This window comes from Odontesthes bonariensis, chromosome 10 (genome assembly GCF_027942865.1).
Source record: "Odontesthes bonariensis isolate fOdoBon6 chromosome 10, fOdoBon6.hap1, whole genome shotgun sequence".
In the NCBI taxonomy this organism is placed as follows: Eukaryota; Metazoa; Chordata; class Actinopteri; order Atheriniformes; family Atherinopsidae; genus Odontesthes; species Odontesthes bonariensis.
The window spans coordinates 33460659-33604837 of record NC_134515.1 but is presented as its reverse complement, the minus strand read 5'-3'; positions in this window follow the sequence as shown (position 1 = coordinate 33604837).

Here is a 144179-nt window from a genome sequence, read left to right as displayed (position 1 = left end):
AACTCCTTTGTCCTTCATATATATCAATTCTAAGTAGGTTCCATGCATAGACCTCTTTAAATAACCTTGTATGTGAAAGAAACACAGGAATAGCCTTCTTTTGCGGAGTTAAGTCGAAATTCGGATTTTTGCTTATACACACCAATTCCTTCGGTCAAAACAAGGTCAAACTCCTTTGTCCTTCATATATATCAATTCTAAGTAGGTTCCATGCATAAACCTCTTTAAATGACCTTGCGTAAGAAAGAAAAACAGGAATAGCCTTACTTTTGCGAGTTAAGGCCAAATTGGTATTTTTGCTATAAACACAAATTCCTTCAGTCAAAACAAGGTCAATCTCCTTTGTCCTTCATATATATCAATTCTAAGTAGGTTACATGCATAAACCTCTTTAAATGACCTTGTATGAGAAAGAAAAACAGGAATAGCCTTACTTTTGCGAGTTAAGGCCAAATTGGTATTTTTGCTATAAACACAAATTCCTTCAGTCAAAACAAGGATAAACTCCTTTGTCCTTCATATATATCAATTATAAGTAGGTTCCATGCATAAACCTCTTTAAATAACTTTGTATGAGAAAGAAAAACAGGAATAGCCTTACTTTTGCGAGATAAGGCCAAATTGGTATTTTTGCTATAAAATGAATTCCTTCAGTCAAAACAAGTTAAAACTCCTTTGTCCTTCATATATATCAATTCTAAGTAGGTTCCATGCATAAACCTCTTTAAATGACCTTGTATGAGGAAAAAAAACAGGAATAGCCTTACTTTTGCGAGATAAGGCCAAATTCGGATTTTTGCTATAAACACCAATTCCTTCAGTCAAAACAAGGTCAAACTCCTTTGTCCTTCATATATATCAATTCTAAGTAGGTTACATGCATAAACCTCTTTAAATGACCTTGTATGAGAAAGAAAAACAGGAATAGCCTTACTTTTGCGAGTTAAGGCCAAATTGGTATTTTTGCTATAAAATGAATTCCTTCAGTCAAAACAAGTTGAAACTCCTTTGTACTTCATATATATCAATTCTAAGTACGTTCCATGCATAAACCTCTTTAAATGACCTTGTATGAGAAAGAAAAACAGGAATAGCCTTACTTTTGCGAGTTAAGGCCAAATTGGTATTTTTGCTATAAACACAAATTCCTTCAGTCAAAACAAGGTCAAACTCCTTTGTCCTTCATATATATCAATTCTAAGTAGGTTCCATGCATAAACCTCTTTAAATGACCTTGCGTAAGAAAGAAAAACAGGAATAGCCTTACTTTTGCGAGTTAAGGCCAAATTGGTATTTTTGCTATAAACACAAATTCCTTCAGTCAAAACAAGGTCAATCTCCTTTGTCCTTCATATATATCAATTCTAAGTAGGTTACATGCATAAACCTCTTTAAATGACCTTGTATGAGAAAGAAAAACAGGAATAGCCTTACTTTTGCGAGTTAAGGCCAAATTGGTATTTTTGCTATAAACACAAATTCCTTCAGTCAAAACAAGGTCAATCTCCTTTGTCCTTCATATATATCAATTCTAAGTAGGTTCCATGCATAAACCTCTTTAAATGACCTTGTTTGAGGGAGAAAAACAGGAATAGCCTTACTTTTGCGAGATAAGGCCAAATTGGTATTTTTGCTATAAAATGAATTCCTTCAGTCAAAACAAGTTAAAACTCCTTTGTCCTTCATATATATCAATTCTAAGTAGGTTCCATGCATAAACCTCTTTAAATGACCTTGTATGAGGAAAAAAAACAGGAATAGCCTTACTTTTGCGAGATAAGGCCAAATTCGGATTTTTGCTATAAACACCAATTCCTTCAGTCAAAACAAGGTCAAACTCCTTTGTCCTTCATATATATCAATTCTAAGTAGGTTACATGCATAAACCTCTTTAAATGACCTTGTATGAGAAAGAAAAACAGGAATAGCCTTACTTTTGCGAGTTAAGGCCAAATTGGTATTTTTGCTATAAAATGAATTCCTTCAGTCAAAACAAGTTGAAACTCCTTTGTACTTCATATATATCAATTCTAAGTACGTTCCATGCATAAACCTCTTTAAATGACCTTGTATGAGAAAGAAAAACAGGAATAGCCTTACTTTTGCGAGTTAAGGCCAAATTGGTATTTTTGCTATAAACACAAATTCCTTCAGTCAAAACAAGGTCAAACTCCTTTGTCCTTCATATATATCAATTCTAAGTAGGTTACATGCATAAACCTCTTTAAATGACCTTGTATGAGAAAGAAAAACAGGAATAGCCTTACTTTTGCGAGTTAAGGCCAAATTGGTATTTTTGCTCTAAAATGAATTCCTTCAGTCAAAACAAGTTGAAACTCCTTTGTACTTCATATATATCAATTCTAAGTACGTTCCATGCATAAACCTCTTTAAATGACCTTGTATGAGAAAGAAAAACAGGAATAGCCTTACTTTTGCGAGTTAAGGCCAAATTGGTATTTTTGCTATAAACACAAATTCCTTCAGTCAAAACAAGGTCAAACTCCTTTGTCCTTCATATATATCAATTCTAAGTAGGTTCCATGCATAGACCTCTTTAAATAACCTTGTATGTGAAAGAAACACAGGAATAGCCTTCTTTTGCGAGTTAAGGCCAAATTGGTATTTTTGCTATAAACACAAATTCCTTCAGTCAAAACAAGGTCAAACTCATTTGTCCTTCATATATATCAATTCTAAGTAGGTTACATGCATAAACCTCTTTAAATGACCTTGTATGAAAAAGAAAAACAGGAATAGCCTTACTTTTGCGAGTTAAGGCCAAATTGGTATTTTTGCTATAAACACAAATTCCTTCAGTCAAAACAAGGACAAACTCCTTTGTCCTTCATATATATCAATTATAAGTAAGTTCCATGCATAGACCTCTTTAAATAACCTTGTATGAGAAAGAAACACAGGAATAGCCTTCTTTTGCGGAGTAAAGTCCAAATTCGGATTTTTGCTTATAATCACCAATTCCTTCAGTCAAAACAAGGTCAAACTCCTTTGTCCTTCATAAATATCAATTCTAAGTAGGTTCCATGCATAAACCTCTTTAAATGACCTTGTATGAGAAAGAAAAACAGGAATAGCCTTACTTTTGCGAGTTAAGGCCAAATTGGTATTTTTGCTATAAACACAAATTCCTTCAGTCAAAACAAGGTCAAACTCCTTTGTCCTTCATATATATCAATTCTAAGTAGGTTACATGCATAAACCTCTTTAAATGACCTTGTATGAGAAAGAAAAACAGGAATAGCCTTACTTTTGCGAGTTAAGGCCAAATTGGTATTTTTGCTCTAAAATGAATTCCTTCAGTCAAAACAAGTTGAAACTCCTTTGTACTTCATATATATCAATTCTAAGTACGTTCCATGCATAAACCTCTTTAAATGACCTTGTATGAGAAAGAAAAACAGGAATAGCCTTACTTTTGCGAGTTAAGGCCAAATTGGTATTTTTGCTATAAACACAAATTCCTTCAGTCAAAACAAGGTCAAACTCCTTTGTCCTTCATATATATCAATTCTAAGTAGGTTCCATGCATAGACCTCTTTAAATAACCTTGTATGTGAAAGAAACACAGGAATAGCCTTCTTTTGCGAGTTAAGGCCAAATTGGTATTTTTGCTATAAACACAAATTCCTTCAGTCAAAACAAGGTCAAACTCATTTGTCCTTCATATATATCAATTCTAAGTAGGTTACATGCATAAACCTCTTTAAATGACCTTGTATGAAAAAGAAAAACAGGAATAGCCTTACTTTTGCGAGTTAAGGCCAAATTGGTATTTTTGCTATAAACACAAATTCCTTAAGTCAAAACAAGGACAAACTCCTTTGTCCTTCATATATATCAATTATAAGTAAGTTCCATGCATAGACCTCTTTAAATAACCTTGTATGAGAAAGAAACACAGGAATAGCCTTCTTTTGCGGAGTAAAGTCCAAATTCGGATTTTTGCTTATAATCACCAATTCCTTCAGTCAAAACAAGGTCAAACTCCTTTGTCCTTCATAAATATCAATTCTAAGTAGGTTCCATGCATAAACCTCTTTAAATGACCTTGTATGAGAAAGAAAAACAGGAATAGCCTTACTTTTGCGAGTTAAGGCCAAATTGGTATTTTTGCTATAAAATGAATTCCTTCAGTCAAAACAAGTTGAAACTCCTTTGTCCTTCATATATATCAATTCTAAGTAGGTTCCATACATAAACCTCTTGAAATGACCTTGTATGAGAAAGAAAAACAGGAATAGCCTTACTTTTGCGAGTTAAGGCCAAATTGGTATTTTTGCTATAAACACAAATTCCTTCAGTCAAAACAAGGTCAAACTCCTTTGTCCTTCATGTATATCAATTCAATTCTAAGTAGGTTACATGCATAAACCTCTTTAAATGACCTTGTATGAGAAAGAAAAACAGGAATAGCCTTACTTTTGCGAGTTAAGGCCAAATTGGTATTTTTGCTATAAACACAAATTCCTTCAGTCAAAACAAGGTCAAACTCCTTTGTCCTTCATATATATCAATTCTAAGTAGGTTCCATGCATAGACCTCTTTAAATAACCTTGTATGTGAAAGAAACACAGGAATAGCCTTCTTTTGCGGAGTTAAGTCGAAATTCGGATTTTTGCTTATACACACCAATTCCTTCGGTCAAAACAAGGTCAAACTCCTTTGTCCTTCATATATATCAATTCTAAGTAGGTTCCATGCATAAACCTCTTTAAATGACCTTGCGTAAGAAAGAAAAACAGGAATAGCCTTACTTTTGCGAGTTAAGGCCAAATTGGTATTTTTGCTATAAACACAAATTCCTTCAGTCAAAACAAGGTCAATCTCCTTTGTCCTTCATATATATCAATTCTAAGTAGGTTACATGCATAAACCTCTTTAAATGACCTTGTATGAGGAAAAAAAACAGGAATAGCCTTACTTTTGCGAGATAAGGCCAAATTCGGATTTTTGCTATAAACACCAATTCCTTCAGTCAAAACAAGGTCAAACTCCTTTGTCCTTCATATATATCAATTCTAAGTAGGTTACATGCATAAACCTCTTTAAATGACCTTGTATGAGAAAGAAAAACAGGAATAGCCTTACTTTTGCGAGTTAAGGCCAAATTGGTATTTTTGCTATAAAATGAATTCCTTCAGTCAAAACAAGTTGAAACTCCTTTGTACTTCATATATATCAATTCTAAGTACGTTCCATGCATAAACCTCTTTAAATGACCTTGTATGAGAAAGAAAAACAGGAATAGCCTTACTTTTGCGAGTTAAGGCCAAATTGGTATTTTTGCTATAAACACAAATTCCTTCAGTCAAAACAAGGTCAAACTCCTTTGTCCTTCATATATATCAATTCTAAGTAGGTTCCATGCATAGACCTCTTTAAATAACCTTGTATGTGAAAGAAACACAGGAATAGCCTTCTTTTGCGAGTTAAGGCCAAATTGGTATTTTTGCTATAAACACAAATTCCTTCAGTCAAAACAAGGTCAAACTCATTTGTCCTTCATATATATCAATTCTAAGTAGGTTACATGCATAAACCTCTTTAAATGACCTTGTATGAGAAAGAAAAACAGGAATAGCCTTACTTTTGCGAGTTAAGGCCAAATTGGTATTTTTGCTACAAAATTAATTCCTTCAGTCAAAACAAGTTGAAACTCCTTTGTCCTTCATATATATCAATTCTAAGTAGGTTCCATACATAAACCTCTTGAAATGACCTTGTATGAGAAAGAAAAACAGGAATAGCCTTACTTTTGCGAGTTAAGGCCAAATTGGTATTTTTGCTATAAACACAAATTCCTTCAGTCAAAACAAGGTCAAACTCCTTTGTCCTTCATGTATATCAATTCTAAGTAGGTTACATGCATAAACCTCTTTAAATGACCTTGTATGAGAAAGAAAAACAGGAATAGCCTTACTTTTGCGAGTTAAGGCCAAATTGGTATTTTTGCTATAAACACAAATTCCTTCAGTCAAAACAAGGTCAAACTCCTTTGTCCTTCATATATATCAATTCTAAGTAGGTTCCATGCATAGACCTCTTTAAATAACCTTGTATGTGAAAGAAACACAGGAATAGCCTTCTTTTGCGGAGTTAAGTCGAAATTCGGATTTTTGCTTATACACACCAATTCCTTCGGTCAAAACAAGGTCAAACTCCTTTGTCCTTCATATATATCAATTCTAAGTAGGTTCCATGCATAAACCTCTTTAAATGACCTTGCGTAAGAAAGAAAAACAGGAATAGCCTTACTTTTGCGAGTTAAGGCCAAATTGGTATTTTTGCTATAAACACAAATTCCTTCAGTCAAAACAAGGTCAATCTCCTTTGTCCTTCATATATATCAATTCTAAGTAGGTTACATGCATAAACCTCTTTAAATGACCTTGTATGAGAAAGAAAAACAGGAATAGCCTTACTTTTGCGAGTTAAGGCCAAATTGGTATTTTTGCTATAAACACAAATTCCTTCAGTCAAAACAAGGATAAACTCCTTTGTCCTTCATATATATCAATTATAAGTAGGTTCCATGCATAAACCTCTTTAAATAACTTTGTATGAGAAAGAAAAACAGGAATAGCCTTACTTTTGCGAGTTAAGGCCAAATTGGTATTTTTGCTATAAAATGAATTCCTTCAGTCATAACAAGTTCAAACTCCTTTGTCCTTCATATATATATATTCTAAGTAGGTTCCATGCATAAACCTCTTTAAATAACCTTGTATGAGAAAGAAAAACAGGAATAGCCTTACTTTTGCGAGTTAAGGCCAAATTGGTATTTTTGCTATAAACACAAATTCCTTCAGTCAAAACAAGTTGAAACTCCTTTGTCCTTCATATATATCAATTCTAAGTAGGTTCCATGCATAAACCTCTTTAAATGACCTTGTTTGAGGGAGAAAAACAGGAATAGCCTTACTTTTGCGAGATAAGGCCAAATTGGTATTTTTGCTATAAAATGAATTCCTTCAGTCAAAACAAGTTAAAACTCCTTTGTCCTTCATATATATCAATTCTAAGTAGGTTCCATGCATAAACCTCTTTAAATGACCTTGTATGAGGAAAAAAAACAGGAATAGCCTTACTTTTGCGAGATAAGGCCAAATTCGGATTTTTGCTATAAACACCAATTCCTTCAGTCAAAACAAGGTCAAACTCCTTTGTCCTTCATATATATCAATTCTAAGTAGGTTACATGCATAAAACTCTTTAAATGACCTTGTATGAGAAAGAAAAACAGGAATAGCCTTACTTTTGCGAGTTAAGGCCAAATTGGTATTTTTACTATAAAATGAATTCCTTCAGTCAAAACAAGTTGAAACTCCTTTGTACTTCATATATATCAATTCTAAGTACGTTCCATGCATAAACCTCTTTAAATGACCTTGTATGAGAAAGAAAAACAGGAATAGCCTTACTTTTGCGAGTTAAGGCCAAATTGGTATTTTTGCTATAAACACAAATTCCTTCAGTCAAAACAAGGTCAAACTCCTTTGTCCTTCATATATATCAATTCTAAGTAGGTTCCATGCATAGACCTCTTTAAATAACCTTGTATGTGAAAGAAACACAGGAATAGCCTTCTTTTGCGAGTTAAGGCCAAATTGGTATTTTTGCTATAAACACAAATTCCTTCAGTCAAAACAAGGTCAAACTCATTTGTCCTTCATATATATCAATTCTAAGTAGGTTACATGCATAAACCTCTTTAAATGACCTTGTATGAGAAAGAAAAACAGGAATAGCCTTACTTTTGCGAGTTAAGGCCAAATTGGTATTTTTGCTACAAAATTAATTCCTTCAGTCAAAACAAGTTGAAACTCCTTTGTCCTTCATATATATCAATTCTAAGTAGGTTCCATACATAAACCTCTTGAAATGACCTTGTATGAGAAAGAAAAACAGGAATAGCCTTACTTTTGCGAGTTAAGGCCAAATTGGTATTTTTGCTATAAACACAAATTCCTTCAGTCAAAACAAGGTCAAACTCCTTTGTCCTTCATGTATATCAATTCTAAGTAGGTTACATGCATAAACCTCTTTAAATGACCTTGTATGAGAAAGAAAAACAGGAATAGCCTTACTTTTGCGAGTTAAGGCCAAATTGGTATTTTTGCTATAAACACAAATTCCTTCAGTCAAAACAAGGTCAAACTCCTTTGTCCTTCATATATATCAATTCTAAGTAGGTTCCATGCATAGACCTCTTTAAATAACCTTGTATGTGAAAGAAACACAGGAATAGCCTTCTTTTGCGGAGTTAAGTCGAAATTCGGATTTTTGCTTATACACACCAATTCCTTCGGTCAAAACAAGGTCAAACTCCTTTGTCCTTCATATATATCAATTCTAAGTACGTTCCATGCATAAACCTCTTTAAATGACCTTGCGTAAGAAAGAAAAACAGGAATAGCCTTACTTTTGCGAGTTAAGGCCAAATTGGTATTTTTGCTATAAACACAAATTCCTTCAGTCAAAACAAGGTCAATCTCCTTTGTCCTTCATATATATCAATTCTAAGTAGGTTACATGCATAAACCTCTTTAAATGACCTTGTATGAGAAAGAAAAACAGGAATAGCCTTACTTTTGCGAGTTAAGGCCAAATTGGTATTTTTGCTATAAACACAAATTCCTTCAGTCAAAACAAGGATAAACTCCTTTGTCCTTCATATATATCAATTATAAGTAGGTTCCATGCATAAACCTCTTTAAATAACTTTGTATGAGAAAGAAAAACAGGAATAGCCTTACTTTTGCGAGTTAAGGCCAAATTGGTATTTTTGCTATAAAATGAATTCCTTCAGTCATAACAAGTTCAAACTCCTTTGTCCTTCATATATATATATTCTAAGTAGGTTCCATGCATAAACCTCTTTAAATAACCTTGTATGAGAAAGAAAAACAGGAATAGCCTTACTTTTGCGAGTTAAGGCCAAATTGGTATTTTTGCTATAAACACAAATTCCTTCAGTCAAAACAAGTTGAAACTCCTTTGTCCTTCATATATATCAATTCTAAGTAGGTTCCATGCATAAACCTCTTTAAATGACCTTGTTTGAGGGAGAAAAACAGGAATAGCCTTACTTTTGCGAGATAAGGCCAAATTGGTATTTTTGCTATAAAATGAATTCCTTCAGTCAAAACAAGTTAAAACTCCTTTGTCCTTCATATATATCAATTCTAAGTAGGTTCCATGCATAAACCTCTTTAAATGACCTTGTATGAGGAAAAAAAACAGGAATAGCCTTACTTTTGCGAGATAAGGCCAAATTCGGATTTTTGCTATAAACACCAATTCCTTCAGTCAAAACAAGGTCAAACTCCTTTGTCCTTCATATATATCAATTCTAAGTAGGTTACATGCATAAAACTCTTTAAATGACCTTGTATGAGAAAGAAAAACAGGAATAGCCTTACTTTTGCGAGTTAAGGCCAAATTGGTATTTTTGCTATAAAATGAATTCCTTCAGTCAAAACAAGTTGAAACTCCTTTGTACTTCATATATATCAATTCTAAGTACGTTCCATGCATAAACCTCTTTAAATGACCTTGTATGAGAAAGAAAAACAGGAATAGCCTTACTTTTGCGAGTTAAGGCCAAATTGGTATTTTTGCTATAAACACAAATTCCTTCAGTCAAAACAAGGTCAAACTCCTTTGTCCTTCATATATATCAATTCTAAGTAGGTTACATGCATAAACCTCTTTAAATGACCTTGTATGAGAAAGAAAAACAGGAATAGCCTTACTTTTGCGAGTTAAGGCCAAATTGGTATTTTTGCTATAAAATGAATTCCTTCAGTCAAAACAAGTTGAAACTCCTTTGTACTTCATATATATCAATTCTAAGTACGTTCCATGCATAAACCTCTTTAAATGACCTTGTATGAGAAAGAAAAACAGGAATAGCCTTACTTTTGCGAGTTAAGGCCAAATTGGTATTTTTGCTATAAACACAAATTCCTTCAGTCAAAACAAGGTCAAACTCCTTTGTCCTTCATATATATCAATTCTAAGTAGGTTCCATGCATAGACCTCTTTAAATAACCTTGTATGTGAAAGAAACACAGGAATAGCCTTCTTTTGCGAGTTAAGGCCAAATTGGTATTTTTGCTATAAACACAAATTCCTTCAGTCAAAACAAGGTCAAACTCATTTGTCCTTCATATATATCAATTCTAAGTAGGTTACATGCATAAACCTCTTTAAATGACCTTGTATGAGAAAGAAAAACAGGAATAGCCTTACTTTTGCGAGTTAAGGCCAAATTGGTATTTTTGCTATAAACACAAATTCCTTCAGTCAAAACAAGGACAAACTCCTTTGTCCTTCATATATATCAATTATAAGTAAGTTCCATGCATAGACCTCTTTAAATAACCTTGTATGAGAAAGAAACACAGGAATAGCCTTCTTTTGCGGAGTAAAGTCGAAATTCGGATTTTTGCTTATAATCACCAATTCCTTCAGTCAAAACAAGGTCAAACTCCTTTGTCCTTCATAAATATCAATTCTAAGTAGGTTCCATGCATAAACCTCTTTAAATGACCTTGTATGAGAAAGAAAAACAGGAATAGCCTTACTTTTGCGAGTTAAGGCCAAATTGGTATTTTTGCTATAAAATGAATTCCTTCAGTCAAAACAAGTTGAAACTCCTTTGTCCTTCATATATATCAATTCTAAGTAGGTTCCATACATAAACCTCTTGAAATGACCTTGTATGAGAAAGAAAAACAGGAATAGCCTTACTTTTGCGAGTTAAGGCCAAATTGGTATTTTTGCTATAAACACAAATTCCTTCAGTCAAAACAAGGTCAAACTCCTTTGTCCTTCATGTATATCAATTCTAAGTAGGTTCCATGCATAAACCTCTTGAAATGACCTTGTATGAGAAAGAAAAACAGGAATAGCCTTACTTTTGCGAGTTAAGGCCAAATTGGTATTTTTGCTATAAACACAAATTCCTTCAGTCAAAACAAGGTCAAACTCCTTTGTCCTTCATGTATATCAATTCTAAGTAGGTTACATGCATAAACCTCTTTAAATGACCTTGTATGAGAAAGAAAAACAGGAATAGCCTTACTTTTGCGAGTTAAGGCCAAATTGGTATTTTTGCTATAAACACAAATTCCTTCAGTCAAAACAAGGTCAAACTCCTTTGTCCTTCATATATATCAATTCTAAGTAGGTTCCATGCATAGACCTCTTTAAATAACCTTGTATGTGAAAGAAACACAGGAATAGCCTTCTTTTGCGGAGTTAAGTCGAAATTCGGATTTTTGCTTATACACACCAATTCCTTCGGTCAAAACAAGGTCAAACTCCTTTGTCCTTCATATATATCAATTCTAAGTAGGTTCCATGCATAAACCTCTTTAAATGACCTTGCGTAAGAAAGAAAAACAGGAATAGCCTTACTTTTGCGAGTTAAGGCCAAATTGGTATTTTTGCTATAAACACAAATTCCTTCAGTCAAAACAAGGTCAATCTCCTTTGTCCTTTATATATATCAATTCTAAGTAGGTTACATGCATAAACCTCTTTAAATGACCTTGTATGAGAAAGAAAAACAGGAATAGCCTTACTTTTGCGAGTTAAGGCCAAATTGGTATTTTTGCTATAAACACAAATTCCTTCAGTCAAAACAAGGATAAACTCCTTTGTCCTTCATATATATCAATTATAAGTAGGTTCCATGCATAAACCTCTTTAAATAACTTTGTATGAGAAAGAAAAACAGGAATAGCCTTACTTTTGCGAGTTAAGGCCAAATTGGTATTTTTGCTATAAAATGAATTCCTTCAGTCATAACAAGTTCAAACTCCTTTGTCCTTCATATATATATATTCTAAGTAGGTTCCATGCATAAACCTCTTTAAATAACCTTGTATGAGAAAGAAAAACAGGAATAGCCTTACTTTTGCGAGTTAAGGCCAAATTGGTATTTTTGCTATAAACACAAATTCCTTCAGTCAAAACAAGTTGAAACTCCTTTGTCCTTCATATATATCAATTCTAAGTAGGTTCCATGCATAAACCTCTTTAAATGACCTTGTTTGAGGGAGAAAAACAGGAATAGCCTTACTTTTGCGAGATAAGGCCAAATTGGTATTTTTGCTATAAAATGAATTCCTTCAGTCAAAACAAGTTAAAACTCCTTTGTCCTTCATATATATCAATTCTAAGTAGGTTCCATGCATAAACCTCTTTAAATGACCTTGTATGAGGAAAAAAAACAGGAATAGCCTTACTTTTGCGAGATAAGGCCAAATTCGGATTTTTGCTATAAACACCAATTCCTTCAGTCAAAACAAGGTCAAACTCCTTTGTCCTTCATATATATCAATTCTAAGTAGGTTACATGCATAAAACTCTTTAAATGACCTTGTATGAGAAAGAAAAACAGGAATAGCCTTACTTTTGCGAGTTAAGGCCAAATTGGTATTTTTGCTATAAAATGAATTCCTTCAGTCAAAACAAGTTGAAACTCCTTTGTACTTCATATATATCAATTCTAAGTACGTTCCATGCATAAACCTCTTTAAATGACCTTGTATGAGAAAGAAAAACAGGAATAGCCTTACTTTTGCGAGTTAAGGCCAAATTGGTATTTTTGCTATAAACACAAATTCCTTCAGTCAAAACAAGGTCAAACTCCTTTGTCCTTCATATATATCAATTCTAAGTAGGTTACATGCATAAACCTCTTTAAATGACCTTGTATGAGAAAGAAAAACAGGAATAGCCTTACTTTTGCGAGTTAAGGCCAAATTGGTATTTTTGCTATAAAATGAATTCCTTCAGTCAAAACAAGTTGAAACTCCTTTGTACTTCATATATATCAATTCTAAGTACGTTCCATGCATAAACCTCTTTAAATGACCTTGTATGAGAAAGAAAAACAGGAATAGCCTTACTTTTGCGAGTTAAGGCCAAATTGGTATTTTTGCTATAAACACAAATTCCTTCAGTCAAAACAAGGTCAAACTCCTTTGTCCTTCATATATATCAATTCTAAGTAGGTTCCATGCATAGACCTCTTTAAATAACCTTGTATGTGAAAGAAACACAGGAATAGCCTTCTTTTGCGAGTTAAGGCCAAATTGGTATTTTTGCTATAAACACAAATTCCTTCAGTCAAAACAAGGTCAAACTCATTTGTCCTTCATATATATCAATTCTAAGTAGGTTACATGCATAAACCTCTTTAAATGACCTTGTATGAGAAAGAAAAACAGGAATAGCCTTACTTTTGCGAGTTAAGGCCAAATTGGTATTTTTGCTATAAAAACAAATTCCTTCAGTCAAAACAAGGACAAACTCCTTTGTCCTTCATATATATCAATTATAAGTAAGTTCCATGCATAGACCTCTTTAAATAACCTTGTATGAGAAAGAAACACAGGAATAGCCTTCTTTTGCGGAGTAAAGTCGAAATTCGGATTTTTGCTTATAATCACCAATTCCTTCAGTCAAAACAAGGTCAAACTCCTTTGTCCTTCATAAATATCAATTCTAAGTAGGTTCCATGCATAAACCTCTTTAAATGACCTTGTATGAGAAAGAAAAACAGGAATAGCCTTACTTTTGCGAGTTAAGGCCAAATTGGTATTTTTGCTATAAAATGAATTCCTTCAGTCAAAACAAGTTGAAACTCCTTTGTCCTTCATATATATCAATTCTAAGTAGGTTCCATACATAAACCTCTTGAAATGACCTTGTATGAGAAAGAAAAACAGGAATAGCCTTACTTTTGCGAGTTAAGGCCAAATTGGTATTTTTGCTATAAACACAAATTCCTTCAGTCAAAACAAGGTCAAACTCCTTTGTCCTTCATGTATATCAATTCTAAGTAGGTTACATGCATAAACCTCTTTAAATGACCTTGTATGAGAAAGAAAAACAGGAATAGCCTTACTTTTGCGAGTTAAGGCCAAATTGGTATTTTTGCTATAAACACAAATTCCTTCAGTCAAAACAAGGATAAACTCCTTTGTCCTTCATATATATCAATTATAAGTAGGTTCCATGCATAAACCTCTTTAAATAACTTTGTATGAGAAAGAAAAACTTGAATAGCCTTACTTTTGCGAGTTAAGGCCAAATTGGTATTTTTGCTATAAAATGAATTCCTTCAGTCATAACAAGTTCAAACTCCTTTGTCCTTCATATATATATATTCTAAGTAGGTTCCATGCATAAACCTCTTTAAATAACCTTGTATGAGAAAGAAAAACAGGAATAGCCTTACTTTTGCGAGTTAAGGCCAAATTGGTATTTTTGCTATAAACACAAATTCCTTCAGTCAAAACAAGGTCAAACTCCTTTGTCCTTCATATATATCAATTCTAAGTAGGTTCCATACATAAACCTCTTGAAATGACCTTGTATGAGAAAGTAAAACAGGAATAGCCTTACTTTTGCGAGGTAAGGCCAAATTGGTATTTTTGCTATAAACACAAATTCCTTCAGTCAAAACAAGGTCAAACTCCTTTGTCCTTCATATATATCAATTCTAAGTAGGTTCCATGCATAAACCTCTTTAAATGACCTTGCGTAAGAAAGAAAAACAGGAATAGCCTTACTTTTGCGAGTTAAGGCCAAATTGGTATTTTTTGCTATAAACACAAATTCCTTCAGTCAAAACAAGGTCAAACTCCTTTGTCCTTCATATATATCAATTCTAAGTAGGTTCCACACATAAACCTCTTGAAATGACCTTGTATGAGAAAGAAAAACAGGAATAGCCTTACTTTTGCGAGTTAAGGCCAAATTGGTATTTTTGCTAAAAACACAAATTCCTTCAGTCAAAACAAGGTCAAACTCCTTTGTCCTTCATATATATCAATTCTAAGTAGGTTACATGCATAAACCTCTTTAAATGACCTTGTATGAGAAAGAAAAACAGGAATAGCCTTACTTTTGCGAGTTAAGGCCAAATTGGTATTTTTGCTATAAAATGAATTCCTTCAGTCAAAACAAGTTGAAACTCCTTTGTACTTCATATATATCAATTCTAAGTACGTTCCATGCATAAACCTCTTTAAATGACCTTGTATGAGAAAGAAAAACAGGAATAGCCTTACTTTTGCGAGTTAAGGCCAAATTGGTATTTTTGCTATAAACACAAATTCCTTCAGTCAAAACAAGGTCAAACTCCTTTGTCCTTCATATATATCAATTCTAAGTAGGTTCCATGCATAGACCTCTTTAAATAACCTTGTATGAGAAAGAAACACAGGAATAGCCTTCTTTTGCGGAGTTAAGTTGAAATTCGGATTTTTGCTTATACACACCAATTCCTTCAGTCAAAACAAGGTCAAACTCCTTTGTCCTTCATATATATCAATTCTAAGTAGGTTCCATGCATAAACCTCTTTAAATGACCTTGCGTAAGAAAGAAAAACAGGAATAGCCTTACTTTTGCGAGTTAAGGCCAAATTGGTATTTTTGCTATAAACACAAATTCCTTCAGTCAAAACAAGGATAAACTCCTTTGTCCTTCATATATATCAATTCTAAGTAGGTTCCATGCATAAACCTCTTTAAATAACCTTGTATGAGAAAGAAAAACAGGAATAGCCTTACTTTTGCGAGTTAAGGCCAAATTGGTATTTTTGCTATAAAATGAATTCCTTCAGTCATAGCAAGTTCAAACTCCTTTGTCCTTCATATATATATATTCTAAGTAGGTTCAATGCATAAACCTCTTGAAATGACCTTGTATGAGAAAGTAAAACAGGAATAGCCTTACTTTTGCGAGGTAAGGCCAAATTGGTATTTTTGCTATAAACACAAATTCCTTCAGTCAAAACAAGGTCAAACTCCTTTGTCCTTCATATATATCAATTCTAAGTAGGTTCCATGCATAAACCTCTTTAAATGACCTTGCGTAAGAAAGAAAAACAGGAATAGCCTTACTTTTGCGAGTTAAGGCCAAATTGGTATTTTTTGCTATAAACACAAATTCCTTCAGTCAAAACAAGGTCAAACTCCTTTGTCCTTCATATATATCAATTCTAAGTAGGTTCCACACATAAACCTCTTGAAATGACCTTGTATGAGAAAGAAAAACAGGAATAGCCTTACTTTTGCGAGTTAAGGCCAAATTGGTATTTTTGCTAAAAACACAAATTCCTTCAGTCAAAACAAGGTCAAACTCCTTTGTCCTTCATATATATCAATTCTAAGTAGGTTCCATGCATAGACCTCTTTAAATAACCTTGTATGAGAAAGAAACACAGGAATAGCCTTCTTTTGCGGAGTTAAGTTGAAATTCGGATTTTTGCTTATACACACCAATTCCTTCAGTCAAAACAAGGTCAAACTCCTTTGTCCTTCATATATATCAATTCTAAGTAGGTTCCACACATAAACCTCTTGAAATGACCTTGTATGAGAAAGAAAAACAGGAATAGCCTTACTTTTGCGAGTTAAGGCCAAATTGGTATTTTTGCTAAAAACACAAATTCCTTCAGTCAAAACAAGGTCAAACTCCTTTGTCCTTCATATATATCAATTCTAAGTAGGTTACATGCATAAACCTCTTTAAATGACCTTGTATGAGAAAGAAAAACAGGAATAGCCTTACTTTTGCGAGTTAAGGCCAAATTGGTATTTTTGCTATAAAATGAATTCCTTCAGTCAAAACAAGTTGAAACTCCTTTGTACTTCATATATATCAATTCTAAGTACGTTCCATGCATAAACCTCTTTAAATGACCTTGTATGAGAAAGAAAAACAGGAATAGCCTTACTTTTGCGAGTTAAGGCCAAATTGGTATTTTTGCTATAAACACAAATTCCTTCAGTCAAAACAAGGTCAAACTCCTTTGTCCTTCATATATATCAATTCTAAGTAGGTTCCATGCATAGACCTCTTTAAATAACCTTGTATGAGAAAGAAACACAGGAATAGCCTTCTTTTGCGGAGTTAAGTTGAAATTCGGATTTTTGCTTATACACACCAATTCCTTCAGTCAAAACAAGGTCAAACTCCTTTGTCCTTCATATATATCAATTCTAAGTAGGTTCCATAATTAAACCTCTTTAAATGACCTTGCGTAAGAAAGAAAAACAGGAATAGCCTTACTTTTGCGAGTTAAGGCCAAATTGGTATTTTTGCTATAAACACAAATTCCTTCAGTCAAAACAAGGATAAACTCCTTTGTCCTTCATATATATCAATTCTAAGTAGGTTCCATGCATAAACCTCTTTAAATAACCTTGTATGAGAAAGAAAAACAGGAATAGCCTTACTTTTGCGAGTTAAGGCCAAATTGGTATTTTTGCTATAAAATGAATTCCTTCAGTCATAGCAAGTTCAAACTCCTTTGTCCTTCATATATATATATTCTAAGTAGGTTCAATGCATAAACCTCTTGAAATGACCTTGTATGAGAAAGTAAAACAGGAATAGCCTTACTTTTGCGAGGTAAGGCCAAATTGGTATTTTTGCTATAAACACAAATTCCTTCAGTCAAAACAAGGTCAAACTCCTTTGTCCTTCATATATATCAATTCTAAGTAGGTTCCATGCATAAACCTCTTTAAATGACCTTGTATGAGAAAGAAAAACAGGAATAGCCTTACTTTTGCGAGTTAAGGCCAAATTGGTATTTTTGCTATAAAATGAATTCCTTCAGTCAAAACAAGTTGAAACTCCTTTGTACTTCATATATATCAATTCTAAGTACGTTCCATGCATAAACCTCTTTAAATGACCTTGTATGAGAAAGAAAAACAGGAATAGCCTTACTTTTGCGAGTTAAGGCCAAATTGGTATTTTTGCTATAAACACAAATTCCTTCAGTCAAAACAAGGTCAAACTCCTTTGTCCTTCATATATATCAATTCTAAGTAGGTTCCATGCATAGACCTCTTTAAATAACCTTGTATGAGAAAGAAACACAGGAATAGCCTTCTTTTGCGGAGTTAAGTTGAAATTCGGATTTTTGCTTATACACACCAATTCCTTCAGTCAAAACAAGGTCAAACTCCTTTGTCCTTCATATATATAAATTCTAAGTAGGTTCCATGCATAAACCTCTTTAAATGACCTTGCGTAAGAAAGAAAAACAGGAATAGCCTTACTTTTGCGAGTTAAGGCCAAATTGGTATTTTTGCTATAAACACAAATTCCTTCAGTCAAAACAAGGATAAACTCCTTTGTCCTTCATATATATATCAATTCTAAGTAGGTTCCATGCATAAACCTCTTTAAATAACCTTGTATGAGAAAGAAAAACAGGAATAGCCTTACTTTTGCGAGTTAAGGCCAAATTGGTATTTTTGCTATAAAATGAATTCCTTCAGTCATAGCAAGTTCAAACTCCTTTGTCCTTCATATATATATATTCTAAGTAGGTTCCATGCATAAACCTCTTTAAATAACCTTGTATGAGAAAGAAAAACAGGAATAGCCTTACTTTTGCGAGTTAAGGCCAAATTGGTATTTTTGCTATAAAATGAATTCCTTCAGTCAAAACAAGGTCAATCTCCTTTGTCCTTCATATATATCAATTCTAAGTAGGTTCCATGCATAAACCTCTTTAAATGGCCTTGCATAAGAAAGAAAAACAGGAATAGCCTTACTTTTGCGAGTTAAGGCCAAATTGGTATTTTTGCTATAAAATGAATTCCTTCAGTCAAAACAAGTTTAAACTCCTTTGTCTTTCATATATATCAATTCTAAGTAGGTTCCATGCATAAACCTCTTTAAATGACTTTGTATGAGGAAGAAAAACAGGAATAGCCTTACTTTTGCGAGATAAGACGAAATTCGGATTTTTGCTTATAAACACCAATTCCTTCAGTCAAAACAAGTTCAAACTCCTTTGTCCTTCATATATATCAATTCTAAGTAGGTTCCATGCATAAACCTCTTTAAATGACCTTGTTTGAGGAAGAAAAACAGGAATAGCCTTACTTTTGCGAGATAAGGCCAAATTGGTATTTTTGCTATAAAATGAATTCCTTCAGTCAAAACAAGTTCAAACTCGTTTGTCCTTCATATATATCAATTCTAAGTAGGTTCCATGCATAAACCTCTTTAAATGACCTTGTATGCGAAAGAATTACAGGAATAGCCTTACTTTTGCGAGATAAGGCCAAATTGGTATTTTTGCTATAAAATGAATTCCTTCAGTCAAAACAAGTTCAAACTCGTTTGTCCTTCATATATATCAATTCTAAGTAGGTTCCATGCATAAACCTCTTTAAATGACCTTGTATGAGGAAGAAAAACAGGAATAGCCTTACTTTTGCGAGGTAAGACGAAATTCGGATTTTTGCTTATAAACACCAATTCCTTCAGTCAAAACAAGTTCAAACTCCTTTGTCCTTCATATATATCAATTCTAAGTAGGTTCCATGCATAAACCTCTTTAAATGACCTTGTTTGAGGAAGAAAAACAGGATTTGCCTTACTTTTGCGAGATAAGGCCAAATTGGTATTTTTGCTATAAAATGAATTCCTTCAGTCAAATCAAGTTCAAACTCCTTTGTCCGTCATATATATCAATTCTAAGTAGGTTCCATGCATAAACCTCTTTAAAAGACCTTGTTTGAGGGAGAAAAACAGGAATAGCCTTACTTTTGCGAGATAAGGCCAAATTGGTATTTTTGCTATAAAATGAATTCCTTCAGTCAAAACAAGTTAAAACTCCTTTGTCCTTCATATATATCAATTCTAAGTAGGTTCCATGCATAAACCTCTTTAAATGGCCTTGCATAAGAAAGAAAAACAGGAATAGCCTTACTTTTGCGAGTTAAGGCCAAATTGGTATTTTTGCTATAAAATGAATTCCTTCAGTCAAAACAAGTTGAAACTCCTTTGTCCTTCATATATATCAATTCTAAGTAGGTTCCATGCATAAACCTCTTTAAATGGCCTTGCATAAGAAAGAAAAACAGGAATAGCCTTACTTTTGCGAGTTAAGGCCAAATTGGTATTTTTGCTATAAAATGAATTCCTTCAGTCAAAACAAGTTCAAACTCCTTTGTCTTTCATATATATCAATTCTAAGTAGGTTCCATGCATAAACCTCTTTAAATGACTTTGTATGAGGAAGAAAAACAGGAATAGCCTTACTTTTGCGAGATAAGACGAAATTCGGATTTTTGCTTATAAACACCAATTCCTTCAGTCAAAACAAGTTCAAACTCCTTTGTCCTTCATATATATCAATTCTAAGTAGGTTCCATGCATAAACCTCTTTAAATGACCTTGTTTGAGGAAGAAAAACAGGAATAGCCTTACTTTTGCGAGATAAGGCCAAATTGGTATTTTTGCTATAAAATGAATTCCTTCAGTCAAAACAAGTTCAAACTCGTTTGTCCTTCATATATATCAATTCTAAGTAGGTTCCATGCATAAACCTCTTTAAATGACCTTGTATGCGAAAGAATTACAGGAATAGCCTTACTTTTGCGAGATAAGGCCAAATTGGTATTTTTGCTATAAAATGAATTCCTTCAGTCAAAACAAGTTCAAACTCGTTTGTCCTTCATATATATCAATTCTAAGTAGGTTCCATGCATAAACCTCTTTAAATGACCTTGTTTGAGGAAGAAAAACAGGAATAGCCTTACTTTTGCGAGGTAAGACGAAATTCGGATTTTTGCTTATAAACACCAATTCCTTCAGTCAAAACAAGTTCAAACTCCTTTGTCCTTCATATATATCAATTCTAAGTAGGTTCCATGCATAAACCTCTTTAAATGACCTTGTTTGAGGAAGAAAAACAGGATTTTTCTTACTTTTGCGAGTTAAGGCCAAATTGGTATTTTTGCTATAAACACAAATTCCTTCAGTCAAAACAAGGACAAACTCCTTTGTCCTTCATATATATCAATTATAAGTAAGTTCCATGCATAGACCTCTTTAAATAACCTTGTATGAGAAAGAAACACAGGAATAGCCTTCTTTTGCGGAGTAAAGTCGAAATTCGGATTTTTGCTTATAATCACCAATTCCTTCAGTCAAAACAAGGTCAAACTCCTTTGTCCTTCATAAATATCAATTCTAAGTAGGTTCCATGCATAAACCTCTTTAAATGACCTTGTATGAGAAAGAAAAACAGGAATAGCCTTACTTTTGCGAGTTAAGGCCAAATTGGTATTTTTGCTATAAAATGAATTCCTTCAGTCAAAACAAGTTGAAACTCCTTTGTCCTTCATATATATCAATTCTAAGTAGGTTCCATACATAAACCTCTTGAAATGACCTTGTATGAGAAAGAAAAACAGGAATAGCCTTACTTTTGCGAGTTAAGGCCAAATTGGTATTTTTGCTATAAACACAAATTCCTTCAGTCAAAACAAGGTCAAACTCCTTTGTCCTTCATGTATATCAATTCTAAGTAGGTTCCATGCATAAACCTCTTGAAATGACCTTGTATGAGAAAGAAAAACAGGAATAGCCTTACTTTTGCGAGTTAAGGCCAAATTGGTATTTTTGCTATAAACACAAATTCCTTCAGTCAAAACAAGGTCAAACTCCTTTGTCCTTCATGTATATCAATTCTAAGTAGGTTACATGCATAAACCTCTTTAAATGACCTTGTATGAGAAAGAAAAACAGGAATAGCCTTACTTTTGCGAGTTAAGGCCAAATTGGTATTTTTGCTATAAACACAAATTCCTTCAGTCAAAACAAGGTCAAACTCCTTTGTCCTTCATATATATCAATTCTAAGTAGGTTCCATGCATAGACCTCTTTAAATAACCTTGTATGTGAAAGAAACACAGGAATAGCCTTCTTTTGCGGAGTTAAGTCGAAATTCGGATTTTTGCTTATACACACCAATTCCTTCGGTCAAAACAAGGTCAAACTCCTTTGTCCTTCATATATATCAATTCTAAGTAGGTTCCATGCATAAACCTCTTTAAATGACCTTGCGTAAGAAAGAAAAACAGGAATAGCCTTACTTTTGCGAGTTAAGGCCAAATTGGTATTTTTGCTATAAACACAAATTCCTTCAGTCAAAACAAGGTCAATCTCCTTTGTCCTTTATATATATCAATTCTAAGTAGGTTACATGCATAAACCTCTTTAAATGACCTTGTATGAGAAAGAAAAACAGGAATAGCCTTACTTTTGCGAGTTAAGGCCAAATTGGTATTTTTGCTATAAACACAAATTCCTTCAGTCAAAACAAGGATAAACTCCTTTGTCCTTCATATATATCAATTATAAGTAGGTTCCATGCATAAACCTCTTTAAATAACTTTGTATGAGAAAGAAAAACAGGAATAGCCTTACTTTTGCGAGTTAAGGCCAAATTGGTATTTTTGCTATAAAATGAATTCCTTCAGTCATAACAAGTTCAAACTCCTTTGTCCTTCATATATATATATTCTAAGTAGGTTCCATGCATAAACCTCTTTAAATAACCTTGTATGAGAAAGAAAAACAGGAATAGCCTTACTTTTGCGAGTTAAGGCCAAATTGGTATTTTTGCTATAAACACAAATTCCTTCAGTCAAAACAAGTTGAAACTCCTTTGTCCTTCATATATATCAATTCTAAGTAGGTTCCATGCATAAACCTCTTTAAATGACCTTGTTTGAGGGAGAAAAACAGGAATAGCCTTACTTTTGCGAGATAAGGCCAAATTGGTATTTTTGCTATAAAATGAATTCCTTCAGTCAAAACAAGTTAAAACTCCTTTGTCCTTCATATATATCAATTCTAAGTAGGTTCCATGCATAAACCTCTTTAAATGACCTTGTATGAGGAAAAAAAACAGGAATAGCCTTACTTTTGCGAGATAAGGCCAAATTCGGATTTTTGCTATAAACACCAATTCCTTCAGTCAAAACAAGGTCAAACTCCTTTGTCCTTCATATATATCAATTCTAAGTAGGTTACATGCATAAAACTCTTTAAATGACCTTGTATGAGAAAGAAAAACAGGAATAGCCTTACTTTTGCGAGTTAAGGCCAAATTGGTATTTTTGCTATAAAATGAATTCCTTCAGTCAAAACAAGTTGAAACTCCTTTGTACTTCATATATATCAATTCTAAGTACGTTCCATGCATAAACCTCTTTAAATGACCTTGTATGAGAAAGAAAAACAGGAATAGCCTTACTTTTGCGAGTTAAGGCCAAATTGGTATTTTTGCTATAAACACAAATTCCTTCAGTCAAAACAAGGTCAAACATCTTTGTCCTTCATATATATCAATTCTAAGTAGGTTACATGCATAAACCTCTTTAAATGACCTTGTATGAGAAAGAAAAACAGGAATAGCCTTACTTTTGCGAGTTAAGGCCAAATTGGTATTTTTGCTATAAAATGAATTCCTTCAGTCAAAACAAGTTGAAACTCCTTTGTACTTCATATATATCAATTCTAAGTACGTTCCATGCATAAACCTCTTTAAATGACCTTGTATGAGAAAGAAAAACAGGAATAGCCTTACTTTTGCGAGTTAAGGCCAAATTGGTATTTTTGCTATAAACACAAATTCCTTCAGTCAAAACAAGGTCAAACTCCTTTGTCCTTCATATATATCAATTCTAAGTAGGTTCCATGCATAGACCTCTTTAAATAACCTTGTATGTGAAAGAAACACAGGAATAGCCTTCTTTTGCGAGTTAAGGCCAAATTGGTATTTTTGCTATAAACACAAATTCCTTCAGTCAAAACAAGGTCAAACTCATTTGTCCTTCATATATATCAATTCTAAGTAGGTTACATGCATAAACCTCTTTAAATGACCTTGTATGAGAAAGAAAAACAGGAATAGCCTTACTTTTGCGAGTTAAGGCCAAATTGGTATTTTTGCTATAAAAACAAATTCCTTCAGTCAAAACAAGGACAAACTCCTTTGTCCTTCATATATATCAATTATAAGTAAGTTCCATGCATAGACCTCTTTAAATAACCTTGTATGAGAAAGAAACACAGGAATAGCCTTCTTTTGCGGAGTAAAGTCGAAATTCGGATTTTTGCTTATAATCACCAATTCCTTCAGTCAAAACAAGGTCAAACTCCTTTGTCCTTCATAAATATCAATTCTAAGTAGGTTCCATGCATAAACCTCTTTAAATGACCTTGTATGAGAAAGAAAAACAGGAATAGCCTTACTTTTGCGAGTTAAGGCCAAATTGGTATTTTTGCTATAAAATGAATTCCTTCAGTCAAAACAAGTTGAAACTCCTTTGTCCTTCATATATATCAATTCTAAGTAGGTTCCATACATAAACCTCTTGAAATGACCTTGTATGAGAAAGAAAAACAGGAATAGCCTTACTTTTGCGAGTTAAGGCCAAATTGGTATTTTTGCTATAAACACAAATTCCTTCAGTCAAAACAAGGTCAAACTCCTTTGTCCTTCATGTATATCAATTCTAAGTAGGTTACATGCATAAACCTCTTTAAATGACCTTGTATGAGAAAGAAAAACAGGAATAGCCTTACTTTTGCGAGTTAAGGCCAAATTGGTATTTTTGCTATAAACACAAATTCCTTCAGTCAAAACAAGGATAAACTCCTTTGTCCTTCATATATATCAATTATAAGTAGGTTCCATGCATAAACCTCTTTAAATAACTTTGTATGAGAAAGAAAAACTTGAATAGCCTTACTTTTGCGAGTTAAGGCCAAATTGGTATTTTTGCTATAAAATGAATTCCTTCAGTCATAACAAGTTCAAACTCCTTTGTCCTTCATATATATATATTCTAAGTAGGTTCCATGCATAAACCTCTTTAAATAACCTTGTATGAGAAAGAAAAACAGGAATAGCCTTACTTTTGCGAGTTAAGGCCAAATTGGTATTTTTGCTATAAACACAAATTCCTTCAGTCAAAACAAGGTCAAACTCCTTTGTCCTTCATATATATCAATTCTAAGTAGGTTCCATACATAAACCTCTTGAAATGACCTTGTATGAGAAAGTAAAACAGGAATAGCCTTACTTTTGCGAGGTAAGGCCAAATTGGTATTTTTGCTATAAACACAAATTCCTTCAGTCAAAACAAGGTCAAACTCCTTTGTCCTTCATATATATCAATTCTAAGTAGGTTCCATGCATAAACCTCTTTAAATGACCTTGCGTAAGAAAGAAAAACAGGAATAGCCTTACTTTTGCGAGTTAAGGCCAAATTGGTATTTTTTGCTATAAACACAAATTCCTTCAGTCAAAACAAGGTCAAACTCCTTTGTCCTTCATATATATCAATTCTAAGTAGGTTCCACACATAAACCTCTTGAAATGACCTTGTATGAGAAAGAAAAACAGGAATAGCCTTACTTTTGCGAGTTAAGGCCAAATTGGTATTTTTGCTAAAAACACAAATTCCTTCAGTCAAAACAAGGTCAAACTCCTTTGTCCTTCATATATATCAATTCTAAGTAGGTTACATGCATAAACCTCTTTAAATGACCTTGTATGAGAAAGAAAAACAGGAATAGCCTTACTTTTGCGAGTTAAGGCCAAATTGGTATTTTTGCTATAAAATGAATTCCTTCAGTCAAAACAAGTTGAAACTCCTTTGTACTTCATATATATCAATTCTAAGTACGTTCCATGCATAAACCTCTTTAAATGACCTTGTATGAGAAAGAAAAACAGGAATAGCCTTACTTTTGCGAGTTAAGGCCAAATTGGTATTTTTGCTATAAACACAAATTCCTTCAGTCAAAACAAGGTCAAACTCCTTTGTCCTTCATATATATCAATTCTAAGTAGGTTCCATGCATAGACCTCTTTAAATAACCTTGTATGAGAAAGAAACACAGGAATAGCCTTCTTTTGCGGAGTTAAGTTGAAATTCGGATTTTTGCTTATACACACCAATTCCTTCAGTCAAAACAAGGTCAAACTCCTTTGTCCTTCATATATATCAATTCTAAGTAGGTTCCATGCATAAACCTCTTTAAATGACCTTGCGTAAGAAAGAAAAACAGGAATAGCCTTACTTTTGCGAGTTAAGGCCAAATTGGTATTTTTGCTATAAACACAAATTCCTTCAGTCAAAACAAGGATAAACTCCTTTGTCCTTCATATATATCAATTCTAAGTAGGTTCCATGCATAAACCTCTTTAAATAACCTTGTATGAGAAAGAAAAACAGGAATAGCCTTACTTTTGCGAGTTAAGGCCAAATTGGTATTTTTGCTATAAAATGAATTCCTTCAGTCATAGCAAGTTCAAACTCCTTTGTCCTTCATATATATATATTCTAAGTAGGTTCAATGCATAAACCTCTTGAAATGACCTTGTATGAGAAAGTAAAACAGGAATAGCCTTACTTTTGCGAGGTAAGGCCAAATTGGTATTTTTGCTATAAACACAAATTCCTTCAGTCAAAACAAGGTCAAACTCCTTTGTCCTTCATATATATCAATTCTAAGTAGGTTCCATGCATAAACCTCTTTAAATGACCTTGCGTAAGAAAGAAAAACAGGAATAGCCTTACTTTTGCGAGTTAAGGCCAAATTGGTATTTTTTGCTATAAACACAAATTCCTTCAGTCAAAACAAGGTCAAACTCCTTTGTCCTTCATATATATCAATTCTAAGTAGGTTCCACACATAAACCTCTTGAAATGACCTTGTATGAGAAAGAAAAACAGGAATAGCCTTACTTTTGCGAGTTAAGGCCAAATTGGTATTTTTGCTAAAAACACAAATTCCTTCAGTCAAAACAAGGTCAAACTCCTTTGTCCTTCATATATATCAATTCTAAGTAGGTTCCATGCATAGACCTCTTTAAATAACCTTGTATGAGAAAGAAACACAGGAATAGCCTTCTTTTGCGGAGTTAAGTTGAAATTCGGATTTTTGCTTATACACACCAATTCCTTCAGTCAAAACAAGGTCAAACTCCTTTGTCCTTCATATATATCAATTCTAAGTAGGTTCCACACATAAACCTCTTGAAATGACCTTGTATGAGAAAGAAAAACAGGAATAGCCTTACTTTTGCGAGTTAAGGCCAAATTGGTATTTTTGCTAAAAACACAAATTCCTTCAGTCAAAACAAGGTCAAACTCCTTTGTCCTTCATATATATCAATTCTAAGTAGGTTACATGCATAAACCTCTTTAAATGACCTTGTATGAGAAAGAAAAACAGGAATAGCCTTACTTTTGCGAGTTAAGGCCAAATTGGTATTTTTGCTATAAAATGAATTCCTTCAGTCAAAACAAGTTGAAACTCCTTTGTACTTCATATATATCAATTCTAAGTACGTTCCATGCATAAACCTCTTTAAATGACCTTGTATGAGAAAGAAAAACAGGAATAGCCTTACTTTTGCGAGTTAAGGCCAAATTGGTATTTTTGCTATAAACACAAATTCCTTCAGTCAAAACAAGGTCAAACTCCTTTGTCCTTCATATATATCAATTCTAAGTAGGTTCCATGCATAGACCTCTTTAAATAACCTTGTATGAGAAAGAAACACAGGAATAGCCTTCTTTTGCGGAGTTAAGTTGAAATTCGGATTTTTGCTTATACACACCAATTCCTTCAGTCAAAACAAGGTCAAACTCCTTTGTCCTTCATATATATCAATTCTAAGTAGGTTCCATGCATAAACCTCTTTAAATGACCTTGCGTAAGAAAGAAAAACAGGAATAGCCTTACTTTTGCGAGTTAAGGCCAAATTGGTATTTTTGCTATAAACACAAATTCCTTCAGTCAAAACAAGGATAAACTCCTTTGTCCTTCATATATATCAATTCTAAGTAGGTTCCATGCATAAACCTCTTTAAATAACCTTGTATGAGAAAGAAAAACAGGAATAGCCTTACTTTTGCGAGTTAAGGCCAAATTGGTATTTTTGCTATAAAATGAATTCCTTCAGTCATAGCAAGTTCAAACTCCTTTGTCCTTCATATATATATATTCTAAGTAGGTTCAATGCATAAACCTCTTGAAATGACCTTGTATGAGAAAGTAAAACAGGAATAGCCTTACTTTTGCGAGGTAAGGCCAAATTGGTATTTTTGCTATAAACACAAATTCCTTCAGTCAAAACAAGGTCAAACTCCTTTGTCCTTCATATATATCAATTCTAAGTAGGTTCCATGCATAAACCTCTTTAAATGACCTTGTATGAGAAAGAAAAACAGGAATAGCCTTACTTTTGCGAGTTAAGGCCAAATTGGTATTTTTGCTATAAAATGAATTCCTTCAGTCAAAACAAGTTGAAACTCCTTTGTACTTCATATATATCAATTCTAAGTACGTTCCATGCATAAACCTCTTTAAATGACCTTGTATGAGAAAGAAAAACAGGAATAGCCTTACTTTTGCGAGTTAAGGCCAAATTGGTATTTTTGCTATAAACACAAATTCCTTCAGTCAAAACAAGGTCAAACTCCTTTGTCCTTCATATATATCAATTCTAAGTAGGTTCCATGCATAGACCTCTTTAAATAACCTTGTATGAGAAAGAAACACAGGAATAGCCTTCTTTTGCGGAGTTAAGTTGAAATTCGGATTTTTGCTTATACACACCAATTCCTTCAGTCAAAACAAGGTCAAACTCCTTTGTCCTTCATATATATAAATTCTAAGTAGGTTCCATGCATAAACCTCTTTAAATGACCTTGCGTAAGAAAGAAAAACAGGAATAGCCTTACTTTTGCGAGTTAAGGCCAAATTGGTATTTTTGCTATAAACACAAATTCCTTCAGTCAAAACAAGGATAAACTCCTTTGTCCTTCATATATATATCAATTCTAAGTAGGTTCCATGCATAAACCTCTTTAAATAACCTTGTATGAGAAAGAAAAACAGGAATAGCCTTACTTTTGCGAGTTAAGGCCAAATTGGTATTTTTGCTATAAAATGAATTCCTTCAGTCATAGCAAGTTCAAACTCCTTTGTCCTTCATATATATATATTCTAAGTAGGTTCCATGCATAAACCTCTTTAAATAACCTTGTATGAGAAAGAAAAACAGGAATAGCCTTACTTTTGCGAGTTAAGGCCAAATTGGTATTTTTGCTATAAAATGAATTCCTTCAGTCAAAACAAGGTCAATCTCCTTTGTCCTTCATATATATCAATTCTAAGTAGGTTCCATGCATAAACCTCTTTAAATGGCCTTGCATAAGAAAGAAAAACAGGAATAGCCTTACTTTTGCGAGTTAAGGCCAAATTGGTATTTTTGCTATAAAATGAATTCCTTCAGTCAAAACAAGTTTAAACTCCTTTGTCTTTCATATATATCAATTCTAAGTAGGTTCCATGCATAAACCTCTTTAAATGACTTTGTATGAGGAAGAAAAACAGGAATAGCCTTACTTTTGCGAGATAAGACGAAATTCGGATTTTTGCTTATAAACACCAATTCCTTCAGTCAAAACAAGTTCAAACTCCTTTGTCCTTCATATATATCAATTCTAAGTAGGTTCCATGCATAAACCTCTTTAAATGACCTTGTTTGAGGAAGAAAAACAGGAATAGCCTTACTTTTGCGAGATAAGGCCAAATTGGTATTTTTGCTATAAAATGAATTCCTTCAGTCAAAACAAGTTCAAACTCGTTTGTCCTTCATATATATCAATTCTAAGTAGGTTCCATGCATAAACCTCTTTAAATGACCTTGTATGCGAAAGAATTACAGGAATAGCCTTACTTTTGCGAGATAAGGCCAAATTGGTATTTTTGCTATAAAATGAATTCCTTCAGTCAAAACAAGTTCAAACTCGTTTGTCCTTCATATATATCAATTCTAAGTAGGTTCCATGCATAAACCTCTTTAAATGACCTTGTATGAGGAAGAAAAACAGGAATAGCCTTACTTTTGCGAGGTAAGACGAAATTCGGATTTTTGCTTATAAACACCAATTCCTTCAGTCAAAACAAGTTCAAACTCCTTTGTCCTTCATATATATCAATTCTAAGTAGGTTCCATGCATAAACCTCTTTAAATGACCTTGTTTGAGGAAGAAAAACAGGATTTGCCTTACTTTTGCGAGATAAGGCCAAATTGGTATTTTTGCTATAAAATGAATTCCTTCAGTCAAATCAAGTTCAAACTCCTTTGTCCGTCATATATATCAATTCTAAGTAGGTTCCATGCATAAACCTCTTTAAAAGACCTTGTTTGAGGGAGAAAAACAGGAATAGCCTTACTTTTGCGAGATAAGGCCAAATTGGTATTTTTGCTATAAAATGAATTCCTTCAGTCAAAACAAGTTAAAACTCCTTTGTCCTTCATATATATCAATTCTAAGTAGGTTCCATGCATAAACCTCTTTAAATGGCCTTGCATAAGAAAGAAAAACAGGAATAGCCTTACTTTTGCGAGTTAAGGCCAAATTGGTATTTTTGCTATAAAATGAATTCCTTCAGTCAAAACAAGTTGAAACTCCTTTGTCCTTCATATATATCAATTCTAAGTAGGTTCCATGCATAAACCTCTTTAAATGGCCTTGCATAAGAAAGAAAAACAGGAATAGCCTTACTTTTGCGAGTTAAGGCCAAATTGGTATTTTTGCTATAAAATGAATTCCTTCAGTCAAAACAAGTTCAAACTCCTTTGTCTTTCATATATATCAATTCTAAGTAGGTTCCATGCATAAACCTCTTTAAATGACTTTGTATGAGGAAGAAAAACAGGAATAGCCTTACTTTTGCGAGATAAGACGAAATTCGGATTTTTGCTTATAAACACCAATTCCTTCAGTCAAAACAAGTTCAAACTCCTTTGTCCTTCATATATATCAATTCTAAGTAGGTTCCATGCATAAACCTCTTTAAATGACCTTGTTTGAGGAAGAAAAACAGGAATAGCCTTACTTTTGCGAGATAAGGCCAAATTGGTATTTTTGCTATAAAATGAATTCCTTCAGTCAAAACAAGTTCAAACTCGTTTGTCCTTCATATATATCAATTCTAAGTAGGTTCCATGCATAAACCTCTTTAAATGACCTTGTATGCGAAAGAATTACAGGAATAGCCTTACTTTTGCGAGATAAGGCCAAATTGGTATTTTTGCTATAAAATGAATTCCTTCAGTCAAAACAAGTTCAAACTCGTTTGTCCTTCATATATATCAATTCTAAGTAGGTTCCATGCATAAACCTCTTTAAATGACCTTGTTTGAGGAAGAAAAACAGGAATAGCCTTACTTTTGCGAGGTAAGACGAAATTCGGATTTTTGCTTATAAACACCAATTCCTTCAGTCAAAACAAGTTCAAACTCCTTTGTCCTTCATATATATCAATTCTAAGTAGGTTCCATGCATAAACCTCTTTAAATGACCTTGTTTGAGGAAGAAAAACAGGATTTGCCTTACTTTTGCGAGATAAGGCCAAATTGGTATTTTTGCTATAAAATGAATTCCTTCAGTCAAATCAAGTTCAGACTCCTTTGTCCGTCATATATATCAATTCTAAGTAGGTTCCATGCATAAACCTCTTTAAATGACCTTGTTTGAGGAAGAAAAACAGGAATAGCCTTACTTTTGCGAGATAAGGCCAAATTGTTTTTTTTGCTATAAAATGAATTCCTTCAGTCAAATCAAGTTCAAACTCCTTTGTCCTTCATATATATCAATTCTAAGTAGGTTCCATGCATAAACTTCTTTAAATGACCTTTTATGAGGAAGAAAAACAGGAATAGCCTTACTTTTGCGAGATAAGGCGAAATTCGGATTTTTGCTTATTAACACCAATTCCTTCAGTCAAAACAAGTTCAAACTCCTTTGTCCTTCATATATATCAATTCTAAGTAGGTTCCATGCATAAACCTCTTTAAATGACCTTGCGTAAGAAAGAAAAACAGGAATAGCCTTACTTTTGCGAGTTAAGGCCAAATTGGTATTTTTGCTAAAAACACAAATTCCTTCAGTCAAAACAAGGTCAAACTCCTTTGTCCTTCATATATATCAATTCTAAGTAGGTTCCATGCATAAACCTCTTTAAATGACCATGTTTGAGGAAGAAAAACAGGAATAGCCTTACTTTTGCGAGATAAGAACAAATTGGTATTTTTGCTATAAAATGAATTCCTTCAGTCAAAACAAGTTCAAACTGATTTGTCCTTCATATATATATATTTTCTAAGTAGGTTCCATGCATAAACCTCTTTAAATGACCTTGTTTGAGGAAGAAAAAACAGGAATAGCCTTACTTTTGCGAGATAAGACGAAATTCTGATTTTTGCTTATAAACACAAATTCCTTCAGTCAAAACAAGGTCAATCTCCTTTGTCCTTCATATATATCAATTCTAAGTAGGTTACATGCATAAACCTCTTTAAATGACCTTGTATGAGAAAGAAAAACAGGAATAGCCTTACTTTTGCGAGTTAAGGCCAAATTGGTATTTTTGCTATAAACACAAATTCCTTCAGTCAAAACAAGGATAAACTCCTTTGTCCTTCATATATATCAATTATAAGTAGGTTCCATGCATAAACCTCTTTAAATAACTTTGTATGAGAAAGAAAAACAGGAATAGCCTTACTTTTGCGAGTTAAGGCCAAATTGGTATTTTTGCTATAAAATGAATTCCTTCAGTCATAACAAGTTCAAACTCCTTTGTCCTTCATATATATATATTCTAAGTAGGTTCCATGCATAAACCTCTTTAAATAACCTTGTATGAGAAAGAAAAACAGGAATAGCCTTACTTTTGCGAGTTAAGGCCAAATTGGTATTTTTGCTATAAACACAAATTCCTTCAGTCAAAACAAGGTCAAACTCCTTTGTCCTTCATATATATATATTCTAAGTAGGTTCCATGCATAAACCTCTTTAAATAACCTTGTATGAGAAAGTAAAACAGGAATAGCCTTACTTTTGCGAGTTAAGGCCAAATTGGTATTTTTGCTATAAACACAAATTCCTTCAGTCAAAACAAGGTCAAACTCCTTTTTCCTTCATATATATCAATTCTAAGTAGGTTCCATGCATAAACCTCTTTAAATGACCTTGCGTAAGAAAGAAAAACAGGAATAGCCTTACTTTTGCGAGTTAAGGCCAAATTGGTATTTTTTGCTATAAACACAAATTCCTTCAGTCAAAACAAGGTCAAACTCCTTTGTCCTTCATATATATCAATTCTAAGTAGGTTCCACACATAAACCTCTTGAAATGACCTTGTATGAGAAAGAAAAACAGGAATAGCCTTACTTTTGCGAGTTAAGGCCAAATTGGTATTTTTGCTAAAAACACAAATTCCTTCAGTCAAAACAAGGTCAAACTCCTTTGTCCTTCATATATATCAATTCTAAGTAGGTTACATGCATAAACCTCTTTAAATGACCTTGTATGAGAAAGAAAAACAGGAATAGCCTTACTTTTGCGAGTTAAGGCCAAATTGGTATTTTTGCTATAAAATGAATTCCTTCAGTCAAAACAAGTTGAAACTCCTTTGTACTTCATATATATCAATTCTAAGTAGGTTCCATGCATAAACCTCTTTAAATGACCTTGTATGAGAAAGAAAGACAGGAATAGCCTTACTTTTGCGAGTTAAGGCCAAATTGGTATTTTTGCTATAAACACAAATTCCTTCAGTCAAAACAAGGACAAACTCCTTTGTCCTTCATATATATCAATTATAAGTAGGTTCCATGCATAGACCTCTTTAAATAACCTTGTATGAGAAAGAAACACAGGAATAGCCTTCTTTTGCGGAGTTAAGTCGAAATTCGGATTTTTGCTAATAAACACCAATTCCTTCAGTCAAAACAAGGTCAAACTCCTTTGTCCTTCATAAATATCAATTCTAAGTAGGTTCCATGCATAAACCTCTTTAAATAACCTTGTATGAGAAAGAAACACAGGAATAGCCTTCTTTTGCGGAGTTAAGTCGAAATTCGGATTTTTGCTTATAAACACCAATTCCTTCAGTCAAAACAAGGTCAAACTCCTTTGTCCTTCATAAATATCAATTCTAAGTAGGTTCCATGCATAAACCTCTTTAAATGGCCTTGCATAAGAAAGAAAAACAGGAATAGCCTTACTTTTGCGAGTTTAGGCCAAATTGGTATTTTTGCTATAAAATGAATTCCTTCAGTCAAAACAAGTTGAAACTCCTTTGTCCTTCATATATATCAATTCTAAGTAGGTTCCATACATAAACCTCTTTAAATGACCTTGTATGAGAAAGAAAAACAGGAATAGCCTTACTTTTGCGATTTAATGCCAAATTGGTATTTTTGCTATAAAAACAAATTCCTTCAGTCAAAACAAGGACAAACTCCTTTGTCCTTCATATATATCAATTATAAGTAGGTTCCATGCATAGACCTCTTTAAATAACCTTGTATGAGAAAGAAACACAGGAATAGCCTTCTTTTGCGGAGTTAAGTCGAAATTCGGATTTTTGCTTATAATCACCAATTCCTTCAGTCAAAACAAGGTCAAACTCCTTTGTCCTTCATAAATATCAATTCTAAGTAGGTTCCATGCATAAACCTCTTTAAATGGCCTTGCATAAGAAAGAAAAACAGGAATAGCCTTACTTTTGCGAGTTAAGGCCAAATTGGTATTTTTGCTATAAAATGAATTCCTTCAGTCAAAACAAGTTGAAACTCCTTTGTCCTTCATATATATCAATTCTAAGTAGGTTCCATACATAAACCTCTTGAAATGACCTTGTATGAGAAAGAAAAACAGGAATAGCCTTACTTTTGCGAGTTAAGGCCAAATTGGTATTTTTGCTATAAACACAAATTCCTTCAGTCAAAACAAGGTCAAACTCCTTTGTCCTTCATATATATCAATTCTAAGTAGGTTCCATGCATAGACCTCTTTAAATAACCTTGTATGTGAAAGAAACACAGGAATAGCCTTCTTTTGCGGAGTTAAGTCGAAATTCGGATTTTTGCTTATACACACCAATTCCTTCAGTCAAAACAAGGTCAAACTCCTTTGTCCTTCATATATATCAATTCTAAGTAGGTTCCAATCATAAACCTCTTTAAATGACCTTGCGTAAGAAAGAAAAACAGGAATAGCCTTACTTTTGCGAGTTAAGGCCAAATTGGTATTTTTGCTATAAACACAAATTCCTTCAGTCAAAACAAGGTCAATCTCCTTTGTCCTTCATATATATCAATTATAAGTAGGTTCCATGCATAAACCTCTTTAAATAACTTTGTATGAGAAAGAAAAACAGGAATAGCCTTACTTTTGCGAGTTAAGGCCAAATTGGTATTTTTGCTATGAAATGAATTCCTTCAGTCAAAACAAGTTGAAACTCCTTTGTACTTCATATATATCAATTCTAAGTAGGTTCCATGCATAAACCTCTTTAAATGACCTTGTATGAGAAAGAAAGACAGGAATAGCCTTACTTTTGCGAGTTAAGGCCAAATTGGTATTTTTGCTATAAACACAAATTCCTTCAGTCAAAACAAGGACAAACTCCTTTGTCCTTCATATATATCAATTATAAGTAGGTTCCATGCATAGACCTCTTTAAATAACCTTGTATGAGAAAGAAACACAGGAATAGCCTTCTTTTGCGGAGTTAAGTCGAAATTCGGATTTTTGCTTATAAACACCAATTCCTTCAGTCAAAACAAGGTCAAACTCCTTTGTCCTTCATAAATATCAATTCTAAGTAGGTTCCATGCATAAACCTCTTTAAATGGCCTTGCATAAGAAAGAAAAACAGGAATAGCCTTACTTTTGCGAGTTTAGGCCAAATTGGTATTTTTGCTATAAAATGAATTCCTTCAGTCAAAACAAGTTGAAACTCCTTTGTCCTTCATATATATCAATTCTAAGTAGGTTCCATACATAAACCTCTTTAAATGGCCTTGCATAAGAAAGAAAAACAGGAATAGCCTTACTTTTGCGAGTTAAGGCCAAATTGGTATTTTTGCTATAAAATGAATTCCTTCAGTCAAAACAAGTTGAAACTCCTTTGTCCTTCATATATATCAATTATAAGTAGGTTCCATGCATAGACCTCTTTAAATAACCTTGTATGAGAAAGAAACACAGGAATAGCCTTCTTTTGCGGAGTTAAGTCGAAATTCGGATTTTTGCTTATAATCACCAATTCCTTCAGTCAAAACAAGGTCAAACTCCTTTGTCCTTCATAAATATCAATTCTAAGTAGGTTCCATGCATAAACCTCTTTAAATGGCCTTGCATAAGAAAGAAAAACAGGAATAGCCTTACTTTTGCGAGTTAAGGCCAAATTGGTATTTTTGCTATAAAATGAATTCCTTCAGTCAAAACAAGTTGAAACTCCTTTGTCCTTCATATATATCAATTCTAAGTAGGTTCCATACATAAACCTCTTGAAATGACCTTGTATGAGAAAGAAAAACAGGAATAGCCTTACTTTTGCGAGTTAAGGCCAAATTGGCATTTTTGCTATAAACACAAATTCCTTCAGTCAAAACAAGGTCAAACTCCTTTGTCCTTCATATATATCAATTCTAAGTAGGTTCCATGCATAGACCTCTTTAAATAACCTTGTATGTGAAAGAAACACAGGAATAGCCTTCTTTTGCGGAGTTAAGTCGAAATTCGGATTTTTGCTTATACACACCAATTCCTTCAGTCAAAACAAGGTCAAACTCCTTTGTCCTTCATATATATCAATTCTAAGTAGGTTCCATGCATAAACCTCTTTAAATGACCTTGCGTAAGAAAGAAAAACAGGAATAGCCTTACTTTTGCGAGTTAAGGCCAAATTGGTATTTTTGCTATAAACACAAATTCCTTCAGTCAAAACAAGGTCAATCTCCTTTGTCCTTCATATATATCAATTCTAAGTAGGTTACATGCATAAACCTCTTTAAATGACCTTGTATGAGAAAGAAAAACAGGAATAGCCTTACTTTTGCGAGTTAAGGCCAAATTGGTATTTTTGCTATAAACACAAATTCCTTCAGTCAAAACAAGGATAAACTCCTTTGTCCTTCATATATATCAATTATAAGTAGGTTCCATGCATAAACCTCTTTAAATAACTTTGTATGAGAAAGAAAAACAGGAATAGCCTTACTTTTGCGAGTTAAGGCCAAATTGGTATTTTTGCTATAAAATGAATTCCTTCAGTCATAACAAGTTCAAACTCCTTTGTCCTTCATATATATATATTCTAAGTAGGTTCCATGCATAAACCTCTTTAAATAACCTTGTATGAGAAAGAAAAACAGGAATAGCCTTACTTTTGCGAGTTAAGGCCAAATTGGTATTTTTGCTATAAACACAAATTCCTTCAGTCAAAACAAGTTGAAACTCCTTTGTCCTTCATATATATCAATTCTAAGTAGGTTCCATGCATAAACCTCTTTAAATGACCTTGTTTGAGGGAGAAAAACAGGAATAGCCTTACTTTTGCGAGATAAGGCCAAATTGGTATTTTTGCTATAAACACAAATTCCTTCAGTCAAAACAAGGTCAAACTCCTTTGTCCTTCATATATATCAATTCTAAGTAGGTTCCATGCATAAACCTCTTTAAATGACCTTGCGTAAGAAAGAAAAACAAAAATAGCCTTACTTTTGCGAGTTAAGGCCAAATTGGTATTTTTTGCTATAAACACAAATTCCTTCAGTCAAAACAAGGTCAAACTCCTTTGTCCTTCATATATATCAATTCTAAGTAGGTTCCACACATAAACCTCTTGAAATGACCTTGTATGAGAAAGAAAAACAGGAATAGCCTTACTTTTGCGAGTTAAGGCCAAATTGGTATTTTTGCTAAAAACACAAATTCCTTCAGTCAAAACAAGGTCAAACTCCTTTGTCCTTCATATATATCAATTCTAAGTAGGTTACATGCATAAACCTCTTTAAATGACCTTGTATGAGAAAGAAAAACAGGAATAGCCTTACTTTTGCGAGTTAAGGCCAAATTGGTATTTTTGCTATAAAATGAATTCCTTCAGTCAAAACAAGTTGAAACTCCTTTGTACTTCATATATATCAATTCTAAGTAGGTTCCATGCATAAACCTCTTTAAATGACCTTGTATGAGAAAGAAAGACAGGAATAGCCTTACTTTTGCGAGTTAAGGCCAAATTGGTATTTTTGCTATAAACACAAATTCCTTCAGTCAAAACAAGGACAAACTCCTTTGTCCTTCATATATATCAATTATAAGTAGGTTCCATGCATAGACCTCTTTAAATAACCTTGTATGAGAAAGAAACACAGGAATAGCCTTCTTTTGCGGAGTTAAGTCGAAATTCGGATTTTTGCTTATAAACACCAATTCCTTCAGTCAAAACAAGGTCAAACTCCTTTGTCCTTCATAAATATCAATTCTAAGTAGGTTCCATGCATAAACCTCTTTAAATGGCCTTGCATAAGAAAGAAAAACAGGAATAGCCTTACTTTTGCGAGTTTAGGCCAAATTGGTATTTTTGCTATAAAATGAATTCCTTCAGTCAAAACAAGTTGAAACTCCTTTGTCCTTCATATATATCAATTCTAAGTAGGTTCCATACATAAACCTCTTTAAATGACCTTGTATGAGAAAGAAAAACAGGAATAGCCTTACTTTTGCGATTTAATGCCAAATTGGTATTTTTGCTATAAAAACAAATTCCTTCAGTCAAAACAAGGACAAACTCCTTTGTCCTTCATATATATCAATTATAAGTAGGTTCCATGCATAGACCTCTTTAAATAACCTTGTATGAGAAAGAAACACAGGAATAGCCTTCTTTTGCGGAGTTAAGTCGAAATTCGGATTTTTGCTTATAATCACCAATTCCTTCAGTCAAAACAAGGTCAAACTCCTTTGTCCTTCATAAATATCAATTCTAAGTAGGTTCCATGCATAAACCTCTTTAAATGGCCTTGCATAAGAAAGAAAAACAGGAATAGCCTTACTTTTGCGAGTTAAGGCCAAATTGGTATTTTTGCTATAAAATGAATTCCTTCAGTCAGAACAAGTTGAAACTCCTTTGTCCTTCATATATATCAATTCTAAGTAGGTTCCACACATAAACCTCTTGAAATGACCTTGTATGAGAAAGAAAAACAGGAATAGCCTTACTTTTGCGAGTTAAGGCCAAATTGGTATTTTTGCTAAAAACACAAATTCCTTCAGTCAGAACAAGGTCAAACTCCTTTGTCCTTCATATATATCAATTCTAAGTAGGTTACATGCATAAACCTCTTTAAATGACCTTGTATGAGAAAGAAAAACAGGAATAGCCTTACTTTTGCGAGTTTAGGCCAAATTGGTATTTTTGCTATAAAATGAATTCCTTCAGTCAAAACAAGTTGAAACTCCTTTGTCCTTCATATATATCAATTCTAAGTAGGTTCCATACATAAACCTCTTTAAATGACCTTGTATGAGAAAGAAAAACAGGAATAGCCTTACTTTTGCGATTTAATGCCAAATTGGTATTTTTGCTATAAAAACAAATTCCTTCAGTCAAAACAAGGACAAACTCCTTTGTCCTTCATATATATCAATTATAAGTAGGTTCCATGCATAGACCTCTTTAAATAACCTTGTATGAGAAAGAAACACAGGAATAGCCTTCTTTTGCGGAGTTAAGTCGAAATTCGGATTTTTGCTTATAATCACCAATTCCTTCAGTCAAAACAAGGTCAAACTCCTTTGTCCTTCATAAATATCAATTCTAAGTAGGTTCCATGCATAAACCTCTTTAAATGGCCTTGCATAAGAAAGAAAAACAGGAATAGCCTTACTTTTGCGAGTTAAGGCCAAATTGGTATTTTTGCTATAAAATGAATTCCTTCAGTCAGAACAAGTTGAAACTCCTTTGTCCTTCATATATATCAATTCTAAGTAGGTTCCATACATAAACCTCTTGAAATGACCTTGTATGAGAAAGAAAAACAGGAATAGCCTTACTTTTGCGAGTTAAGGCCAAATTGGTATTTTTGCTATAAACACAAATTCCTTCAGTCAAAACAAGGTCAAACTCCTTTGTCCTTCATATATATCAATTCTAAGTAGGTTCCATGCATAGACCTCTTTAAATAACCTTGTATGAGAAAGAAACACAGGAATAGCCTTCTTTTGCGGAGTTAAGTTGAAAATCGGATTTTTGCTTATACACACCAATTCCTTCAGTCAAAACAAGGTCAAACTCCTTTGTCCTTCATATATATCAATTCTAAGTAGGTTCCATGCATAAACCTCTTTAAATGACCTTGCGTAAGAAAGAAAAACAGGAATAGCCTTACTTTTGCGAGTTAAGGCCAAATTGGTATTTTTGCTATAAACACAAATTCCTTCAGTCAAAACAAGGTCAAACTCATTTGTCCTTCATATATATCAATTCTAAGTACGTTACATGCATAAACCTCTTTAAATGACCTTGTATGAGAAAGAAAAACAGGAATAGCCTTACTTTTGCGAGTTAAGGCCAAATTGGTATTTTTGCTATAAACACAAATTCCTTCAGTCAAAACAAGGTCAAACTCCTTTGTCCTTCATATATATCAATTCTAAGTAGGTTCCATGCATAGACCTCTTTAAATAACCTTGTATGAGAAAGAAACACAGGAATAGCCTTCTTTTGCGGAGTTAAGTTGAAATTCGGATTTTTGCTTATACACACCAATTCCTTCAGTCAAAACAAGGTCAAACTCCTTTGTCCTTCATATATATATATTCTAAGTAGGTTCCATGCATAAACCTCTTTAAATAACCTTGTATGAGAAAGAAAAACAGGAATAGCCTTACTTTTGCGAGTTAAGGCCAAATTGGTATTTTTGCTATAAAATGAATTCCTTCAGTCAAAACAAGTTCAAACTCCTTTGTCTTTCATATATATCAATTCTAAGTAGGTTCCATGCATAAACCTCTTTAAATGACTTTGTATGAGGAAGAAAAACAGGAATAGCCTTACTTTTGTGATATAAGACGAAATTCGGATTTTTGCTTATAAACACCAATTCCTTCAGTCAAAACAAGTTCAAACTCCTTTGTCCTTCATATATATCAATTCTAAGTAGGTTCCATGCATAAACCTCTTTAAATGACCTTGTTTGAGGAAGAAAAACAGGAATAGCCTTACTTTTGCGAGATAAGGCCAAATTGGTATTTTTGCTATAAAATGAATTCCTTCAGTCAAAACAAGTTCAAACTCGTTTGTCCTTCATATATATCAATTCTAAGTAGGTTCCATGCATAAACCTCTTTAAATGACCTTGTATGCGAAAGAATTACAGGAATAGCCTTACTTTTGCGAGATAAGGCCAAATTGGTATTTTTGCTATAAAATGAATTCCTTCAGTCAAAACAAGTTCAAACTCGTTTGTCCTTCATATATATCAATTCTAAGTAGGTTCCATGCATAAACCTCTTTAAATGACCTTGTATGAGGAAGAAAAACAGGAATAGCCTTACTTTTGCGAGGTAAGACGAAATTCGGATTTTTGCTTATAAACACCAATTCCTTCAGTCAAAACAAGTTCAAACTCCTTTGTCCTTCATATATATCAATTCTAAGTAGGTTCCATGCATAAACCTCTTTAAATGACCTTGTTTGAGGAAGAAAAACAGGATTTGCCTTACTTTTGCGAGATAAGGCCAAATTGGTATTTTTGCTATAAAATGAATTCCTTCAGTCAAATCAAGTTCAAACTCCTTTGTCCGTCATATATATCAATTCTAAGTAGGTTCCATGCATAAACCTCTTTAAATGACCTTGTTTGAGGGAAAAAAACAGGAATAGCCTTACTTTTGCGAGATAAGGCCAAATTGGTATTTTTGCTATAAAATGAATTCCTTCAGTCAAAACAAGTTAAAACTCCTTTGTCCTTCATATATATCAATTCTAAGTAGGTTCCATGCATAAACCTCTTTAAATGACCTTGTTTGAGGAAGAAAAACAGGAATAGCCTTACTTTTGCGAGATAAGGCCAAATTGGTTTTTTTGCTATAAAATGAATTCCTTCAGTCAAATCAAGTTCAAACTCCATTGTCCTTCATATATATCAATTCTAAGTAGGTTCCATGCATAAACCTCTTTAAATGACCTTTTATGAGGAAGAAAAACAGGAATAGCCTTACTTTTGCGAGATAAGGCGAAATTCGGATTTTTGCTTATAAACACCAATTCCTTCAGTCAAAACAAGTTCAAACTCCTTTGTCCTTCATATATATCAATTCTAAGTAGGTTCCATGCATAAACCTCTTTAAATGACCTTGCGTAAGAAAGAAAAACAGGAATAGCCTTACTTTTGCGAGTTAAGGCCAAATTGGTATTTTTGCTATAAACACAAATTCCTTCATTCAAAACAAGGACAAACTCCTTTGTCCTTCATATATATCAATTCTAAGTAGGTTCCATGCATAAACCTCTTTAAATGACCTTGTTTGAGGAAGAAAATCAGGAATAGCCTAACTTTTGCGAGATAAGAACAAATTGGTATTTTTGCTATAAAATGAATTCCTTCAGTCAAAACAAGTTAAAACTCCTTTGTCCTTCATATATATCAATTCTAAGTAGGTTCCATGCATAAACCTCTTTAAATGACCTTGTATGAGGAAAAAAAACAGGAATAGCCTTACTTTTGCGAGATAAGGCCAAATTCGGATTTTTGCTTATAAACACCAATTCCTTCAGTCAAAACAAGGTCAAACTCCTTTGTCCTTCATATATATCAATTCTAAGTAGGTTACATGCATAAACCTCTTTAAATGACCTTGTATGAGAAAGAAAAACAGGAATAGCCTTACTTTTGCGAGTTAAGGCCAAATTGGTATTTTTGCTATAAAATGAATTCCTTCAGTCAAAACAAGTTCAAACTCCTTTGTCTTTCATATATATCAATTCTAAGTAGGTTCCATGCATAAACCTCTTTAAATGACTTTGTATGAGGAAGAAAAACAGGAATAGCCTTACTTTTGTGATATAAGACGAAATTCGGATTTTTGCTTATAAACACCAATTCCTTCAGTCAAAACAAGTTCAAACTCCTTTGTCCTTCATATATATCAATTCTAAGTAGGTTCCATGCATAAACCTCTTTAAATGACCTTGTTTGAGGAAGAAAAACAGGAATAGCCTTACTTTTGCGAGATAAGGCCAAATTGGTATTTTTGCTATAAAATGAATTCCTTCAGTCAAAACAAGTTCAAACTCGTTTGTCCTTCATATATATCAATTCTAAGTAGGTTCCATGCATAAACCTCTTTAAATGACCTTGTATGCGAAAGAATTACAGGAATAGCCTTACTTTTGCGAGATAAGGCCAAATTGGTATTTTTGCTATAAAATGAATTCCTTCAGTCAAAACAAGTTCAAACTCGTTTGTCCTTCATATATATCAATTCTAAGTAGGTTCCATGCATAAACCTCTTTAAATGACCTTGTATGAGGAAGAAAAACAGGAATAGCCTTACTTTTGCGAGGTAAGACGAAATTCGGATTTTTGCTATAAACACAAATTCCTTCATTCAAAACAAGGACAAACTCCTTTGTCCTTCATATATATCAATTCTAAGTAGGTTCCATGCATAAACCTCTTTAAATGACCTTGTTTGAGGAAGAAAAACAGGAATAGCCTAACTTTTGCGAGATAAGAACAAATTGGTATTTTTGCTATAAAATGAATTCCTTCAGTCAAAACAAGTTAAAACTCCTTTGTCCTTCATATATATCAATTCTAAGTAGGTTCCATGCATAAACCTCTTTAAATGACCTTGTATGAGGAAAAAAAACAGGAATAGCCTTACTTTTGCGAGATAAGGCCAAATTCGGATTTTTGCTTATAAACACCAATTCCTTCAGTCAAAACAAGGTCAAACTCCTTTGTCCTTCATATATATCAATTCTAAGTAGGTTACATGCATAAACCTCTTTAAATGACCTTGTATGAGAAAGAAAAACAGGAATAGCCTTACTTTTGCGAGTTAAGGCCAAATTGGTATTTTTGCTATAAAATGAATTCCTTCAGTCAAAACAAGTTCAAACTCCTTTGTCTTTCATATATATCAATTCTAAGTAGGTTCCATGCATAAACCTCTTTAAATGACTTTGTATGAGGAAGAAAAACAGGAATAGCCTTACTTTTGTGATATAAGACGAAATTCGGATTTTTGCTTATAAACACCAATTCCTTCAGTCAAAACAAGTTCAAACTCCTTTGTCCTTCATATATATCAATTCTAAGTAGGTTCCATGCATAAACCTCTTTAAATGACCTTGTTTGAGGAAGAAAAACAGGAATAGCCTTACTTTTGCGAGATAAGGCCAAATTGGTATTTTTGCTATAAAATGAATTCCTTCAGTCAAAACAAGTTCAAACTCGTTTGTCCTTCATATATATCAATTCTAAGTAGGTTCCATGCATAAACCTCTTTAAATGACCTTGTATGCGAAAGAATTACAGGAATAGCCTTACTTTTGCGAGATAAGGCCAAATTGGTATTTTTGCTATAAAATGAATTCCTTCAGTCAAAACAAGTTCAAACTCGTTTGTCCTTCATATATATCAATTCTAAGTAGGTTCCATGCATAAACCTCTTTAAATGACCTTGTATGAGGAAGAAAAACAGGAATAGCCTTACTTTTGCGAGGTAAGACGAAATTCGGATTTTTGCTTATAAACACCAATTCCTTCAGTCAAAACAAGTTCAAACTCCTTTGTCCTTCATATATATCAATTCTAAGTAGGTTCCATGCATAAACCTCTTTAAATGACCTTGTTTGAGGAAGAAAAACAGGATTTGCCTTACTTTTGCGAGATAAGGCCAAATTGGTATTTTTGCTATAAAATGAATTCCTTCAGTCAAATCAAGTTCAAACTCCTTTGTCCGTCATATATATCAATTCTAAGTAGGTTCCATGCATAAACCTCTTTAAATGACCTTGTTTGAGGGAAAAAAACAGGAATAGCCTTACTTTTGCGAGATAAGGCCAAATTGGTATTTTTGCTATAAAATGAATTCCTTCAGTCAAAACAAGTTAAAACTCCTTTGTCCTTCATATATATCAATTCTAAGTAGGTTCCATGCATAAACCTCTTTAAATGACCTTGTTTGAGGAAGAAAAACAGGAATAGCCTTACTTTTGCGAGATAAGGCCAAATTGGTTTTTTTGCTATAAAATGAATTCCTTCAGTCAAATCAAGTTCAAACTCCATTGTCCTTCATATATATCAATTCTAAGTAGGTTCCATGCATAAACCTCTTTAAATGACCTTTTATGAGGAAGAAAAACAGGAATAGCCTTACTTTTGCGAGATAAGGCGAAATTCGGATTTTTGCTTATAAACACCAATTCCTTCAGTCAAAACAAGTTCAAACTCCTTTGTCCTTCATATATATCAATTCTAAGTAGGTTCCATGCATAAACCTCTTTAAATGACCTTGCGTAAGAAAGAAAAACAGGAATAGCCTTACTTTTGCGAGTTAAGGCCAAATTGGTATTTTTGCTATAAACACAAATTCCTTCATTCAAAACAAGGACAAACTCCTTTGTCCTTCATATATATCAATTCTAAGTAGGTTCCATGCATAAACCTCTTTAAATGACCTTGTTTGAGGAAGAAAAACAGGAATAGCCTAACTTTTGCGAGATAAGAACAAATTGGTATTTTTGCTATAAAATGAATTCCTTCAGTCAAAACAAGTTAAAACTCCTTTGTCCTTCATATATATCAATTCTAAGTAGGTTCCATGCATAAACCTCTTTAAATGACCTTGTATGAGGAAAAAAAACAGGAATAGCCTTACTTTTGCGAGATAAGGCCAAATTCGGATTTTTGCTTATAAACACCAATTCCTTCAGTCAAAACAAGGTCAAACTCCTTTGTCCTTCATATATATCAATTCTAAGTAGGTTACATGCATAAACCTCTTTAAATGACCTTGTATGAGAAAGAAAAACAGGAATAGCCTTACTTTTGCGAGTTAAGGCCAAATTGGTATTTTTGCTATAAAATGAATTCCTTCAGTCAAAACAAGTTCAAACTCCTTTGTCTTTCATATATATCAATTCTAAGTAGGTTCCATGCATAAACCTCTTTAAATGACTTTGTATGAGGAAGAAAAACAGGAATAGCCTTACTTTTGTGATATAAGACGAAATTCGGATTTTTGCTTATAAACACCAATTCCTTCAGTCAAAACAAGTTCAAACTCCTTTGTCCTTCATATATATCAATTCTAAGTAGGTTCCATGCATAAACCTCTTTAAATGACCTTGTTTGAGGAAGAAAAACAGGAATAGCCTTACTTTTGCGAGATAAGGCCAAATTGGTATTTTTGCTATAAAATGAATTCCTTCAGTCAAAACAAGTTCAAACTCGTTTGTCCTTCATATATATCAATTCTAAGTAGGTTCCATGCATAAACCTCTTTAAATGACCTTGTATGCGAAAGAATTACAGGAATAGCCTTACTTTTGCGAGATAAGGCCAAATTGGTATTTTTGCTATAAAATGAATTCCTTCAGTCAAAACAAGTTCAAACTCGTTTGTCCTTCATATATATCAATTCTAAGTAGGTTCCATGCATAAACCTCTTTAAATGACCTTGTATGAGGAAGAAAAACAGGAATAGCCTTACTTTTGCGAGGTAAGACGAAATTCGGATTTTTGCTTATAAACACAAATTCCTTCAGTCAAAACAAGTTCAAACTCCTTTGTCCTTCATATATATCAATTCTAAGTAGGTTCCATTCATAAACCTCTTTAAATGACCTTGTTTGAGGAAGAAAAACAGGATTTGCCTTACTTTTGCGAGATAAGGCCAAATTGGTATTTTTGCTATAAAATGAATTCCTTCAGTCAAAACAAGTTAAAACTCCTTTGTCCTTCATATATATCAATTCTAAGTAGGTTCCATGCATAAACCTCTTTAAATGACCTTGTTTGAGGAAGAAAAACAGGAATAGCCTTACTTTTGCGAGTTAAGGCCAAATTGGTATTTTTGCTATAAACACAAATTCCTTCAGTCAAAACAAGGTCAAACTCCTTTGTCCTTCATATATATCAATTATAAGTAGGTTCCATGCATAGACCTCTTTAAATAACCTTGTATGAGAAAGAAACACAGGAATAGCCTTCTTTTGCGGAGTTAAGTCGAAATTCGGATTTTTGCTTATAATCACCAATTCCTTCAGTCAACACAAGGTCAAACTCCTTTGTCCTTCATAAATATCAATTCTAAGTAGGTTCCATGCATAAACCTCTTTAAATGGCCTTGCATAAGAAAGAAAAACAGGAATAGCCTTACTTTTGCGAGTTAAGGCCAAATTGGTATTTTTGCTATAAAATGAATTCCTTCAGTCAAAACAAGTTGAAACTCCTTTGTCCTTCATATATATCAATTCTAAGTAGGTTCCATACATAAACCTCTTGAAATGACCTTGTATGAGAAAGAAAAACAGGAATAGCCTTACTTTTGCGAGTTAAGGCCAAATTGGTATTTTTTTACTATAAAATGAATTCCTTCAGTCAAAACAAGTTGAAACTCCTTTGTACTTCATATATATCAATTCTAAGTACGTTCCATGCATAAACCTCTTTAAATGACCTTGTATGAGAAAGAAAAACAGGAATAGCCTTACTTTTGCGAGTTAAGGCCAAATTGGTATTTTTGCTATAAACACAAATTCCTTCAGTCAAAACAAGGTCAATCTCCTTTGTCCTTCATATATATCAATTCTAAGTAGGTTCCATGCATAAACCTCTTTAAATGACCTTGTTTGAGGGAGAAAAACAGGAATAGCCTTACTTTTGCGAGATAAGGCCAAATTGGTATTTTTGCTATAAAATGAATTCCTTCAGTCAAAACAAGTTAAAACTCCTTTGTCCTTCATATATATCAATTCTAAGTAGGTTCCATGCATAAACCTCTTTAAATGACCTTGTTTGAGGAAGAAAAACAGGAATAGCCTTACTTTTGCGAGATAAGGCCAAATTGGTTTTTTTGCTATAAAATGAATTCCTTCAGTCAAATCAAGTTCAAACTCCTTTGTCCTTCATATATATCAATTCTAAGTAGGTTCCATGCATAAACCTCTTTAAATGACCTTTTATGAGGAAGAAAAACAGGAATAGCCTTACTTTTGCGAGATAAGGCGAAATTCGGATTTTTGCTTATAAACACCAATTCCTTCAGTCAAAACAAGTTCAAACTCCTTTGTCCTTCATATATATCAATTCTAAGTAGGTTCCATGCATAAACCTCTTTAAATGACCTTGCGTAAGAAAGAAAAACAGGAATAGCCTTACTTTTGCGAGTTAAGGCCAAATTGGTATTTTTGCTATAAACACAAATTCCTTCATTCAAAACAAGGACAAACTCCTTTGTCCTTCATATATATCAATTCTAAGTAGGTTCCATGCATAAACCTCTTTAAATGACCTTGTTTGAGGAAGAAAAACAGGAATAGCCTTACTTTTGCGAGATAAGAACAAATTGGTATTTTTGCTATAAAATGAATTCCTTCAGTCAAAACAAGTTAAAACTCCTTTTTCCTTCATATATATCAATTCTAAGTAGGTTCCATGCATAAACCTCTTTAAATGACCTTGTATGAGGAAAAAAAACAGGAATAGCCTTTCTTTTGCGAGATAAGGCCAAATTCGGATTTTTGCTTATAAACACCAATTCCTTCAGTCAAAACAAGGTCAAACTCCTTTGTCCTTCATATATATCAATTCTAAGTAGGTTACATGCATAAACCTCTTTAAATGACCTTGTATGAGAAAGAAAAACAGGAATAGCCTTACTTTTGCGAGTTAAGGCCAAATTGGTATTTTTGCTATAAAATGAATTCCTTCAGTCAAAACAAGTTGAAACTCCTTTGTACTTCATATATATCAATTCTAAGTACGTTCCATGCATAGACCTCTTTAAATAACCTTGTATGTGAAAGAAACACAGGAATAGCCTTCTTTTGCGGAGTTAAGTCGAAATTCGGATTTTTGCTTATACACACCAATTCCTTCAGTCAAAACAAGGTCAAACTCCTTTGTCCTTCATATATGTCAATTCTAAGTAGGTTCCATGCATAAACCTCTTTCAATGACCTTGCGTAAGAAAGAAAAACAGGAATAGCCTTACTTTTGCGAGTTAAGGCCAAATTGGTATTTTTGCTATAAACACAAATTCCATCAGTCAAAACAAGGTCAAACTCCTTTGTCCTTCATGTATATCAATTCTAAGTAGGTTACATGCATAAACCTCTTTAAATGACCTTGTATGAGAAAGAAAAACAGGAATAGCCTTACTTTTGCGAGTTAAGGCCAAATTGGTATTTTTGCTATAAAATGAATTCCTTCAGTCAAAACAAGTTCAAACTCCTTTGTCTTTCATATATATCAATTCTAAGTAGGTTCCATGCATAAACCTCTTTAAATGACTTTGTATGAGGAAGAAAAACAGGAATAGCCTTACTTTTGTGATATAAGACGAAATTCGGATTTTTGCTTATAAACACCAATTCCTTCAGTCAAAACAAGTTCAAACTCCTTTGTCCTTCATATATATCAATTCTAAGTAGGTTCCATGCATAAACCTCTTTAAATGACCTTGTTTGAGGAAGAAAAACAGGAATAGCCTTACTTTTGCGAGATAAGGCCAAATTGGTATTTTTGCTATAAAATGAATTCCTTCAGTCAAAACAAGTTCAAACTCGTTTGTCCTTCATATATATCAATTCTAAGTAGGTTCCATGCATAAACCTCTTTAAATGACCTTGTATGAGGAAGAAAAACAGGAATAGCCTTACTTTTGCGAGGTAAGACGAAATTCGGATTTTTGCTTATAAACACAAATTCCTTCAGTCAAAACAAGTTCAAACTCCTTTGTCCTTCATATATATCAATTCTAAGTAGGTTCCATTCATAAACCTCTTTAAATGACCTTGTTTGAGGAAGAAAAACAGGATTTGCCTTACTTTTGCGAGATAAGGCCAAATTGGTATTTTTGCTATAAAATGAATTCCTTCAGTCAAAACAAGTTAAAACTCCTTTGTCCTTCATATATATCAATTCTAAGTAGGTTCCATGCATAAACCTCTTTAAATGACCTTGTATGAGAAAGAAACACAGGAATAGCCTTCTTTTGCGGAGTTAAGTCGAAATTCGGATTTTTGCTTATAATCACCAATTCCTTCAGTCAACACAAGGTCAAACTCCTTTGTCCTTCATAAATATCAATTCTAAGTAGGTTCCATGCATAAACCTCTTTAAATGGCCTTGCATAAGAAAGAAAAACAGGAATAGCCTTACTTTTGCGAGTTAAGGCCAAATTGGTATTTTTGCTATAAAATGAATTCCTTCAGTCAAAACAAGTTGAAACTCCTTTGTCCTTCATATATATCAATTCTAAGTAGGTTCCATACATAAACCTCTTGAAATGACCTTGTATGAGAAAGAAAAACAGGAATAGCCTTACTTTTGCGAGTTAAGGCCAAATTGGTATTTTTTTACTATAAAATGAATTCCTTCAGTCAAAACAAGTTGAAACTCCTTTGTACTTCATATATATCAATTCTAAGTAGGTTCCATGCATAAACCTCTTTAAATGACCTTGTTTGAGGAAGAAAAACAGGAATAGCCTTACTTTTGCGAGATAAGGCCAAATTGGTTTTTTTGCTATAAAATGAATTCCTTCAGTCAAATCAAGTTCAAACTCCTTTGTCCTTCATATATATCAATTCTAAGTAGGTTCCATGCATAAACCTCTTTAAATGACCTTTTATGAGGAAGAAAAACAGGAATAGCCTTACTTTTGCGAGATAAGGCGAAATTCGGATTTTTGCTTATAAACACCAATTCCTTCAGTCAAAACAAGTTCAAACTCCTTTGTCCTTCATATATATCAATTCTAAGTAGGTTCCATGCATAAACCTCTTTAAATGACCTTGCGTAAGAAAGAAAAACAGGAATAGCCTTACTTTTGCGAGTTAAGGCCAAATTGGTATTTTTGCTATAAACACAAATTCCTTCATTCAAAACAAGGACAAACTCCTTTGTCCTTCATATATATCAATTCTAAGTAGGTTCCATGCATAAACCTCTTTAAATGACCTTGTTTGAGGAAGAAAAACAGGAATAGCCTTACTTTTGCGAGATAAGAACAAATTGGTATTTTTGCTATAAAATGAATTCCTTCAGTCAAAACAAGTTAAAACTCCTTTGTCCTTCATATATATCAATTCTAAGTAGGTTCCATGCATAAACCTCTTTAAATGACCTTGTATGAGGAAAAAAAACAGGAATAGCCTTACTTTTGCGAGATAAGGCCAAATTCGGATTTTTGCTTATAAACACCAATTCCTTCAGTCAAAACAAGGTCAAACTCCTTTGTCCTTCATATATATCAATTCTAAGTAGGTTACATGCATAAACCTCTTTAAATGACCTTGTATGAGAAAGAAAAACAGGAATAGCCTTACTTTTGCGAGTTAAGGCCAAATTGGTATTTTTGCTATAAAATGAATTCCTTCAGTCAAAACAAGTTGAAACTCCTTTGTACTTCATATATATCAATTCTAAGTACGTTCCATGCATAGACCTCTTTAAATAACCTTGTATGTGAAAGAAACACAGGAATAGCCTTCTTTTGCGGAGTTAAGTCGAAATTCGGATTTTTGCTTATACACACCAATTCCTTCAGTCAAAACAAGGTCAAACTCCTTTGTCCTTCATATATGTCAATTCTAAGTAGGTTCCATGCATAAACCTCTTTCAATGACCTTGCGTAAGAAAGAAAAACAGGAATAGCCTTACTTTTGCGAGTTAAGGCCAAATTGGTATTTTTGCTATAAACACAAATTCCATCAGTCAAAACAAGGTCAAACTCCTTTGTCCTTCATGTATATCAATTCTAAGTAGGTTACATGCATAAACCTCTTTAAATGACCTTGTATGAGAAAGAAAAACAGGAATAGCCTTACTTTTGCGAGTTAAGGCCAAATTGGTATTTTTGCTATAAACACAAATTCCTTCAGTCAAAACAAGGTCAATCTCCTTTGTCCTTCATATATATCAATTCTAAGTAGGTTCCATGCATAAACCTCTTTAAATGACCTTGTTTGAGGGAGAAAAACAGGAATAGCCTTACTTTTGCGAGATAAGGCCAAATTGGTATTTTTGCTATAAAATGAATTCCTTCAGTCAAAACAAGTTAAAACTCCTTTGTCCTTCATATATATCAATTCTAAGTAGGTTCCATGCATAAACCTCTTTAAATGACCTTGTTTGAGGAAGAAAAACAGGAATAGCCTTACTTTTGCGAGATAAGGCCAAATTGGTTTTTTTGCTATAAAATGAATTCCTTCAGTCAAATCAAGTTCAAACTCCTTTGTCCTTCATATATATCAATTCTAAGTAGGTTCCATGCATAAACCTCTTTAAATGACCTTTTATGAGGAAGAAAAACAGGAATAGCCTTACTTTTGCGAGATAAGGCGAAATTCGGATTTTTGCTTATAAACACCAATTCCTTCAGTCAAAACAAGTTCAAACTCCTTTGTCCTTCATATATATCAATTCTAAGTAGGTTCCATGCATAAACCTCTTTAAATGACCTTGCGTAAGAAAGAAAAACAGGAATAGCCTTACTTTTGCGAGTTAAGGCCAAATTGGTATTTTTGCTATAAACACAAATTCCTTCATTCAAAACAAGGACAAACTCCTTTGTCCTTCATATATATCAATTCTAAGTAGGTTCCATGCATAAACCTCTTTAAATGACCTTGTTTGAGGAAGAAAAACAGGAATAGCCTTACTTTTGCGAGATAAGAACAAATTGGTATTTTTGCTATAAAATGAATTCCTTCAGTCAAAACAAGTTAAAACTCCTTTTTCCTTCATATATATCAATTCTAAGTAGGTTCCATGCATAAACCTCTTTAAATGACCTTGTATGAGGAAAAAAAACAGGAATAGCCTTACTTTTGCGAGATAAGGCCAAATTCGGATTTTTGCTTATAAACACCAATTCCTTCAGTCAAAACAAGGTCAAACTCCTTTGTCCTTCATATATATCAATTCTAAGTAGGTTACATGCATAAACCTCTTTAAATGACCTTGTATGAGAAAGAAAAACAGGAATAGCCTTACTTTTGCGAGTTAAGGCCAAATTGGTATTTTTGCTATAAAATGAATTCCTTCAGTCAAAACAAGTTGAAACTCCTTTGTACTTCATATATATCAATTCTAAGTACGTTCCATGCATAGACCTCTTTAAATAACCTTGTATGTGAAAGAAACACAGGAATAGCCTTCTTTTGCGGAGTTAAGTCGAAATTCGGATTTTTGCTTATACACACCAATTCCTTCAGTCAAAACAAGGTCAAACTCCTTTGTCCTTCATATATGTCAATTCTAAGTAGGTTCCATGCATAAACCTCTTTCAATGACCTTGCGTAAGAAAGAAAAACAGGAATAGCCTTACTTTTGCGAGTTAAGGCCAAATTGGTATTTTTGCTATAAACACAAATTCCATCAGTCAAAACAAGGTCAAACTCCTTTGTCCTTCATGTATATCAATTCTAAGTAGGTTACATGCATAAACCTCTTTAAATGACCTTGTATGAGAAAGAAAAACAGGAATAGCCTTACTTTTGCGAGTTAAGGCCAAATTGGTATTTTTGCTATAAAATGAATTCCTTCAGTCAAAACAAGTTCAAACTCCTTTGTCTTTCATATATATCAATTCTAAGTAGGTTCCATGCATAAACCTCTTTAAATGACTTTGTATGAGGAAGAAAAACAGGAATAGCCTTACTTTTGTGATATAAGACGAAATTCGGATTTTTGCTTATAAACACCAATTCCTTCAGTCAAAACAAGTTCAAACTCCTTTGTCCTTCATATATATCAATTCTAAGTAGGTTCCATGCATAAACCTCTTTAAATGACCTTGTTTGAGGAAGAAAAACAGGAATAGCCTTACTTTTGCGAGATAAGGCCAAATTGGTATTTTTGCTATAAAATGAATTCCTTCAGTCAAAACAAGTTCAAACTCGTTTGTCCTTCATATATATCAATTCTAAGTAGGTTCCATGCATAAACCTCTTTAAATGACCTTGTATGAGGAAGAAAAACAGGAATAGCCTTACTTTTGCGAGGTAAGACGAAATTCGGATTTTTGCTTATAAACACAAATTCCTTCAGTCAAAACAAGTTCAAACTCCTTTGTCCTTCATATATATCAATTCTAAGTAGGTTCCATTCATAAACCTCTTTAAATGACCTTGTTTGAGGAAGAAAAACAGGATTTGCCTTACTTTTGCGAGATAAGGCCAAATTGGTATTTTTGCTATAAAATGAATTCCTTCAGTCAAAACAAGTTAAAACTCCTTTGTCCTTCATATATATCAATTCTAAGTAGGTTCCATGCATAAACCTCTTTAAATGACCTTGTATGAGAAAGAAACACAGGAATAGCCTTCTTTTGCGGAGTTAAGTCGAAATTCGGATTTTTGCTTATAATCACCAATTCCTTCAGTCAACACAAGGTCAAACTCCTTTGTCCTTCATAAATATCAATTCTAAGTAGGTTCCATGCATAAACCTCTTTAAATGGCCTTGCATAAGAAAGAAAAACAGGAATAGCCTTACTTTTGCGAGTTAAGGCCAAATTGGTATTTTTGCTATAAAATGAATTCCTTCAGTCAAAACAAGTTGAAACTCCTTTGTCCTTCATATATATCAATTCTAAGTAGGTTCCATACATAAACCTCTTGAAATGACCTTGTATGAGAAAGAAAAACAGGAATAGCCTTACTTTTGCGAGTTAAGGCCAAATTGGTATTTTTTTACTATAAAATGAATTCCTTCAGTCAAAACAAGTTGAAACTCCTTTGTACTTCATATATATCAATTCTAAGTAGGTTCCATGCATAAACCTCTTTAAATGACCTTGTTTGAGGAAGAAAAACAGGAATAGCCTTACTTTTGCGAGATAAGGCCAAATTGGTTTTTTTGCTATAAAATGAATTCCTTCAGTCAAATCAAGTTCAAACTCCTTTGTCCTTCATATATATCAATTCTAAGTAGGTTCCATGCATAAACCTCTTTAAATGACCTTTTATGAGGAAGAAAAACAGGAATAGCCTTACTTTTGCGAGATAAGGCGAAATTCGGATTTTTGCTTATAAACACCAATTCCTTCAGTCAAAACAAGTTCAAACTCCTTTGTCCTTCATATATATCAATTCTAAGTAGGTTCCATGCATAAACCTCTTTAAATGACCTTGCGTAAGAAAGAAAAACAGGAATAGCCTTACTTTTGCGAGTTAAGGCCAAATTGGTATTTTTGCTATAAACACAAATTCCTTCATTCAAAACAAGGACAAACTCCTTTGTCCTTCATATATATCAATTCTAAGTAGGTTCCATGCATAAACCTCTTTAAATGACCTTGTTTGAGGAAGAAAAACAGGAATAGCCTTACTTTTGCGAGATAAGAACAAATTGGTATTTTTGCTATAAAATGAATTCCTTCAGTCAAAACAAGTTAAAACTCCTTTGTCCTTCATATATATCAATTCTAAGTAGGTTCCATGCATAAACCTCTTTAAATGACCTTGTATGAGGAAAAAAAACAGGAATAGCCTTACTTTTGCGAGATAAGGCCAAATTCGGATTTTTGCTTATAAACACCAATTCCTTCAGTCAAAACAAGGTCAAACTCCTTTGTCCTTCATATATATCAATTCTAAGTAGGTTACATGCATAAACCTCTTTAAATGACCTTGTATGAGAAAGAAAAACAGGAATAGCCTTACTTTTGCGAGTTAAGGCCAAATTGGTATTTTTGCTATAAAATGAATTCCTTCAGTCAAAACAAGTTGAAACTCCTTTGTACTTCATATATATCAATTCTAAGTACGTTCCATGCATAGACCTCTTTAAATAACCTTGTATGTGAAAGAAACACAGGAATAGCCTTCTTTTGCGGAGTTAAGTCGAAATTCGGATTTTTGCTTATACACACCAATTCCTTCAGTCAAAACAAGGTCAAACTCCTTTGTCCTTCATATATGTCAATTCTAAGTAGGTTCCATGCATAAACCTCTTTCAATGACCTTGCGTAAGAAAGAAAAACAGGAATAGCCTTACTTTTGCGAGTTAAGGCCAAATTGGTATTTTTGCTATAAACACAAATTCCATCAGTCAAAACAAGGTCAAACTCCTTTGTCCTTCATGTATATCAATTCTAAGTAGGTTACATGCATAAACCTCTTTAAATGACCTTGTATGAGAAAGAAAAACAGGAATAGCCTTACTTTTGCGAGTTAAGGCCAAATTGGTATTTTTGCTATAAACACAAATTCCTTCAGTCAAAACAAGGTCAAACTCCTTTGTCCTTCATATATATCAATTATAAGTAGGTTCCATGCATAGACCTCTTTAAATAACCTTGTATGAGAAAGAAACACAGGAATAGCCTTCTTTTGCGGAGTTAAGTCGAAATTCGGATTTTTGCTTATAATCACCAATTCCTTCAGTCAACACAAGGTCAAACTCCTTTGTCCTTCATAAATATCAATTCTAAGTAGGTTCCATGCATAAACCTCTTTAAATGGCCTTGCATAAGAAAGAAAAACAGGAATAGCCTTACTTTTGCGAGTTAAGGCCAAATTGGTATTTTTGCTATAAAATGAATTCCTTCAGTCAAAACAAGTTGAAACTCCTTTGTCCTTCATATATATCAATTCTAAGTAGGTTCCATACATAAACCTCTTGAAATGACCTTGTATGAGAAAGAAAAACAGGAATAGCCTTACTTTTGCGAGTTAAGGCCAAATTGGTATTTTTGCTATAAACACAAATTCCTTCATTCAAAACAAGGACAAACTCCTTTGTCCTTCATATATATCAATTCTAAGTAGGTTCCATGCATAAACCTCTTTAAATGACCTTGTTTGAGGAAGAAAAACAGGAATAGCCTTACTTTTGCGAGATAAGAACAAATTGGTATTTTTGCTATAAAATGAATTCCTTCAGTCAAAACAAGTTAAAACTCCTTTGTCCTTCATATATATCAATTCTAAGTAGGTTCCATGCATAAACCTCTTTAAATGACCTTGTATGAGGAAAAAAAACAGGAATAGCCTTACTTTTGCGAGATAAGGCCAAATTCGGATTTTTGCTTATAAACACCAATTCCTTCAGTCAAAACAAGGTCAAACTCCTTTGTCCTTCATATATATCAATTCTAAGTAGGTTACATGCATAAACCTCTTTAAATGACCTTGTATGAGAAAGAAAAACAGGAATAGCCTTACTTTTGCGAGTTAAGGCCAAATTGGTATTTTTGCTATAAAATGAATTCCTTCAGTCAAAACAAGTTGAAACTCCTTTGTACTTCATATATATCAATTCTAAGTACGTTCCATGCATAGACCTCTTTAAATAACCTTGTATGTGAAAGAAACACAGGAATAGCCTTCTTTTGCGGAGTTAAGTCGAAATTCGGATTTTTGCTTATACACACCAATTCCTTCAGTCAAAACAAGGTCAAACTCCTTTGTCCTTCATATATGTCAATTCTAAGTAGGTTCCATGCATAAACCTCTTTCAATGACCTTGCGTAAGAAAGAAAAACAGGAATAGCCTTACTTTTGCGAGTTAAGGCCAAATTGGTATTTTTGCTATAAACACAAATTCCATCAGTCAAAACAAGGTCAAACTCCTTTGTCCTTCATGTATATCAATTCTAAGTAGGTTACATGCATAAACCTCTTTAAATGACCTTGTATGAGAAAGAAAAACAGGAATAGCCTTACTTTTGCGAGTTAAGGCCAAATTGGTATTTTTGCTATAAACACAAATTCCTTCAGTCAAAACAAGGTCAAACTCCTTTGTCCTTCATATATATCAATTATAAGTAGGTTCCATGCATAGACCTCTTTAAATAACCTTGTATGAGAAAGAAACACAGGAATAGCCTTCTTTTGCGGAGTTAAGTCGAAATTCGGATTTTTGCTTATACACACCAATTCCTTCAGTCAAAACAAGGTCAAACTCCTTTGTCCTTCATATATATCAATTCTAAGTAGGTTCCATGCATAAACCTCTTTAAATGACCTTGCGTAAGAAAGAAAAACAGGAATAGCCTTACTTTTGCGAGTTAAGGCCAAATTGGTATTTTTGCTATAAACACAAATTCCTTCAGTCAAAACAAGGTCAATCTCCTTTGTCCTTCATATATATCAATTCTAAGTAGGTTACATGCATAAACCTCTTTAAATGACCTTGTATGAGAAAGAAAAACAGGAATAGCCTTACTTTTGCGAGTTAAGGCCAAATTGGTATTTTTGCTATAAACACAAATTCCTTCAGTCAAAACAAGGATAAACTCCTTTGTCCTTCATATATATCAATTCTAAGTAGGTTCCATGCATAAACCTCTTTAAATAACTTTGTATGAGAAAGAAAAACAGGAATAGCCTTACTTTTGCGAGTTAAGGCCAAATTGGTATTTTTGCTATAAAATGAATTCCTTCAGTCATAACAAGTTCAAACTCCTTTGTCCTTCATATATATATATTCTAAGTAGGTTCCATGCATAAACCTCTTTAAATAACCTTGTATGAGAAAGAAAAACAGGAATAGCCTTACTTTTGCGAGTTAAGGCCAAATTGGTATTTTTGCTATAAACACAAATTCCTTCAGTCAAAACAAGTTGAAACTCCTTTGTCCTTCATATATATCAATTCTAAGTAGGTTCCATGCATAAACCTCTTTAAATGACCTTGTTTGAGGGAGAAAAACAGGAATAGCCTTACTTTTGCGAGATAAGGCCAAATTGGTATTTTTGCTATAAACACAAATTCCTTCAGTCAAAACAAGGTCAAACTCCTTTGTCCTTCATATATATCAATTCTAAGTAGGTTCCATGCATAAACCTCTTTAAATGACCTTGCGTAAGAAAGAAAAACAAAAATAGCCTTACTTTTGCGAGTTAAGGCCAAATTGGTATTTTTTGCTATAAACACAAATTCCTTCAGTCAAAACAAGGTCAAACTCCTTTGTCCTTCATATATATCAATTCTAAGTAGGTTCCACACATAAACCTCTTGAAATGACCTTGTATGAGAAAGAAAAACAGGAATAGCCTTACTTTTGCGAGTTAAGGCCAAATTGGTATTTTTGCTAAAAACACAAATTCCTTCAGTCAAAACAAGGTCAAACTCCTTTGTCCTTCATATATATCAATTCTAAGTAGGTTACATGCATAAACCTCTTTAAATGACCTTGTATGAGAAAGAAAAACAGGAATAGCCTTACTTTTGCGAGTTAAGGCCAAATTGGTATTTTTGCTATAAAATGAATTCCTTCAGTCAAAACAAGTTGAAACTCCTTTGTACTTCATATATATCAATTCTAAGTAGGTTCCATGCATAAACCTCTTTAAATGACCTTGTATGAGAAAGAAAGACAGGAATAGCCTTACTTTTGCGAGTTAAGGCCAAATTGGTATTTTTGCTATAAACACAAATTCCTTCAGTCAAAACAAGGACAAACTCCTTTGTCCTTCATATATATCAATTATAAGTAGGTTCCATGCATAGACCTCTTTAAATAACCTTGTATGAGAAAGAAACACAGGAATAGCCTTCTTTTGCGGAGTTAAGTCGAAATTCGGATTTTTGCTTATAAACACCAATTCCTTCAGTCAAAACAAGGTCAAACTCCTTTGTCCTTCATAAATATCAATTCTAAGTAGGTTCCATGCATAAACCTCTTTAAATGGCCTTGCATAAGAAAGAAAAACAGGAATAGCCTTACTTTTGCGAGTTTAGGCCAAATTGGTATTTTTGCTATAAAATGAATTCCTTCAGTCAAAACAAGTTGAAACTCCTTTGTCCTTCATATATATCAATTCTAAGTAGGTTCCATACATAAACCTCTTTAAATGACCTTGTATGAGAAAGAAAGACAGGAATAGCCTTACTTTTGCGAGTTAAGGCCAAATTGGTATTTTTGCTATAAACACAAATTCCTTCAGTCAAAACAAGGACAAACTCCTTTGTCCTTCATATATATCAATTATAAGTAGGTTCCATGCATAGACCTCTTTAAATAACCTTGTATGAGAAAGAAACACAGGAATAGCCTTCTTTTGCGGAGTTAAGTCGAAATTCGGATTTTTGCTTATAAACACCAATTCCTTCAGTCAAAACAAGGTCAAACTCCTTTGTCCTTCATAAATATCAATTCTAAGTAGGTTCCATGCATAAACCTCTTTAAATGGCCTTGCATAAGAAAGAAAAACAGGAATAGCCTTACTTTTGCGAGTTTAGGCCAAATTGGTATTTTTGCTATAAAATGAATTCCTTCAGTCAAAACAAGTTGAAACTCCTTTGTCCTTCATATATATCAATTCTAAGTAGGTTCCATACATAAACCTCTTTAAATGACCTTGTATGAGAAAGAAAAACAGGAATAGCCTTACTTTTGCGATTTAATGCCAAATTGGTATTTTTGCTATAAAAACAAATTCCTTCAGTCAAAACAAGGACAAACTCCTTTGTCCTTCATATATATCAATTATAAGTAGGTTCCATGCATAGACCTCTTTAAATAACCTTGTATGAGAAAGAAACACAGGAATAGCCTTCTTTTGCGGAGTTAAGTCGAAATTCGGATTTTTGCTTATAATCACCAATTCCTTCAGTCAAAACAAGGTCAAACTCCTTTGTCCTTCATAAATATCAATTCTAAGTAGGTTCCATGCATAAACCTCTTTAAATGGCCTTGCATAAGAAAGAAAAACAGGAATAGCCTTACTTTTGCGAGTTAAGGCCAAATTGGTATTTTTGCTATAAAATGAATTCCTTCAGTCAGAACAAGTTGAAACTCCTTTGTCCTTCATATATATCAATTCTAAGTAGGTTCCATGCATAGACCTCTTTAAATAACCTTGTATGAGAAAGAAACACAGGAATAGCCTTCTTTTGCGGAGTTAAGTTGAAAATCGGATTTTTGCTTATACACACCAATTCCTTCAGTCAAAACAAGGTCAAACTCCTTTGTCCTTCATATATATCAATTCTAAGTAGGTTCCATGCATAAACCTCTTTAAATGACCTTGCGTAAGAAAGAAAAACAGGAATAGCCTTACTTTTGCGAGTTAAGGCCAAATTGGTATTTTTGCTATAAACACAAATTCCTTCAGTCAAAACAAGGTCAAACTCATTTGTCCTTCATATATATCAATTCTAAGTAGGTTCCATGCATAAACCTCTTTAAATGACCTTGTATGAGAAAGAAAAACAGGAATAGCCTTACTTTTGCGAGTTAAGGCCAAATTGGTATTTTTGCTATAAACACAAATTCCTTCAGTCAAAACAAGGACAAACTCCTTTGTCCTTCATATATATCAATTATAAGTAAGTTCCATGCATAGACCTCTTTAAATAACCTTGTATGAGAAAGAAACACAGGAATAGCCTTCTTTTGCGGAGTAAAGTCGAAATTCGGATTTTTGCTTATAATCACCAATTCCTTCAGTCAAAACAAGGTCAAACTCCTTTGTCCTTCATAAATATCAATTCTAAGTAGGTTCCATGCATAAACCTCTTTAAATGACCTTGTATGAGAAAGAAAAACAGGAATAGCCTTACTTTTGCGAGTTAAGGCCAAATTGGTATTTTTGCTATAAAATGAATTCCTTCAGTCAAAACAAGTTGAAACTCCTTTGTCCTTCATAAATATCAATTCTAAGTAGGTTCCATGCATAAACCTCTTTAAATGACCTTGTATGAGAAAGAAAAACAGGAATAGCCTTACTTTTGCGAGTTAAGGCCAAATTGGTATTTTTGCTATAAAATGAATTCCTTCAGTCAAAACAAGTTGAAACTCCTTTGTCCTTCATATATATCAATTCTAAGTAGGTTCCATGCATAAACCTCTTTAAATGGCCTTGCATAAGAAAGAAAAACAGGAATAGCCTTACTTTTGCGAGTTAAGGCCAAATTGGTATTTTTGCTATAAAATGAATTCCTTCAGTCAGAACAAGTTGAAACTCCTTTGTCCTTCATATATATCAATTCTAAGTAGGTTCCATACATAAACCTCTTGAAATGACCTTGTATGAGAAAGAAAAACAGGAATAGCCTTACTTTTGCGAGTTAAGGCCAAATTGGTATTTTTGCTATAAACACAAATTCCTTCAGTCAAAACAAGGTCAAACTCCTTTGTCCTTCATATATATCAATTCTAAGTAGGTTCCATGCATAGACCTCTTTAAATAACCTTGTATGAGAAAGAAACACAGGAATAGCCTTCTTTTGCGGAGTTAAGTTGAAAATCGGATTTTTGCTTATACACACCAATTCCTTCAGTCAAAACAAGGTCAAACTCCTTTGTCCTTCATATATATCAATTCTAAGTAGGTTCCATGCATAAACCTCTTTAAATGACCTTGCGTAAGAAAGAAAAACAGGAATAGCCTTACTTTTGCGAGTTAAGGCCAAATTGGTATTTTTGCTATAAACACAAATTCCTTCAGTCAAAACAAGGTCAAACTCATTTGTCCTTCATATATATCAATTCTAAGTAGGTTCCATGCATAAACCTCTTTAAATGACCTTGTATGAGAAAGAAAAACAGGAATAGCCTTACTTTTGCGAGTTAAGGCCAAATTGGTATTTTTGCTATAAACACAAATTCCTTCAGTCAAAACAAGGACAAACTCCTTTGTCCTTCATATATATCAATTATAAGTAAGTTCCATGCATAGACCTCTTTAAATAACCTTGTATGAGAAAGAAACACAGGAATAGCCTTCTTTTGCGGAGTAAAGTCGAAATTCGGATTTTTGCTTATAATCACCAATTCCTTCAGTCAAAACAAGGTCAAACTCCTTTGTCCTTCATAAATATCAATTCTAAGTAGGTTCCATGCATAAACCTCTTTAAATGACCTTGTATGAGAAAGAAAAACAGGAATAGCCTTACTTTTGCGAGTTAAGGCCAAATTGGTATTTTTGCTATAAAATGAATTCCTTCAGTCAAAACAAGTTGAAACTCCTTTGTCCTTCATATATATCAATTCTAAGTAGGTTCCATACATATACCTCTTGAAATGACCTTGTATGAGAAAGAAAAACAGGAATAGCCTTACTTTTGCGAGTTAAGGCCAAATTGGTATTTTTGCTATAAACACAAATTCCTTCAGTCAAAACAAGGTCAAACTCCTTTGTCCTTCATATATATCAATTCTAAGTAGGTTCCATGCATAGACCTCTTTAAATAACCTTGTATGTGAAAGAAACACAGGAATAGCCTTCCTTTGCGGAGTTAAGTCGAAATTCGGATTTTTGCTTATACACACCAATTCCTTCAGTCAAAACAAGGTCAAACTCCTTTGTCCTTCATATATATCAATTCTAAGTAGGTTCCATGCATAAACCTCTTTAAATGACCTTGCGTAAGAAAGAAAAACAGGAATAGCCTTACTTTTGCGAGTTAAGGCCAAATTGGTATTTTTGCTATAAACACAAATTCCTTCAGTCAAAACAAGGTCAATCTCCTTTGTCCTTCATATATATCAATTCTAAGTAGGTTACATGCATAAACCTCTTTAAATGAATTTGTATGAGAAAGAAAAACAGGAATAGCCTTACTTTTGCGAGTTAAGGCCAAATTGGTATTTTTGCTATAAACACAAATTCCTTCAGTCAAAACAAGGATAAACTCCTTTGTCCTTCATATATATCAATTATAAGTAGGTTCCATGCATAAACCTCTTTAAATAACTTTGTATGAGAAAGAAAAACAGGAATAGCCTTACTTTTACGAGTTAAGGCCAAATTGGTATTTTTGCTATAAAATGAATTCCTTCAGTCATAACAAGTTCAAACTCCTTTGTCCTTCATATATATATATTCTAAGTAGGTTCCACACATAAACCTCTTGAAATGACCTTGTATGAGAAAGAAAAACAGGAATAGCCTTACTTTTGCGAGTTAAGGCCAAATTGGTATTTTTGCTAAAAACACAAATTCCTTCAGTCAAAACAAGGTCAAACTCCTTTGTCCTTCATATATATCAATTCTAAGTAGGTTACATGCATAAACCTCTTTAAATGACCTTGTATGAGAAAGAAAAACAGGAATAGCCTTACTTTTGCGAGTTAAGGCCAAATTGGTATTTTTGCTAAAAACACAAATTCCTTCAGTCAAAACAAGGTCAAACTCCTTTGTCCTTCATATATATCAATTCTAAGTAGGTTACATGCATAAACCTCTTTAAATGACCTTGTATGAGAAAGAAAAACAGGAATAGCCTTACTTTTGCGAGTTAAGGCCAAATTGGTATTTTTGCTATAAAATGAATTCCTTCAGTCAAAACAAGTTGAAACTCCTTTGTACTTCATATATATCAATTCTAAGTACGTTCCATGCATAAACCTCTTTAAATGACCTTGTATGAGAAAGAAAAACAGGAATAGCCTTACTTTTGCGAGTTAAGGCCAAATTGGTATTTTTGCTATAAACACAAATTCCTTCAGTCAAAACAAGGTCAAACTCCTTTGTCCTTCATATATATCAATTCTAAGTAGGTTCCATGCATAGACCTCTTTAAATAACCTTGTATGAGAAAGAAACACAGGAATAGCCTTCTTTTGCGGAGTTAAGTTGAAATTCGGATTTTTGCTTATACACACCAATTCCTTCAGTCAAAACAAGGTCAAACTCCTTTGTCCTTCATATATATATATTCTAAGTAGGTTCCATGCATAAACCTCTTTAAATAACCTTGTATGAGAAAGAAAAACAGGAATAGCCTTACTTAGAGCCAAATTGGTATTTTTGCTATAAAATGAATTCCTTCAGTCAAAACAAGTTCAAACTCCTTTGTCTTTCATATATATCAATTCTAAGTAGGTTCCATGCATAAACCTCTTTAAATGACTTTGTATGAGGAAGAAAAAACAGGAATAGCCTTACTTTTGTGATATAAGACGAAATTCGGATTTTTGCTTATAAACACCAATTCCTTCAGTCAAAACAAGTTCAAACTCCTTTGTCCTCTTCATATATATCAATTCTAAGTAGGTTCCATGCATAAACCTCTTTAAATGACCTTGTTTGAGAAGAAAAACAGGAATAGCCTTACTTTTGCGAGATAAGGCCAAATTGGTATTTTTGCTATAAAATGAATTCCTTCAGTCAAAACAAGTTCAAACTCGTTTGTCCTTCATATATATCAATTCTAAGTAGGTTCCATGCATAAAACCTCTTTAAATGACCTTGTATGCGAAAGAATTACAGGAATAGCCTTACTTTTTGCGAGATAAGGCCAAATTGGTATTTTTGCTATAAAATGAATTTCCTTCAGTCAAAACAAGTTCAAACTCGTTTGTCCTTCATATATATCAATTCTAAGTAGGTTCCATGCATAAACCTCTTTAAATGACCTTGTATGAGGAAGAAAAACAGGAATAGCCTTACTTTTGCGAGGTAAGACGAAATTCGGATTTTTGCTTATAAACACCAATTCCTTCAGTCAAAACAAGTTCAAACTCCTTTGTCCTTCATATATATCAATTCTAAGTAGGTTCCATGCATAAACCTCTTTAAATGACCTTGTTTGAGGAAGAAAAACAGGATTTGCCTTACTTTTGCGAGATAAGGCCAAATTGGTATTTTTGCTATAAAATGAATTCCTTCAGTCAAATCAAGTTCAAACTCCTTTGTCCGTCATATATATCAATTCTAAGTAGGTTCCATGCAGTAAACCTCTTTAAATGACCTTGTTTGAGGGAAAAAAAACAGGAATAGCCTTACTTTTGCGAGATAAGGCCAAATTGGTATTTTTGCTATAAAATGAATTCCTTCAGTCAAAACAAGTTAAAACTCCTTTGTCCTTCATATATATCAATTCTAAGTAGGTTCCATGCATAAACCTCTTTAAATGACCTTGTTTGAGGAAGAAAAACAGGAATAGCCTTACTTTTGCGAGATAAGGCCAAATTGGTTTTTTTTTGCTATAAAATGAATTCCTTCAGTCAAATCAAGTTCAAACTCCATTGTCCTTCATATATATCAATTCTAAGTAGGTTCCATGCATAAACCTCTTTAAATGACCTTTTATGAGGAAGAAAAACAGGAATAGCCTTACTTTTGCGAGATAAGGCGAAATTCGGATTTTTGCTTATAAACACCAATTCCTTCAGTCAAAACAAGTTCAAACTCCTTTGTCCTTCATATATATCAATTCTAAGTAGGTTCCATGCATAAACCTCTTTAAATGACCTTGCGTAAGAAAGAAAAACAGGAATAGCCTTACTTTTGCGAGTTAAGGCCAAATTGGTATTTTTGCTATAAACACAAATTCCTTCATTCAAAACAAGGACAAACTCCTTTGTCCTTCATATATATCAATTCTAAGTAGGTTCCATGCATAAACCTCTTTAAATGACCTTGTTTGAGGAAGAAAAACAGGAATAGCCTAACTTTTGCGAGATAAGAACAAATTGGTATTTTTGCTATAAAATGAATTCCTTCAGTCAAAACAAGTTAAAACTCCTTTGTCCTTCATATATATCAATTCTAAGTAGGTTCCATGCATAAACCTCTTTAAATGACCTTGTATGAGGAAAAAAAACAGGAATAGCCTTACTTTTGCGAGATAAGGCCAAATTCGGATTTTTGCTTATAAACACCAATTCCTTCAGTCAAAACAAGGTCAAACTCCTTTGTCCTTCATATATATCAATTCTAAGTAGGTTACATGCATAAACCTCTTTAAATGACCTTGTATGAGAAAGAAAAACAGGAATAGCCTTACTTTTGCGAGTTAAGGCCAAATTGGTATTTTTGCTATAAAATGAATTCCTTCAGTCAAAACAAGTTCAAACTCCTTTGTCTTTCATATATATCAATTCTAAGTAGGTTCCATGCATAAACCTCTTTAAATGACTTTGTATGAGGAAGAAAAACAGGAATAGCCTTACTTTTGTGATATAAGACGAAATTCGGATTTTTGCTTATAAACACCAATTCCTTCAGTCAAAACAAGTTCAAACTCCTTTGTCCTTCATATATATCAATTCTAAGTAGGTTCCATGCATAAACCTCTTTAAATGACCTTGTTTGAGGAAGAAAAACAGGAATAGCCTTACTTTTGCGAGATAAGGCCAAATTGGTATTTTTGCTATAAAATGAATTCCTTCAGTCAAAACAAGTTCAAACTCGTTTGTCCTTCATATATATCAATTCTAAGTAGGTTCCATGCATAAACCTCTTTAAATGACCTTGTATGCGAAAGAATTACAGGAATAGCCTTACTTTTGCGAGATAAGGCCAAATTGGTATTTTTGCTATAAAATGAATTCCTTCAGTCAAAACAAGTTCAAACTCGTTTGTCCTTCATATATATCAATTCTAAGTAGGTTCCATGCATAAACCTCTTTAAATGACCTTGTATGAGGAAGAAAAACAGGAATAGCCTTACTTTTGCGAGGTAAGACGAAATTCGGATTTTTGCTTATAAACACAAATTCCTTCCGTCAAAACAAGTTCAAACTCCTTTGTCCTTCATATATATCAATTCTAAGTAGGTTCCATTCATAAACCTCTTTAAATGACCTTGTTTGAGGAAGAAAAACAGGATTTGCCTTACTTTTGCGAGATAAGGCCAAATTGGTATTTTTGCTATAAAATGAATTCCTTCAGTCAAAACAAGTTAAAACTCCTTTGTCCTTCATATATATCAATTCTAAGTAGGTTCCATGCATAAACCTCTTTAAATGACCTTGTTTGAGGAAGAAAAACAGGAATAGCCTTACTTTTGCGAGTTAAGGCCAAATTGGTATTTTTGCTATAAACACAAATTCCTTCAGTCAAAACAAGGTCAAACTCCTTTGTCCTTCATATATATCAATTATAAGTAGGTTCCATGCATAGACCTCTTTAAATAACCTTGTATGAGAAAGAAACACAGGAATAGCCTTCTTTTGCGGAGTTAAGTCGAAATTCGGATTTTTGCTTATAATCACCAATTCCTTCAGTCAACACAAGGTCAAACTCCTTTGTCCTTCATAAATATCAATTCTAAGTAGGTTCCATGCATAAACCTCTTTAAATGGCCTTGCATAAGAAAGAAAAACAGGAATAGCCTTACTTTTGCGAGTTAAGGCCAAATTGGTATTTTTGCTATAAAATGAATTCCTTCAGTCAAAACAAGTTGAAACTCCTTTGTCCTTCATATATATCAATTCTAAGTAGGTTCCATACATAAACCTCTTGAAATGACCTTGTATGAGAAAGAAAAACAGGAATAGCCTTACTTTTGCGAGTTAAGGCCAAATTGGTATTTTTTTACTATAAAATGAATTCCTTCAGTCAAAACAAGTTGAAACTCCTTTGTACTTCATATATATCAATTCTAAGTACGTTCCATGCATAAACCTCTTTAAATGACCTTGTATGAGAAAGAAAAACAGGAATAGCCTTACTTTTGCGAGTTAAGGCCAAATTGGTATTTTTGCTATAAACACAAATTCCTTCAGTCAAAACAAGGTCAATCTCCTTTGTCCTTCATATATATCAATTCTAAGTAGGTTCCATGCATAAACCTCTTTAAATGACCTTGTTTGAGGGAGAAAAACAGGAATAGCCTTACTTTTGCGAGATAAGGCCAAATTGGTATTTTTGCTATAAAATGAATTCCTTCAGTCAAAACAAGTTAAAACTCCTTTGTCCTTCATATATATCAATTCTAAGTAGGTTCCATGCATAAACCTCTTTAAATGACCTTGTTTGAGGAAGAAAAACAGGAATAGCCTTACTTTTGCGAGATAAGGCCAAATTGGTTTTTTTGCTATAAAATGAATTCCTTCAGTCAAATCAAGTTCAAACTCCTTTGTCCTTCATATATATCAATTCTAAGTAGGTTCCATGCATAAACCTCTTTAAATGACCTTTTATGAGGAAGAAAAACAGGAATAGCCTTACTTTTGCGAGATAAGGCGAAATTCGGATTTTTGCTTATAAACACCAATTCCTTCAGTCAAAACAAGTTCAAACTCCTTTGTCCTTCATATATATCAATTCTAAGTAGGTTCCATGCATAAACCTCTTTAAATGACCTTGCGTAAGAAAGAAAAACAGGAATAGCCTTACTTTTGCGAGTTAAGGCCAAATTGGTATTTTTGCTATAAACACAAATTCCTTCATTCAAAACAAGGACAAACTCCTTTGTCCTTCATATATATCAATTCTAAGTAGGTTCCATGCATAAACCTCTTTAAATGACCTTGTTTGAGGAAGAAAAACAGGAATAGCCTTACTTTTGCGAGATAAGAACAAATTGGTATTTTTGCTATAAAATGAATTCCTTCAGTCAAAACAAGTTAAAACTCCTTTGTCCTTCATATATATCAATTCTAAGTAGGTTCCATGCATAAACCTCTTTAAATGACCTTGTATGAGGAAAAAAAACAGGAATAGCCTTACTTTTGCGAGATAAGGCCAAATTCGGATTTTTGCTTATAAACACCAATTCCTTCAGTCAAAACAAGGTCAAACTCCTTTGTCCTTCATATATATCAATTCTAAGTAGGTTACCTGCATAAACCTCTTTAAATGACCTTGTATGAGAAAGAAAAACAGGAATAGCCTTACTTTTGCGAGTTAAGGCCAAATTGGTATTTTTGCTATAAAATGAATTCCTTCAGTCAAAACAAGTTGAAACTCCTTTGTACTTCATATATATCAATTCTAAGTACGTTCCATGCATAGACCTCTTTAAATAACCTTGTATGTGAAAGAAACACAGGAATAGCCTTCTTTTGCGGAGTTAAGTCGAAATTCGGATTTTTGCTTATACACACCAATTCCTTCAGTCAAAACAAGGTCAAACTCCTTTGTCCTTCATATATGTCAATTCTAAGTAGGTTCCATGCATAAACCTCTTTCAATGACCTTGCGTAAGAAAGAAAAACAGGAATAGCCTTACTTTTGCGAGTTAAGGCCAAATTGGTATTTTTGCTATAAACACAAATTCCATCAGTCAAAACAAGGTCAAACTCCTTTGTCCTTCATGTATATCAATTCTAAGTAGGTTACATGCATAAACCTCTTTAAATGACCTTGTATGAGAAAGAAAAACAGGAATAGCCTTACTTTTGCGAGATAAGGCCAAATTGGTATTTTTGCTATAAACACAAATTCCTTCAGTCAAAACAAGGTCAAACTCCTTTGTCCTTCATATATATCAATTATAAGTAGGTTCCATGCATAGACCTCTTTAAATAACCTTGTATGAGAAAGAAACACAGGAATAGCCTTCTTTTGCGGAGTTAAGTCGAAATTCGGATTTTTGCTTATAATCACCAATTCCTTCAGTCAACACAAGGTCAAACTCCTTTGTCCTTCATAAATATAAATTCTAATTAGGTTCCATGCATAAACCTCTTTAAATGGCCTTGCATAAGAAAGAAAAACAGGAATAGCCTTACTTTTGCGAGTTAAGGCCAAATTGGTATTTTTGCTATAAAATGAATTCCTTCAGTCAAAACAAGTTGAAACTCCTTTGTCCTTCATATATATCAATTCTAAGTAGGTTCCATACATAAACCTCTTGAAATGACCTTGTATGAGAAAGAAAAACAGGAATAGCCTTACTTTTGCGAGTTAAGGCCAAATTGGTATTTTTGCTATAAACACAAATTCCTTCAGTCAAAACAAGGTCAAACTCCTTTGTCCTTCATATATATCAATTCTAAGTAGGTTACATGCATAAACCTCTTTAAATGACCTTGTATGAGAAAGAAAAACAGGAATAGCCTTACTTTTGCGAGTTAAGGCCAAATTGGTATTTTTTTACTATAAAATGAATTCCTTCAGTCAAAACAAGTTGAAACTCCTTTGTACTTCATATATATCAATTCTAAGTAGGTTCCATGCATAAACCTCTTTAAATGACCTTTTATGAGGAAGAAAAACAGGAATAGCCTTACTTTTGCGAGATAAGGCGAAATTCGGATTTTTGCTTATAAACACCAATTCCTTCAGTCAAAACAAGTTCAAACTCCTTTGTCCTTCATATATATCAATTCTAAGTAGGTTCCATGCATAAACCTCTTTAAATGACCTTGCGTAAGAAAGAAAAACAGGAATAGCCTTACTTTTGCGAGTTAAGGCCAAATTGGTATTTTTGCTATAAACACAAATTCCTTCATTCAAAACAAGGACAAACTCCTTTGTCCTTCATATATATCAATTCTAAGTAGGTTCCATGCATAAACCTCTTTAAATGACCTTGTTTGAGGAAGAAAAACAGGAATAGCCTTACTTTTGCGAGATAAGAACAAATTGGTATTTTTGCTATAAAATGAATTCCTTCAGTCAAAACAAGTTAAAACTCCTTTGTCCTTCATATATATCAATTCTAAGTAGGTTCCATGCATAAACCTCTTTAAATGACCTTGTATGAGGAAAAAAAACAGGAATAGCCTTACTTTTGCGAGATAAGGCCAAATTCGGATTTTTGCTTATAAACACCAATTCCTTCAGTCAAAACAAGGTCAAACTCCTTTGTCCTTCATATATATCAATTCTAAGTAGGTTACATGCATAAACCTCTTTAAATGACCTTGCGTAAGAAAGAAAAACAGGAATAGCCTTACTTTTGCGAGTTAAGGCCAAATTGGTATTTTTGCTATAAACACAAATTCCTTCATTCAAAACAAGGATAAACTCCTTTGTCCTTCATATATATCAATTATAAGTAGGTTCCATGCATAAACCTCTTTAAATAACTTTGTATGAGAAAGAAAAACAGGAATAGCCTTACTTTTACGAGTTAAGGCCAAATTGGTATTTTTGCTATAAAATGAATTCCTTCAGTCATAACAAGTTCAAACTCCTTTGTCCTTCATATATATATATTCTAAGTAGGTTCCACACATAAACCTCTTGAAATGACCTTGTATGAGAAAGAAAAACAGGAATAGCCTTACTTTTGCGAGTTAAGGCCAAATTGGTATTTTTGCTAAAAACACAAATTCCTTCAGTCAAAACAAGGTCAAACTCCTTTGTCCTTCATATATATCAATTCTAAGTAGGTTACATGCATAAACCTCTTTAAATGACCTTGTATGAGAAAGAAAAACAGGAATAGCCTTACTTTTGCGAGTTAAGGCCAAATTGGTATTTTTGCTAAAAACACAAATTCCTTCAGTCAAAACAAGGTCAAACTCCTTTGTCCTTCATATATATCAATTCTAAGTAGGTTACATGCATAAACCTCTTTAAATGACCTTGTATGAGAAAGAAAAACAGGAATAGCCTTACTTTTGCGAGTTAAGGCCAAATTGGTATTTTTGCTATAAAATGAATTCCTTCAGTCAAAACAAGTTGAAACTCCTTTGTACTTCATATATATCAATTCTAAGTACGTTCCATGCATAAACCTCTTTAAATGACCTTGTATGAGAAAGAAAAACAGGAATAGCCTTACTTTTGCGAGTTAAGGCCAAATTGGTATTTTTGCTATAAACACAAATTCCTTCAGTCAAAACAAGGTCAAACTCCTTTGTCCTTCATATATATCAATTCTAAGTAGGTTCCATGCATAGACCTCTTTAAATAACCTTGTATGAGAAAGAAACACAGGAATAGCCTTCTTTTGCGGAGTTAAGTTGAAATTCGGATTTTTGCTTATACACACCAATTCCTTCAGTCAAAACAAGGTCAAACTCCTTTGTCCTTCATATATATATATTCTAAGTAGGTTCCATGCATAAACCTCTTTAAATAACCTTGTATGAGAAAGAAAAACAGGAATAGCCTTACTTTTGCGAGTTAAGGCCAAATTGGTATTTTTGCTATAAAATGAATTCCTTCAGTCAAAACAAGTTCAAACTCCTTTGTCTTTCATATATATCAATTCTAAGTAGGTTCCATGCATAAACCTCTTTAAATGACTTTGTATGAGGAAGAAAAACAGGAATAGCCTTACTTTTGTGATATAAGACGAAATTCGGATTTTTGCTTATAAACACCAATTCCTTCAGTCAAAACAAGTTCAAACTCCTTTGTCCTTCATATATATCAATTCTAAGTAGGTTCCATGCATAAACCTCTTTAAATGACCTTGTTTGAGGAAGAAAAACAGGAATAGCCTTACTTTTGCGAGATAAGGCCAAATTGGTATTTTTGCTATAAAATGAATTCCTTCAGTCAAAACAAGTTCAAACTCGTTTGTCCTTCATATATATCAATTCTAAGTAGGTTCCATGCATAAACCTCTTTAAATGACCTTGTATGCGAAAGAATTACAGGAATAGCCTTACTTTTGCGAGATAAGGCCAAATTGGTATTTTTGCTATAAAATGAATTCCTTCAGTCAAAACAAGTTCAAACTCGTTTGTCCTTCATATATATCAATTCTAAGTAGGTTCCATGCATAAACCTCTTTAAATGACCTTGTATGAGGAAGAAAAACAGGAATAGCCTTACTTTTGCGAGGTAAGACGAAATTCGGATTTTTGCTTATAAACACCAATTCCTTCAGTCAAAACAAGTTCAAACTCCTTTGTCCTTCATATATATCAATTCTAAGTAGGTTCCATGCATAAACCTCTTTAAATGACCTTGTTTGAGGAAGAAAAACAGGATTTGCCTTACTTTTGCGAGATAAGGCCAAATTGGTATTTTTGCTATAAAATGAATTCCTTCAGTCAAATCAAGTTCAAACTCCTTTGTCCGTCATATATATCAATTCTAAGTAGGTTCCATGCATAAACCTCTTTAAATGACCTTGTTTGAGGGAAAAAAACAGGAATAGCCTTACTTTTGCGAGATAAGGCCAAATTGGTATTTTTGCTATAAAATGAATTCCTTCAGTCAAAACAAGTTAAAACTCCTTTGTCCTTCATATATATCAATTCTAAGTAGGTTCCATGCATAAACCTCTTTAAATGACCTTGTTTGAGGAAGAAAAACAGGAATAGCCTTACTTTTGCGAGATAAGGCCAAATTGGTTTTTTTGCTATAAAATGAATTCCTTCAGTCAAATCAAGTTCAAACTCCATTGTCCTTCATATATATCAATTCTAAGTAGGTTCCATGCATAAACCTCTTTAAATGACCTTTTATGAGGAAGAAAAACAGGAATAGCCTTACTTTTGCGAGATAAGGCGAAATTCGGATTTTTGCTTATAAACACCAATTCCTTCAGTCAAAACAAGTTCAAACTCCTTTGTCCTTCATATATATCAATTCTAAGTAGGTTCCATGCATAAACCTCTTTAAATGACCTTGCGTAAGAAAGAAAAACAGGAATAGCCTTACTTTTGCGAGTTAAGGCCAAATTGGTATTTTTGCTATAAACACAAATTCCTTCATTCAAAACAAGGACAAACTCCTTTGTCCTTCATATATATCAATTCTAAGTAGGTTCCATGCATAAACCTCTTTAAATGACCTTGTTTGAGGAAGAAAAACAGGAATAGCCTAACTTTTGCGAGATAAGAACAAATTGGTATTTTTGCTATAAAATGAATTCCTTCAGTCAAAACAAGTTAAAACTCCTTTGTCCTTCATATATATCAATTCTAAGTAGGTTCCATGCATAAACCTCTTTAAATGACCTTGTATGAGGAAAAAAAACAGGAATAGCCTTACTTTTGCGAGATAAGGCCAAATTCGGATTTTTGCTTATAAACACCAATTCCTTCAGTCAAAACAAGGTCAAACTCCTTTGTCCTTCATATATATCAATTCTAAGTAGGTTACATGCATAAACCTCTTTAAATGACCTTGTATGAGAAAGAAAAACAGGAATAGCCTTACTTTTGCGAGTTAAGGCCAAATTGGTATTTTTGCTATAAAATGAATTCCTTCAGTCAAAACAAGTTCAAACTCCTTTGTCTTTCATATATATCAATTCTAAGTAGGTTCCATGCATAAACCTCTTTAAATGACTTTGTATGAGGAAGAAAAACAGGAATAGCCTTACTTTTGTGATATAAGACGAAATTCGGATTTTTGCTTATAAACACCAATTCCTTCAGTCAAAACAAGTTCAAACTCCTTTGTCCTTCATATATATCAATTCTAAGTAGGTTCCATGCATAAACCTCTTTAAATGACCTTGTTTGAGGAAGAAAAACAGGAATAGCCTTACTTTTGCGAGATAAGGCCAAATTGGTATTTTTGCTATAAAATGAATTCCTTCAGTCAAAACAAGTTCAAACTCGTTTGTCCTTCATATATATCAATTCTAAGTAGGTTCCATGCATAAACCTCTTTAAATGACCTTGTATGCGAAAGAATTACAGGAATAGCCTTACTTTTGCGAGATAAGGCCAAATTGGTATTTTTGCTATAAAATGAATTCCTTCAGTCAAAACAAGTTCAAACTCGTTTGTCCTTCATATATATCAATTCTAAGTAGGTTCCATGCATAAACCTCTTTAAATGACCTTGTATGAGGAAGAAAAACAGGAATAGCCTTACTTTTGCGAGGTAAGACGAAATTCGGATTTTTGCTTATAAACACAAATTCCTTCCGTCAAAACAAGTTCAAACTCCTTTGTCCTTCATATATATCAATTCTAAGTAGGTTCCATTCATAAACCTCTTTAAATGACCTTGTTTGAGGAAGAAAAACAGGATTTGCCTTACTTTTGCGAGATAAGGCCAAATTGGTATTTTTGCTATAAAATGAATTCCTTCAGTCAAAACAAGTTAAAACTCCTTTGTCCTTCATATATATCAATTCTAAGTAGGTTCCATGCATAAACCTCTTTAAATGACCTTGTTTGAGGAAGAAAAACAGGAATAGCCTTACTTTTGCGAGTTAAGGCCAAATTGGTATTTTTGCTATAAACACAAATTCCTTCAGTCAAAACAAGGTCAAACTCCTTTGTCCTTCATATATATCAATTATAAGTAGGTTCCATGCATAGACCTCTTTAAATAACCTTGTATGAGAAAGAAACACAGGAATAGCCTTCTTTTGCGGAGTTAAGTCGAAATTCGGATTTTTGCTTATAATCACCAATTCCTTCAGTCAACACAAGGTCAAACTCCTTTGTCCTTCATAAATATCAATTCTAAGTAGGTTCCATGCATAAACCTCTTTAAATGGCCTTGCATAAGAAAGAAAAACAGGAATAGCCTTACTTTTGCGAGTTAAGGCCAAATTGGTATTTTTGCTATAAAATGAATTCCTTCAGTCAAAACAAGTTGAAACTCCTTTGTCCTTCATATATATCAATTCTAAGTAGGTTCCATACATAAACCTCTTGAAATGACCTTGTATGAGAAAGAAAAACAGGAATAGCCTTACTTTTGCGAGTTAAGGCCAAATTGGTATTTTTTTACTATAAAATGAATTCCTTCAGTCAAAACAAGTTGAAACTCCTTTGTACTTCATATATATCAATTCTAAGTACGTTCCATGCATAAACCTCTTTAAATGACCTTGTATGAGAAAGAAAAACAGGAATAGCCTTACTTTTGCGAGTTAAGGCCAAATTGGTATTTTTGCTATAAACACAAATTCCTTCAGTCAAAACAAGGTCAATCTCCTTTGTCCTTCATATATATCAATTCTAAGTAGGTTCCATGCATAAACCTCTTTAAATGACCTTGTTTGAGGGAGAAAAACAGGAATAGCCTTACTTTTGCGAGATAAGGCCAAATTGGTATTTTTGCTATAAAATGAATTCCTTCAGTCAAAACAAGTTAAAACTCCTTTGTCCTTCATATATATCAATTCTAAGTAGGTTCCATGCATAAACCTCTTTAAATGACCTTGTTTGAGGAAGAAAAACAGGAATAGCCTTACTTTTGCGAGATAAGGCCAAATTGGTTTTTTTGCTATAAAATGAATTCCTTCAGTCAAATCAAGTTCAAACTCCTTTGTCCTTCATATATATCAATTCTAAGTAGGTTCCATGCATAGACCTCTTTAAATAACCTTGTATGAGAAAGAAACACAGGAATAGCCTTCTTTTGCGGAGTTAAGTTGAAATTCGGATTTTTGCTTATACACACCAATTCCTTCAGTCAAAACAAGGTCAAACTCCTTTGTCCTTCATATATATATATTCTAAGTAGGTTCCATGCATAAACCTCTTTAAATAACCTTGTATGAGAAAGAAAAACAGGAATAGCCTTACTTTTGCGAGTTAAGGCCAAATTGGTATTTTTGCTATAAAATGAATTCCTTCAGTCAAAACAAGTTCAAACTCCTTTGTCTTTCATATATATCAATTCTAAGTAGGTTCCATGCATAAACCTCTTTAAATGACTTTGTATGAGGAAGAAAAACAGGAATAGCCTTACTTTTGTGATATAAGACGAAATTCGGATTTTTGCTTATAAACACCAATTCCTTCAGTCAAAACAAGTTCAAACTCCTTTGTCCTTCATATATATCAATTCTAAGTAGGTTCCATGCATAAACCTCTTTAAATGACCTTGTTTGAGGAAGAAAAACAGGAATAGCCTTACTTTTGCGAGATAAGGCCAAATTGGTATTTTTGCTATAAAATGAATTCCTTCAGTCAAAACAAGTTCAAACTCGTTTGTCCTTCATATATATCAATTCTAAGTAGGTTCCATGCATAAACCTCTTTAAATGACCTTGTATGCGAAAGAATTACAGGAATAGCCTTACTTTTGCGAGATAAGGCCAAATTGGTATTTTTGCTATAAAATGAATTCCTTCAGTCAAAACAAGTTCAAACTCGTTTGTCCTTCATATATATCAATTCTAAGTAGGTTCCATGCATAAACCTCTTTAAATGACCTTGTATGAGGAAGAAAAACAGGAATAGCCTTACTTTTGCGAGGTAAGACGAAATTCGGATTTTTGCTTATAAACACCAATTCCTTCAGTCAAAACAAGTTCAAACTCCTTTGTCCTTCATATATATCAATTCTAAGTAGGTTCCATGCATAAACCTCTTTAAATGACCTTGTTTGAGGAAGAAAAACAGGATTTGCCTTACTTTTGCGAGATAAGGCCAAATTGGTATTTTTGCTATAAAATGAATTCCTTCAGTCAAATCAAGTTCAAACTCCTTTGTCCGTCATATATATCAATTCTAAGTAGGTTCCATGCATAAACCTCTTTAAATGACCTTGTTTGAGGGAAAAAAACAGGAATAGCCTTACTTTTGCGAGATAAGGCCAAATTGGTATTTTTGCTATAAAATGAATTCCTTCAGTCAAAACAAGTTAAAACTCCTTTGTCCTTCATATATATCAATTCTAAGTAGGTTCCATGCATAAACCTCTTTAAATGACCTTGTTTGAGGAAGAAAAACAGGAATAGCCTTACTTTTGCGAGATAAGGCCAAATTGGTTTTTTTGCTATAAAATGAATTCCTTCAGTCAAATCAAGTTCAAACTCCATTGTCCTTCATATATATCAATTCTAAGTAGGTTCCATGCATAAACCTCTTTAAATGACCTTTTATGAGGAAGAAAAACAGGAATAGCCTTACTTTTGCGAGATAAGGCGAAATTCGGATTTTTGCTTATAAACACCAATTCCTTCAGTCAAAACAAGTTCAAACTCCTTTGTCCTTCATATATATCAATTCTAAGTAGGTTCCATGCATAAACCTCTTTAAATGACCTTGCGTAAGAAAGAAAAACAGGAATAGCCTTACTTTTGCGAGTTAAGGCCAAATTGGTATTTTTGCTATAAACACAAATTCCTTCATTCAAAACAAGGACAAACTCCTTTGTCCTTCATATATATCAATTCTAAGTAGGTTCCATGCATAAACCTCTTTAAATGACCTTGTTTGAGGAAGAAAAACAGGAATAGCCTAACTTTTGCGAGATAAGAACAAATTGGTATTTTTGCTATAAAATGAATTCCTTCAGTCAAAACAAGTTAAAACTCCTTTGTCCTTCATATATATCAATTCTAAGTAGGTTCCATGCATAAACCTCTTTAAATGACCTTGTATGAGGAAAAAAAACAGGAATAGCCTTACTTTTGCGAGATAAGGCCAAATTCGGATTTTTGCTTATAAACACCAATTCCTTCAGTCAAAACAAGGTCAAACTCCTTTGTCCTTCATATATATCAATTCTAAGTAGGTTACATGCATAAACCTCTTTAAATGACCTTGTATGAGAAAGAAAAACAGGAATAGCCTTACTTTTGCGAGTTAAGGCCAAATTGGTATTTTTGCTATAAAATGAATTCCTTCAGTCAAAACAAGTTCAAACTCCTTTGTCTTTCATATATATCAATTCTAAGTAGGTTCCATGCATAAACCTCTTTAAATGACTTTGTATGAGGAAGAAAAACAGGAATAGCCTTACTTTTGTGATATAAGACGAAATTCGGATTTTTGCTTATAAACACCAATTCCTTCAGTCAAAACAAGTTCAAACTCCTTTGTCCTTCATATATATCAATTCTAAGTAGGTTCCATGCATAAACCTCTTTAAATGACCTTGTTTGAGGAAGAAAAACAGGAATAGCCTTACTTTTGCGAGATAAGGCCAAATTGGTATTTTTGCTATAAAATGAATTCCTTCAGTCAAAACAAGTTCAAACTCGTTTGTCCTTCATATATATCAATTCTAAGTAGGTTCCATGCATAAACCTCTTTAAATGACCTTGTATGCGAAAGAATTACAGGAATAGCCTTACTTTTGCGAGATAAGGCCAAATTGGTATTTTTGCTATAAAATGAATTCCTTCAGTCAAAACAAGTTCAAACTCGTTTGTCCTTCATATATATCAATTCTAAGTAGGTTCCATGCATAAACCTCTTTAAATGACCTTGTATGAGGAAGAAAAACAGGAATAGCCTTACTTTTGCGAGGTAAGACGAAATTCGGATTTTTGCTTATAAACACAAATTCCTTCCGTCAAAACAAGTTCAAACTCCTTTGTCCTTCATATATATCAATTCTAAGTAGGTTCCATTCATAAACCTCTTTAAATGACCTTGTTTGAGGAAGAAAAACAGGATTTGCCTTACTTTTGCGAGATAAGGCCAAATTGGTATTTTTGCTATAAAATGAATTCCTTCAGTCAAAACAAGTTAAAACTCCTTTGTCCTTCATATATATCAATTCTAAGTAGGTTCCATGCATAAACCTCTTTAAATGACCTTGTTTGAGGAAGAAAAACAGGAATAGCCTTACTTTTGCGAGTTAAGGCCAAATTGGTATTTTTGCTATAAACACAAATTCCTTCAGTCAAAACAAGGTCAAACTCCTTTGTCCTTCATATATATCAATTATAAGTAGGTTCCATGCATAGACCTCTTTAAATAACCTTGTATGAGAAAGAAACACAGGAATAGCCTTCTTTTGCGGAGTTAAGTCGAAATTCGGATTTTTGCTTATAATCACCAATTCCTTCAGTCAACACAAGGTCAAACTCCTTTGTCCTTCATAAATATCAATTCTAAGTAGGTTCCATGCATAAACCTCTTTAAATGGCCTTGCATAAGAAAGAAAAACAGGAATAGCCTTACTTTTGCGAGTTAAGGCCAAATTGGTATTTTTGCTATAAAATGAATTCCTTCAGTCAAAACAAGTTGAAACTCCTTTGTCCTTCATATATATCAATTCTAAGTAGGTTCCATACATAAACCTCTTGAAATGACCTTGTATGAGAAAGAAAAACAGGAATAGCCTTACTTTTGCGAGTTAAGGCCAAATTGGTATTTTTTTACTATAAAATGAATTCCTTCAGTCAAAACAAGTTGAAACTCCTTTGTACTTCATATATATCAATTCTAAGTACGTTCCATGCATAAACCTCTTTAAATGACCTTGTATGAGAAAGAAAAACAGGAATAGCCTTACTTTTGCGAGTTAAGGCCAAATTGGTATTTTTGCTATAAACACAAATTCCTTCAGTCAAAACAAGGTCAATCTCCTTTGTCCTTCATATATATCAATTCTAAGTAGGTTCCATGCATAAACCTCTTTAAATGACCTTGTTTGAGGGAGAAAAACAGGAATAGCCTTACTTTTGCGAGATAAGGCCAAATTGGTATTTTTGCTATAAAATGAATTCCTTCAGTCAAAACAAGTTAAAACTCCTTTGTCCTTCATATATATCAATTCTAAGTAGGTTCCATGCATAAACCTCTTTAAATGACCTTGTTTGAGGAAGAAAAACAGGAATAGCCTTACTTTTGCGAGATAAGGCCAAATTGGTTTTTTTGCTATAAAATGAATTCCTTCAGTCAAATCAAGTTCAAACTCCTTTGTCCTTCATATATATCAATTCTAAGTAGGTTCCATGCATAAACCTCTTTAAATGACCTTTTATGAGGAAGAAAAACAGGAATAGCCTTACTTTTGCGAGATAAGGCGAAATTCGGATTTTTGCTTATAAACACCAATTCCTTCAGTCAAAACAAGTTCAAACTCCTTTGTCCTTCATATATATCAATTCTAAGTAGGTTCCATGCATAAACCTCTTTAAATGACCTTGCGTAAGAAAGAAAAACAGGAATAGCCTTACTTTTGCGAGTTAAGGCCAAATTGGTATTTTTGCTATAAACACAAATTCCTTCATTCAAAACAAGGACAAACTCCTTTGTCCTTCATATATATCAATTCTAAGTAGGTTCCATGCATAAACCTCTTTAAATGACCTTGTTTGAGGAAGAAAAACAGGAATAGCCTTACTTTTGCGAGATAAGAACAAATTGGTATTTTTGCTATAAAATGAATTCCTTCAGTCAAAACAAGTTAAAACTCCTTTGTCCTTCATATATATCAATTCTAAGTAGGTTCCATGCATAAACCTCTTTAAATGACCTTGTATGAGGAAAAAAAACAGGAATAGCCTTACTTTTGCGAGATAAGGCCAAATTCGGATTTTTGCTTATAAACACCAATTCCTTCAGTCAAAACAAGGTCAAACTCCTTTGTCCTTCATATATATCAATTCTAAGTAGGTTACCTGCATAAACCTCTTTAAATGACCTTGTATGAGAAAGAAAAACAGGAATAGCCTTACTTTTGCGAGTTAAGGCCAAATTGGTATTTTTGCTATAAAATGAATTCCTTCAGTCAAAACAAGTTGAAACTCCTTTGTACTTCATATATATCAATTCTAAGTACGTTCCATGCATAGACCTCTTTAAATAACCTTGTATGTGAAAGAAACACAGGAATAGCCTTCTTTTGCGGAGTTAAGTCGAAATTCGGATTTTTGCTTATACACACCAATTCCTTCAGTCAAAACAAGGTCAAACTCCTTTGTCCTTCATATATGTCAATTCTAAGTAGGTTCCATGCATAAACCTCTTTCAATGACCTTGCGTAAGAAAGAAAAACAGGAATAGCCTTACTTTTGCGAGTTAAGGCCAAATTGGTATTTTTGCTATAAACACAAATTCCATCAGTCAAAACAAGGTCAAACTCCTTTGTCCTTCATGTATATCAATTCTAAGTAGGTTACATGCATAAACCTCTTTAAATGACCTTGTATGAGAAAGAAAAACAGGAATAGCCTTACTTTTGCGAGATAAGGCCAAATTGGTATTTTTGCTATAAACACAAATTCCTTCAGTCAAAACAAGGTCAAACTCCTTTGTCCTTCATATATATCAATTATAAGTAGGTTCCATGCATAGACCTCTTTAAATAACCTTGTATGAGAAAGAAACACAGGAATAGCCTTCTTTTGCGGAGTTAAGTCGAAATTCGGATTTTTGCTTATAATCACCAATTCCTTCAGTCAACACAAGGTCAAACTCCTTTGTCCTTCATAAATATCAATTCTAATTAGGTTCCATGCATAAACCTCTTTAAATGGCCTTGCATAAGAAAGAAAAACAGGAATAGCCTTACTTTTGCGAGTTAAGGCCAAATTGGTATTTTTGCTATAAAATGAATTCCTTCAGTCAAAACAAGTTGAAACTCCTTTGTCCTTCATATATATCAATTCTAAGTAGGTTCCATACATAAACCTCTTGAAATGACCTTGTATGAGAAAGAAAAACAGGAATAGCCTTACTTTTGCGAGTTAAGGCCAAATTGGTATTTTTGCTATAAACACAAATTCCTTCAGTCAAAACAAGGTCAAACTCCTTTGTCCTTCATATATATCAATTCTAAGTAGGTTACATGCATAAACCTCTTTAAATGACCTTGTATGAGAAAGAAAAACAGGAATAGCCTTACTTTTGCGAGTTAAGGCCAAATTGGTATTTTTTTACTATAAAATGAATTCCTTCAGTCAAAACAAGTTGAAACTCCTTTGTACTTCATATATATCAATTCTAAGTAGGTTCCATGCATAAACCTCTTTAAATGACCTTTTATGAGGAAGAAAAACAGGAATAGCCTTACTTTTGCGAGATAAGGCGAAATTCGGATTTTTGCTTATAAACACCAATTCCTTCAGTCAAAACAAGTTCAAACTCCTTTGTCCTTCATATATATCAATTCTAAGTAGGTTCCATGCATAAACCTCTTTAAATGACCTTGCGTAAGAAAGAAAAACAGGAATAGCCTTACTTTTGCGAGTTAAGGCCAAATTGGTATTTTTGCTATAAACACAAATTCCTTCATTCAAAACAAGGACAAACTCCTTTGTCCTTCATATATATCAATTCTAAGTAGGTTCCATGCATAAACCTCTTTAAATGACCTTGTTTGAGGAAGAAAAACAGGAATAGCCTTACTTTTGCGAGATAAGAACAAATTGGTATTTTTGCTATAAAATGAATTCCTTCAGTCAAAACAAGTTAAAACTCCTTTGTCCTTCATATATATCAATTCTAAGTAGGTTCCATGCATAAACCTCTTTAAATGACCTTGTATGAGGAAAAAAAACAGGAATAGCCTTACTTTTGCGGAGTTAAGTCGAAATTCGGATTTTTGCTTATAAACACCAATTCCTTCAGTCAAAACAAGGTCAAACTCCTTTGTCCTTCATATATATCAATTCTAAGTAGGTTACATGCATAAACCTCTTTAAATGACCTTGCGTAAGAAAGAAAAACAGGAATAGCCTTACTTTTGCGAGTTAAGGCCAAATTGGTATTTTTGCTATAAACACAAATTCCTTCATTCAAAACAAGGACAAACTCCTTTGTCCTTCATATATATCAATTCTAAGTAGGTTCCATGCATAAACCTCTTTAAATGACCTTGTTTGAGGAAGAAAAACAGGAATAGCCTTACTTTTGCGAGATAAGAACAAATTGGTATTTTTGCTATAAAATGAATTCCTTCAGTCAAAACAAGTTAAAACTCCTTTGTCCTTCATATATATCAATTCTAAGTAGGTTCCATGCATAAACCTCTTTAAATGACCTTGTATGAGGAAAAAAAACAGGAATAGCCTTACTTTTGCGAGATAAGGCCAAATTCGGATTTTTGCTTATAAACACCAATTCCTTCAGTCAAAACAAGGTCAAACTCCTTTGTCCTTCATATATATCAATTCTAAGTAGGTTACATGCATAAACCTCTTTAAATAACCTTGTATGTGAAAGAAACACAGGAATAGCCTTCTTTTGCGGAGTTAAGTCGAAATTCGGATTTTTGCTTATACACACCAATTCCTTCAGTCAAAACAAGGTCAAACTCCTTTGTCCTTCATATATATCAATTCTAAGTAGGTTCCATGCATAAACCTCTTTCAATGACCTTGCGTAAGAAAGAAAAACAGGAATAGCCTTACTTTTGCGAGTTAAGGCCAAATTGGTATTTTTGCTATAAACACAAATTCCTTCAGTCAAAACAAGGTCAAACTCCTTTGTCCTTCATATATATCAATTATAAGTAGGTTCCATGCATAGACCTCTTTAAATAACCTTGTATGAGAAAGAAACACAGGAATAGCCTTCTTTTGCGGAGTTAAGTCGAAATTCGGATTTTTGCTTATAATCACCAATTCCTTCAGTCAACACAAGGTCAAACTCCTTTGTCCTTCATAAATATCAATTCTAATTAGGTTCCATGCATAAACCTCTTTAAATGGCCTTGCATAAGAAAGAAAAACAGGAATAGCCTTACTTTTGCGAGTTAAGGCCAAATTGGTATTTTTGCTATAAAATGAATTCCTTCAGTCAAAACAAGTTGAAACTCCTTTGTCCTTCATATATATCAATTCTAAGTAGGTTCCATACATAAACCTCTTGAAATGACCTTGTATGAGAAAGAAAAACAGGAATAGCCTTACTTTTGCGAGTTAAGGCCAAATTGGTATTTTTGCTATAAACACAAATTCCTTCAGTCAAAACAAGGTCAAACTCCTTTGTCCTTCATATATATCAATTCTAAGTAGGTTACATGCATAAACCTCTTTAAATGACCTTGTATGAGAAAGAAAAACAGGAATAGCCTTACTTTTGCGAGTTAAGGCCAAATTGGTATTTTTTTACTATAAAATGAATTCCTTCAGTCAAAACAAGTTGAAACTCCTTTGTACTTCATATATATCAATTCTAAGTAGGTTCCATGCATAAACCTCTTTAAATGACCTTTTATGAGGAAGAAAAACAGGAATAGCCTTACTTTTGCGAGATAAGGCGAAATTCGGATTTTTGCTTATAAACACCAATTCCTTCAGTCAAAACAAGTTCAAACTCCTTTGTCCTTCATATATATCAATTCTAAGTAGGTTCCATGCATAAACCTCTTTAAATGACCTTGCGTAAGAAAGAAAAACAGGAATAGCCTTACTTTTGCGAGTTAAGGCCAAATTGGTATTTTTGCTATAAACACAAATTCCTTCATTCAAAACAAGGACAAACTCCTTTGTCCTTCATATATATCAATTCTAAGTAGGTTCCATGCATAAACCTCTTTAAATGACCTTGTTTGAGGAAGAAAAACAGGAATAGCCTTACTTTTGCGAGATAAGAACAAATTGGTATTTTTGCTATAAAATGAATTCCTTCAGTCAAAACAAGTTAAAACTCCTTTGTCCTTCATATATATCAATTCTAAGTAGGTTCCATGCATAAACCTCTTTAAATGACCTTGTATGAGGAAAAAAAACAGGAATAGCCTTACTTTTGCGAGATAAGGCCAAATTCGGATTTTTGCTTATAAACACCAATTCCTTCAGTCAAAACAAGGTCAAACTCCTTTGTCCTTCATATATATCAATTCTAAGTAGGTTACATGCATAAACCTCTTTAAATGACCTTGTATGAGAAAGAAAAACAGGAATAGCCTTACTTTTGCGAGTTAAGGCCAAATTGGTATTTTTGCTATAAAATGAATTCCTTCAGTCAAAACAAGTTGAAACTCCTTTGTACTTCATATATATCAATTCTAAGTACGTTCCATGCATAGACCTCTTTAAATAACCTTGTATGTGAAAGAAACACAGGAATAGCCTTCTTTTGCGGAGTTAAGTCGAAATTCGGATTTTTGCTTATACACACCAATTCCTTCAGTCAAAACAAGGTCAAACTCCTTTGTCCTTCATATATATCAATTCTAAGTAGGTTCCATGCATAAACCTCTTTCAATGACCTTGCGTAAGAAAGAAAAACAGGAATAGCCTTACTTTTGCGAGTTAAGGCCAAATTGGTATTTTTGCTATAAACACAAATTCCTTCAGTCAAAACAAGGTCAAACTCCTTTGTCCTTCATGTATATCAATTCTAAGTAGGTTACATGCATAAACCTCTTTAAATGACCTTGTATGAAAAAGAAAAACAGGAATAGCCTTACTTTTGCGAGTTAAGGCCAAATTGGTATTTTTGCTATAAACACAAATTCCTTCAGTCAAAACAAGGTCAAACTCCTTTGTCCTTCATATATATCAATTATAAGTAGGTTCCATGCATAGACCTCTTTAAATAACCTTGTATGAGAAAGAAACACAGGAATAGCCTTCTTTTGCAGAGTTAAATCGAAATTCGGATTTTTGCTTATAATCACCAATTCCTTCAGTCAAAACAAGGTCAAATTCCTTTGTCCTTCATAAATATCAATTCTAAGTAGGTTCCATGCATAAACCTCTTTAAATGGCCTTGCATAAGAAAGAAAAACAGGAATAGCCTTACTTTTGCGAGTTAAGGCCAAATTGGTATTTTTGCTATAAAATGAATTCCTTCAGTCAAAACAAGTTGAAACTCCTTTGTCCTTCATATATATCAATTCTAAGTAGGTTCCATACATAAACCTCTTGAAATGACCTTGTATGAGAAAGAAAAACAGGAATAGCCTTACTTTTGCGAGTTAAGGCCAAATTGGTATTTTTGCTATAAACACAAATTCCTTCAGTCATAACAAGGTCAAACTCCTTTGTCCTTCATATATATCAATTCTAAGTAGGTTACATGCATAAACCTCTTTAAATGACCTTGTATGAGAAAGAAAAACAGGAATAGCCTTACTTTTGCGAGTTAAGGACAAATTGGTATTTTTTTACTATAAAATGAATTCCTTCAGTCAAAACAAGTTGAAACTCCTTTGTACTTCATATATATCAATTCTAAGTACGTTCCATGCATAAACCTCTTTAAATGACCTTGTATGAGAAAGAAAAACAGGAATAGCCTTACTTTTGCGAGTTAAGGCCAAATTGGTATTTTTGCTATAAACACAAATTCCTTCAGTCAAAACAAGGTCAATCTCCTTTGTCCTTCATATATATCAATTCTAAGTAGGTTCCATGCATAAACCTCTTTAAATGACCTTGTATGAGAAAGAAAAACAGGAATAGCCTTACTTTTGCGAGTTAAGGCCAAATTGGTATTTTTGCTATAAAATTAATTCCTTCAGTCATAACAAGTTCAAACTCCTTTGTCCTTCATATATATATATTCTAAGTAGGTTCCATGCATAAACCTCTTTAAATAACCTTGTATGAGAAAGAAAAACAGGAATAGCCTTACTTTTGCGAGTTAAGGCCAAATTGGTATTTTTGCTATAAAATGAATTCCTTCAGTCAAAACAAGTTGAAACTCCTTTGTCCTTCATATATATCAATTCTAAGTAGGTTCCATGCATAAACCTCTTTAAATGGCCTTGCATAAGAAAGAAAAACAGGAATAGCCTTACTTTTGCGAGTTAAGGCCAAATTGGTATTTTTGCTATAAAATGAATTCCTTCAGTCAAAACAAGTTGAAAATCCTTTGTCCTTCATATATATCAATTCTAAGTAGGTTCCATGCATAAACCTCTTTAAATGACCTTGTATGAGAAAGAAAAACAGGAATAGCCTTACTTTTGCGAGTTAAGGCCAAATTGGTATTTTTGCTATAAACACAAATTCCTTCAGTCAAAACAAGGTCAAACTCCTTTGTCCTTCATATATATCAATTCTAAGTAGGTTACATGCATAAACCTCTTAAATGACCTTGTATGAGAAAGAAAAACAGGAATAGCCTTACTTTTGCGAGTTAAGGCCAAATTGGTATTTTTGCTATAAACACAAATTCCTTCAGTCAAAACAAGGACAAACTCCTTTGTCCTTCATATATATCAATTATAAGTAGGTTCCATGCATAGACCTCTTTAAATAACCTTGTATGAGAAAGAAACACAGGAATAGCCTTTCTTTTGAGGAGTTAAGTCGAATTTCGGATTTTTGCTTATAAACACCGATTCCTTCAGTCAAAACAAGGTCAAACTCCTTTGTCCTTCATATATATCAATTCTAAGTAGGTTCCATGCATAAACCTCTTTAAATGACCTTGCGTAAGAAAGAAAAACAGGAATAGCCTTACTTTTGCGAGTTAAGGCCTAATTTTTATTTTTGCTATAAACACAAATTCCTTCAGTCAAAACAAGGTCAATCTCCTTTGTCCTTCATATATATCAATTCTAAGTAGGTTCCATGCATAAACCTCTTTAAATAACCTTGTATGAGAAAGAAAAACAGGAATAGCCTTACTTTTGCGAGTTAAGGCCAAATTGGTATTTTTGCTATAAAATGAATTCCTTCAGTCATAACAAGTTCAAACTCCTTTGTCCTTCATATATATATATTCTAAGTAGGTTCCATGCATAAACCTCTTTAAATAACCTTGTATGAGAAAGAAAAACAGGAATAGCCTTACTTTTGCGAGTTAAGGCCAAATTGGTATTTTTGCTATAAAATGAATTCCTTCAGTCAAAACAAGTTGAAACTCCTTTGTCCTTCATATATATCAATTCTAAGTAGGTTCCATGCATAAACCTCTTTAAATGGCCTTGCATAAGAAAGAAAAACAGGAATAGCCTTACTTTTGCGAGTTAAGGCCAAATTGGTATTTTTGCTATAAACACAAATTCCTTCAGTCAAAACAAGGATAAACTCCTTTGTACTTCATATATATCAATTCTAAGTACGTTCCATGCATAAACCTCTTTAACTAACCTTGTGTGAGAAAGAAAAACAGGAATAGCCTTACTTTTGCGAGTTAAGGCCAAATTGGTATTTTTGCTATAAAATGAATTCCTTCAGTCAAAACAAGTTGAAACTCCTCTGTCCTTCATATATATCAATTCTAAGTAGGTTCCATACATAAACCTCTTTAAATGACCTTGTATGAGAAAGAAAAACAGGAATAGCCTTTACTTTTGCGAGTTAAGGCCAAATTGGTATTTTTGCTATAAACACAAATTCCTTTAGTCAAAACAAGGTCAAACTCCTTTGTCCTTCATATATATCAATTCTAAGTAGGTTCCATGCATAGACCTCTTTAAATAACCTTGTATGTGAAAGAAACACAGGAATAGCCTTCTTTTGCGGAGTTAAGTCGAAATTCGGATTTTTGCTTATACACACCAATTCCTTCAGTTAAAACAAGGTCAAACTCCTTTGTCCTTCATATATATATATTCTAAGTAGGTTCCATGCATAAACCTCTTTAAATAACCTTGTATGAGAAAGAAAAACAGGAATAGCCTTACTTTTGCGAGTTAAGGCCAAATTGGTATTTTTGCTATAAAATGAATTCCTTCAGTCATAACAAGTTCAAACTCCTTTGTCCTTCATATATATATATTCTAAGTAGGTTCCATGCATAAACCTCTTTAAATGGCCTTGCATAAGAAAGAAAAACAGGAATAGCCTTACTTTTGCGAGTTAAGGCCAAATTGGTATTTTTGCTATAAACACAAATTCCTTCAGGCAAAACAAGGTCAAACTCCTTTGTCCTTCATATATATCAATTCTAAGTAGGTTCCATACATAAACCTCTTGAAATGACCTTGTATGAGAAAGTAAAACAGGAATAGCCTTACTTTTGCGAGTTAAGGCCAAATTGGTATTTTTGCTATAAACACAAATTCCTTCAGTCAAAACAAGGTCAAACTCCTTTGTCCTTCATATATATCAATTCTAAGTAGGTTCCATGCATAAACCTCTTTAAATGACCTTGCGTAAGAAAGAAAAACAGGAATAGCCTTACTTTTGCGAGTTAAGGCCAAATTGGTATTTTTGCTATAAACACAAATTCCTTCAGTCAAAACAAGGTCAAACTCCTTTGTCCTTCATATATATCAATTCTAAGTAGGTTCCATACATAAACCTCTTGAAATGACCTTGTATGAGAAAGAAAAACAGGAATAGCCTTACTTTTGCGAGTTAAGGCCAAATTGGTATTTTTGCTATAAACACAAATTCCTTCAGTCAAAACAAGGTCAAACTCCTTTGTCCTTCATATATATCAATTCTAAGTAGGTTCCATGCATAAACCTCTTTAAATGACCTTGTATGAGAAAGAAAAACAGGAATTGCCTTACTTTTGCGAGTTAAGGCCAAATTGGTATTTTTGCTATAAACACCAATTCCTTCAGTCAAAACAAGTTGAAACTCCTTTGTCCTTCATAGATATCAATTCTAAGTAGGTTCCATGCATAAACCTCTTTAAATGACCTTGTATGAGAAAGAAAGACAGGAATAGCCTTACTTTTGCGAGTTAAGGCCAAATTGGTATTTTTGCTATAAACACAAATTCCTTCAGTCAAAACAAGGACAAACTCCTTTGTCCTTCATATATATCAATTATAAGTAGGTTCCATGCATAGACCTCTTTAAATAACCTTGTATGAGAAAGAAACACAGGAATAGCCTTCTTTTGCGGAGTTAAGTCGAAATTCGGATTTTTGCTTATAAACACCAATTCCTTCAGTCAAAACAAGGTCAAACTCCTTTGTCCTTCATAAATATCTATTCTAAGTAGGTTCCATGCATAAACCTCTTTAAATGGCCTTGCATAAGAAAGAAAAACAGGAATAGCCTTACTTTTGCGAGTTAAGGCCAAATTGGTATTTTTGCTATAAAATGAATTCCTTCAGTCAAAACAAGTTGAAACTCCTTTGTCCTTCATATATATCAATTCTAAGTAGGTTCCATACATAAACCTCTTTAAATGACCTTGTATGAGAAAGAAAAACAGGAATAGCCTTCTTTTGCGGAGTTAAGTCGAAATTCGGATTTTTGCTATAAACACACCAATTCCTTCAGTCAAAACAAGGTCAAACTCCTTTGTCCTTCATATATATCAATTCTAAGTAGGTTCCATGCATAAACCTCTTTAAATGACCTTGCGTAAGAAAGAAAAACAGGAATAGCCTTACTTTTGCGAGTTAAGGCCTAATTGGTATTTTTGCTATAAACACAAATTCCTTCAGTCAAAACAAGGTCAATCTCCTTTGTCCTTCATATATATCAATTCTAAGTAGGTTACATGCATAAACCTCTTTAAATGACCTTGTATGAGAAAGAAAAACAGGAATAGCCTTACTTTTGCGAGTTAAGGCCAAATTGGTATTTTTGCTATAAACACAAATTCCTTCAGTCAAAACAAGGATAAACTCCTTTGTCCTTCATATATATCAATTATAAGTAGGTTCCATGCATAAACCTCTTTAAATAACCTTGTATGAGAAAGAAAAACAGGAATAGCCTTACTTTTGCGAGTTAAGTCCAAATTGGTATTTTTGCTATAAAATGAATTCCTTCAGTCATAACAAGTTCAAACTCCTTTGTCCTTCATATATATATATTCTAAGTAGGTTCCATGCATAAACCTCTTTAAATAACCTTGTATGAGAAAGAAAGACAGGAATAGCCTTACTTTTGCGAGTTAAGGCCAAATTGGTATTTTTGCTATAAAATGAATTCCTTCAGTCAAAACAAGTTGAAACTCCTTTGTCCTTCATATATATCAATTCTAAGTAGGTTCCATGCATAAACCTCTTTAAATGGCCTTGCATAAGAAAGAAAAACAGGAATAGCCTTACTTTTGCGAGTTAAGGCCAAATTGGTATTTTTGCTATAAACACAAATTCCTTCAGTCAAAACAAGGATAAACTCCTTTGTACTTCATATATATCAATTCTAAGTACGTTCCATGCATAAACCTCTTTAAATAACCTTGTGTGAGAAAGAAAAACAGGAATAGCCTTACTTTTGCGAGTTAAGGCCAAATTGGTATTTTTGCTATAAAATGAATTCCTTCAGTCAAAACAAGTTGAAACTCCTTTGTCCTTCATATATATCAATTCTAAGTAGGTTCCATACATAAACCTCTTTAAATGACCTTGTATGAGAAAGAAAAACAGGAATAGCCTTTACTTTTGCGAGTTAAGGCCAAATTGGTATTTTTGCTATAAACACAAATTCCTTTAGTCAAAACAAGGTCAAACTCCTTTGTCCTTCATATATATCAATTCTAAGTAGGTTCCATGCATAGACCTCTTTAAATAACCTTGTATGTGAAAGAAACACAGGAATAGCCTTCTTTTGCGGAGTTAAGTCGAAATTCGGATTTTTGCTTATACACACCAATTCCTTCAGTTAAAACAAGGTCAAACTCCTTTGTCCTTCATATATATATATTCTAAGTAGGTTCCATGCATAAACCTCTTTAAATAACCTTGTATGAGAAAGAAAAACAGGAATAGCCTTACTTTTGCGAGTTAAGGCCAAATTGGTATTTTTGCTATAAACACAAATTCCTTCAGTCAAAACAAGGTCAAACTCCTTTGTCCTTCATATATATCAATTCTAAGTAGGTTCCATACATAAACCTCTTGAAATGACCTTGTATGAGAAAGTAAAACAGGAATAGCCTTACTTTTGCGAGTTAAGGCCAAATTGGTATTTTTGCTATAAACACAAATTCCTTCAGTCAAAACAAGGTCAAACTCCTTTGTCCTTCATATATATCAATTCTAAGTAGGTTCCATGCATAAACCTCTTTAAATGACCTTGCGTAAGAAAGAAAAACAGGAATAGCCTTACTTTTGCGAGTTAAGGCCAAATTGGTATTTTTGCTATAAACACAAATTCCTTCAGTCAAAACAAGGTCAAACTCCTTTGTCCTTCATATATATCAATTCTAAGTAGGTTACATGCATAAACCTCTTTAAATGACCTTGTATGAGAAAGAAAAACAGGAATAGCCTTACTTTTGCGAGTTAAGGCCAAATTGGTATTTTTGCTATAAACACAAATTCCTTCAGTCAAAACAAGGACAAACTCCTTTGTCCTTCATATATATCAATTATAAGTAAGTTCCATGCATAGACCTCTTTAAATAACCTTGTATGAGAAAGAAAAACAGGAATAGCCTTCTTTTGCGGAGTAAAGTCGAAATTCGGATTTTTGCTTATAATCACCCATTCCTTCAGTCAAAACAAGGTCAAACTCCTTTGTCCTTCATAAATATCAATTCTAAGTAGGTTCCATGCATAAACCTCTTTAAATGGCCTTGCATAAGAAAGAAAAACAGGAATAGCCTTACTTTTGCGAGTTAAGGCCAAATTGGTATTTTTGCTATAAAATGAATTCCTTCAGTCAAAACAAGTTGAATCTCCTTTGTCCTTCATATATATCAATTCTAAGTAGGTTCCATACATAAACCTCTTGAAATGACCTTGTATGAGAAAGAAAAACAGGAATAGCCTTACTTTTGCGAGTTAAGGCCAAATTGGTATTTTTGCTATAAACACAAATTCCTTCAGTCAAAACAAGGTCAAACTCCTTTGTCCTTCATATATATCAATTCTAAGTAGGTTCCATGCATAGACCTCTTTAAATAACCTTGTATGTGAAAGAAACACAGGAATAGCCTTCTTTTGCGGAGTTAAGTCGAAATTCGGATTTTTGCTTATACACACCAATTCCTTCAGTCAAAACAAGGTCAAACTCCTTTGTCCTTCATATATATCAATTCTAAGTAGGTTCCATGCATAAACCTCTTTAAATGACCTTGTATGAGAAAGAAAAACAGGAATTGCCTTACTTTTGCGAGTTAAGGCCAAATTGGTATTTTTGCTATAAACACCAATTCCTTCAGTCAAAACAAGGTCAAACTCCTTTGTCCTTCATAGATATCAATTCTAAGTAGGTTCCATGCATAAACCTCTTTAAATGACCTTGTATGAGAAAGAAAGACAGGAATAGCCTTACTTTTGCGAGTTAAGGCCAAATTGGTATTTTTGCTATAAACACAAATTCCTTCAGTCAAAACAAGGACAAACTCCTTTGTCCTTCATATATATCAATTATAAGTAGGTTCCATGCATAGACCTCTTTAAATAACCTTGTATGAGAAAGAAACACAGGAATAGCCTTCTTTTGCGGAGTTAAGTCGAAATTCGGATTTTTGCTTATAAACACCAATTCCTTCAGTCAAAACAAGGTCAAACTCCTTTGTCCTTCATAAATACCTATTCTAAGTAGGTTCCATGCATAAACCTCTTTAAATGGCCTTGCATAAGAAAGAAAAACAGGAATAGCCTTACTTTTGCGAGTTAAGGCCAAATTGGTATTTTTGCTATAAAATGAATTCCTTCAGTCAAAACAAGTTGAAACTCCTTTGTCCTTCATATATATCAATTCTAAGTAGGTTCCATACATAAACCTCTTTAAATGACCTTGTATGAGAAAGAAAAACAGGAATAGCCTTCTTTTGCGGAGTTAAGTCGAAATTCGGATTTTTGCTTATACACACCAATTCCTTCAGTCAAAACAAGGTCAAACTCCTTTGTCCTTCATAAATATCAATTCTAAGTAGGTTCCATGCATAAACCTCTTTAAATGGCCTTGCATAAGAAAGAAAAACAGGAATAGCCTTACTTTTGCGAGTTAAGGCCAAATTGGTATTTTTGCTATAAAATGAATTCCTTCAGTCAAAACAAGTTGAAACACCTTTGTCCTTCATATATATCAATTCTAAGTAGGTTCCATACATAAACCTCTTTAAATGACCTTGTATGAGAAAGAAAAACAGGAATAGCCTTCTTTTGCGGAGTTAAGTCGAAATTCGGATTTTTGCTTATACACACCAATTCCTTCAGTCAAAACAAGGTCAAACTCCTTTGTCCTTCATATATATCAATTCTAAGTAGGTTCCATTCATAAACCTCTTTAAATGACCTTGTATGAGAAAGAAAAACAGGAATTGCCTTACTTTTGCGAGTTAAGGCCAAATTGGTATTTTTGCTATAAACACCAATTCCTTCAGTCAAAACAAGGTCAAACTCCTTTGTCCTTCATAGATATCAATTCTAAGTAGGTTCCATGCATAAATCTCTTTAAATGACCTTGTATGAGAAAGAAAGACAGGAATAGCCTTACTTTTGCGAGTTAAGGCCAAATTGGTATTTTTGCTATAAACACAAATTCCTTCAGTCAAAACAAAGACAAACTCCTTTGTCCTTCATATATATCAATTATAAGTAGGTTCCATGCATAGACCTCTTTAAATAACCTTGTATGAGAAAGAAATACAGGAATAGCCTTCTTTTGCGGAGTTAAGTCGAAATTCGGATTTTTGCTTATAAACACCAATTCCTTCAGTCAAAACAAGGTCAAACTCCTTTGTCCTTCATAAATATCAATTCTAAGTAGGTTCCATGCATAAACCTCTTTAAATGGCCTTGCATAAGAAAGAAAAACAGGAATAGCCTAACTTTTGCGAGTTAAGGCCAAATTGGTATTTTTGCTATAAAATGAATTCCTTCAGTCAGAACAAGTTGAAACTCCTTTGTCCTTCATATATATCAATTCTAAGTAGGTTCCATGCATAGACCTCTTAAATAACCTTGTATGAGAAAGAAACACAGGAATAGCCTTCTTTTGCGGAGTTAAGTTGAAATTCGGATTTTTGCTTATACACACCAATTCCTTCAGTCAAAACAAGGTCAAACTCCTTTGTCCTTCATATATATCAATTCTAAGTAGGTTCCATGCATAAACCTCTTTAAATGACCTTGCGTAAGAAAGAAAAACAGGAATAGCCTTACTTTTGCGAGTTAAGGCCAAATTGGTATTTTTGCTATAAACACAAATTCCTTCAGTCAAAACAAGGATAAACTCCTTTGTCCTTCATATATATCAATTATAAGTAGGTTCCATGCATAAACCTCTTTAAATAACTTTGTATGAGAAAGAAAAACAGGAATAGCCTTACTTTTGCGAGTTAAGGCCAAATTGGTATTTTTGCTATAAAATGAATTCCTTCAGTCATAACAAGTTCAAACTCCTTTGTCCTTCATATATATATATTCTAAGTAGGTTCCATGCATAAACCTCTTTAAATAACCTTGTATGAGAAAGAAAAACAGGAATAGCCTTACTTTTGCGAGTTAAGGCCAAATTGGTATTTTTGCTATAAACACAAATTCCTTCAGTCAAAACAAGGTCAAACTCCTTTGTCCTTCATAGATATCAATTCTAAGTAGGTTCCATGCATAAACCTCTTTAAATGACCTTGTATGAGAAAGAAAGACAGGAATAGCCTTACTTTTGCGAGTTAAGGCCAAATTGGTATTTTTGCTATAAACACAAATTCCTTCAGTCAAAACAAGGACAAACTCCTTTGTCCTTCATATATATCAATTATAAGTAGGTTCCATGCATAGACCTCTTTAAATGACCTTGTATGAGAAAGAAACACAGGAATAGCCTTCTTTTGCGGAGTTAAGTCGAAATTCGGATTTTTGCTTATAAACACCAATTCCTTCAGTCAAAACAAGGTCAAACTCCTTTGTCCTTCATAAATATCAATTCTAAGTAGGTTCCATGCATAAACCTCTTTAAATGGCCTTGCATAAGAAAGAAAAACAGGAATAGCCTAACTTTTGCGAGTTAAGGCCAAATTGGTATTTTTGATATAAAATGAATTCCTTCAGTCAGAACAAGTTGAAACTCCTTTGTCCTTCATATATATCAATTCTAAGTAGGTTCCATACATAAACCTCTTGAAATGACCTTGTATGAGAAAGAAAAACAGGAATAGCCTTACTTTTGCGAGTTAAGGCCAAATTGGTATTTTTGCTATAAACACAAATTCCTTCAGTCAAAACAAGGTCAAACTCCTTTGTCCTTCATAGATATCAATTCTAAGTAGGTTCCATACATAAACCTCTTTAAATAACCTTGTATGAGAAAGAAACACAGGAATAGCCTTACTTTAGCGAGTTAAGGCCAAATTGGTATTTTTGCTATAAACACAAATTCCTTCAGTCAAAACAAGGACAAACTCCTTTGTCCTTCATATATATCAATTCTAAGTAGGTTCCATGCATAAACCTCTTTAAATGGCCTTGCATAAGAAAGAAAAACAGGAATAGCCTTACTTTTGCGAGTTAAGGCCAAATTGGTATTTTTGCTATAAACACAAATTCCTTCAGTCAAAACAAGGACAAACTCCTTTGTCCTTCATATATATCAATTCTAAGTAGGTTCCATGCATAGACCTCTTTAAATAACCTTGTATGTGAAAGAAACACAGGAATAGCCTTCTTTTGCGGAGTTAAGTCGAAATTCGGATTTTTGCTTATACACACCAATTCCTTCAGTCAAAACAAGGTCAAACTCCTTTGTCCTTCATATATATCAATTCTAAGTAGGTTCCATGCATAAACCTCTTTAAATGACCTTGTATGAGAAAGAAAAACAGGAATTGCCTTACTTTTGCGAGTTAAGGCCAAATTGGTATTTTTGCTATAAACACCAATTCCTTCAGTCAAAACAAGGTCAAACTCCTTTGTCCTTCATAGATATCAATTCTAAGTAGGTTCCATGCATAAACCTCTTTAAATGACCTTGTATGAGAAAGAAAGACAGGAATAGCCTTACTTTTGCGAGTTAAGGCCAAATTGGTATTTTTGCTATAAACACAAATTCCTTCAGTCAAAACAAGGACAAACTCCTTTGTCCTTCATATATATCAATTATAAGTAGGTTCCATGCATAGACCTCTTTAAATAACCTTGTATGAGAAAGAAACACAGGAATAGCCTTCTTTTGCGGAGTTAAGTCGAAATTCGGATTTTTGCTTATAAACACCAATTCCTTCAGTCAAAACAAGGTCAAACTCCTTTGTCCTTCATAAATACCTATTCTAAGTAGGTTCCATGCATAAACCTCTTTAAATGGCCTTGCATAAGAAAGAAAAACAGGAATAGCCTTACTTTTGCGAGTTAAGGCCAAATTGGTATTTTTGCTATAAAATGAATTCCTTCAGTCAAAACAAGTTGAAACTCCATTGTCCTTCATATATATCAATTCTAAGTAGGTTCCATACATAAACCTCTTTAAATGACCTTGTATGAGAAAGAAAAACAGGAATAGCCTTCTTTTGCGGAGTTAAGTCGAAATTCGGATTTTTGCTTATACACACCAATTCCTTCAGTCAAAACAAGGTCAAACTCCTTTGTCCTTCATATATATCAATTCTAAGTAGGTTCCATTCATAAACCTCTTTAAATGACCTTGTATGAGAAAGAAAAACAGGAATTGCCTTACTTTTGCGAGTTAAGGCCAAATTGGTATTTTTGCTATAAACACAAATTCCTTCAGTCAAAACAAGGACAAACTCCTTTGTCCTTCATATATATCAATTATAAGTAAGTTCCATGCATAGACCTCTTTAAATAACCTTGTATGAGAAAGAAAAACAGGAATAGCCTTCTTTTGCGGAGTAAAGTCAAAATTCGGATTTTTGCTTATAATCACCAATTCCTTCAGTCAAAACAAGGTCAAACTCCTTTGTCCTTCATAAATATCAATTCTAAGTAGGTTCCATGCATAAACCTCTTTAAATGGCCTTGCATAAGAAAGAAAAACAGGAATAGCCTTACTTTTGCGAGTTAAGGCCAAATTGGTATTTTTGCTATAAAATGAATTCCTTCAGTCAAAACAAGTTGAAACTCCTTTGTCCTTCATATATATCAATTCTAAGTAGGTTCCATACATAAACCTCTTGAAATGACCTTGTATGAGAAAGAAAAACAGGAATAGCGTTACTTTTGCGAGTTAAGGCCAAATTGGTATTTTTGCTATAAACACAAATTCCTTCAGTCAAAACAAGGTCAAACTCCTTTGTCCTTCATATATATCAATTCTAAGTAGGTTCCATGCATAGACCTCTTTAAATAACCTTGTATGTGAAAGAAACACAGGAATAGCCTTCTTTTGCGGAGTTAAGTCGAAATTCGGATTTTTGCTTATACACACCAATTCCTTCAGTCAAAACAAGGTCAAACTCCTTTGTCCTTCATATATATCAATTCTAAGTAGGTTCCATGCATAAACCTCTTTAAATGACCTTGTATGAGAAAGAAAAACAGGAATAGCCTTACTTTTGCGAGTTAAGGCCAAATTGGTATTTTTGCTATAAACACAAATTCCTTCAGTCAAAACAAGGTCAAACTCCTTTGTCCTTCATATATATCAATTCTAAGTAGGTTCCATGCATAGACCTCTTTAAATAACCTTGTATGTGAAAGAAACACAGGAATAGCCTTCTTTTGCGGAGTTAAGTCGAAATTCGGATTTTTGCTTATACACACCAATTCCTTCAGTCAAAACAAGGTCAAACTCCTTTGTCCTTCATATATATCAATTCTAAGTAGGTTCCATGCATAAACCTCTTTAAATGACCTTGTATGAGAAAGAAAAACAGGAATTGCCTTACTTTTGCGAGTTAAGGCCAAATTGGTATTTTTGCTATAAACACCAATTCCTTCAGTCAAAACAAGTTGAAACTCCTTTGTCCTTCATAGATATCAATTCTAAGTAGGTTCCATGCATAAACCTCTTTAAATGACCTTGTATGAGAAAGAAAGACAGGAATAGCCTTACTTTTGCGAGTTAAGGCCAAATTGGTATTTTTGCTATAAACACAAATTCCTTCAGTCAAAACAAGGACAAACTCCTTTGTCCTTCATATATATCAATTATAAGTAGGTTCCATGCATAGACCTCTTTAAATAACCTTGTATGAGAAAGAAACACAGGAATAGCCTTCTTTTGCGGAGTTAAGTCGAAATTCGGATTTTTGCTTATAAACACCAATTCCTTCAGTCAAAACAAGGTCAAACTCCTTTGTCCTTCATAAATATCTATTCTAAGTAGGTTCCATGCATAAACCTCTTTAAATGGCCTTGCATAAGAAAGAAAAACAGGAATAGCCTTACTTTTGCGAGTTAAGGCCAAATTGGTATTTTTGCTATAAAATGAATTCCTTCAGTCAAAACAAGTTGAAACTCCTTTGTCCTTCATATATATCAATTCTAAGTAGGTTCCATACATAAACCTCTTTAAATGACCTTGTATGAGAAAGAAAAACAGGAATAGCCTTCTTTTGCGGAGTTAAGTCGAAATTCGGATTTTTGCTATAAATACACCAATTCCTTCAGTCAAAACAAGGTCAAACTCCTTTGTCCTTCATATATATCAATTCTAAGTAGGTTCCATTCATAAACCTCTTTAAATGACCTTGTATGAGAAAGAAAAACAGGAATTGCCTTACTTTTGCGAGTTAAGGCCAAATTGGTATTTTTGCTATAAACACCAATTCCTTCAGTCAAAACAAGGTCAAACTCCTTTGTCCTTCATAGATATCAATTCTAAGTAGGTTCCATGCATAAACCTCTTTAAATGACCTTGTATGAGAAAGAAAGACAGGAATAGCCTTACTTTTGCGAGTTAAGGCCAAATTGGTATTTTTGCTATAAACACAAATTCCTTCAGTCAAAACAAGGACAAACTCCTTTGTCCTTCATATATATCAATTATAAGTAGGTTCCATGCATAGACCTCTTTAAATAACCTTGTATGAGAAAGAAACACAGGAATAGCCTTCTTTTGCGGAGTTAAGTCGAAATTCGGATTTTTGCTTATAAACACCAATTCCTTCAGTCAAAACAAGGTCAAACTCCTTTGTCCTTCATAAATATCAATTCTAAGTAGGTTCCATGCATAAACCTCTTTAAATGGCCTTGCATAAGAAAGAAAAACAGGAATAGCCTAACTTTTGCGAGTTAAGGCCAAATTGGTATTTTTGCTATAAAATGAATTCCTTCAGTCAGAACAAGTTGAAACTCCTTTGTCCTTCATATATATCAATTCTAAGTAGGTTCCATGCATAGACCTCTTAAATAACCTTGTATGAGAAAGAAACACAGGAATAGCCTTCTTTTGCGGAGTTAAGTTGAAATTCGGATTTTTGCTTATACACACCAATTCCTTCAGTCAAAACAAGGTCAAACTCCTTTGTCCTTCATATATATCAATTCTAAGTAGGTTCCATGCATAAACCTCTTTAAATGACCTTGCGTAAGAAAGAAAAACAGGAATAGCCTTACTTTTGCGAGTTAAGGCCTAATTGGTATTTTTGCTATAAACACAAATTCCTTCAGTCAAAACAAGGTCAATCTCCTTTGTCCTTCATATATATCAATTCTAAGTAGGTTACATGCATAAACCTCTTTAAATGACCTTGTATGAGAAAGAAAAACAGGAATAGCCTTACTTTTGCGAGTTAAGGCCAAATTGGTATTTTTGCTATAAACACAAATTCCTTCAGTCAAAACAAGGATAAACTCCTTTGTCCTTCATATATATCAATTATAAGTAGGTTCCATGCATAAACCTCTTTAAATAACCTTGTATGAGAAAGAAAAACAGGAATAGCCTTACTTTTGCGAGTTAAGGCCAAATTGGTATTTTTGCTATAAAATGAATTCCTTCAGTCATAACAAGTTCAAACTCCTTTGTCCTTCATATATATATATTCTAAGTAGGTTCCATGCATAAACCTCTTTAAATAACCTTGTATGAGAAAGAAAGACAGGAATAGCCTTACTTTTGCGAGTTAAGGCCAAATTGGTATTTTTGCTATAAAATGAATTCCTTCAGTCAAAACAAGTTGAAACTCCTTTGTCCTTCATATATATCAATTCTAAGTAGGTTCCATGCATAAACCTCTTTAAATGGCCTTGCATAAGAAAGAAAAACAGGAATAGCCTTACTTTTGCGAGTTAAGGCCAAATTGGTATTTTTGCTATAAACACAAATTCCTTCAGTCAAAACAAGGATAAACTCCTTTGTACTTCATATATATCAATTCTAAGTACGTTCCATGCATAAACCTCTTTAAATAACCTTGTGTGAGAAAGAAAAACAGGAATAGCCTTACTTTTGCGAGTTAAGGCCAAATTGGTATTTTTGCTATAAAATGAATTCCTTCAGTCAAAACAAGTTGAAACTCCTTTGTCCTTCATATATATCAATTCTAAGTAGGTTCCATACATAAACCTCTTTAAATGACCTTGTATGAGAAAGAAAAACAGGAATAGCCTTTACTTTTGCGAGTTAAGGCCAAATTGGTATTTTTGCTATAAACACAAATTCCTTTAGTCAAAACAAGGTCAAACTCCTTTGTCCTTCATATATATCAATTCTAAGTAGGTTCCATGCATAGACCTCTTTAAATAACCTTGTATGTGAAAGAAACACAGGAATAGCCTTCTTTTGCGGAGTTAAGTCGAAATTCGGATTTTTGCTTATACACACCAATTCCTTCAGTTAAAACAAGGTCAAACTCCTTTGTCCTTCATATATATATATTCTAAGTAGGTTCCATGCATAAACCTCTTTAAATAACCTTGTATGAGAAAGAAAAACAGGAATAGCCTTACTTTTGCGAGTTAAGGCCAAATTGGTATTTTTGCTATAAACACAAATTCCTTCAGTCAAAACAAGGTCAAACTCCTTTGTCCTTCATATATATCAATTCTAAGTAGGTTCCATACATAAACCTCTTGAAATGACCTTGTATGAGAAAGTAAAACAGGAATAGCCTTACTTTTGCGAGTTAAGGCCAAATTGGTATTTTTGCTATAAACACAAATTCCTTCAGTCAAAACAAGGTCAAACTCCTTTGTCCTTCATATATATCAATTCTAAGTAGGTTCCATGCATAAACCTCTTTAAATGACCTTGCGTAAGAAAGAAAAACAGGAATAGCCTTACTTTTGCGAGTTAAGGCCAAATTGGTATTTTTGCTATAAACACAAATTCCTTCAGTCAAAACAAGGTCAAACTCCTTTGTCCTTCATATATATCAATTCTAAGTAGGTTACATGCATAAACCTCTTTAAATGACCTTGTATGAGAAAGAAAAACAGGAATAGCCTTACTTTTGCGAGTTAAGGCCAAATTGGTATTTTTGCTATAAACACAAATTCCTTCAGTCAAAACAAGGACAAACTCCTTTGTCCTTCATATATATCAATTATAAGTAAGTTCCATGCATAGACCTCTTTAAATAACCTTGTATGAGAAAGAAAAACAGGAATAGCCTTCTTTTGCGGAGTAAAGTCGAAATTCGGATTTTTGCTTATAATCACCAATTCCTTCAGTCAAAACAAGGTCAAACTCCTTTGTCCTTCATAAATATCAATTCTAAGTAGGTTCCATGCATAAACCTCTTTAAATGGCCTTGCATAAGAAAGAAAAACAGGAATAGCCTTACTTTTGCGAGTTAAGGCCAAATTGGTATTTTTGCTATAAAATGAATTCCTTCAGTCAAAACAAGTTGAATCTCCTTTGTCCTTCATATATATCAATTCTAAGTAGGTTCCATACATAAACCTCTTGAAATGACCTTGTATGAGAAAGAAAAACAGGAATAGCCTTACTTTTGCGAGTTAAGGCCAAATTGGTATTTTTGCTATAAACACAAATTCCTTCAGTCAAAACAAGGTCAAACTCCTTTGTCCTTCATATATATCAATTCTAAGTAGGTTCCATGCATAGACCTCTTTAAATAACCTTGTATGTGAAAGAAACACAGGAATAGCCTTCTTTTGCGGAGTTAAGTCGAAATTCGGATTTTTGCTTATACACACCAATTCCTTCAGTCAAAACAAGGTCAAACTCCTTTGTCCTTCATATATATCAATTCTAAGTAGGTTCCATGCATAAACCTCTTTAAATGACCTTGTATGAGAAAGAAAAACAGGAATTGCCTTACTTTTGCGAGTTAAGGCCAAATTGGTATTTTTGCTATAAACACCAATTCCTTCAGTCAAAACAAGGTCAAACTCCTTTGTCCTTCATAGATATCAATTCTAAGTAGGTTCCATGCATAAACCTCTTTAAATGACCTTGTATGAGAAAGAAAGACAGGAATAGCCTTACTTTTGCGAGTTAAGGCCAAATTGGTATTTTTGCTATAAACACAAATTCCTTCAGTCAAAACAAGGACAAACTCCTTTGTCCTTCATATATATCAATTATAAGTAGGTTCCATGCATAGACCTCTTTAAATAACCTTGTATGAGAAAGAAACACAGGAATAGCCTTCTTTTGCGGAGTTAAGTCGAAATTCGGATTTTTGCTTATAAACACCAATTCCTTCAGTCAAAACAAGGTCAAACTCCTTTGTCCTTCATAAATACCTATTCTAAGTAGGTTCCATGCATAAACCTCTTTAAATGGCCTTGCATAAGAAAGAAAAACAGGAATAGCCTTACTTTTGCGAGTTAAGGCCAAATTGGTATTTTTGCTATAAAATGAATTCCTTCAGTCAAAACAAGTTGAAACTCCTTTGTCCTTCATATATATCAATTCTAAGTAGGTTCCATACATAAACCTCTTTAAATGACCTTGTATGAGAAAGAAAAACAGGAATAGCCTTCTTTTGCGGAGTTAAGTCGAAATTCGGATTTTTGCTTATACACACCAATTCCTTTAGTCAAAACAAGGTCAAACTCCTTTGTCCTTCATAAATATCAATTCTAAGTAGGTTCCATGCATAAACCTCTTTAAATGGCCTTGCATAAGAAAGAAAAACAGGAATAGCCTTACTTTTGCGAGTTAAGGCCAAATTGGTATTTTTGCTATAAAATGAATTCCTTCAGTCAAAACAAGTTGAAACACCTTTGTCCTTCATATATATCAATTCTAAGTAGGTTCCATACATAAACCTCTTTAAATGACCTTGTATGAGAAAGAAAAACAGGAATAGCCTTCTTTTGCGGAGTTAAGTCGAAATTCGGATTTTTGCTTATACACACCAATTCCTTCAGTCAAAACAAGGTCAAACTCCTTTGTCCTTCATATATATCAATTCTAAGTAGGTTCCATTCATAAACCTCTTTAAATGACCTTGTATGAGAAAGAAAAACAGGAATTGCCTTACTTTTGCGAGTTAAGGCCAAATTGGTATTTTTGCTATAAACACCAATTCCTTCAGTCAAAACAAGGTCAAACTCCTTTGTCCTTCATAGATATCAATTCTAAGTAGGTTCCATGCATAAATCTCTTTAAATGACCTTGTATGAGAAAGAAAGACAGGAATAGCCTTACTTTTGCGAGTTAAGGCCAAATTGGTATTTTTGCTATAAACACAAATTCCTTCAGTCAAAACAAGGACAAACTCCTTTGTCCTTCATATATATCAATTATAAGTAGGTTCCATGCATAGACCTCTTTAAATAACCTTGTATGAGAAAGAAATACAGGAATAGCCTTCTTTTGCGGAGTTAAGTCGAAATTCGGATTTTTGCTTATAAACACCAATTCCTTCAGTCAAAACAAGGTCAAACTCCTTTGTCCTTCATAAATATCAATTCTAAGTAGGTTCCATGCATAAACCTCTTTAAATGGCCTTGCATAAGAAAGAAAAACAGGAATAGCCTAACTTTTGCGAGTTAAGGCCAAATTGGTATTTTTGCTATAAAATGAATTCCTTCAGTCAGAACAAGTTGAAACTCCTTTGTCCTTCATATATATCAATTCTAAGTAGGTTCCATGCATAGACCTCTTAAATAACCTTGTATGAGAAAGAAACACAGGAATAGCCTTCTTTTGCGGAGTTAAGTTGAAATTCGGATTTTTGCTTATACACACCAATTCCTTCAGTCAAAACAAGGTCAAACTCCTTTGTCCTTCATATATATCAATTCTAAGTAGGTTCCATGCATAAACCTCTTTAAATGACCTTGCGTAAGAAAGAAAAACAGGAATAGCCTTACTTTTGCGAGTTAAGGCCAAATTGGTATTTTTGCTATAAACACAAATTCCTTCAGTCAAAACAAGGTTAAACTCCTTTGTCCTTCATATATATCAATTATAAGTAGGTTCCATGCATAAACCTCTTTAAATAACTTTGTATGAGAAAGAAAAACAGGAATAGCCTTACTTTTGCGAGTTAAGACCAAATTGGTATTTTTGCTATAAAATGAATTCCTTCAGTCATAACAAGTTCAAACTCCTTTGTCCTTCATATATATATATTCTAAGTAGGTTCCATGCATAAACCTCTTTAAATAACCTTGTATGAGAAAGAAAAACAGGAATAGCCTTACTTTTGCGAGTTAAGGCCAAATTGGTATTTTTGCTATAAACACAAATTCCTTCAGTCAAAACAAGGTCAAACTCCTTTGTCCTTCATAGATATCAATTCTAAGTAGGTTCCATGCATAAACCTCTTTAAATGACCTTGTATGAGAAAGAAAGACAGGAATAGCCTTACTTTTGCGAGTTAAGGCCAAATTGGTATTTTTGCTATAAACACAAATTCCTTCAGTCAAAACAAGGACAAACTCCTTTGTCCTTCATATATATCAATTATAAGTAGGTTCCATGCATAGACCTCTTTAAATAACCTTGTATGAGAAAGAAACACAGGAATAGCCTTCTTTTGCGGAGTTAAGTCGAAATTCGGATTTTTGCTTATAAACACCAATTCCTTCAGTCAAAACAAGGTCAAACTCCTTTGTCCTTCATAAATATCAATTCTAAGTAGGTTCCATGCATAAACCTCTTTAAATGGCCTTGCATAAGAAAGAAAAACAGGAATAGCCTAACTTTTGCGAGTTAAGGCCAAATTGGTATTTTTGATATAAAATGAATTCCTTCAGTCAGAACAAGTTGAAACTCCTTTGTCCTTCATATATATCAATTCTAAGTAGGTTCCATACATAAACCTCTTGAAATGACCTTGTATGAGAAAGAAAAACAGGAATAGCCTTACTTTTGCGAGTTAAGGCCAAATTGGTATTTTTGCTATAAACACAAATTCCTTCAGTCAAAACAAGGTCAAACTCCTTTGTCCTTCATAGATATCAATTCTAAGTAGGTTCCATACATAAACCTCTTTAAATAACCTTGTATGAGAAAGAAACACAGGAATAGCCTTACTTTTGCGAGTTAAGGCCAAATTGGTATTTTTGCTATAAACACAAATTCCTTCAGTCAAAACAAGGACAAACTCCTTTGTCCTTCATATATATCAATTCTAAGTAGGTTCCATGCATAGACCTCTTTAAATAACCTTGTATGTGAAAGAAACACAGGAATAGCCTTCTTTTGCGGAGTTAAGTCGAAATTCGGATTTTTGCTTATACACACCAATTCCTTCAGTCAAAACAAGGTCAAACTCCTTTGTCCTTCATATATATCAATTCTAAGTAGGTTCCATGCATAAACCTCTTTAAATGACCTTGTATGAGAAAGAAAAACAGGAATTGCCTTACTTTTGCGAGTTAAGGCCAAATTGGTATTTTTGCTATAAACACCAATTCCTTCAGTCAAAACAAGGTCAAACTCCTTTGTCCTTCATAGATATCAATTCTAAGTAGGTTCCATGCATAAACCTCTTTAAATGACCTTGTATGAGAAAGAAAGACAGGAATAGCCTTACTTTTGCGAGTTAAGGCCAAATTGGTATTTTTGCTATAAACACAAATTCCTTCAGTCAAAACAAGGACAAACTCCTTTGTCCTTCATATATATCAATTATAAGTAGGTTCCATGCATAGACCTCTTTAAATAACCTTGTATGAGAAAGAAACACAGGAATAGCCTTCTTTTGCGGAGTTAAGTCGAAATTCGGATTTTTGCTTATAAACACCAATTCCTTCAGTCAAAACAAGGTCAAACTCCTTTGTCCTTCATAAATACCTATTCTAAGTAGGTTCCATGCATAAACCTCTTTAAATGGCCTTGCATAAGAAAGAAAAACAGGAATAGCCTTACTTTTGCGAGTTAAGGCCAAATTGGTATTTTTGCTATAAAATGAATTCCTTCAGTCAAAACAAGTTGAAACTCCATTGTCCTTCATATATATCAATTCTAAGTAGGTTCCATACATAAACCTCTTTAAATGACCTTGTATGAGAAAGAAAAACAGGAATAGCCTTCTTTTGCGGAGTTAAGTCGAAATTCGGATTTTTGCTTATACACACCAATTCCTTCAGTCAAAACAAGGTCAAACTCCTTTGTCCTTCATATATATCAATTCTAAGTAGGTTCCATTCATAAACCTCTTTAAATGACCTTGTATGAGAAAGAAAAACAGGAATTGCCTTACTTTTGCGAGTTAAGGCCAAATTGGTATTTTTGCTATAAACACAAATTCCTTCAGTCAAAACAAGGACAAACTCCTTTGTCCTTCATATATATCAATTATAAGTAAGTTCCATGCATAGACCTCTTTAAATAACCTTGTATGAGAAAGAAAAACAGGAATAGCCTTCTTTTGCGGAGTAAAGTCAAAATTCGGATTTTTGCTTATAATCACCAATTCCTTCAGTCAAAACAAGGTCAAACTCCTTTGTCCTTCATAAATATCAATTCTAAGTAGGTTCCATGCATAAACCTCTTTAAATGGCCTTGCATAAGAAAGAAAAACAGGAATAGCCTTACTTTTGCGAGTTAAGGCCAAATTGGTATTTTTGCTATAAAATGAATTCCTTCAGTCAAAACAAGTTGAAACTCCTTTGTCCTTCATATATATCAATTCTAAGTAGGTTCCATACATAAACCTCTTGAAATGACCTTGTATGAGAAAGAAAAACAGGAATAGCGTTACTTTTGCGAGTTAAGGCCAAATTGGTATTTTTGCTATAAACACAAATTCCTTCAGTCAAAACAAGGTCAAACTCCTTTGTCCTTCATATATATCAATTCTAAGTAGGTTCCATGCATAGACCTCTTTAAATAACCTTGTATGTGAAAGAAACACAGGAATAGCCTTCTTTTGCGGAGTTAAGTCGAAATTCGGATTTTTGCTTATACACACCAATTCCTTCAGTCAAAACAAGGTCAAACTCCTTTGTCCTTCATATATATCAATTCTAAGTAGGTTCCATGCATAAACCTCTTTAAATGACCTTGTATGAGAAAGAAAAACAGGAATTGCCTTACTTTTGCGAGTTAAGGCCAAATTGGTATTTTTGCTATAAACACCAATTCCTTCAGTCAAAACAAGGTCAAACTCCTTTGTCCTTCATAGATATCAATTCTAAGTAGGTTCCATGCATAAACCTCTTTAAATGACCTTGTATGAGAAAGAAAGACAGGAATAGCCTTACTTTTGCGAGTTAAGGCCAAATTGGTATTTTTGCTATAAACACAAATTCCTTCAGTCAAAACAAGGACAAACTCCTTTGTCCTTCATATATATCAATTATAAGTAGGTTCCATGCATAGACCTCTTTAAATAACCTTGTATGAGAAAGAAACACAGGAATAGCCTTCTTTTGCGGAGTTAAGTCGAAATTCGGATTTTTGCTTATAAACACCAATTCCTTCAGTCAAAACAAGGTCAAACTCCTTTGTCCTTCATAAATATCTATTCTAAGTAGGTTCCATGCATAAACCTCTTTAAATGGCCTTGCATAAGAAAGAAAAACAGGAATAGCCTAACTTTTGCGAGTTAAGGCCAAATTGGTATTTTTGCTATAAAATGAATTCCTTCAGTCATAACAAGTTCAAACTCCTTTGTCCTTCATATATATATATTCTAAGTAGGTTCCATGCATAAACCTCTTTAAATAACCTTGTATGAGAAAGAAAAACAGGAATAGCCTTACTTTTGCGAGTTAAGGCCAAATTGGTATTTTTGCTATAAAATGAATTCCTTCAGTCAAAACAAGTTGAAACTCCTTTGTCCTTCATATATATCAATTCTAAGTAGGTTCCATGCATAAACCTCTTTAAATGGCCTTGCATAAGAAAGAAAAACAGGAATAGCCTTACTTTTGCGAGTTAAGGCCAAATTGGTATTTTTGCTATAAACACCAATTCCTTCAGTCAAAACAAGGTCAAACTCCTTTGTCCTTCATAGATATCAATTCTAAGTAGGTTCCATGCATAAACCTCTTTAAATGACCTTGTATGAGAAAGAAAGACAGGAATAGCCTTACTTTTGCGAGTTAAGGCCAAATTGGTATTTTTGCTATAAACACAAATTCCTTCAGTCAAAACAAGGACAAACTCCTTTGTCCTTCATATATATCAATTATAAGTAGGTTCCATGCATAGACCTCTTTAAATAACCTTGTATGAGAAAGAAACACAGGAATAGCCTTCTTTTGCGGAGTTAAGTCGAAATTCGGATTTTTGCTTATAAACACCAATTCCTTCAGTCAAAACAAGGTCAAACTCCTTTGTCCTTCATAAATATCTATTCTAAGTAGGTTCCATGCATAAACCTCTTTAAATGGCCTTGCATAAGAAAGAAAAACAGGAATAGCCTTACTTTTGCGAGTTAAGGCCAAATTGGTATTTTTGCTATAAAATGAATTCCTTCAGTCAAAACAAGTTGAAACTCCTTTGTCCTTCATATATATCAATTCTAAGTAGGTTCCATACATAAACCTCTTTAAATGACCTTGTATGAGAAAGAAAAACAGGAATAGCCTTTCTTTTGCGGAGTTAAGTCGAAATTCGGATTTTTGCTTATACACACCAATTCCTTCAGTCAAAACAAGGTCAAACTCCTTTGTCCTTCATATATATCAATTCTAAGTAGGTTCCATTCATAAACCTCTTTAAATGACCTTGTATGAGAAAGAAAAACAGGAATTGCCTTACTTTTGCGAGTTAAGGCCAAATTGGTATTTTTGCTATAAACACCAATTCCTTCAGTCAAAACAAGGTCAAACTCCTTTGTCCTTCATAGATATCAATTCTAAGTAGGTTCCATGCATAAACCTCTTTAAATGACCTTGTATGAGAAAGAAAGACAGGAATAGCCTAACTTTTGCGAGTTAAGGCCAAATTGGTATTTTTGCTATAAAATGAATTCCTTCAGTCAGAACAAGTTGAAACTCCTTTGTCCTTCATATATATCAATTCTAAGTAGGTTCCATGCATAGACCTCTTAAATAACCTTGTATGAGAAAGAAACACAGGAATAGCCTTCTTTTGCGGAGTTAAGTTGAAATTCGGATTTTTGCTTATACACACCAATTCCTTCAGTCAAAACAAGGTCAAACTCCTTTGTCCTTCATATATATCAATTCTAAGTAGGTTCCATGCATAAACCTCTTTAAATGACCTTGCATAAGAAAGAAAAACAGGAATAGCCTAACTTTTGCGAGTTAAGGCCAAATTGGTATTTTTGATATAAAATGAATTCCTTCAGTCAGAACAAGTTGAAACTCCTTTGTCCTTCATATATATCAATTCTAAGTAGGTTCCATACATAAACCTCTTGAAATGACCTTGTATGAGAAAGAAAAACAGGAATAGCCTTACTTTTGCGAGTTAAGGCCAAATTGGTATTTTTGCTATAAACACAAATTCCTTCAGTCAAAACAAGGTCAAACTCCTTTGTCCTTCATATATATCAATTCTAAGTAGGTTCCATGCATAGACCTCTTTAAATAACCTTGTATGAGAAAGAAACACAGGAAAAGCCTTCTTTTGCGGAGTTAAGTTGAAATTCGGATTTTTGCTTATACACACCAATTCCTTCAGTCAAAACAAGGTCAAACTCCTTTGTCCTTCATATATATCAATTCTAAGTAGGTTCCATGCATAAACCTCTTTAAATGACCTTGCGTAAGAAAGAAAAACAGGAATAGCCTTACTTTTGCGAGTTAAGGCCAAATTGGTATTTTTGCTATAAACACAAATTCCTTCAGTCAAAACAAGGATAAACTCCTTTGTCCTTCATATATATCAATTATAAGTAGGTTCCATGCATAAACCTCTTTAAATAACTTTGTATGAGAAAGAAAAACAGGAATAGCCTTACTTTTGCGAGTTAAGGCCAAATTGGTATTTTTGCTATAAAATGAATTCCTTCAGTCATAACAAGTTCAAACTCCTTTGTCCTTCATATATATATATTCTAAGTAGGTTCCATGCATAAACCTCTTTAAATAACCTTGTATGAGAAAGAAAAACAGGAATAGCCTGACTTTTGCGAGTTAAGGCCAAATTGGTATTTTTGATATAAACACCAATTCCTTCAGTCAAAACAAGGTCAAACTCCTTTGTCCTTCATATATATCAATTCTAAGTAGGTTCCACACATAAACCTCTTGAAATGACCTTGTATGAGAAAGAAAAACAGGAATAGCCTTACTTTTGCGAGTTAAGGCCAAATTGGTATTTTTGCTAAAAACACAAATTCCTTCAGTCAAAACAAGTTGAAACTCCTTTGTACTTCATATATATCAATTCTAAGTACGTTCCATGCATAAACCTCTTTAAATGACCTTGTATGAGAAAGAAAAACAGGAATAGCCTTACTTTTGCAAGTTAAGGCCAAATTGGTATTTTTGCTATAAAATGAATTCCTTCAGTCATAACAAGTTCAAACTCCTTTGTCCTTCATATATATATATTCTAAGTAGGTTCCATGCATAAACCTCTTTAAATAACCTTGTATGAGAAAGAAAAACAGGAATAGCCTTACTTTTGCGAGTTAAGGCCAAATTGGTATTTTTGCTATAAAATGAATTCCTTCAGTCAAAACAAGTTGAAACTCCTTTGTCCTTCATATATATCAATTCTAAGTAGGTTCCATGCATAAACCTCTTTAAATGGCCTTGCATAAGAAAGAAAAACAGGAATAGCCTTACTTTTGCGAGTTAAGGCCAAATTGGTATTTTTGCTATAAACACAAATTCCTTCAGTCAAAACAAGGTCAAACTCCTTTGTCCTTCATATATATCAATTCTAAGTAGGTTACATGCATAAACCTCTTAAATGACCTTGTATGAGAAAGAAAAACAGGAATAGCCTTACTTTTGCGAGTTAAGGCCAAATTGGTATTTTTGCTATAAACACAAATTCCTTCAGTCAAAACAAGGACAAACTCCTTTGTCCTTCATATATATCAATTATAAGTAGGTTCCATGCATAGACCTCTTTAAATAACCTTGTATGAGAAAGAAACACAGGAATAGCCTTTCTTTTGCGGAGTTAAGTCGAATTTCGGATTTTTGCTTATAAACACCGATTCCTTCAGTCAAAACAAGGTCAAACTCCTTTGTCCTTCATATATATCAATTCTAAGTAGGTTCCATGCATAAACCTCTTTAAATAACCTTGCATAAGAAAGAAAAACAGGAATAGCCTGACTTTTGCGAGTTAAGGCCAAATTGGTATTTTTGATATAAACACCAATTCCTTCAGTCAAAACAAGGTCAAACTCCTTTGTCCTTCATATATATCAATTCTAAGTAGGTTCCACACATAAACCTCTTGAAATGACCTTGTATGAGAAAGAAAAACAGGAATAGCCTTACTTTTGCGAGTTAAGGCCAAATTGGTATTTTTGCTAAAAACACAAATTCCTTCAGTCAAAACAAGGTCAAACTCCTTTGTCCTTCATATATATCAATTCTAAGTAGGTTACATGCATAAACCTCTTTAAATGACCTTGTATGAGAAAGAAAAACAGGAATAGCCTTACTTTTGCGAGTTAAGGCCAAATTGGTATTTTTTTACTATAAAATGAATTCCTTCAGTCAAAACAAGTTGAAACTCCTTTGTACTTCATATATATCAATTCTAAGTACGTTCCATGCATAAACCTCTTTAAATGACCTTGTATGAGAAAGAAAAACAGGAATAGCCTTACTTTTGCAAGTTAAGGCCAAATTGGTATTTTTGCTATAAACACAAATTCCTTCAGTCAAAACAAGGTCAATCTCCTTTGTCCTTCATATATATCAATTCTAAGTAGGTTCCATGCATAAACCTCTTTAGATGACCTTGTATGAGAAAGAAAAACAGGAATAGCCTTACTTTTGCGAGTTAAGGCCAAATTGGTATTTTTGCTATAAACACAAATTCCTTCAGTCAAAACAAGGATAAACTCCTTTGTCCTTCATATATATCAATTATAAGTAGGTTCCATGCATAAACCTCTTTAAATAACCTTGTATGAGAAAGAAAAACAGGAATAGCCTTACTTTTGCGAGTTAAGGCCAAATTGGTATTTTTGCTATAAAATGAATTCCTTCAGTCATAACAAGTTCAAACTCCTTTGTCCTTCATATATATATATTCTAAGTAGGTTCCATGCATAAACCTCTTTAAATAACCTTGTATGAGAAAGAAAAACAGGAATAGCCTTACTTTTGCGAGTTAAGGCCAAATTGGTATTTTTGCTATAAAATGAATTCCTTCAGTCAAAACAAGTTGAAACTCCTTTGTCCTTCATATATATCAATTCTAAGTAGGTTCCATGCATAAACCTCTTTAAATGGCCTTGCATAAGAAAGAAAAACAGGAATAGCCTTACTTTTGCGAGTTAAGGCCAAATTGGTATTTTTGCTATAAAATGAATTCCTTCAGTCAAAACAAGTTGAAAATCCTTTGTCCTTCATATATATCAATTCTAAGTAGGTTCCATGCATAAACCTCTTTAAATGACCTTGTATGAGAAAGAAAAACAGGAATAGCCTTACTTTTGCGAGTTAAGGCCAAATTGGTATTTTTGCTATAAACACAAATTCCTTCAGTCAAAACAAGGTCAAACTCCTTTGTCCTTCATATATATCAATTCTAAGTAGGTTACATGCATAAACCTCTTAAATGACCTTGTATGAGAAAGAAAAACAGGAATAGCCTTACTTTTGCGAGTTAAGGCCAAATTGGTATTTTTGCTATAAACACAAATTCCTTCAGTCAAAACAAGGACAAACTCCTTTGTCCTTCATATATATCAATTATAAGTAGGTTCCATGCATAGACCTCTTTAAATAACCTTGTATGAGAAAGAAACACAGGAATAGCCTTTCTTTTGCGGAGTTAAGTCGAATTTCGGATTTTTGCTTATAAACACCGATTCCTTCAGTCAAAACAAGGTCAAACTCCTTTGTCCTTCATATATATCAATTCTAAGTAGGTTCCATGCATAAACCTCTTTAAATGGCCTTGCATAAGAAAGAAAAACAGGAATAGCCTTACTTTTGCGAGTTAAGGCCAAATTGGTATTTTTGCTATAAACACAAATTCCTTCAGTCAAAACAAGGTCAAACTCCTTTGTCCTTCATATATATCAATTCTATGTAGGTTACATGCATAAACCTCTTTAAATGACCTTGTATGAGAAAGAAAAACAGGAATAGCCTTACTTTTGCGAGTTAAGGCCAAATTGGTATTTTTTTACTATAAAATGAATTCCTTCAGTCAAAACAAGGTCAAACTCCTTTGTCCTTCATATATATCAATTCTAAGTAGGTTCCATGCATAAACCTCTTTAAATGACCTTGCGTAAGAAAGAAAAACAGGAATAGCCTTACTTTTGCGAGTTAAGGCCTAATTGGTATTTTTGCTATAAACACAAATTCCTTCAGTCAAAACAAGGTCAATCTCCTTTGTCCTTCATATATATCAATTCTAAGTAGGTTACATGCATAAACCTCTTTAAATGACCTTGTATGAGAAAGAAAAACAGGAATAGCCTTACTTTTGCGAGTTAAGGCCAAATTGGTATTTTTGCTATAAACACAAATTCCTTCAGTCAAAACAAGGATAAACTCCTTTGTCCTTCATATATATCAATTATAAGTAGGTTCCATGCATAAACCTCTTTAAATAACCTTGTATGAGAAAGAAAAACAGGAATAGCCTTACTTTTGCGAGTTAAGGCCAAATTGGTATTTTTGCTATAAAATGAATTCCTTCAGTCATAACAAGTTGAAACTCCTTTGTCCTTCATATATATCAATTCTAAGTAGGTTCCATGCATAAACCTCTTTAAATGGCCTTGCATAAGAAAGAAAAACAGGAATAGCCTTACTTTTGCGAGTTAAGGCCAAATTGGTATTTTTGCTATAAACACAAATTCCTTCAGTCAAAACAAGGATAAACTCCTTTGTACTTCATATATATCAATTCTAAGTACGTTCCATGCATAAACCTCTTTAAATAACCTTGTGTGAGAAAGAAAAACAGGAATAGCCTTACTTTTGCGAGTTAAGGCCAAATTGGTATTTTTGCTATAAAATGAATTCCTTCAGTCAAAACAAGTTGAAACTCCTTTGTCCTTCATATATATCAATTCTAAGTAGGTTCCATACATAAACCTCTTTAAATGACCTTGTATGAGAAAGAAAAACAGGAATAGCCTTTACTTTTGCGAGTTAAGGCCAAATTGGTATTTTTGCTATAAACACAAATTCCTTCAGTCAAAACAAGGTCAAACTCCTTTGTCCTTCATATATATCAATTCTAAGTACGTTCCATGCATAGACCTCTTTAAATAACCTTGTATGTGAAAGAAACACAGGAATAGCCTTCTTTTGCGGAGTTAAGTCGAAATTCGGATTTTTGCTTATACACACCAATTCCTTCAGTTAAAACAAGGTCAAACTCCTTTGTCCTTCATATATATATATTCTAAGTAGGTTCCATGCATAAACCTCTTTAAATAACCTTGTATGAGAAAGAAAAACAGGAATAGCCTTACTTTTGCGAGTTAAGGCCAAATTGGTATTTTTGCTATAAAATGAATTCCTTCAGTCATAACAAGTTCAAACTCCTTTGTCCTTCATATATATATATTCTAAGTAGGTTCCATGCATAAACCTCTTTAAATGGCCTTGCATAAGAAAGAAAAACAGGAATAGCCTTACTTTTGCGAGTTAAGGCCAAATTGGTATTTTTGCTATAAACACAAATTCCTTCAGTCAAAACAAGGTCAAACTCCTTTGTCCTTCATATATATCAATTCTAAGTAGGTTCCATACATAAACCTCTTGAAATGACCTTGTATGAGAAAGTAAAACAGGAATAGCCTTACTTTTGCGAGTTAAGGCCAAATTGGTATTTTTGCTATAAACACAAATTCCTTCAGTCAAAACAAGGTCAAACTCCTTTGTCCTTCATATATATCAATTCTAAGTAGGTTCCATGCATAAACCTCTTTAAATGACCTTGCGTAAGAAAGAAAAACAGGAATAGCCTTACTTTTGCGAGTTAAGGCCAAATTGGTATTTTTGCTATAAACACAAATTCCTTCAGTCAAAACAAGGTCAAACTCCTTTGTCCTTCATATATATCAATTCTAAGTAGGTTCCATACATAAACCTCTTGAAATGACCTTGTATGAGAAAGAAAAACAGGAATAGCCTTACTTTTGCGAGTTAAGGCCAAATTGGTATTTTTGCTATAAACACAAATTCCTTCAGTCAAAACAAGGTCAAACTCCTTTGTCCTTCATATATATCAATTCTAAGTAGGTTACATGCATAAACCTCTTTAAATGACCTTGTATGAGAAAGAAAAACAGGAATAGCCTTACTTTTGCGAGTTAAGGCCAAATTGGTATTGTTGCTATAAACACAAATTCCTTCAGTCAAAACAAGGACAAACTCCTTTGTCCTTCATATATATCAATTATAAGTAAGTTCCATGCATAGACCTCTTTAAATAACCTTGTATGAGAAAGAAAAACAGGAATAGCCTTCTTTTGCGGAGTTAAGTCGAAATTCGGATTTTTGCTTATAATCACCAATTCCTTCAGTCAAAACAAGGTCAAACTCCTTTGTCCTTCATAAATATCAATTCTAAGTAGGTTCCATGCATAAACCTCTTTAAATGGCCTTGCATAAGAAAGAAAAACAGGAATAGCCTTACTTTTGCGAGTTAAGGCCAAATTGGTATTTTTGCTATAAAATGAATTCCTTCAGTCAAAACAAGTTGAATCTCCTTTGTCCTTCATATATATCAATTCTAAGTAGGTTCCATACATAAACCTCTTGAAATGACCTTGTATGAGAAAGAAAAACAGGAATAGCCTTACTTTTGCGAGTTAAGGCCAAATTGGTATTTTTGCTATAAACACAAATTCCTTCAGTCAAAACAAGGTCAAACTCCTTTGTCCTTCATATATATCAATTCTAAGTAGGTTCCATGCATAGACCTCTTTAAATAACCTTGTATGTGAAAGAAACACAGGAATAGCCTTCTTTTGCGGAGTTAAGTCGAAATTCGGATTTTTGCTTATACACACCAATTCCTTCAGTCAAAACAAGGTCAAACTCCTTTGTCCTTCATATATATCAATTCTAAGTAGGTTCCATGCATAAACCTCTTTAAATGACCTTGTATGAGAAAGAAAAACAGGAATTGCCTTACTTTTGCGAGTTAAGGCCAAATTGGTATTTTTGCTATAAACACCAATTCCTTCAGTCAAAACAAGGTCAAACTCCTTTGTCCTTCATAGATATCAATTCTAAGTAGGTTCCATGCATAAACCTCTTTAAATGACCTTGTATGAGAAAGAAAGACAGGAATAGCCTTACTTTTGCGAGTTAAGGCCAAATTGGTATTTTTGCTATAAACACAAATTCCTTCAGTCAAAACAAGGACAAACTCCTTTGTCCTTCATATATATCAATTATAAGTAGGTTCCATGCATAGACCTCTTTAAATAACCTTGTATGAGAAAGAAACACAGGAATAGCCTTCTTTTGCGGAGTTAAGTCGAAATTCGGATTTTTGCTTATAAACACCAATTCCTTCAGTCAAAACAAGGTCAAACTCCTTTGTCCTTCATAAATACCTATTCTAAGTAGGTTCCATGCATAAACCTCTTTAAATGGCCTTGCATAAGAAAGAAAAACAGGAATAGCCTTACTTTTGCGAGTTAAGGCCAAATTGGTATTTTTGCTATAAAATGAATTCCTTCAGTCAAAACAAGTTGAAACTCCTTTGTCCTTCATATATATCAATTCTAAGTAGGTTCCATACATAAACCTCTTTAAATGACCTTGTATGAGAAAGAAAAACAGGAATAGCCTTCTTTTGCGGAGTAAAGTCGAAATTCGGATTTTTGCTTATAATCACCAATTCCTTCAGTCAAAACAAGGTCAAACTCCTTTGTCCTTCATAAATATCAATTCTAAGTAGGTTCCATGCATAAACCTCTTTAAATGGCCTTGCATAAGAAAGAAAAACAGGAATAGCCTTACTTTTGCGAGTTAAGGCCAAATTGGTATTTTTGCTATAAAATGAATTCCTTCAGTCAAAACAAGTTGAAACTCCTTTGTCCTTCATATATATCAATTCTAAGTAGGTTCCATACATAAACCTCTTGAAATGACCTTGTATGAGAAAGAAAAACAGGAATAGCCTAACTTTTGCGAGTTAAGGCCAAATTGGTATTTTTGCTATAAACACAAATTCCTTCAGTCAAAACAAGGTCAAACTCCTTTGTCCTTCATATATATCAATTCTAAGTAGGTTCCATGCATAGACCTCTTTAAATAACCTTGTATGTGAAAGAAACACAGGAATAGCCTTCTTTTGCGGAGTTAAGTCGAAATTCGGATTTTTGCTTATACACACCAATTCCTTCAGTCAAAACAAGGTCAAACTCCTTTGTCCTTCATATATATCAATTCTAAGTAGGTTCCATGCATAAACCTCTTTAAATGACCTTGTATGAGAAAGAAAAACAGGAATTGCCTTACTTTTGCGAGTTAAGGCCAAATTGGTATTTTTGCTATAAACACCAATTCCTTCAGTCAAAACAAGGTCAAACTCCTTTGTCCTTCATAGATATCAATTCTAAGTAGGTTCCATGCATAAACCTCTTTAAATGACCTTGTATGAGAAAGAAAGACAGGAATAGCCTTACTTTTGCGAGTTAAGGCCAAATTGGTATTTTTGCTATAAACACAAATTCCTTCAGTCAAAACAAGGACAAACTCCTTTGTCCTTCATATATATCAATTATAAGTAGGTTCCATGCATAGACCTCTTTAAATAACCTTGTATGAGAAAGAAACACAGGACTAGCCTTCTTTTGCGGAGTTAAGTCGAAATTCGGATTTTTGCTTATAAACACCAATTCCTTCAGTCAAAACAAGGTCAAACTCCTTTGTCCTTCATAAATATCTATTCTAAGTAGGTTCCATGCATAAACCTCTTTAAATGGCCTTGCATAAGAAAGAAAAACAGGAATAGCCTTACTTTTGCGAGTTAAGGCCAAATTGGTATTTTTGCTATAAAATGAATTCCTTCAGTCAAAACAAGTTGAAACTCCTTTGTCCTTCATATATATCAATTCTAAGTAGGTTCCATACATAAACCTCTTTAAATGACCTTGTATGAGAAAGAAAAACAGGAATAGCCTTCTTTTGCGGAGTTAAGTCGAAATTCGGATTTTTGCTTATACACACCAATTCCTTCAGTCAAAACAAGGTCAAACTCCTTTGTCCTTCATATATATCAATTCTAAGTAGGTTCCATTCATAAACCTCTTTAAATGACCTTGTATGAGAAAGAAAAACAGGAATTGCCTTACTTTTGCGAGTTAAGGCCAAATTGGTATTTTTGCTATAAACACCAATTCCTTCAGTCAAAACAAGGTCAAACTCCTTTGTCCTTCATAGATATCAATTCTAAGTAGGTTCCATGCATAAACCTCTTTAAATGACCTTGTATGAGAAAGAAAGACAGGAATAGCCTTACTTTTGCGAGTTAAGGCCAAATTGGTATTTTTGCTATAAACACAAATTCCTTCAGTCAAAACAAGGACAAACTCCTTTGTCCTTCATATATATCAATTATAAGTAGGTTCCATGCATAGACTTCTTTAAATAACTTTGTATGAGAAAGAAAAACAGGAATAGCCTTACTTTTGCGAGTTAAGGCCAAATTGGTATTTTTGCTATAAAATGAATTCCTTCAGTCATAACAAGTTCAAACTCCTTTGTCCTTCATATATATATATTCTAAGTAGGTTCCATGCATAAACCTCTTTAAATAACCTTGTATGAGAAAGAAAAACAGGAATAGCCTTACTTTTGCGAGTTAAGGCCAAATTGGTATTTTTGCTATAAACACAAATTCCTTCAGTCAAAACAAGGTCAAACTCCTTTGTCCTTCATAGATATCAATTCTAAGTAGGTTCCATGCATAAACCTCTTTAAATGACCTTGTATGAGAAAGAAAGACAGGAATAGCCTTACTTTTGCGAGTTAAGGCCAAATTGGTATTTTTGCTATAAACACAAATTCCTTCAGTCAAAACAAGGACAAACTCCTTTGTCCTTCATATATATCAATTATAAGTAGGTTCCATGCATAGACCTCTTTAAATAACCTTGTATGAGAAAGAAACACAGGAATAGCCTTCTTTTGCGGAGTTAAGTTGAAATTCGGATTTTTGCTTATACACACCAATTCCTTCAGTCAATACAAGGTCAAACTCCTTTGTCCTTCATATATATCAATTCTAAGTAGGTTCCATGCATAAACCTCTTTAAATGACCTTGCGTAAGAAAGAAAAACAGGAATAGCCTTACTTTTGCGAGTTAAGGCCAAATTGGTATTTTTGCTATAAACACAAATTCCTTCAGTCAAAACAAGGATAAACTCCTTTGTCCTTCATATATATCAATTATAAGTAGGTTCCATGCATAAACCTCTTTAAATAACTTTGTATGAGAAAGAAAAACAGGAATAGCCTTACTTTTGCGAGTTAAGGCCAAATTGGTATTTTTGCTATAAAATGAATTCCTTCAGTCATAACAAGTTCAAACTCCTTTGTCCTTCATATATATATATTCTAAGTAGGTTCCATGCATAAACCTCTTTAAATAACCTTGTATGAGAAAGAAAAACAGGAATAGCCTGACTTTTGCGAGTTAAGGCCAAATTGGTATTTTTGATATAAACACCAATTCCTTCAGTCAAAACAAGGTCAAACTCCTTTGTCCTTCATATATATCAATTCTAAGTAGGTTCCACACATAAACCTCTTGAAATGACCTTGTATGAGAAAGAAAAACAGGAATAGCCTTACTTTTGCGAGTTAAGGCCAAATTGGTATTTTTGCTATAAACACAAATTCCTTCAGTCAAAACAAGGACAAACTCCTTTGTCCTTCATATATATCAATTATAAGTAAGTTCCATGCATAGACCTCTTTAAATAACCTTGTATGAGAAAGAAAAACAGGAATAGCCTTCTTTTGCGGAGTAAAGTCGAAATTCGGATTTTTGCTTATAATCACCAATTCCTTCAGTCAAAACAAGGTCAAACTCCTTTGTCCTTCATAAATATCAATTCTAAGTAGGTTCCATGCATAAACCTCTTTAAATGGCCTTGCATAAGAAAGAAAAACAGGAATAGCCTTACTTTTGCGAGTTAAGGCCAAATTGGTATTTTTGCTATAAAATGAATTCCTTCAGTCAAAACAAGTTGAAACTCCTTTGTCCTTCATATATATCAATTCTAAGTAGGTTCCATACATAAACCTCTTGAAATGACCTTGTATGAGAAAGAAAAACAGGAATAGCCTTACTTTTGCGAGTTAAGGCCAAATTGGTATTTTTGCTATAAACACAAATTCCTTCAGTCAAAACAAGGTCAAACTCCTTTGTCCTTCATATATATCAATTCTAAGTAGGTTCCATGCATAGACCTCTTTAAATAACCTTGTATGTGAAAGAAACACAGGAATAGCCTTCTTTTGCGGAGTTAAGTCGAAATTCGGATTTTTGCTTATACACACCAATTCCTTCAGTCAAAACAAGGTCAAACTCCTTTGTCCTTCATATATATCAATTCTAAGTAGGTTCCATGCATAAACCTCTTTAAATGACCTTGTATGAGAAAGAAAAACAGGAATTGCCTTACTTTTGCGAGTTAAGGCCAAATTGGTATTTTTGCTATAAAATGAATTCCTTCAGTCAAAACAAGGTCAAACTCCTTTGTCCTTCATAGATATCAATTCTAAGTAGGTTCCATGCATAAACCTCTTTAAATGACCTTGTATGAGAAAGAAAGACAAGAATAGCCTTACTTTTGCGAGTTAAGGCCAAATTGGTATTTTTGCTATAAACACAAATTCCTTCAGTCAAAACAAGGACAAACTCCTTTGTCCTTCATATATATCAATTATAAGTAGGTTCCATGCATAGACCTCTTTAAATAACCTTGTATGAGAAAGAAACACAGGAATAGCCTTCTTTTGCGGAGTTAAGTCGAAATTCGGATTTTTGCTTATAAACACCAATTCCTTCAGTCAAAACAAGGTCAAACTCCTTTGTCCTTCATAAATATCTATTCTAAGTAGGTTCCATGCATAAACCTCTTTAAATGGCCTTGCATAAGAAAGAAAAACAGGAATAGCCTTACTTTTGCGAGTTAAGGCCAAATTGGTATTTTTGCTATAAAATGAATTCCTTCAGTCAAAACAAGTTGAAACTCCTTTGTCCTTCATATATATCAATTCTAAGTAGGTTCCATACATAAACCTCTTTAAATGACCTTGTATGAGAAAGAAAAACAGGAATAGCCTTCTTTTGCGGAGTTAAGTCGAAATTCGGATTTTTGCTTATACACACCAATTCCTTCAGTCAAAACAAGGTCAAACTCCTTTGTCCTTCATATATATCAATTCTAAGTAGGTTCCATTCATAAACCTCTTTAAATGACCTTGTATGAGAAAGAAAAACAGGAATTGCCTTACTTTTGCGAGTTAAGGCCAAATTGGTATTTTTGCTATAAACACCAATTCCTTCTGTCAAAACAAGGTCAAACTCCTTTGTCCTTCATAGATATCAATTCTAAGTAGGTTCCATGCATAAACCTCTTTAAATGACCTTGTATGAGAAAGAAAGACAGGAATAGCCTTACTTTTGCGAGTTAAGGCCAAATTGGTATTTTTGCTATAAACACAAATTCCTTCAGTCAAAACAAGGACAAACTCCTTTGTCCTTCATATATATCAATTATAAGTAGGTTCCATGCATAGACCTCTTTAAATAACCTTGTATGAGAAAGAAACACAGGAATAGCCTTCTTTTGCGGAGTTAAGTCGAAATTCGGATTTTTGCTTATAAACACCAATTCCTTCAGTCAAAACAAGGTCAAACTCCTTTGTCCTTCATAAATATCAATTCTAAGTAGGTTCCATGCATAAACCTCTTTAAATGGCCTTGCATAAGAAAGAAAAACAGGAATAGCCTAACTTTTGCGAGTTAAGGCCAAATTGGTATTTTTGCTATAAAATGAATTCCTTCAGTCAGAACAAGTTGAAACTCCTTTGTCCTTCATATATATCAATTCTAAGTAGGTTCCATACATAAACCTCTTGAAATGACCTTGTATGAGAAAGAAAAACAGGAATAGCCTTACTTTTGCGAGTTAAGGCCAAATTGGTATTTTTGCTATAAACACAAATTCCTTCAGTCAAAACAAGGTCAAACTCCTTTGTCCTTCATATATATCAATTCTAAGTAGGTTCCATGCATAGACCTCTTAAATAACCTTGTATGAGAAAGAAACACAGGAATAGCCTTCTTTTGCGGAGTTAAGTTGAAATTCGGATTTTTGCTTATACACACCAATTCCTTCAGTCAAAACAAGGTCAAACTCCTTTGTCCTTCATATATATCAATTCTAAGTAGGTTCCATGCATAAACCTCTTTAAATGACCTTGCGTAAGAAAGAAAAACAGGAATAGCCTTACTTTTGCGAGTTAAGGCCAAATTGGTATTTTTGCTATAAACACAAATTCCTTCAGTCAAAACAAGGATAAACTCCTTTGTCCTTCATATATATCAATTATAAGTAGGTTCCATGCATAAACCTCTTTAAATAACTTTGTATGAGAAAGAAAAACAGGAATAGCCTTACTTTTGCGAGTTAAGGCCAAATTGGTATTTTTGCTATAAAATGAATTCCTTCAGTCATAACAAGTTCAAACTCCTTTGTCCTTCATATATATATATTCTAAGTAGGTTCCATGCATAAACCTCTTTAAATAACCTTGTATTAGAAAGAAAAACAGGAATAGCCTTACTTTTGCGAGTTAAGGCCAAATTGGTATTTTTGCTATAAACACAAATTCCTTCAGTCAAAACAAGGTCAAACTCCTTTGTCCTTCATAGATATCAATTCTAAGTAGGTTCCATGCATAAACCTCTTCAAATGACCTTGTATGAGAAAGAAAGACAGGAATAGCCTTACTTTTGCGAGTTAAGGCCAAATTGGTATTTTTGCTATAAACACAAATTCCTTCAGTCAAAACAAGGACAAACTCCTTTGTCCTTCATATATATCAATTATAAGTAGGTTCCATGCATAGACCTCTTTAAATAACCTTGTATGAGAAAGAAACAAAGGAATAGCCTTCTTTTGCGGAGTTAAGTCGAAATTCGGATTTTTGCTTATAAACACCAATTCCTTCAGTCAAAACAAGGTCAAACTCCTTTGTCCTTCATAAATATCAATTCTAAGTAGGTTCCATGCATAAACCTCTTTAAATAACCTTGTATGAGAAAGAAAAACAGGAATAGCCTTACTTTTGCGAGTTAAGGCCAAATTGGTATTTTTGCTATAAACACAAATTCCTTCAGTCAAAACAAGGTCAAACTCCTTTGTCCTTCATAGATATCAATTCTAAGTAGGTTCCATGCATAAACCTCTTTAAATGACCTTGTATGAGAAAGAAAGACAGGAATAGCCTTACTTTTGCGAGTTAAGGCCAAATTGGTATTTTTGCTATAAACACAAATTCCTTCAGTCAAAACAAGGACAAACTCCTTTGTCCTTCATATATATCAATTATAAGTAGGTTCCATGCATAGACCTCTTTAAATAACCTTGTATGAGAAAGAAACACAGGAATAGCCTTCTTTTGCGGAGTTAAGTTGAAATTCGGATTTTTGCTTATACACACCAATTCCTTCAGTCAATACAAGGTCAAACTCCTTTGTCCTTCATATATATCAATTCTAAGTAGGTTCCATGCATAAACCTCTTTAAATGACCTTGCGTAAGAAAGAAAAACAGGAATAGCCTTACTTTTGCGAGTTAAGGCCAAATTGGTATTTTTGCTATAAACACAAATTCCTTCAGTCAAAACAAGGATAAACTCCTTTGTCCTTCATATATATCAATTATAAGTAGGTTCCATGCATAAACCTCTTTAAATAACTTTGTATGAGAAAGAAAAACAGGAATAGCCTTACTTTTGCGAGTTAAGGCCAAATTGGTATTTTTGCTATAAAATGAATTCCTTCAGTCATAACAAGTTCAAACTCCTTTGTCCTTCATATATATATATTCTAAGTAGGTTCCATGCATAAACCTCTTTAAATAACCTTGTATGAGAAAGAAAAACAGGAATAGCCTGACTTTTGCGAGTTAAGGCCAAATTGGTATTTTTGATATAAACACCAATTCCTTCAGTCAAAACAAGGTCAAACTCCTTTGTCCTTCATATATATCAATTCTAAGTAGGTTCCACACATAAACCTCTTGAAATGACCTTGTATGAGAAAGAAAAACAGGAATAGCCTTACTTTTGCGAGTTAAGGCCAAATTGGTATTTTTGCTATAAACACAAATTCCTTCAGTCAAAACAAGGACAAACTCCTTTGTCCTTCATATATATCAATTATAAGTAAGTTCCATGCATAGACCTCTTTAAATAACCTTGTATGAGAAAGAAAAACAGGAATAGCCTTCTTTTGCGGAGTAAAGTCGAAATTCGGATTTTTGCTTATAATCACCAATTCCTTCAGTCAAAACAAGGTCAAACTCCTTTGTCCTTCATAAATATCAATTCTAAGTAGGTTCCATGCATAAACCTCTTTAAATGGCCTTGCATAAGAAAGAAAAACAGGAATAGCCTTACTTTTGCGAGTTAAGGCCAAATTGGTATTTTTGCTATAAAATGAATTCCTTCAGTCAAAACAAGTTGAAACTCCTTTGTCCTTCATATATATCAATTCTAAGTAGGTTCCATACATAAACCTCTTGAAATGACCTTGTATGAGAAAGAAAAACAGGAATAGCCTTACTTTTGCGAGTTAAGGCCAAATTGGTATTTTTGCTATAAACACAAATTCCTTCAGTCAAAACAAGGTCAAACTCCTTTGTCCTTCATATATATCAATTCTAAGTAGGTTCCATGCATAGACCTCTTTAAATAACCTTGTATGTGAAAGAAACACAGGAATAGCCTTCTTTTGCGGAGTTAAGTCGAAATTCGGATTTTTGCTTATACACACCAATTCCTTCAGTCAAAACAAGGTCAAACTCCTTTGTCCTTCATATATATCAATTCTAAGTAGGTTCCATGCATAAACCTCTTTAAATGACCTTGTATGAGAAAGAAAAACAGGAATTGCCTTACTTTTGCGAGTTAAGGCCAAATTGGTATTTTTGCTATAAACACCAATTCCTTCAGTCAAAACAAGGTCAAACTCCTTTGTCCTTCATAGATATCAATTCTAAGTAGGTTCCATGCATAAACCTCTTTAAATGACCTTGTATGAGAAAGAAAGACAAGAATAGCCTTACTTTTGCGAGTTAAGGCCAAATTGGTATTTTTGCTATAAACACAAATTCCTTCAGTCAAAACAAGGACAAACTCCTTTGTCCTTCATATATATCAATTATAAGTAGGTTCCATGCATAGACCTCTTTAAATAACCTTGTATGAGAAAGAAACACAGGAATAGCCTTCTTTTGCGGAGTTAAGTCGAAATTCGGATTTTTGCTTATAAACACCAATTCCTTCAGTCAAAACAAGGTCAAACTCCTTTGTCCTTCATAAATATCTATTCTAAGTAGGTTCCATGCATAAACCTCTTTAAATGGCCTTGCATAAGAAAGAAAAACAGGAATAGCCTTACTTTTGCGAGTTAAGGCCAAATTGGTATTTTTGCTATAAAATGAATTCCTTCAGTCAAAACAAGTTGAAACTCCTTTGTCCTTCATATATATCAATTCTAAGTAGGTTCCATACATAAACCTCTTTAAATGACCTTGTATGAGAAAGAAAAACAGGAATAGCCTTCTTTTGCGGAGTTAAGTCGAAATTCGGATTTTTGCTTATACACACCAATTCCTTCAGTCAAAACAAGGTCAAACTCCTTTGTCCTTCATATATATCAATTCTAAGTAGGTTCCATTCATAAACCTCTTTAAATGACCTTGTATGAGAAAGAAAAACAGGAATTGCCTTACTTTTGCGAGTTAAGGCCAAATTGGTATTTTTGCTATAAACACCAATTCCTTCTGTCAAAACAAGGTCAAACTCCTTTGTCCTTCATAGATATCAATTCTAAGTAGGTTCCATGCATAAACCTCTTTAAATGACCTTGTATGAGAAAGAAAGACAGGAATAGCCTTACTTTTGCGAGTTAAGGCCAAATTGGTATTTTTGCTATAAACACAAATTCCTTCAGTCAAAACAAGGACAAACTCCTTTGTCCTTCATATATATCAATTATAAGTAGGTTCCATGCATAGACCTCTTTAAATAACCTTGTATGAGAAAGAAACACAGGAATAGCCTTCTTTTGCGGAGTTAAGTCGAAATTCGGATTTTTGCTTATAAACACCAATTCCTTCAGTCAAAACAAGGTCAAACTCCTTTGTCCTTCATAAATATCAATTCTAAGTAGGTTCCATGCATAAACCTCTTTAAATGGCCTTGCATAAGAAAGAAAAACAGGAATAGCCTAACTTTTGCGAGTTAAGGCCAAATTGGTATTTTTGCTATAAAATGAATTCCTTCAGTCAGAACAAGTTGAAACTCCTTTGTCCTTCATATATATCAATTCTAAGTAGGTTCCATACATAAACCTCTTGAAATGACCTTGTATGAGAAAGAAAAACAGGAATAGCCTTACTTTTGCGAGTTAAGGCCAAATTGGTATTTTTGCTATAAACACAAATTCCTTCAGTCAAAACAAGGTCAAACTCCTTTGTCCTTCATATATATCAATTCTAAGTAGGTTCCATGCATAGACCTCTTAAATAACCTTGTATGAGAAAGAAACACAGGAATAGCCTTCTTTTGCGGAGTTAAGTTGAAATTCGGATTTTTGCTTATACACACCAATTCCTTCAGTCAAAACAAGGTCAAACTCCTTTGTCCTTCATATATATCAATTCTAAGTAGGTTCCATGCATAAACCTCTTTAAATGACCTTGCGTAAGAAAGAAAAACAGGAATAGCCTTACTTTTGCGAGTTAAGGCCAAATTGGTATTTTTGCTATAAACACAAATTCCTTCAGTCAAAACAAGGATAAACTCCTTTGTCCTTCATATATATCAATTATAAGTAGGTTCCATGCATAAACCTCTTTAAATAACTTTGTATGAGAAAGAAAAACAGGAATAGCCTTACTTTTGCGAGTTAAGGCCAAATTGGTATTTTTGCTATAAAATGAATTCCTTCAGTCATAACAAGTTCAAACTCCTTTGTCCTTCATATATATATATTCTAAGTAGGTTCCATGCATAAACCTCTTTAAATAACCTTGTATTAGAAAGAAAAACAGGAATAGCCTTACTTTTGCGAGTTAAGGCCAAATTGGTATTTTTGCTATAAACACAAATTCCTTCAGTCAAAACAAGGTCAAACTCCTTTGTCCTTCATAGATATCAATTCTAAGTAGGTTCCATGCATAAACCTCTTCAAATGACCTTGTATGAGAAAGAAAGACAGGAATAGCCTTACTTTTGCGAGTTAAGGCCAAATTGGTATTTTTGCTATAAACACAAATTCCTTCAGTCAAAACAAGGACAAACTCCTTTGTCCTTCATATATATCAATTATAAGTAGGTTCCATGCATAGACCTCTTTAAATAACCTTGTATGAGAAAGAAACAAAGGAATAGCCTTCTTTTGCGGAGTTAAGTCGAAATTCGGATTTTTGCTTATAAACACCAATTCCTTCAGTCAAAACAAGGTCAAACTCCTTTGTCCTTCATAAATATCAATTCTAAGTAGGTTCCATGCATAAACCTCTTTAAATAACCTTGTATGAGAAAGAAAAACAGGAATAGCCTTACTTTTGCGAGTTAAGGCCAAATTGGTATTTTTGCTATAAACACAAATTCCTTCAGTCAAAACAAGGTCAAACTCCTTTGTCCTTCATAGATATCAATTCTAAGTAGGTTCCATGCATAAACCTCTTTAAATGACCTTGTATGAGAAAGAAAGACAGGAATAGCCTTACTTTTGCGAGTTAAGGCCAAATTGGTATTTTTGCTATAAACACAAATTCCTTCAGTCAAAACAAGGACAAACTCCTTTGTCCTTCATATATATCAATTATAAGTAGGTTCCATGCATAGACCTCTTTAAATAACCTTGTATGAGAAAGAAACACAGGAATAGCCTTCTTTTGCGGAGTTAAGTTGAAATTCGGATTTTTGCTTATACACACCAATTCCTTCAGTCAATACAAGGTCAAACTCCTTTGTCCTTCATATATATCAATTCTAAGTAGGTTCCATGCATAAACCTCTTTAAATGACCTTGCGTAAGAAAGAAAAACAGGAATAGCCTTACTTTTGCGAGTTAAGGCCAAATTGGTATTTTTGCTATAAACACAAATTCCTTCAGTCAAAACAAGGATAAACTCCTTTGTCCTTCATATATATCAATTATAAGTAGGTTCCATGCATAAACCTCTTTAAATAACTTTGTATGAGAAAGAAAAACAGGAATAGCCTTACTTTTGCGAGTTAAGGCCAAATTGGTATTTTTGCTATAAAATGAATTCCTTCAGTCATAACAAGTTCAAACTCCTTTGTCCTTCATATATATATATTCTAAGTAGGTTCCATGCATAAACCTCTTTAAATAACCTTGTATGAGAAAGAAAAACAGGAATAGCCTGACTTTTGCGAGTTAAGGCCAAATTGGTATTTTTGATATAAACACCAATTCCTTCAGTCAAAACAAGGTCAAACTCCTTTGTCCTTCATATATATCAATTCTAAGTAGGTTCCACACATAAACCTCTTGAAATGACCTTGTATGAGAAAGAAAAACAGGAATAGCCTTACTTTTGCGAGTTAAGGCCAAATTGGTATTTTTGCTATAAACACAAATTCCTTCAGTCAAAACAAGGACAAACTCCTTTGTCCTTCATATATATCAATTATAAGTAAGTTCCATGCATAGACCTCTTTAAATAACCTTGTATGAGAAAGAAAAACAGGAATAGCCTTCTTTTGCGGAGTAAAGTCGAAATTCGGATTTTTGCTTATAATCACCAATTCCTTCAGTCAAAACAAGGTCAAACTCCTTTGTCCTTCATAAATATCAATTCTAAGTAGGTTCCATGCATAAACCTCTTTAAATGGCCTTGCATAAGAAAGAAAAACAGGAATAGCCTTACTTTTGCGAGTTAAGGCCAAATTGGTATTTTTGCTATAAAATGAATTCCTTCAGTCAAAACAAGTTGAAACTCCTTTGTCCTTCATATATATCAATTCTAAGTAGGTTCCATACATAAACCTCTTGAAATGACCTTGTATGAGAAAGAAAAACAGGAATAGCCTTACTTTTGCGAGTTAAGGCCAAATTGGTATTTTTGCTATAAACACAAATTCCTTCAGTCAAAACAAGGTCAAACTCCTTTGTCCTTCATATATATCAATTCTAAGTAGGTTCCATGCATAGACCTCTTTAAATAACCTTGTATGTGAAAGAAACACAGGAATAGCCTTCTTTTGCGGAGTTAAGTCGAAATTCGGATTTTTGCTTATACACACCAATTCCTTCAGTCAAAACAAGGTCAAACTCCTTTGTCCTTCATATATATCAATTCTAAGTAGGTTCCATGCATAAACCTCTTTAAATGACCTTGTATGAGAAAGAAAAACAGGAATTGCCTTACTTTTGCGAGTTAAGGCCAAATTGGTATTTTTGCTATAAACACCAATTCCTTCAGTCAAAACAAGGTCAAACTCCTTTGTCCTTCATAGATATCAATTCTAAGTAGGTTCCATGCATAAACCTCTTTAAATGACCTTGTATGAGAAAGAAAGACAAGAATAGCCTTACTTTTGCGAGTTAAGGCCAAATTGGTATTTTTGCTATAAACACAAATTCCTTCAGTCAAAACAAGGACAAACTCCTTTGTCCTTCATATATATCAATTATAAGTAGGTTCCATGCATAGACCTCTTTAAATAACCTTGTATGAGAAAGAAACACAGGAATAGCCTTCTTTTGCGGAGTTAAGTCGAAATTCGGATTTTTGCTTATAAACACCAATTCCTTCAGTCAAAACAAGGTCAAACTCCTTTGTCCTTCATAAATATCTATTCTAAGTAGGTTCCATGCATAAACCTCTTTAAATGGCCTTGCATAAGAAAGAAAAACAGGAATAGCCTTACTTTTGCGAGTTAAGGCCAAATTGGTATTTTTGCTATAAAATGAATTCCTTCAGTCAAAACAAGTTGAAACTCCTTTGTCCTTCATATATATCAATTCTAAGTAGGTTCCATACATAAACCTCTTTAAATGACCTTGTATGAGAAAGAAAAACAGGAATAGCCTTCTTTTGCGGAGTTAAGTCGAAATTCGGATTTTTGCTTATACACACCAATTCCTTCAGTCAAAACAAGGTCAAACTCCTTTGTCCTTCATATATATCAATTCTAAGTAGGTTCCATTCATAAACCTCTTTAAATGACCTTGTATGAGAAAGAAAAACAGGAATTGCCTTACTTTTGCGAGTTAAGGCCAAATTGGTATTTTTGCTATAAACACCAATTCCTTCTGTCAAAACAAGGTCAAACTCCTTTGTCCTTCATATATATCAATTCTAAGTAGGTTCCATGCATAAACCTCTTTAAATGACCTTGCGTAAGAAAGAAAAACAGGAATAGCCTTACTTTTGCGAGTTAAGGCCAAATTGGTATTTTTGCTATAAACACAAATTCCTTCAGTCAAAACAAGGATAAACTCCTTTGTCCTTCATATATATCAATTATAAGTAGGTTCCATGCATAAACCTCTTTAAATAACTTTGTATGAGAAAGAAAAACAGGAATAGCCTTACTTTTGCGAGTTAAGGCCAAATTGGTATTTTTGCTATAAAATGAATTCCTTCAGTCATAACAAGTTCAAACTCCTTTGTCCTTCATATATATATATTCTAAGTAGGTTCCATGCATAAACCTCTTTAAATAACCTTGTATTAGAAAGAAAAACAGGAATAGCCTTACTTTTGCGAGTTAAGGCCAAATTGGTATTTTTGCTATAAACACAAATTCCTTCAGTCAAAACAAGGTCAAACTCCTTTGTCCTTCATAGATATCAATTCTAAGTAGGTTCCATGCATAAACCTCTTCAAATGACCTTGTATGAGAAAGAAAGACAGGAATAGCCTTACTTTTGCGAGTTAAGGCCAAATTGGTATTTTTGCTATAAACACAAATTCCTTCAGTCAAAACAAGGACAAACTCCTTTGTCCTTCATATATATCAATTATAAGTAGGTTCCATGCATAGACCTCTTTAAATAACCTTGTATGAGAAAGAAACACAGGAATAGCCTTCTTTTGCGGAGTTAAGTCGAAATTCGGATTTTTGCTTATAAACACCAATTCCTTCAGTCAAAACAAGGTCAAACTCCTTTGTCCTTCATAAATATCTATTCTAAGTAGGTTCCATGCATAAACCTCTTTAAATGGCCTTGCATAAGAAAGAAAAACAGGAATAGCCTTACTTTTGCGAGTTAAGGCCAAATTGGTATTTTTGCTATAAAATGAATTCCTTCAGTCAAAACAAGTTGAAACTCCTTTGTCCTTCATATATATCAATTCTAAGTAGGTTCCATACATAAACCTCTTTAAATGACCTTGTATGAGAAAGAAAAACAGGAATAGCCTTCTTTTGCGGAGTTAAGTCGAAATTCGGATTTTTGCTTATACACACCAATTCCTTCAGTCAAAACAAGGTCAAACTCCTTTGTCCTTCATATATATCAATTCTAAGTAGGTTCCATTCATAAACCTCTTTAAATGACCTTGTATGAGAAAGAAAAACAGGAATTGCCTTACTTTTGCGAGTTAAGGCCAAATTGGTATTTTTGCTATAAACACCAATTCCTTCTGTCAAAACAAGGTCAAACTCCTTTGTCCTTCATAGATATCAATTCTAAGTAGGTTCCATGCATAAACCTCTTTAAATGACCTTGTATGAGAAAGAAAGACAGGAATAGCCTTACTTTTGCGAGTTAAGGCCAAATTGGTATTTTTGCTATAAACACAAATTCCTTCAGTCAAAACAAGGACAAACTCCTTTGTCCTTCATATATATCAATTATAAGTAGGTTCCATGCATAGACCTCTTTAAATAACCTTGTATGAGAAAGAAACACAGGAATAGCCTTCTTTTGCGGAGTTAAGTCGAAATTCGGATTTTTGCTTATAAACACCAATTCCTTCAGTCAAAACAAGGTCAAACTCCTTTGTCCTTCATAAATATCAATTCTAAGTAGGTTCCATGCATAAACCTCTTTAAATGGCCTTGCATAAGAAAGAAAAACAGGAATAGCCTAACTTTTGCGAGTTAAGGCCAAATTGGTATTTTTGCTATAAAATGAATTCCTTCAGTCAGAACAAGTTGAAACTCCTTTGTCCTTCATATATATCAATTCTAAGTAGGTTCCATACATAAACCTCTTGAAATGACCTTGTATGAGAAAGAAAAACAGGAATAGCCTTACTTTTGCGAGTTAAGGCCAAATTGGTATTTTTGCTATAAACACAAATTCCTTCAGTCAAAACAAGGTCAAACTCCTTTGTCCTTCATATATATCAATTCTAAGTAGGTTCCATGCATAGACCTCTTAAATAACCTTGTATGAGAAAGAAACACAGGAATAGCCTTCTTTTGCGGAGTTAAGTTGAAATTCGGATTTTTGCTTATACACACCAATTCCTTCAGTCAAAACAAGGTCAAACTCCTTTGTCCTTCATATATATCAATTCTAAGTAGGTTCCATGCATAAACCTCTTTAAATGACCTTGCGTAAGAAAGAAAAACAGGAATAGCCTTACTTTTGCGAGTTAAGGCCAAATTGGTATTTTTGCTATAAACACAAATTCCTTCAGTCAAAACAAGGATAAACTCCTTTGTCCTTCATATATATCAATTATAAGTAGGTTCCATGCATAAACCTCTTTAAATAACTTTGTATGAGAAAGAAAAACAGGAATAGCCTTACTTTTGCGAGTTAAGGCCAAATTGGTATTTTTGCTATAAAATGAATTCCTTCAGTCATAACAAGTTCAAACTCCTTTGTCCTTCATATATATATATTCTAAGTAGGTTCCATGCATAAACCTCTTTAAATAACCTTGTATTAGAAAGAAAAACAGGAATAGCCTTACTTTTGCGAGTTAAGGCCAAATTGGTATTTTTGCTATAAACACAAATTCCTTCAGTCAAAACAAGGTCAAACTCCTTTGTCCTTCATAGATATCAATTCTAAGTAGGTTCCATGCATAAACCTCTTCAAATGACCTTGTATGAGAAAGAAAGACAGGAATAGCCTTACTTTTGCGAGTTAAGGCCAAATTGGTATTTTTGCTATAAACACAAATTCCTTCAGTCAAAACAAGGACAAACTCCTTTGTCCTTCATATATATCAATTATAAGTAGGTTCCATGCATAGACCTCTTTAAATAACCTTGTATGAGAAAGAAACAAAGGAATAGCCTTCTTTTGCGGAGTTAAGTCGAAATTCGGATTTTTGCTTATAAACACCAATTCCTTCAGTCAAAACAAGGTCAAACTCCTTTGTCCTTCATAAATATCAATTCTAAGTAGGTTCCATGCATAAACCTCTTTAAATAACCTTGTATGAGAAAGAAAAACAGGAATAGCCTTACTTTTGCGAGTTAAGGCCAAATTGGTATTTTTGCTATAAACACAAATTCCTTCAGTCAAAACAAGGTCAAACTCCTTTGTCCTTCATAGATATCAATTCTAAGTAGGTTCCATGCATAAACCTCTTTAAATGACCTTGTATGAGAAAGAAAGACAGGAATAGCCTTACTTTTGCGAGTTAAGGCCAAATTGGTATTTTTGCTATAAACACAAATTCCTTCAGTCAAAACAAGGACAAACTCCTTTGTCCTTCATATATATCAATTATAAGTAGGTTCCATGCATAGACCTCTTTAAATAACCTTGTATGAGAAAGAAACACAGGAATAGCCTTCTTTTGCGGAGTTAAGTTGAAATTCGGATTTTTGCTTATACACACCAATTCCTTCAGTCAATACAAGGTCAAACTCCTTTGTCCTTCATATATATCAATTCTAAGTAGGTTCCATGCATAAACCTCTTTAAATGACCTTGCGTAAGAAAGAAAAACAGGAATAGCCTTACTTTTGCGAGTTAAGGCCAAATTGGTATTTTTGCTATAAACACAAATTCCTTCAGTCAAAACAAGGATAAACTCCTTTGTCCTTCATATATATCAATTATAAGTAGGTTCCATGCATAAACCTCTTTAAATAACTTTGTATGAGAAAGAAAAACAGGAATAGCCTTACTTTTGCGAGTTAAGGCCAAATTGGTATTTTTGCTATAAAATGAATTCCTTCAGTCATAACAAGTTCAAACTCCTTTGTCCTTCATATATATATATTCTAAGTAGGTTCCATGCATAAACCTCTTTAAATAACCTTGTATGAGAAAGAAAAACAGGAATAGCCTGACTTTTGCGAGTTAAGGCCAAATTGGTATTTTTGATATAAACACCAATTCCTTCAGTCAAAACAAGGTCAAACTCCTTTGTCCTTCATATATATCAATTCTAAGTAGGTTCCACACATAAACCTCTTGAAATGACCTTGTATGAGAAAGAAAAACAGGAATAGCCTTACTTTTGCGAGTTAAGGCCAAATTGGTATTTTTGCTATAAACACAAATTCCTTCAGTCAAAACAAGGACAAACTCCTTTGTCCTTCATATATATCAATTATAAGTAAGTTCCATGCATAGACCTCTTTAAATAACCTTGTATGAGAAAGAAAAACAGGAATAGCCTTCTTTTGCGGAGTAAAGTCGAAATTCGGATTTTTGCTTATAATCACCAATTCCTTCAGTCAAAACAAGGTCAAACTCCTTTGTCCTTCATAAATATCAATTCTAAGTAGGTTCCATGCATAAACCTCTTTAAATGGCCTTGCATAAGAAAGAAAAACAGGAATAGCCTTACTTTTGCGAGTTAAGGCCAAATTGGTATTTTTGCTATAAAATGAATTCCTTCAGTCAAAACAAGTTGAAACTCCTTTGTCCTTCATATATATCAATTCTAAGTAGGTTCCATACATAAACCTCTTGAAATGACCTTGTATGAGAAAGAAAAACAGGAATAGCCTTACTTTTGCGAGTTAAGGCCAAATTGGTATTTTTGCTATAAACACAAATTCCTTCAGTCAAAACAAGGTCAAACTCCTTTGTCCTTCATATATATCAATTCTAAGTAGGTTCCATGCATAGACCTCTTTAAATAACCTTGTATGTGAAAGAAACACAGGAATAGCCTTCTTTTGCGGAGTTAAGTCGAAATTCGGATTTTTGCTTATACACACCAATTCCTTCAGTCAAAACAAGGTCAAACTCCTTTGTCCTTCATATATATCAATTCTAAGTAGGTTCCATGCATAAACCTCTTTAAATGACCTTGTATGAGAAAGAAAAACAGGAATTGCCTTACTTTTGCGAGTTAAGGCCAAATTGGTATTTTTGCTATAAAAACCAATTCCTTCAGTCAAAACAAGGTCAAACTCCTTTGTCCTTCATAGATATCAATTCTAAGTAGGTTCCATGCATAAACCTCTTTAAATGACCTTGTATGAGAAAGAAAGACAAGAATAGCCTTACTTTTGCGAGTTAAGGCCAAATTGGTATTTTTGCTATAAACACAAATTCCTTCAGTCAAAACAAGGACAAACTCCTTTGTCCTTCATATATATCAATTATAAGTAGGTTCCATGCATAGACCTCTTTAAATAACCTTGTATGAGAAAGAAACACAGGAATAGCCTTCTTTTGCGGAGTTAAGTCGAAATTCGGATTTTTGCTTATAAACACCAATTCCTTCAGTCAAAACAAGGTCAAACTCCTTTGTCCTTCATAAATATCTATTCTAAGTAGGTTCCATGCATAAACCTCTTTAAATGGCCTTGCATAAGAAAGAAAAACAGGAATAGCCTTACTTTTGCGAGTTAAGGCCAAATTGGTATTTTTGCTATAAAATGAATTCCTTCAGTCAAAACAAGTTGAAACTCCTTTGTCCTTCATATATATCAATTCTAAGTAGGTTCCATACATAAACCTCTTTAAATGACCTTGTATGAGAAAGAAAAACAGGAATAGCCTTCTTTTGCGGAGTTAAGTCGAAATTCGGATTTTTGCTTATACACACCAATTCCTTCAGTCAAAACAAGGTCAAACTCCTTTGTCCTTCATATATATCAATTCTAAGTAGGTTCCATTCATAAACCTCTTTAAATGACCTTGTATGAGAAAGAAAAACAGGAATTGCCTTACTTTTGCGAGTTAAGGCCAAATTGGTATTTTTGCTATAAACACCAATTCCTTCTGTCAAAACAAGGTCAAACTCCTTTGTCCTTCATATATATCAATTCTAAGTAGGTTCCATGCATAAACCTCTTTAAATGACCTTGCGTAAGAAAGAAAAACAGGAATAGCCTTACTTTTGCGAGTTAAGGCCAAATTGGTATTTTTGCTATAAACACAAATTCCTTCAGTCAAAACAAGGATAAACTCCTTTGTCCTTCATATATATCAATTATAAGTAGGTTCCATGCATAAACCTCTTTAAATAACTTTGTATGAGAAAGAAAAACAGGAATAGCCTTACTTTTGCGAGTTAAGGCCAAATTGGTATTTTTGCTATAAAATGAATTCCTTCAGTCATAACAAGTTCAAACTCCTTTGTCCTTCATATATATATATTCTAAGTAGGTTCCATGCATAAACCTCTTTAAATAACCTTGTATTAGAAAGAAAAACAGGAATAGCCTTACTTTTGCGAGTTAAGGCCAAATTGGTATTTTTGCTATAAACACAAATTCCTTCAGTCAAAACAAGGTCAAACTCCTTTGTCCTTCATAGATATCAATTCTAAGTAGGTTCCATGCATAAACCTCTTCAAATGACCTTGTATGAGAAAGAAAGACAGGAATAGCCTTACTTTTGCGAGTTAAGGCCAAATTGGTATTTTTGCTATAAACACAAATTCCTTCAGTCAAAACAAGGACAAACTCCTTTGTCCTTCATATATATCAATTATAAGTAGGTTCCATGCATAGACCTCTTTAAATAACCTTGTATGAGAAAGAAACAAAGGAATAGCCTTCTTTTGCGGAGTTAAGTCGAAATTCGGATTTTTGCTTATAAACACCAATTCCTTCAGTCAAAACAAGGTCAAACTCCTTTGTCCTTCATAAATATCAATTCTAAGTAGGTTCCATGCATAAACCTCTTTAAATGGCCTTGCATAAGAAAGAAAAACAGGAATAGCCTAACTTTTGCGAGTTAAGGCCAAATTGGTATTTTTGATATAAAATGAATTCCTTCAGTCAGAACAAGTTGAAACTCCTTTGTCCTTCATATATATCAATTCTAAGTAGGTTCCATACATAAACCTCTTGAAATGACCTTGTATGAGAAAGAAAAACAGGAATAGCCTTACTTTTGCGAGTTAAGGCCAAATTGGTATTTTTGCTATAAACACAAATTCCTTCAGTCAAAACAAGGTCAAACTCCTTTGTCCTTCATATATATCAATTCTAAGTAGGTTCCATGCATAGACCTCTTTAAATAACCTTGTATGAGAAAGAAACACAGGAATAGCCTTCTTTTGCGGAGTTAAGTTGAAATTCGGATTTTTGCTTATACACACCAATTCCTTCAGTCAAAACAAGGTCAAACTCCTTTGTCCTTCATATATATCAATTCTAAGTAGGTTCCATGCATAAACCTCTTTAAATGACCTTGCGTAAGAAAGAAAAACAGGAATAGCCTTACTTTTGCGAGTTAAGGCCAAATTGGTATTTTTGCTATAAACACAAATTCCTTCAGTCAAAACAAGGATAAACTCCTTTGTCCTTCATATATATCAATTATAAGTAGGTTCCATGCATAAACCTCTTTAAATAACTTTGTATGAGAAAGAAAAACAGGAATAGCCTTACTTTTGCGAGTTAAGGCCAAATTGGTATTTTTGCTATAAAATGAATTCCTTCAGTCATAACAAGTTCAAACTCCTTTGTCCTTCATATATATATATTCTAAGTAGGTTCCATGCATAAACCTCTTTAAATAACCTTGTATGAGAAAGAAAAACAGGAATAGCCTGACTTTTGCGAGTTAAGGCCAAATTGGTATTTTTGCTATAAACACCAATTCCTTCAGTCAAAACAAGGTCAAACTCCTTTGTCCTTCATATATATCAATTCTAAGTAGGTTCCACACATAAACCTCTTGAAATGACCTTGTATGAGAAAGAAAAACAGGAATAGCCTTACTTTTGCGAGTTAAGGCCAAATTGGTATTTTTGCTATAAACACAAATTCCTTCAGTCAAAACAAGGTCAAACTCCTTTGTCCTTCATATATATCAATTCTAAGTAGGTTACATGCATAAACCTCTTGAAATGACCTTGTATGAGAAAGAAAAACAGGAATAGCCTTACTTTTGCGAGTTAAGGCCAAATTGGTATTTTTGCTATAAAATGAATTCCTTCAGTCAAGACAAGTTGAAACTCCTTTGTACTTCATATATATCAATTCTAAGTACGTTCCATGCATAAACCTCTTTAAATGACCTTGTATGAGAAAGAAAAACAGGAATAGCCTTACTTTTGCGAGTTAAGGCCAAATTGGTATTTTTGCTATAAACACAAATTCCTTCAGTCAAAACAAGGTCAAACTCCTTTGTCCTTCATATATATCAATTCTAAGTAGGTTCCATGCATAGACCTCTTTAAATAACCTTGTATGAAAAAGAAAAACAGGAATAGCCTTACTTTTGCGAGTTAAGGCCAAATTGGTATTTTTGCTATAAAATGAATTCCTTCAGTCATAGCAAGTTCAAACTCCTTTGTCCTTCATATATATATATTCTAAGTAGGTTCCATGCATAAACCTCTTTAAATAACCTTGTATGAGAAAGAAAAACAGGAATAGCCTTACTTTTGCGAGTTAAGGCCAAATTGGTATTTTTGCTATAAAATGAATTCCTTCAGTCAAAACAAGTTGAAACTCCTTTGTCCTTCATATATATCAATTCTAAGTAGGTTCCATGCATAAACCTCTTTAAATGGCCTTGCATAAGAAAGAAAAACAGGAATAGCCTTACTTTTGCGAGTTAAGGCCAAATTGGTATTTTTGCTATAAAATGAATTCCTTCAGTCAAAACAAGTTCAAACTCCTTTGTCTTTCATATATATCAATTCTAAGTAGGTTCCATGCATAAACCTCTTTAAATGACTTTGTATGAGGAAGAAAAACAGGAATAGCCTTACTTTTGCGATATAAGACGAAATTCGGATTTTTGCTTATAAACACCAATTCCTTCAGTCAAAACAAGTTCAAACTCCTTTGTCCTTCATATATATCAATTCTAAGTAGGTTCCATGCATAAACCTCTTTAAATGACCTTGTTTGAGGAAGAAAAACAGGAATAGCCTTACTTTTGCGAGATAAGGCCAAATTGGTATTTTTGCTATAAAATGAATTCCTTCAGTCAAAACAAGTTCAAACTCGTTTGTCCTTCATATATATCAATTCTAAGTAGGTTCCATGCATAAACCTCTTTAAATGACCTTGTATGCGAAAGAATTACAGGAATAGCCTTACTTTTGCGAGATAAGGCCAAATTGGTATTTTTGCTATAAAATGAATTCCTTCAGTCAAAACAAGTTCAAACTCGTTTGTCCTTCATATATATCAATTCTAAGTAGGTTCCATGCATAAACCTCTTTAAATGACCTTGTATGAGGAAGAAAAACAGGAATAGCCTTACTTTTGCGAGGTAAGACGAAATTCGGATTTTTGCTTATAAACACCAATTCCTTCAGTCAAAACAAGTTCAAACTCCTTTGTCCTTCATATATATCAATTCTAAGTAGGTTCCATGCATAAACCTCTTTAAATGACCTTGTTTGAGGAAGAAAAACAGGATTTGCCTTACTTTTGCGAGATAAGGCCAAATTGGTATTTTTGCTATAAACACAAATTCCTTCAGTCAAATCTAGTTCAAACTCCTTTGTCCGTCATATATATCAATTCTAAGTAGGTTCCATGCATAAACCTCTTTAAATGACCTTGTTTGAGGGAGAAAAACAGGAATAGCCTTACTTTTGCGAGATAAGGCCAAATTGGTATTTTTGCTATATAATGAATTCCTTCAGTCAAAACAAGTTAAAACTCCTTTGTCCTTCATATATATCAATTCTAAGTAGGTTCCATGCATAAACCTCTTTAAATGACCTTGTTTGAGGAAGAAAAACAGGAATAGCCTTGTAGCTGCCACTGATAGGCCTGTGTGGGAACATGTGATTTAGGCTATTTTAATAATAATTATAAAGTCAAAAGTTTGCTTGGTTTTTGTTTCCTTTTGGTTATGTTTATTTTGCTGTGTGAATGGATGTGATTATATTTTGTTCTTGGGTTGTTTTCGTTTATTTTAATCATTTGTTGTATTCTTGGGCCGTGTGTGTCACGTGACCTTAAGGACATTATATGACCCGGAAGCATTGGGGTCAGGTAGAGGAATTTCAGAAATGTTTGGTGTGCACTGCGTTGCAAACGCTCGAGAGAAACCTACCGCTGGTACAAGGCGTACACGGTAATGGCTTGAATTTATATTATATTGTATTTTCTTTACAGATTCTTTTTTGTATGTCTTTTTGTTTAATGTTAATGCGTGGTATGTGTTTGTTTATTGCTTGTCAGTTTTCACGGTGTTCATGACGAACCAAAGGAAATAAAGAAAACCAGTCGTGACATCAGTTTGAAGCGTGGACCGGGTTATTGAGACCAGCAGTAGCTACAGTGAAAACGTGGCCTTCCGACCAAGGATTGCTGTGTTCCTGTGGTGATCGTCGGCGAAACCTTGCGGGTCACTTCTTCACCCTCCTTCCTGGGTGACCGGGTAGCCGTTCTCCATCTTCGGCTCCCACGTCTCCTTCATATCACGTGGTTGTCAGTCTCCTGTGGTCGGCTGGATTGCTAACTCCGGTAGCCACCATCGCAGGTCTTCGGGTGCAGTTGGCTCGCCTCACGCAAAGTGGGAACTGAATTGCGTGGGCGCGCCTTTTCGGTGGATTACGGGACAATCTTCGCGTCTTCAGTGCTGGACTATTGAGGACTTTCTACCCGCTTTGTTCCTGCTGTGGGCCACAGTTACTCGTCGGACTCTGCCGTATCACAGGTCGTATATTACGTTTTTAAGAGATGCTACCTTGGTTGATGTGAAGAAAGAGGCAAGAGACACTTTTCTCGTTATATTTACCTTGCCAATGCCTTTGTTTACAATTGTAAGGGGGATTTGAATTGTATCCTTGTCATCTCAAATGTCATGATTGTGTGAAAAGCGTTTTAATGGAAAATATGGGTTTGAGCATCTGTGCTGCCATTTAAGCACTGTTGCATTGTAATTTATATCAACTTTTTTAAATATTACAAAATGTCTAATCAAAACGAAAAAGAGGCAGGTGATGGTATGTCAAAAGAAACGGAAGTAGTGTTTGTGGAGCCATCAAAGTGTAATATTTGTGGTCTAAACAAAGAGGTTATTGAAGGTGAAAATGCAGAGAATGCTATTAGACATTTTTCATGTACGTCATGCACAGAAAAGTCAGAGGTCAAAATGAAAGAGCCTAGTGCTGCCGTTGCTCAGACAAGCGGAACTAGAAAGTCTTCCCGTGACAGACGTTTCACGCCAAAAATGCAAGAACTAAAAGAACAAGAACAATCTCAGAAAGAAAAAAGATTTCAGTCTGCCTATGAAAAATGGAAAATC